The 143,783-nt window shown below is 44.2% G+C and overlaps 2 protein-coding genes and 1 pseudogene across 6 annotated transcripts; 2 read left to right on the forward strand and 1 right to left on the reverse strand.

The window, feature by feature from the left end:
* The first annotated feature begins 9,202 nt into the window (after window positions 1-9,202).
* On the forward strand, window positions 9,203-50,965 carry AGPAT2 (1-acylglycerol-3-phosphate O-acyltransferase 2). 4 transcript variants are annotated; one of them, XM_043984180.1, is made up of 7 exons: window positions 9,203-9,628; window positions 21,762-21,895; window positions 22,955-23,130; window positions 23,513-23,608; window positions 27,744-27,816; window positions 30,684-30,889; window positions 50,704-50,838. In XM_043984180.1, exons 1-6 carry the CDS (start codon window positions 9,444-9,446, stop codon window positions 30,854-30,856), a joined length of 837 nt encoding a protein of 278 aa, XP_043840115.1. In that variant the 5' UTR covers window positions 9,203-9,443; the 3' UTR covers window positions 30,857-30,889; window positions 50,704-50,838. The 4 variants fall into 4 exon arrangements, with proteins under 4 accessions (XP_043840115.1, XP_043840116.1, XP_043840113.1 ...); XM_043984181.1 differs by lacking the exon at window positions 50,704-50,838 and adding an exon at window positions 41,571-43,935; XM_043984178.1 differs by lacking the exon at window positions 30,684-30,889 and having other exon boundaries at window positions 50,704-50,965.
* On the reverse strand, window positions 39,093-66,454 carry EGFL7 (EGF like domain multiple 7). 2 transcript variants are annotated; one of them, XM_043984183.1, is made up of 10 exons: window positions 66,218-66,454; window positions 62,465-62,531; window positions 52,862-53,017; window positions 52,190-52,312; window positions 50,468-50,577; window positions 49,281-49,376; window positions 48,180-48,362; window positions 46,731-46,795; window positions 42,522-42,687; window positions 39,093-41,574 (listed from the first exon to the last, which is right to left on the reverse strand). In XM_043984183.1, exons 3-10 carry the CDS (start codon window positions 52,939-52,941, stop codon window positions 41,552-41,554), a joined length of 846 nt encoding a protein of 281 aa, XP_043840118.1. In that variant the 5' UTR covers window positions 52,942-53,017; window positions 62,465-62,531; window positions 66,218-66,454; the 3' UTR covers window positions 39,093-41,551. The 2 variants fall into 2 exon arrangements, with proteins under 2 accessions (XP_043840118.1, XP_043840117.1); XM_043984182.1 differs by lacking the exon at window positions 39,093-41,574 and having other exon boundaries at window positions 42,390-42,687.
* Window positions 66,455-103,113: 36,659 nt separating this feature from the next.
* On the forward strand, window positions 103,114-103,387 carry LOC122739038 (annotated as a pseudogene).
* The last annotated feature ends 40,396 nt before the right edge of the window (window positions 103,388-143,783 follow it).

Below are 143,783 nucleotides of genomic sequence, written 5' to 3' on the forward strand. Positions count from 1 at the left end.
CTGGTCATTTGGTTGAAGGGGAAGAAATCCAGAAAGTTGGGGGTCGAGGGAATTTAAATTGATATGATTTTTTTTTTTTTTTGGAGAGGCAATGGGGGTTAAGTGACTTGCCCAGGGTCACAGCTAGTAAGTGTCAAGTGTCTGAGGCTGGATTTGAACTCAGGTACTCCTGAATCCAGGGCCAGTGTTTTATCCACTGTGCCACCTAGCTGCCCCCATATGATTATTTTTTAAAACCTACTTTACAATCAAAATCCATTTTTTTAGATGAATTCCTAACAGTGTCTTGCATGGGGAAATTTTTTTCATTGTTAGTTTAGAAATGTAAGGACATATTATATAGCTAATAGCCTCACTGGTGAGAGGCAACATAGAAGAATGGATAAAATGTTAGAATTGGACTCATGAAGATCAGAATTCAAATCCTACCTCTGGGAAAGGAATTGAGTTTTAGGGAATTATGTTAGTCTTAACTTCTATGTTAAAAGCTACTTGCTACCCAGTTGAGAGAGGAAATGTCCACACTGACTGAAACCACAAATCCTTGATGTATTTTTCCCAACTGTGTTCTGAGGGGCTTTCCTGGGCGGGCCACAGAGGTTCATTCTCCTCCAATCAAAATGGAGCACAATAGGGGCAGCTAGGTGGTGCAGTGGATAGAGCACCGGCCCTGGAGTCAGGAGGCCCTGAGTTCAAATTCGGTTCAGACACTTAACACTTACTAGCTGTGTGACCCTGGGCAAGTCACTTAACCCCAATTGCCTCACTTAAAAAAAAAAAAGGAGCACAATGGAGCATGACTTACAGATCCTTAGTTCTCAGCCTGAGGGCACTAGACTCTTGGGGACCTTTGGAGCTGATGCAAGTAGCCCACCAAATTATAAATCATTGTGATAAACGTATTTTCTGCACGCTAAATAAAAGACTCAAACATACATGCCTCATTTTCAAATCATGTAGATAGGAGCTATGATTAATAAAATAAAAGCTAGCTTAAAATCTCCTGAATTCATAAGAACTCATATATATATATATATTTCAAATAATATATGCCAAAGCATAACTACTATCCTTTGACTTTTTTTTATAAAAAGGGGTTTTTATGTTTGGTCTTCATAGCTAAAAAAAAGGTCACTCCAAGGTGATCTCCTAATTGGGGTAAATGAGACAATCCACTGGGGATATGGGAAGAAAATATTAGAAGTTCTATTTTAAATATTTTATCTAAAAATAAGAACAAAATTAAATTTTACTAATGTCCTATATGGACTGTCATTGGCACCCTCACTTAGTTCCTATATTAGGCAGTTATAGTCATATTTCTCTTGTGATAGGTGATGTTTCCTGAGGGAAGAAATGTGAGTCCCACACTTTTGGCATATTATAATATATTAGAGTTTGTGTGTGCCCAATACATCTTTACCTAAAGCATGGAAAAAATACAGGGAAAGTAGTAACAGAAGGTCTGTATCCATGTGGTTTCATGTCAATTCAAGTGGGAACCGTAGGCCACTCACTGGTGCTCTCTCCTGTGGGAGGTAAGGTTAAGTTGTTGGGGCCTTTTGTATGCATGTTCAGCTCCGGTTTAGAACCCAAATGAAAAACTTTTCTTCATTGTAAAGTAAATAGCTAAGAAACAAAAAATATTTACACACGCTCCAGAGTCCATAGGAAGGATTTCAACAAGTGCAGCCTTCTCATAAGGGCTTTCACTGACCACTCCCATTACACAAAATTGGTGGATGGAGGTAAAAAAAGAAAAAAAATTAGTATCATGATTTAGTAAACACAGCCTATGATGTTCTTCAATTTAGATCTATGTATTTTTGTGAGGTATCTTTTTCAGCTATGAGTGACATTCAACTAAATATGAAAGTAAGTTTAGAAGCAATACAGAAGTCAGAAAGATCTGGTTTCCAGTCCTACTCTTGACACACACTGGCTGTGTGACCCTGAACAAAAATTTCCCTTACTTCTCTCTCTTTTTTTTTTTTTGAGGCAATTGGGGTTATATGACTTGCCCAGGGTCACGCAGCTAGCAAGTGTCAAATGTCTGAGGCCAGATTTGAACTCAGGTACTCCTGAATCCAGGGCCAGTGTTTTATCCACTGCGCCACCTAGCTGCCCCCTGGAATTCTTTTGGAGCCCTGGCCCTGGATTCAGGAGTACCTGAGTTCAAATCCGGCCTCAGACATTTGACACTTACTAGCTGCGTGACCCTGGGCAAGTCACTTAACCCCAATTGCCTCTATCTACTGTGCCACCTAGCTGCCCCAAATCCCTTATTTCTCGGTGCCCTAGACAAGTCTCCAGGAGAAAAAGTTGCAGAGAAGATGCCAACATGCACTGGTAGAGAGAATTTTTTTCTATGGGAGTTCCCTTTACCACTAGCGAAATCACAGATCTAGTCCCTATCATATCAAAGTAAAACAAGGACCAAACAGAACCACAGAGTGTCAAAGATTTTTAAAATAATGAAGCAGATTTGATGACACTGGACCCAAAAAAAGTTTTCTATACCATTTATAAATATAATTTGGTGATGAAGAGATTATGGACCACAGGTACCCCACACTAACCTTTCCCCCCCAACCCACAATTACAGAATCCCGACTAAGAAGAGACCTCAGAAGCAACTTAGAACTGCCCCAATTTATACCGGACCAATTTTATTTGGGGAGGTGGGGCAGAAGTGTTTTTAAATAATAAAAGAAAATGCTAAATTTCAGCTAGAGGTTAGTGAAAATAAAGGTGTCATTTCCCCCCCCCCCATCTAAATACCTGGACTCCTTGATCAATTCAGGGACAGGGTTTATAGACCCTAAGTTAAGAATCCTGCTTTAGGGGCAGCTAGGTGGTGACCTGGCCCTGGAGTCAGGAGGACCTGAGTTCAAATCCAGCCTCAGACACTTGACACTTACTAGCTGTGTGACCTTGGGCAAGTTACTTAACCCCAATTGCCTCACTTAAAAAAAAAAAAGACTCCTGCTTTAGGGCCTACTGGGCTCATGAACTGTACAGAAGGCTTAGCATACCCTCTGAGGTCCTTCTCCACGAGCTTATTTTATGCTTAGCGTGTGCTAACACTACACACAAGCACTGTATCCTAGCCTACCTACCAGACTGGCGATTTAAGGCAGCCAGTCTGAAAATCCCAAGCCTGTGAAAAGTCATTGCTACCCCCAGGGGAGTTGGCAGTAGCCACATCTCAATCCCTCCCCAGACTGGGAGGAGGGGGTGGACCGAGGAGGAAAGAAGTAAACTATTCTTTGTTATTTTTCATTTTTGTCTGATTTACTGACTGTGGAGCAGGCACTGGACCTTTCCCTCACAAGACCTTTATGGGAGGAGAGCAGCTTTCAGGGTGTGTCATGTATGGGGGTTACCAAAGCAGGCCTCAGATCTAGAAGCATTTATTAAGCACCTGCTGTATGCCAGGCATCCTACTAGGTGCTATGGATATAAGTGAAAAACATTCCTCTCAATTCCTACCATTCCTTTGGCATCTAGCACAGATAGACACTGTCTTGTAAGAGTAGTCTCATGAAGAACAATAACTAGCAGAACATCTTCACACTGTCTGGCACAGAGTCAGTGCTTAATAATGCTTATTGATTGACTGATTCACCAAGGTTTGTGTGGGGTCTGTGCTGCTTCTATCCCAGTGGTCTCTCCAGTAAATTCCTCAGGGGTATGGAGCAGGGCCTTTGGTGGACAGACAGAACTCACTTCCAGCACGGCCATGATAACCAAGAGGACTATTCTCTCCATCACTCTCTCCCCTCTCCCACAACTGAATTTGCCCAACACAAGAATTCTACCTGAATATTGATGCTGTGTGCTGGTTTTACTTCCCCATATAAAGTCACTAGGAAGAGGCTGTATTGTACACACTTTCTGATGAATGAATGAATGAATGCTAAATAGTTATCACCAATGGAGTTCTAGTAAGGACCACGACCTTCTTTCTTAACCTATTCTGATCATTTTCTTCTGCATATTCCCCAATTTTGTCGATAACATTACAACATGAATTTATGAATCTGTTTTTCTCAGCTTGGAAAACTCTTAGTTTTAGAGCTAGAAGGGGATTAAAAGCTATCTTGTCTAACCCTTCTATTTTACAGATGAAGAAAACAAACTTAGAACAAGTGACTAGGTCCTACAGGTAGCATCTACCAAACTTTATTACTTAAATTAGCCCTAGCCTATTATCCCTTCAGTTTCAATGGCCATCCAGGTTCCTAGGGGACACAGTCACTATCCACATTACTTAATTCAGAAAAGCTGAGTCTGCTTGTACCAACCTCCAGGGCAAGCTATTACTTCCAAGGCCACCCAGCTTATGCCATCAAGTCCTCTCCTTATTTACTTTCCTCATTCATAATTCCAGTTTTATAACAATAATAATTGCTGATATTTAGAGTGTAATTGGATTTCAGCTTTGTGACAATCCAATGTGGTAAGAGACAGCATGGGGCACTGGAAAGCATGTTAGATTTGAAGTCAAATGAACTGGGTTTAAATACCTGAGTGACCCTAATTCACTTAATTTCTCTGGGCTTCAGTTTCTTCATCTGCAAAATTAGGGGGATAACCTAGATGACTTCTAAGGACCCTTACTCAGCTGGGTAGTACAGTGATATTGTCTACCTCAGTTTCCTCAACTGTAAAATAGGAATAATACCACCTATGTCGCAGGGTTGTTGTGAGGATCAAATGAGATATTTGTAAAATGCTTAGCATGGTGTCTGACTCGTAGTAAGCACTATATAAATGCAAACTATTATTATTCTAGCTCTAAAATCTTAAGCAGTATAAATATAATCACCTTCATTTTACAGTTAAGGAAACTGAGTCTCAGTCAGGTTAAGTGATCTGCTTCTGGTCACTGAGCTAGTGTGGATCAGAGCCAGGATTTAAATCTAGGTCTCACTTCACAATGGATCCAGGACTCTTCCTACCACACCATGCAATTTCTCATTTGTCTGCTAACATTTATAGCAGTGCCTACATTTTCACAAAGTATTCTCAGTTTTATCTCAGATGGATCTCAAGCATTCATTTTCATTAACACTCTTATTTGCTATATAGTCTCTTTCTTGGAGGCCCAACCTTGTTTCTTTTTAGGGCATGGGTTTTTCAGCTTCTCAGTAAGGTTGCATGCATCTTGGAGGGCTCTGATTTTGCTTCACAGATTGCTTCCCCATTCAATCCTGCCCTAGCTGTATCTTTTTCCCTAACAAGTCTATTCAGTCCAGTCTCCAGGGTTTGTGTGCCAACTCAGCATTAATTACCTGAATTACCTTCTCTAGCAAAGAATCATGTGTTCTACACCTTCCCCCTTCCTTGGTTTAAAAAAAAAAAAAGGCACCTAGATCTTAGAAGTCAGTGGGCACAAAGAGATTATCCTTAACAATTGGGCCACATTACAGTTAGGGGCTCTGCCTTTTGACAGTACCACAGGCCATTGACCTTTGAAACAGAACAGCTAGCAGCTCACTCTCTGGGTCGAGTCAGTGTGCAAAGGGGAGTTGGCTTATTGAATCAGGTTGAGAAATCCGGTGCCTTGGTCTAGGGGTCCAAATAAATGCTATGGGGAGAGAAGGGACATGGGGATACCTGTAGTTCCATAAAGAAACCTTCCCTTCACCTACAACACAAGCTAGGTTCAGTGATTCTTAACTGGGGGTTTGTAGACAAATTTCAGTCTGTGAACTTGGATAAAGAAAAATAAATTTCTTTTCTCACTAACCTCTAACTGAAATTTAACATTGCTTTCATTTATGAACAGAGACAACAAATCATTATTCTGGAAGGGGATCCATAGGTTTCACCAGACTATCAAAGAGGTCCATGACATAAAGAAGATTCAGAACCATTGACCTATGTGTTGTTTTCATTTAAGCTTGGCTCAGACTGAAGTGGGGCTAGTATAGGATGCAAGACTTGGCAACTGCTTCTTATTTGGGGTTTTGGTGGAGAAACTTAACCTTGCTCAAGGTGGGAAGACATATATATATATATAAAACCTAGATAGGTACTTTACTAGGAGGCTAGGCCATTGCTATCTCATTACCTTGTCCCAAGGATAAACTGGGCTAATATTTTATTGGTCCTTCAACCCTACATACAGTCCTGTACTGTTCCTTCTTGTCTCATGTGAGGTAATATTTTCCCTCAGCATACAAGCGCTTAAGGTTTTCCCCTGTAAAAATATTTTGAATTGACTAGGGCTAATTTGGGGGGCTAAACTGTGGATGACTAATCTGGGGATTTATGACTATTTGGCTATCTGACTGCTGTTAATTTAATGTGGGCCATTTATCAAGTTCCACCACACTGCTCCACTCCCAAAATTGATAAGCAAAGGATTAAGAAGCCTCTTAACTAAATAATGAAAGCAGAGTTTATCTGTGAGATACTATTTTAAATGAAGAATACAGGGAAATAAAACATACGACCTGACTGCGTTGCAGTGCTTCTCTTTCTACTGCATCTCTTTTCCACCTGCTGTGCCTCGAACTTTTTTAATACAATAAGGGCCTTAGCCGCCTCTCGACTCAGGGCACTCAGGTACTTTAACTCGGAGCCCCTTTCATTTTGTAAATCCCCCTGCTTCTAACTTTCCTCAGCCACCTCCGAACCCCTGTGTTTCTCTCTCACCAACCTTCTGTCTGTCTGCTCCGTCAGTCTGCGCTTCGGCCTCTCTTTTCTCTGCTCCTAGTCCTTCTTGTCTTCTCCTGCGTCCTTATAGCCCCATCTCTAGTCTGATCCTTGCCGTCTCCTCAGCTGCCTCTTGACCTCTTCTTGTCCGCCTGAACCTCTTCTCAGCCTCTCTCGTCCGTCCTCATCTCTAATTTCATCAGCCGCTGCTTGACCTCTTCTCTGCCTTGCCTTGTCCATCCGAACCCCTCTAATCTTGTCAGCACCCCCCTGAGTCTAACCCCCAGATCTATATATACCTTTTCTTCTCTCCACTCAAATCTCAGGGCTTCTTGCACCCACTCACCAAGCTAATCCGTTAGCCAGGGCTGCAGCTGGTGGGGGGAGGGGGGTGCTCGAGCAGCTCGTGCCTCCGCACAGGCTACACCAGAGCCCAGCATCTCTCAGATACCTCCGCTCAGGTCGGAGGGAGCTGGGGGCTTTTCCCCCCAGCTGTCTGACCTGGCATCTTGTACAGCCCATGGGGCTTTCTGGCTCAGCTGAAGCAGAGGGGGAGGGGAAGAGACCCTGAGGGCCTAAGGCTTTCTAATCTCAGCCTAAAGGTAGGGTCCCCAAATCAAAATAAATTTCCACACCCCTTAAGTAAAATATACTATATCACTTCCCCATAAAGGTGCTCAGTGAATGCCTACGTTATTACTGAATAATAATGCTAGATTAATAAAGGCACACTTTGATAAGTGCTATTTAATAGATTTAAAAAAAATTTTTTTTTAGTATCTAGAGGATCTGAAGAAAGAATGGGAAGGGAGGGAGGGAGGAAGTTCATCGTGGTCAGGCTACCCCAAGATGAGTCCAGGCTTCATGTGAACTCAGAGCAAAAGCCTTTTGTGAGAAGAGACACTTGTGCCCCCCGTGGCTAGTAACAGAGGAAAGACATTGTAGTATAGTGAAAATCACTGAATTTAGAGTGAGCTTTTTGTTGCTCAGTCGTGTCTGAGTTTTGGAGACCACATTTGGGGCTTTCTTGGCAAAGATACTAGAATGGATTGCCTTTTCCTTCTCCAGTTCATTTTTACAGACGAGGAAACTCAGGATTAAGGTCACACAGTTAATAAAGGCACATTTGAACTCAGGTCTTCTTGACTACAAGTCCAGCATACTCTCTCCACTGTCCCACCTAACTGCCCTAAAGTGAGCTAGCCTGCTACTTACTTACTTTATGATGTAAGGTTTTGATTTCTTCACCTGCACAGTAAGGGGACAGGACTAGATGAACACTGAGGTCCCTTACAGCTCTAAATCGATGATTAGGTAAAGTCTTTTCCAATCAATCAACAAGCATCTATTAAGTGTCAGGCATTTCACTAGTCACTGGAGATATGAAGACAAAGAACAAAATAATTCCTACCCTCAAGCTTACATTCCATTAAGGGAATATAAATGCATATGAAAATATACAAGAACTAAATATAAAGAGAATTAATACAAATGAATGCAAAATGGCAAATGAAATACAAGGAAGTCTGAGAGTCCTCAGGTCATTAATAGCTGAGGGAGGGGATGGAATATACTACCATCTATAAAAAAAAGTGATTGCAGTGGCAAATCATCACCTCAAGGACAGACTGGAGGAGGTTAAGTGGGTTAACCTACGCAAGGGTCAATTACTAACTCTAAACTACCCTCTCCCAGGATCCCAGCAGAAGTCACTGGCAGACCCGCACAAGAAGCACAGAAAAGATTCCTCGAGACAAAGTGGAGCAATTAATAAAGCAGCAGCAGTGCACATAAGCAGATGGGATTCAAATATCACACAATTGACCCTAGGCCCCCCCTAATTCCACCTTTCTCTTAAATTTGGGGATAAGGCAAGTGAAGAAGACCGTTTTCGGTGTTTCTTTAACTTCCTCTCGGTTTCTCTAGGTAACCGTGTCCATTTACTATGTTTTCTTTTCTACTCTCCCTCTCCGCTTTTCCAGGGCCAGCATCAAAAGAATAGTGTTTCCCAGGTGTTTATTTTCGTCCCGGTGGGGCTGCGGTGTTTTAGCAGTTGTTGCTCTTAGAGGTTGGAAGCCAAAGTAGATAGAGTGACGAAAGGAGAAGAGGGGGCCTAGAAAACGCGTGTCTGAGAGCTTGCCAACAAGTGAGGGGCAGCGGAGGGCGGGCACTGGGAATTTGGAGAGTGTAGAAGGAGCGGGTGGAACGGGGTATAGAGTGAGGTGGAGAAGACCGAGGCTCAGGCAGAGAAAGGGAATACTAAGAGTGACCGGCGTGGAACAAACGAAAGAAAAGGCCATCGAAAACCGGCCGAGGACCTAAGAGGCGGGGTGGGCTGGGGGGAGCAGCGGAGGAGTGGGGTGGTGTCTGGGGGGTGGAGAGGGTTGGGCGGGGCTCTGGGCTGCACCTTGCCTATTCTTTCGCCCGCTCCCTCTCTCCACCCCAGGGGCCGCCTGTGCCCGCCCCTCCCTGCCCCTCCTTCCATGCAATAAGGGGAGCGGAGGGGGGAGGGGAGGGGAGAGGGGGAGCCGCGCTGTAGCACCTACGGAGAGCAGAGACGGGCCGGCCGTCGGGGGTGAGGGGGGGGGGGCAGAAGATCCGGGACATCCCCGGACCGGGCCGTAGCGCGCGGGGCGCTCCCCCTTGACAGCGGGGAGAAGGGGGGGGGGCCCCGCCGACGCTCCCAGGCCGGCACACCTGGCTCTCCGGAGCTACGGCTGCGCGCGCGTTTCCTGGAGCGCTCCTGCCCGTCGGGCCGGCCCGGAGCCCAAGCCAGCATGGCCTTCCTGGAGCCGTGGACTTGGGTGCTGCTGCTGCTGCTGCTCGCCCTGCCGCTGCTCAGCCGAACTGCCAACTTCTACTTCAAGATCGGCTCCTACTGCGTGTTATGCGTGGTGTTCTCTTTCTTGGCCTGCGTGGTCTGCTTCCTGCGCCATGGGGGCCGCACCGTGCGCAACATGAGGCAAGTTGGGCACCAGGCTGCACTGGGGTCGGGGGTCGGGGGTCCGGGAGCCGCGCCTGCTGCGGGCGCACTCTGTGCAGTTGCTTCCAGGGCAACTCCTTCCGCTTTTCTAACTTTCTATTTCTTCCCTTTCCCTTCTTCCTGCCCCGCCTGCCCCAGCTTCCTGGCGGCTCCCGTCCTGGACAACTCTGGGAGAAGCCGCGTTGAATCCCTAGCCCGCTTCCCTCCCCTCCGGGCTGCAAACTTTCTCCTCTGTTCTTTCAGTGGTTCCGGGTTCCGGAGGGGTCGGGGGAGAGACCACGTTGTGGTCACTGGAGAAGCAGTCGTCATAATGTCCAGCGCCCTGCTTGAGCCCTCTCTCCCCTCCTACCTGTCTATCTGCCGAGGACAGCCAGACAACCCTCTCTTCCCCTATCCCTTGTATCTCTGGGGGTGGGAGGCAGGGGAGAGTTGGGAAGGGAAGGTATATGGAAAATCTTCCTTCTGGCCCTAGTAAAGAAAGAGTGGCGAGGAAGAGGGTGCGGAGAGATTGGTACCCCTTTTGAATTGAAAAGGGGCATGTCCTAGCTTGGGTTCTTGGAACAGGAGGCTGGGGCGGGGGGGGGAGCTTCCTGGTCCAGCTGTAGGTCTTAGAATGCCCAGAGCTGGAGGGGAGCTTCGAAATCGACCAATTAAACTCCTTCCTTCTCACGGTGGAGGAAACGGGGAATCCTTAGGTAGGAAGTGACTTGCCCCCAAGGTTACACTTGAAATGAGTCAGTACAGCGACTGAGCCGGGTCATTAAAGCCCACAAGTCCAGACCTTATTCAGTGCTTCGAAGGGAGAGGGAGCCCAAAGCTACATCGGTGAAAAGCAGGACATAGGAGAACGCTGGTAACTCTGGTCAAGAGTCTTAAGTCTCCCCTCCCCTTTAAGGGCAGTCCTTTTTCCTAGGTGGAAATGGGAACGACAGGAGTATCTAACCGTTCCCAATTCTACCCCCACCCCTTCCCCAAGACCTATGGGAAGGAATATCAATTTCTGTATTACATGTTGAAAAAGCATATTGAGGAAAAGATGGTCGGGGAGTTTGGGGAAATTTAATAGCTTCCAAGTTTAGTGAAGGAAGTAGGGATGGAATGTTCCTCCTGGTAAAGTTCATTCTTAACAGTCACTTGAGCTGACTAACCAAGGCTAGACTCCATACGCTTTGTAGCCCAGGTGCCACACCCATCCCAAATCAGGCATCAGCTGAGATCGGTAAATCATTCAATGGCCAATGAATGATCAGCCCACTTCCTTAAAGCTAGGTGGAGCAGAGGCTTCTGGAATGGATTAGATGGGTGTTGTGTTGTTTTGGGGTTTTTTAGGGAAATTCTTTTTTGTCTTACTGGCCTTTGAAAAAGTCCTAGTGTTTGTATCACTACATTTCCTTCTTTGTCCCACAATGAGGGTTTCTGGCCCCTTTTGCAAATCTTAAAGTTATATACACGTCAGTAGTTAATATTTTTATCATCCTTATCATTAATTCTACCGTTGAAGCCAGCTGTCTAAGGGGAGTTGGGAGTGGGGTGGGGTGGGGAGGAAGTCATTCTGGTCAGTCTCCAGAGGCAGTGTGCCGGTTTGGGCCCAGTAGGATCCATAGGATCATGAATGTAAAGCTGGAAGAGCCCTTGGAAGCTATCTAGTTCAGCCCCCTAAAATTTGACAGATGAGGAAATTGAACCCTAAAGAGATGAAGTGATTTGCTCAAGGTCACATAGGATTATAAATTTAGTAGTGGAAAGGAATCTTAGAGACTGTGCAGCCTCCTTCCTTTTACAAAGGAGGAAACCGAGACCCAAGGACAGAGCCAGCTGAAACCAGCTCTGTGGAGCCAGTTGTTACATTTCAAATGTGAGTTTTTACACCTCAGAAATTGGCAGATGCTATAAATCAGGACTTGATAGATTTTATTGTATAGACCAATGATGTCAAATTCATGGAGACAGAAAAGCACAAACTAACATCTTTGTTTTATTGTACTTTTGATTACTTTGTTCAACATTTCCCAGTTGCATTTTAAATCTGGTTCAGACATGCTCAGACCTCTTGAGGGCAGCAAGTTTGACACCTTGTGGTTTAGACTTAAGAAAGTGATAGGACAAATCTAAGTAATGCAAAATGAACTTAAAAGTGTTTCTTGGCCACTTTTTTTTTCTTCAGAGAGCCAGTTGTTAAACATTTCCCAGTATACCTCAGCCCAAAGAGGTGAAGCAGTTTGCCCAAAGTCATGTAGAATCATTGATTTGGGGAGGGATCTTAGAGGTCATCTAGTGTATCACCTTCATTTGGCCAAAATCACACTAAGTAAAAGCTACTAGAACCCAAAATCAAGCTCAGATCTTAAGACTATGCTTTCCACCACCTCATAATTGCCTCATGGGCTTTTGCTGAGCAAGAGTCCCTGTAAAGAAATGTTATGCCCTAACTTACCCTCACTTTCCTTCTTTTTGTATGTTGTCTTCAACTGGTCTGACATCCAGTCAGGTATCTTTCTCCCCTGCACCCCCCCACTTTAGTTTTACAGATGGGAAACCATAAGCCCAGAGAGAGAAAGGGACTATGTGGTCACATGGAGTGAGTGGCAGAGCAGGCCTCCTGATCCACAGTCCAGTGATTTTTTTTTCCCCAACTGTACTTGGCTGTGTAAGTTGAGCTAGGATCTTCCTGTTCTCCTGGGTCCTGTTGGTTTCAGTGGGTGTAAGCACATATTCAAACCTCTACTCAGCAGCCCTATGGGAATAGATCTTATGACCCCCTCCAGAGCTCCTACAGGAAAGAAAGAGATACTGTTGGGAGACAGGCACTACATAAGCATCATCTGTAGAGCTTCTGTTCTGGAAGATGCCCCAGGAGTAATTGAGTGAAAAGGGTCCCCTTTTCACCAGGGCAGATAATGGTCCTCCCTGTATTGGACCCATGCCCTGTTGGCTCTGAGAGTGTTGCACCAATGTTATTGGCTGTTCAGAGGGCAAATGACTCAGCAAACATTTGTTAAGTACTAACTCCTTAATCTCGGGCTTTTGCCTTTCTTTTTATCCCCATACTTGGCACAGCACCAGGCATGTAACTGGTGGGGGAGGGATAAGGGCTTATTAAGCACCCACTATGTGCCAGGCACTGTGCCAAGTGCTTTACAAATATTATCTCATTTGAGCTCACAACAACCCTTTTTAGATATGTGCTGTTGGAAACTGAAACAGACTTAACCAAGGTCATACAGCTAGTAAGAGTTTGAGGTTGCATTTGAACTCTGGACTTTTTTGACTCAGGGCCCAGTGCTTTATTCATTATACCACCTAACTGCATCCTAGTAGGCACTTAATAAGTGTTCCTAGATTGTGGGCAAAGCCCTGTTATTAATGCCATTTAATAAGCAGAACCCAGAGGTTTTCTTTTCTCTTTGTAAAGAACTGAAATTGAACAAGTTCCCCTCCTTGTTTTTCACAGTTAAAATTTGGAGTCTAAACTGAAGGTGGGAAATCTAATGAATCCACAGGCCCAGTTTAGCCAGTACCAGTCAAATCCAATCCAAGGATGACTGTTGCTCAAAGTGAATGACACCGAAACTAGATAGAATTGAAATAATCTCTAACCAAATGGTCTAAGCTCTTCCCCATCTTGTTTGACTTGGGGGGAGGGAGAAGGGCACATGGGAACTTGGAACTGTTCAGACCACAGTGGTGTTTTCTTGAGCATTGACCTGTGGTGTGTATAGTGGGGGGAGGTGGTTATGCCAATTGTGAGAGGCCTAGGGTGTACTAGGATATGGTAACACTTAGCACATGAGATGATTCTATTCAATTCAATTTTAAAAGCATTGATCAAATACCTACTAATGTGCCAGGCATTGTGCTAGGCACTAAGTTTTACGGGGACAAAATCAAACAGTTCCAGCCCTCTCCTGTGGGAGGTGAGGGACAGCATGAATACGGATAAGCCAATGCAAAATCTACACTAGACCATTTCCGGGAAAGTGGGGTGGAGAGCACTAATGGGGGAGGGGGGGAGATCAGGAAAGGCCTCCTCTTGGGGAGTGATTCTTGAGCTAAGTATTAGTGATTCTGGGAGCCAGAATGTCTAAGGGGAAACTGCAAGTAAGCCACTATTTACCATTTCTGAGTCCTGTTAATGGGCAAGGCCTTCTTTTGAGAATTTCTGTATTTTTCTTCCAACCCTTCCTGCGGTGATACTAACTGAGCACTTCAAAGAATTTATTGTATCCTTTAAGGCTTCCTGCCTATTCTGGCCTGGACTAAAGGACAAGGAGAATGGCTGGGCAGTTTATGTAACTTGCTTTGTGGCATCTCTCCTCTCCCCCACCCCCACTCCACCCTAGGTTTCTAGAGCCCTTGTATGCCTCCAGGGGTATTGTCACCCACCCCAATTATATAATATTCGATTTAGATAATGCTCTAGTTCCAGACATTCTGGATTCTCTTTCACATTTCTTTCCCTCCCTACAGAAAGAAAAATCCTGTGCTAGTCGATTTCTCCTGGTAGATATGCTAAACTAATGGAGCTTAAGGATTAATGAGTATCCTTAATGGTGGAGTTTTCAGATCTTCTAGCTGGCACTTGGGGAAGATGATCATTTGAAAAAGAGGATGAGACTTTCTGAGACCCCCTGATAATTTGCTACCTATTTTTCTCCTTTAAGGTGGTACCTTCCTTGGTTACACTAATCAACTAGTTTTCAGTTAAGGGGATGTTTTGGGGAACTAGGTCAGACTGTCATTCAAAGTCATTGGTTCTTGCTTTGTCATTTACAACAATAGAAAGAAGGGAAGGGGGGAGAGGGATGTAGTCCGCTGGGGCCCAGGTCTGAGGTTTTATGGCCTGAGGGTAGCAAAGAGAGAAGTAGCTGAGAGGCTGTATAGAATTCTTAAGCGTCTTAAGCTTTTTCCACTCCCCACCTCTTTTCGCTATAAAATAGGTATACAAATCAAACATTTATTGCCAAATTTTTCTTGACCCCAACCCACAGTTTAAGAAGCTTTGCTATAGACTGAAGCCAGTGGAGAAACACATAGACTGAGGGATTCCTTAATAGAGCTTTACCCTGTACTGATTGTGTGGTCTAGACCAATTGCAGGGGGGAGATTTAGCTTTTTCTGGGTCATTCTCCCCTCCCCCTCCTTTCCCCGTCTCTCTTCCCCACTGTGGTAGACTGGCTGTTCCTGAGTACCTTCTCTCAAGGGAATTTGCATTGTCCCAGGAAGAGGGGTTGCAGGCTTCTGGTATTTTCCAGCCTCAAAGAGATTGTGATTTACCCCCACACAATCATTGGCAGAAATGGGATTCGAGAACCCGGATTCATTGTCCAAATCCAGAGCTCTTTTCTACTACCCCGGATGCGGCCCAGAGAAGCTTTTAAACCTTATAATTATCAAAACCTGGGGAGTGAGCGACTCCTTGGAAGGATTCGTTAACGAGGAGTTGTCCCAGAGAGAGGGAACCTTCGCTAATCATGTTCGGTGGGGCAAGCTTTCACTCCTTTCTCAGTACATGGTGTCTCTTACGCCGTACATTTGTTCCCCTTGTTTTGGTCTGCCCAATCAGAAGGAAGGGGAACTTTTTATTCCCCCCCCCCTCCCCAAAGCTCAACCTTCCCAGAGAGAGGCTTCTGTGAAGCAGGAAGAGTATGATATATATATCAAAATGCCTTCTTAGAGGGGTGTTAGTGCTCATTGGCCATTTAACTAGATTTTAACCCAGATTAGATAAACAAAAGCATACTTTTAAGATGAATCCACATTGGCTGGGCCAGCTATTATGCCAGTGTGGTTGACCAAGTCAGTTGATAGATTTCTTGAGTCACTGCTTTTCCTCAGTCCTCCCTAAGAATTTGGGGTCACAAAGCAGACATGATCGATTAAGGAGGGGAACACTCAACTGTGACTTTTTTTTCTTTTTCTCTTTTTTTTGTGGGGCAGTGAGGGTTAAGTGACTTGCCTACGGTCACACAGCTAGTAAGTGTCAAGTGTCCGAGGCCGGCTTTGAACTCGGATCCTCCTGAATCCAGGGCTGGTGCTTTATCCACTGTGCCACCTAGCTTCCCCCTCAACTGTGACTTAATGAAGCCAGCATAGGATTATTCCTACCGAGCTCTGCTCCAGGCTAAGATTCCTAAATTTAATTCCTGGAATTGAACAGGGATAATTCAACACAGAGCCATCCATGTTCTCTCCTTTCCTCCGGTCCCATTTAGCCCTTTCTCCCTTTTGATCAGTAAGTACAATTTTGCAAGACTGGATCCCTGCCCTTGGATAGAGCATGGGCTCTATCCAAGCTCGAAACCTGGAGCAGGCAGTGGTTAGAAGCTGATGTCTAAATAGAAGAGTCTCACATCTTCCAAAGAGGAGGCCTCTTTGCCTACTTATTCTTGGTTTGCGTTGGGTCTTTTCTGTTCTTGTGAACACAACCTCAAAAGGAGCTAAGGTCTCTACACAGAGCCAAACCCCAGGCAACTCCATAAGGAAGGAATTCCCTTCCTACAACTCCTTATTTTTGCACCTTTCCCACTACTCCACATATCCCCTTCCAAATCAGTGCTTGGTCCTTTCTTCTCTTCCTCCCTAATCCCATCAAAACCTATTCTGTTGATTCCAGGGTTCACTCTCTAAATGAGGCTCAAGGTCTTTAGCTAAAAGGATGAGCCACCAATAGTTCACAAGCATTTATTAAGCACTTACTATGCTAAATCCTGGGGCTACAAGAAAAGCCAACAAACAAACAAAATAATCCCTGCCTTCAAGTACTGTGTATTTTAAATGAGGGGACCCCATGTAAATACATATAAATACATATAGGTACATATAAAATGTATACAGATCATTTAAAAGGCATTAGCAGCTGGGATGTATGGACCAGGAAAGGTCTCCTGTAGAAGAAGGGATATGAACTGAGTCTTTTGTAAAAATAGTATTTTTATTTTATTTTTCCAATTACATGTAAAGATAGTTTTCAGCATTCATTTTTGTAAAATTTTGAGTTCCAGATTTTTCTCCCTACCTCCCTTCCCTCCTGCTTCCTGAAGCCAGCAAGCAATCTGACATAGGTTATACAATACAATCATGTTAAACATATTTCCACATCATTCAGAACAAAAGGAAAAAACGTAAGAAAGAAACAAGTGAAAATAGTATCCTTTGATCTGTATTCAGACACCATAGTTCTTTTTTTGTTTTTGTTTTTGTTTTTGCAGGGCAATGAGGGTTAAGTGACTTGCCCAGAGTCACACAGTTAGTTAAGTGTCAAGTGTCTGAGGCTGGATTTGAACTCAGGTCCTCCTGAATCCAAGGCCACTGCTTTATCCACTGCACCACCTAGCTGCCCTAACATAGTTCTTTTTAATGGATGCAGAGAGCATTTTCCATCATGAGTCTTTTGGGTCATTGTATTGCTCAGAAGAGCTGATCATCACTCTATTGCTGTTATTGTGTACAATGTTCGCTTCATTCTGCTCACTTCACTCAACATCAGTTCATATAAGTCTTTCTGGATTTTTCTGAAATCTGCCTGCTCATCATTTCTTACAGCACAATAGTATTCCATTCCATTCATATGCCACAACTTGATCAACTGAGTCTAGAAGGAAACCAGAGAGACAGAGAAAGGCAAGTGACTTAACCACCTCCTTGTTTCTCAGTGTCCCCGTCTGTCAATGAGGAGTTGGACTGGATGGCCTCTGTTACACCTTACACCTCTAGGTCTATGGGCCTTCTGTACAGTATTTTATTTTTATTTTTATTTTTATTTTTTCACTTTTTAAATTTTTTTCAGTATTTTCAAGATATTTACTTGCCAGCCACTACTTCAGAAGTGGCGGTAAGACTGTGCCCAAGACCTGTGATGGTACAATGGAAGAGAGCACTGAATTTAGAATCAAAGGGCCCAGATTCTGATACTTATCTGTATTAAGTTGGACAACCTCTTTGGGTCTCAGTTTTTCTCATCTGTAAAACAAAGGGATTTGACTAGATAGCCTCCAGGGGTCCTTCTGCCTCCAAATCTATGATCCTATATAATGCTATTTACTATCAGTTGCCCTTATGTCTAGTAAGAGGGAGTTAAGTTAAAATTGGAGGACTATGTGCTAGCAGACCTATGATGAAATAGATTACCTTTCCCCTACTGAACAGAGGGGATCATGGTGAAAGATGATACTATTATGCTGCTTCCCTGAAGGAAGATAGCAGTAGCACATCTAGAAAATGAGCCAAATTGAAGGAATTTGGGGGGGGGGGTTGTATTTTTTGGATAAATGTCATCGGTCTGGATGCTAAGGGGCCAGTAGAAAGAACAATTTTCTTCCTCCCAGGTTCTCACTTTGCAGGAACTCCTTTCTTTTTTCTAGGCATTGAGGACAGTACAGAGTTTTGAATATACTAAGAGTCTCTATAAGAGGATCATTGTGCTGCTTTCTCAAGTACAGGGAAGAACTGTGGCGGTGGTTTATCTGATTGTGTAAAAAGTCTTATCCTAAACCCTACTTCACATCTTAGAAGGAGAGAAATGGATTGGACAGCTCACACTAAAAAACAAGGGTCGTTATTAAGGTTAACCTTGAACATCTTCCAGACTAGCTAGTGCTGACCTGGGGAGGGAGGCTAATTTGAATCTACTGCAGTATGATGGAAAGAGCCTTGGATTTGTAAGACAAAAGAGAACTGTGTTTGAATCCTATCACTGAGTCTCAAGTTGTCCATTGGCAATTCTGGTGGAGATAGTCGGCCAACAAGAATTGATTAAGTTCTTACTATGGTCTAGGCACTGTACTAAGTACTGGGTACACAAGAAAAAGAAAAAAGCCCAAAACACAGACCCTGCTCTCAAGGAGCTCATATTCTAAAAGGGGAGATAAATTATCTCATAGGAAAGGCACTACTAGAATGGGAATAAGAGAAGGATGGGGAGAGGCTTCCTGCAGAAGGTGAGGAAAGGGAACTGTCTTGGTCTGGGGGAATCATCCAGTAAAAAGCCCTGGATTGGGGTGGGTGTTGTATTTGAGGAATAGCAAAAAGACCAGCATCTCTGGATGGCAAAGTACATGAAGGAGAGTAAATTTTAAGATGACCAAAAGATAGAAAGGGGCCAGGTTGTGAAGCATTTTAAATGCCAAAGAGAGGATCTTCTATTTGATCCTGGAGATCATAGCCACTAGAATTTATTAGGTCAGGGAGTGATGGTCAGACCTTTGCTTTAGAAAAATCACTTTGGCAGCCGAGTGGACGATGGATTAGAGTGGGGAGAGGCTTGAGGTAGGGAGACCAACCAGAAAGTATTGAAGTAGCCCCAGTATGAAGGTGATAAGGGCCTGCACCAAGGTAGTGGCTATGTAAAAGAAGAGAATGGGACACATAGGAGAGATGTTGAGAAGATAGACATGACTTAGCAACAGATTACGTGAGGGTAAGGGTAAATGAGGAGGCAAGGATGACAATCAGAGTAACCGGGAGGATAGTTCACAGCAGCATAGACATTGGGACATGTTGAATTTGACGTTCACTATACATTAAAGGAAAAAAAATCATTTGGTGATGTGAGATTGGAAATCAGGAAAAAGTTAGGACTAAAGAGAAATAGATCTCAGCATGGACATAACTGAGCCCATGGTAACTTATGAGATCAGTGAGAAGGAGAAGAGGGCCTGTGAATGAGCCTTGGGGGACATTCACAGTTTGTGGGGGACAAGAGTAGTCAGAACGTGAAGAGGGGATCAGTCATAAAAACATAGACTAGAGTAAGTATCCAGCTGAAGAGGGAGATCAGTAGTGTTAGAGCTTGCAGAGAGGTCAAGAAGGATGAGGACAGAGAAGAGGCCATTGAATTTGGCAATTACAAGATTATTGATGACTTTGGAGAGGGCAGTTTCAATTGCATGAAAGGGTCAAAAGCCAGATTGCAAAAGGTTTAGAAGAGACTGAGAGGGAAAAAAAAGGAGGAACCAAGTGTAGGCTATTTTCTCAAGGAGTTTATCCACAAAGGGAAGGAGAGATGTAGACTGGTAAATTTGCAGGGATAGCTGGATTAAGTGAGGGCTTTTAAGGATGGAGAAGGCACAGGCATGTTTAGAGGTAGTAGGGAAGTAGTCTGGAGGTAGGAAGAGATTGAGGATTAGTGAGGATGGTGTGTAATTTAAAATTCTAAATGTGGGTTCTAATCTGTCCCCCCTCCAGTTTTGGGGGGAAACTGGCCAAAATCACTGATAAATGAGTTTAGTTTTTTTAAGGGTTTATTAAAAAGATATAAGAGGGGGGCAGCTAGGTGGTGCAGTGGATAAAGCACCGGCCCTGGATTCAGGAGGACCTGAGTTCCAATCCGGCCTCAGGCACTTGACACTTACTATCTGTGTGACCCTGGGCAAGTCACTTAACCTCCATTGCCCTGCAAAAAAAAAAAAAAGATATAAGATAGTAAAGACAGAAAGATCAAGAACAGTTTTCTTATAGCATGGAAATCCTAGCCTTCCTAAACCTCCCACTTCTGAAGTCCTCTGCCACCACGCCGATGTCTCACACCAAAACAGAGAGAACCCCAACAATTTGGCCATCCAAATTCTGCTTGAAGATGATCTCTCATGGGGAGGGATCAAGGAGGGGAGATAGCCTTTGCTTTTTTTGTTTTGTTTTGTTGTTTTTGTGGGGCAATGGGGGTTAAGCGACTTGCCCAGGGTCACAGAGCTGGTAAGTGTCGGGTATCTGAGGCCGGATTTGAACTCAGGTACTCCTGAATCCAGGGCCAGTGCTCTATCCACTGCGCCACCCAGCCGCCCCCTAGCCTTTGCTTTTTAAGGAAGGCTATTCCACTTTTGGACAACTCTGATAGAAAAATTGCTGCCTGAGGAAAACTCTCAAATCTATGAGACAGTTGCTATTATTACCCCAATTTCATCATTGAGGAAACTGAGGCAGAGAGAAGATTAGATTACTTGTCCAGGGTTACACAGTAGTAAGTACCTGAGGCAGGATTTGAACTCAAGTCTTCCTGACAGAGAGACTTGAATATTAGGCTACCCACATTCTTGGTCCTTTTCCACCAATTTAAGTTCCTTCTCTCCCAGGGACAAAATCTTCCCCTTTTTTTCCATACAATCTCACATATGTTCTTAGGCTTGGAGTGGTAAGAAACCTCTGTTGCTGTTCATTTGTCTTGGTCATTTCCAACTCTTCATGGCCCCATTTGGGGCTACTGCCCAAGAATTAAGTCCAATGCCCTCATTTTACAGATAGGAAAACTGATTCCAAGAGAAGTGAAGTGAGTTTCCAAAGGCCACCAAGGTAGGAATGGCTGGGCAAGAATTTGAATCCAGTCTCTCTTGCTCCAAAAGCCAGGGCTTTTTCCATTGAGCACACTGCTTCCTCATCACACGAAGTTGTTTGGGTCTGTCCCAGAACAAAACTATGTCCAGGAAAGATGACTCAACTTTGGGACCATCCAGTGAAGTCTGTAGCAAAGCTAAGACTAGAATCTAGCCTTCCTGATTTCTAGTCAGTCCATGGTTCTTTCCGGTACACTGAATCTCAGCACCAGTATATCCATGTGTTTGTACCTCTCCCTTTCTTTCTGTCCTATAACTTATGTTTATTTTCTCTGCTTTTGCCTTACCCCATTACTCAGACTGGTCTGTTGCTCTGGTCATCACTGAAGTAGGTAGGTAAAGAAAGAAGAAAACAAGCATTTATTAAGTGCCTATATATACCAGGCACTTTGCAAATATTTTATTCTCACAACAACCCTGAGGTATTTGCTCTTATTATCCTCATTTTATAGCTGAGGAAACAGAGGCAGAGAGGTTAAATGACTTGCCACAGGTTACACAGCCAGTAAGTGTCTGAGGCTGGATTTAATAATAATAATAATAGCTAACATTTATACAGTGCTTACTGTGTGCTAGGCACTGTGTTAAGGGCTTTACAATTACTATTTCATTTGATCCTTATAACAGCCCTCCAAAGTAGGTGCTGTTATTACCTCCCTTTTTACAAATGAGGAAACTTTGGCAAACAGGTTAAGTAACTTGCCCAGGGTCACAAAGCTAGTAGGTGTCTGAGACTGAATTTGAACTTGGGTCTTCTGAACTCACAGTCACTATCTTCTCTCCTATAGTATCATCAAGAGATTTGTCCGAATTTTTAAGTACTTTTATGGCATTCGATTGGAGGCCCACGGTCAAGAGAAACTGCATGAGGACAAGCCATGTGTCATCATCTCCAACCACCAGAGCATCCTGGATATGATTGGTAAGCTGGGCCCCTCCCTTCTGAATTCTAGGTTAGGAGTTAGGAAGACTTAGAAGGACAGTGCCTTAGAAACTTGCTTGTGTAGCAAGTCCTCCCTTCCTACATTTCACAAACTGCTGACTCACTTAAGTGCAGGGTGTGTTGCTAAGCAAGGATGCTATTTTAGGTGGGCAAGAGAGTCTGTACCTGGATGGGGCGGAGGTTGGCTCACTAAAAAGAGCCAGGATCCTTCCTTGGGCTGATTTTCTTGAGTCTTTGTACTCTTAGAGCATGACTGGGCAGGGAGGGGAAAGATAACATTTTTAAATTGTATATTTCATTTCATCAGAAGATAGCTCATAACTCATGATTTTATTTAGGATTTCTTCTCACTTTATTTATTTGATTGGATTTGTTGCAATCATTACTAAGCTAATCTTTTTTTTTTTTTTTTTTTTGGTGAGGCAATTGGGATTAAGTGACTGGCCCCGGGTCACACAGCTAGTAAGTGTTAAGTGTCTGAGGCCAGATTTGAACTCAGGTCCTCCTGACTCCACAGCTGGTGCTCTATCCACTGCGCCACCTAGCTGCCTCTTATTTTTTTTTTTTAAGTGAGGCAATTGGGGTTAAGTGACTTGCCCAGGGTCACACAGCTAGTTAAGTGTCTGAGGCCAGATTTGAACTCAGGTCCTCCTGACTCCAGGGCTGGTGCTCTATCCACTGTGGCACCTAGCTGCCCCCTAAGCTAATCATTTTTTTAATTATTCATTTTATTTTTAAAAGAAGGCCTCTTTAGGGTCTGGGCACACCTTATATGATTCTTTTTTGCTTCTCTTCTGTCCTACTTTTCACATAATCTGCACGTAGCCAGTCTAAATGACTCAGTATTTCCAAGACCCTCCCTGTGCTTTCCTGGCATCTCCACGCCCCTCATTCATTCATTCTATTCCCTCTGCCTAGAATGGTTGTTATTACGCTTCTTTGGAGGCAGTCACAGTGGATACGCTTGCTGTGCCAGGGAGCATCTAGGGTGAGAGGGTGATTTCCTTTTCTCTCTCTCTGACTTTGCCCTGGTTGTAGGTCTGATGGAGATCCTCCCAAGAAACTGCATCCAAATCGCCAAGCGGGAGCTGCTTTTCACGGGCCCTGTGGGTCTAATCATGTACCTTGGGGGTGTCATCTTCATCAACAGAAAGCGGACAAGCACAGCCATGTCAGCAATGGAGGAGGTTGGAAACATTTTGGTTCAGAAGAATGTGAGTCTGGCTTGGTGTCAAAGGTGAAGTAGGGGTCCATACCAAAGGGGAGGTGGGGCATGCTAGAAACCTGGACATTTCTGTTTCTAGAAGTTCAGGGCACAGGGTTCTAGTTCTGGCTCTGATGCTCACAGGCTGTGTGGCCTTAGTAAAGTTACAGAAAGGTTACTATCTGAGCCTCATTTTCTCTGATGAGTCTCTAGGTGAGTCAGGACTTTTTATCAGAGGTGTCATAGAAGGGATTTCTGCATAAGGTGGGAGTGTGGGCAAGAGAGTCTTTAAGGTCTCTTCCATGGCTAAGATTCTAGAGTTTTGCGATCCTTAAAGGGGGGGGATATCAGAGATAAACTTTTTCTCCCTCTTTTTTCTTCCTCTGTGACAGCTGAAAGTGTGGATTTATCCCGAGGGAACACGGAATGGAAGTTGTGACCTTTTGCCATTTAAGAAGGGTGCCTTTTATCTGGCTGTCCAGGCCCAGGTGACGCATTTGGGGACAAGTTGGGGAAAGGCTTCCTTCAAGGGCCATCTTCTGTCTGGGAAGGCTAGGATCTGGGATGAGGGTGCAGGGTGAGGCAGTTAGGGCAATCCAGGATATGGTCTTGTTTCCCCGTCTTTGTATGTCCAGTGCCTAGCTCAGTTCCTGGAACTTAGTATGGGGCTTCATCAATATTTGATGGACAATCTTCCTCTTTCCACAACCTTCGGATCTCAAACTTTATTCCTAGCCAGTCAAAGAATAGTCACTCGGGCAGCTAGGTAGCACAGTAGATAGAGCACCGGCCCTGGCATCAGGAAGACCTGAGTTCAAATCCGGCCTCAGACCCTGGGCAAGTCACTTAACCCCAATTACCTCACCAAAAAAAAAAGGATAGTCATTCAATAGTTCCTCTAGGAGTGGGAGAAACAAACATTTAAGTGCCTACTATGTGCCAGGCCCCATGCTGAGTGCTAGGGGTAAAAAAAAGAGGCTAAAGATACTTCCTGCCCTCAAGGAGTTTACAATCTAATGGGAGAGAGACCACCACAACAAATATATACAAACAAGCTAATTAGTCGAATTAGCAAATAACAGAGGGAAGACACTGGAATTAAGAGGGATTGGGAAAGGCTTCCTAAAGAAGATGAGATGTTTTAGTTGAGACCTAAGGTCTCAACTAAAGCCAGGAGGCTGAAAATAAAGAGGGAGGGCATTTCAGGAATGGGGGATAACCTGAGCCAAGAAATGAAGTGTCTTGTTCATGGAATACCAAGGAGGCCATTGTCACTGGATCCAAGTGTATGTGGCAAGGAGTAAGGTGCAGGAAGAGGGGAAGGTAAGAGGATGCTATGGTATGAGAGGCCTTGAATGCCAAGCAGAAGATTTTGTATTTAATCCTGGAGGCAATAGGAAATTTACTGAATAGGGGAGTGTGATGACATGGTCAGACCTGTATTTTAGGAAACACTACTTTAATGGCCAAATGGAGAATGGATTGGAGTGGGGAGAGACTTGAGGCAGGCAGATCCATGAAGACTGAGTATAAGCTGATGAGTGTGCCCCTGAGTGATGGCAATGTTAAGGAGAGAGGGGAATCCTATTCAAGAGATGTTATAAAGGTAAAATCGACAGACATTATCAAGAGATTGGATATGGAGGCTGAGCAATCCAGTATGACTCCTAAGTTTTGAGCCTGAGGGCCTGGGAGGTTGGTGTTGCCCTCTATAGTAATTGGGAAGGTAGGGAGGATTTAGGAGGAAAGATAATGAGTTCCAGTTTTGCATATGTTGATTTTAAATCTACTTAATCATAGATTTGAAAATCATCAGCATAGAAATGGTCATTAAATCCTTGGGACCTGTTGAGATCACCAAGGAAAGTAGTATAGAGAGAGAAGAGAAGAGAAGAGGGCCCGGGAGAGAGCCCTGAAGGATACCTGTGGTTAAAAGGTATGATTTGGATAAGGATCCAGATCAGCAGTCAGGTAGGAAATCAGGAGAAAATGATATCCTGAAAACCTGGAGAGAAGTGAGCATGGAGGAGGAGAGATAGATCAACAGTTATCAAAGGTCAAGGAAAATGAGGTTTGCCATTGGATTTGGCCACTAAGAAATCATTGGTAACTTTGGAGAGCACAATTTTAGTGGGATGATATGGTTGAAAGCCACAATGAGAGGAGAGAAAGTGGAGGTACCTATAGACAGTCTTTTCACAAGGTGTTCAGCCACAAAGGGAGGAAGAGATGTAGGACAATAGTTAAGAGGGATGGAAGGATCAGGTGATGGTTTTTTGAGGATGGGGAAGACATGGTCATTTATAGATACTAATGAATGAGCCAGCATAGGGGAAAGATTGAAAATAAATGATAGAGGTGGAGTGGAAGAGGGGGCAGCTGGAAAGAATGGAATCACTTGAGCAGGTAGAAAGGTTGGCTTTGATAAGGAGTAAGGCTACCTCATGTGAGATAGGGGTGAAAGAGGACATAGTGGCAGAAGGCATTTGAGTGATTTGAGATGATAAAGAGGGGAGAAGCAGAAGTTCACAGCAAATAGTCTCAAATTTTTCTGTAAAATGTAAAACAAGGCTCTGAGCTCAGGGTGGAGGAGAGGGAACTATGGGATAAAAAGTTTTGCATAGTGGGATAGTAAATTAATAAGCCAGATAGAAGAATTGCCTAGCAGCAGGGAGGGCCCAGTGGCGGTTAACATCAATTTGATGCGGACCCAATTAGAATGGGTGTGTAATTTTTCTCTACCTTCCTTCAATGGCACACTGTGTAGGTGGGCAGGCAATGAATGGTGGGGGTGATCCAAGGCTGAGGCTTGGCAGGGCATAACTGGTGAAAAAAGTAGAGCTAGGGATTCAAAAGAAGAGGACAATATCAAGTTGAATTGGTTCGCCAAGGGGTCAAGATGGGGAAATGAGGAGAGAAGAGTAGCAAGTAGTAGAGATGGTCTGAGAATTAGAAAGTTAAGGGATTGGAGGTTATAGTGTGGAAGAAGAGTAAGGTTTTACAAGGAAAAACAAAGGGAAAGGTGAAAAGCCAATAGATTATAATAAGATAAAGGAATTTTGGAGTTCTTGAATGTGGATGAAGTACATTTGTCGACGATGACAAGGTCAGGGGTATGACTGTCTTTGTGGCTGAGGTGAACTGGAGGTGTAGCTCATGGAAAGTGAGCAGGTTGAGGAACTGGATGGTGTGTTTGAGGGAGAGTTATATATATGTTGAAATCCTATGGTAGGACAGGAGTTGGAGAAAAGAGAAGATTGTGAGCTATGTACTGAGCTCATTGAAGAAGGAAGGGGAGTGGCTTAGAGATCTGTAGACAACAGCTGCCAGGATTTCGATTGGATAATAATGATGAATAGCATGAACTTCAAAGGAGCAGAAGTGACTGAGTGATGGGAATAGGAGGAGAAGCTGGAAGTAGCATTGGGGAGCAAAGAATTTTCCAGCTTCCCTTCCTTGACCAGTGAGCTGAGGGAGATGAGTGAAAGTGCAGGCACTTGAGGATGGCCAAAGAAGCTGTGTCATTATTGGGGAGCCAGGTTTTGGGAATAGCCAGTAGATCCAAGAAGCAGGAAAGGAAAAGATTTAGGATGAAGGGAAATTTGTTTCCTCTGTGGAGCAGGAAAGAGCAAGCATTCCAGGTAATGCATCGAAATGGCTGGATGGTATTTGGTTGAAACTTTGAGGTGGTAGGATTGAGGGTGTGGGAATAAAGGAATTGGTGGGGGGAGGGCAGGAGGGAAGGAAAGAGTTTGGATGATGACTAGAGGGTTTCAGAGAGTCACTGGAATGTGAAGGGTATGACCAGGTATAAGAATGTTCATCACTAGGTGGAGGGTGCCATGCCACTTCCCAAAGGAGGCTGGAAATCAGACTGGAGGCAAGTGCGGTACAAGGCAGCAGTCAGATGATCAGCTGGGAGGCCCTGCTTCATTATCCCTCTTCCTTCCAAAGGGTGGAGATGAGGCAAGAAAAAGGGCAGAGCCAGAGATGAAAGTTGAATCAGATTACACTGTTCAAGTTCTGATGTCCCAGTGGCAAAGGGCTTCTCAAGTGGTGTCCAGTTGGTCTGAATGGAATTCTCCACTCTGCCCTGTTTCTCAGCTGTTCCAAAAGGGATCACAAGATAGTGGACTCCATTTTTAGCTTTGCTTTTAAAGCCCCTTTGGCTAACAGCCGTTGGCTTTGGGGTTCCTGAAGGGGGGAACATCTTTTCTATGGAAAGCAGGGGGTTGTTTCTAGAGGAGCCAGGCACATTCAGGCAGACACTCCCCAAAAGAGGTCTAGAAATGGCAGGGTGTCACGTGATCTTATCAGCCTCCACTAATGATGGAGGAAAAACTCAGCTGGGAAGTGGGTAGGCTGGCTAGTGCTTGGGTTTTATTTGGCAACAGGTGAAGATGGGGTGGCTGGCTTAGGCTTTCTCAGGCTCATCCCTGGGGGAGGTGGGGGAAGCCTTATAAATGAATGGTTCCCTGGGCCTGTTGCCAAGGGAGTAGCCCTGAGAGACATGCTTGAGGCCAGGGGGAGGCCTGCCCCATTCAGCCTGTCCCACTACGAGAGCCCTGTGTTTTTGTCTCTCTCTGGCATGTTTTCATTGGTGGCTTGTTTACCTCACCCTAGGTGCCAATCATTCCTGTGGTATATTCATCATTCTCTTCCTTCTACCAGCCAGAGAAGAAAATCTTCACATCAGGTACTTCACTCGCCTCCCTGGCTATATTTGTGAATGTGTCTCTCCATCTTTAACCCCTTTCCTTGATCTGTTTCTCCCTCCTTGGCTGTTATGGATGTTGACCATGAAGATCTGAGCTCCAGTTAGTTTTGTTTTTATTGAGCCCCTGTGCCAGTTATTATAGAAAGGTTTTTGCTCTCACACTTCCCCAGGCCAGCTTGAAATCTGGCTGGTATGGGAGAGGAGTGAAACCCCAATTCTCTCCTCATCCCTGAGGGCACGCAGTTTGGGATGGTGGAACAAGTGACCTAGTTCCCTCCTTCCCCCATTTTACAGATGAGGAAACAGAGGCCTAAGAAGGGAAGGAGCGGGGCAGCTAGATGGCGCAGTGGATAGAGCACCAGCCCTGGACTCAGGAGTACCTGAGTTCAAATCCGGCCTTAGACACTTAACACTTACTAGCTGTGTGACCCTGGGCAAGTCACTTAACCCCAACTGCCTCACTAAAAAAAAAAAAAAGGGAAGGAGCTTGGCCTGTCCAAGATCACACAGCTGGTTTACAGCAGGGTGGGGGATCAGAAACCAGGTCTCTCAAACTCCAGGCTAGTAGTCTTTCTTATCTGCCCCAGGGCTCTTGAACCTTGGCTCCAAGGTCTTTCTCTACAATCTGGAGGATGAGCAACCCATCAGACCTGCCTTCCCCTAGGGACCTAATACACAGAAGGCACAATGCTGACCTGATGTTGGCAATAGCTAGGACACTGGTCCCGTGGTCATTCTTGCACTTGGAATCCTGACTCTTGCATACCAATGTGCTGGCTGCTCGGTTCTGCCCAGAAGCTACAAATAGGTGGGCCATGAGCCGGGCTCAACAGAGAAGAAAAAATCAAGTTGAATCACTGGGAGGCACATTTTGTTTTTTAAAGGGGAAAGGATACTTTGGTTCCCAAGCAGGAAGTGGGTGGGACAGGCCTTTGGGTGCTTTAGGTAGCCCCATTCAGCCAGTATTTAATACTCTACAAGGCACTTTTCAGACCCACTTGCTGAAAACATCCTTGGAGGTTGGTGGTGGGGCCAGTGGTCGCCCATTTAGCAGATGAGGAAAGTGAAGTAAAGAAGCCTTGACTCAGGATCCCTCTGCCTTTCTCAAGTTCAGGAAGCTTGGGTCACCTATTACATAAAACCTTCCTTGTCCAGAATTAGAATGAGTGAGATTGGAATGGCTTAATCTTAAAGGGGTGGATTGGAGTATCAAGGTAAAAATCAAGGAAACCTATTGTCCAGGAATCATTAGAAACAAGAGGCACCTGGTGATTTGGGACCTTTGGAGAAGACATTTGCACTGACTGGCCCCGATAACTCTACTAGTCTTAGAATGCCTTTACACCTTTAAGTACACAGCCTTCCTGGGAAATTAGGCCAAAGTCTAATCCAGGAGAAATGGGTATCTGTCCTTTTCTCCTGTCTTTGACTGCCTAATCAATTTGGAAGCTGCTCTTCACTTGACCCACGAGTCTCCATTCCCCCTATGGTATAGGCTAATGAGCCTGGGGCCAGGGGACCTCAGTCCTGGTTTTGACTCTGTCATTATCTAGCTGCCTGTGGCCCTGGGTGTATCATCCTCTTGGAGAAGAATATAAAATGATAGAGTTGAGGCATCTTGGTGTAGTGGGAAAAGCAGCTGGCCTCTGGAGGCAGAGAATAGGGGTTCAGATCATCCCTTAATCTCCCTGAGCCTCAGATTTTTTTGTCTGTAAAATGGAGAAACTGGATTGAATGCCTTCTGCGGTCCTTTTGAATCTGAATTCTATCATGCTATGATTTATTAAAGCCCCTTCCAGCTCTAGAACCTGTGTATTCCTATCAACTGAGTAGTTATCATAATAGTAACATTTCTGAGTCTCAATTTCCTCGTCTGTCAAATGGGACCGATAAGTCCTGCCCAACCTGCCTCTCAGGAATTTTTGTGAAGTTCTAGTGAGTGATTGACAGTCCTGCACCAGGGACATAAAGGGAAATTATCGTGTATGCCCTTGGCCCAAAGGTCTCCAGGTGTAGAAGGTTCAGCTTGGCTTATTCATCCTCCAAGCAGGTTTTGGCCCTGCTGGTATCAGGCAGACAGGTCTAGCTGTACCAATACCCAAAACTGGTGCTATCTTTTCTGGAGATGTTTGCGGGGTTGGGGCAGGGAGGAATCCAGAGATGGTGGGCCCAAGTCACTGGCAAGAGCCAAGGTGAATCATCACATTGGATGTGTACAGAGCACAAGAGCTATGCTGCTGCAGAAAAGCAGCATATTCACCTTCCTTGTTCCTGTTGACCAGAGCTTCCATAAGAGGGTAAGCAAGAGGAAGCCAGATCTGAGTCTGGGCCCAGCTAGTTGTGAGAGCCTGTTTCTGGGGGAAGCTCCAGAAATAGCCTGGGTGGGGGGGACATGGACCATAGCCCATGTCCAGATGGACTCTGAAATATTCCCTCCATTATAGGCATCAATGCACATGTGTCTCATCTCTGTGTATGTGTTTTATATACAAGAGGTGAGAGAGTTGTAATCTCACTTTAAATGACTTCTCCCTCTAGCAGCCTGTGTTTTATGAATGACTCTAGTGTCTTCTCTGATCTTTTCTCTGCCAATGGTGGCAGCAAGAAGCTGCATGGAAAGCTCTGGTACTGGGCTTGGGAGGGCAGGGCTTATAACAACAGCATGAGAAGCAGCCCCTGTGACCTTTTTGGGTTGGAGGAGTAAGACCAGCCAGGGGACATGTCCTGCGGTGTTTTAGGCAGTGGCCTGACCTAAAGCACCAAAATGCATCCATGCTGGCTCAGCAGCAGCAATACCCACAGCACACACACACACACACATCACTCTCTGCCCTTCTTGTTTCCAGGGAAGATCAAAATAGAAGTGCTGGATCCAATCAAGACAGAAGGCCTGACAGTGACTGACATCCCAGAATTGCTAGAGAACTGCCGTTCTGTCATGAGAGAGGCCTTTTTCAGACTGTCTGACAAGCTGAATGAAAATGGGATCAATGGCCCAACCTTGCAGCCTGTGCAGTAGCCCTAGGCACCATCCCCGGTCCCTCTGCCCAGGGTGAGAGAGGATGAAGAGAGGCACCTCCCCTTCCTGTTGCCAAATGTCATGGTTTCCGCATCCCTGGTGCCTCCCCTCAGCTTTCATTCTGGGTCACCCTCTCTGAAGGCTCTCTTAACCATCTACCTTTGGGCATTCCTTCCCTTGACAGCCATGATTGTGGTTTCTACACTATGCCTTCCCCCCCCCCCCCCCCCCCTAATCCTCCCTATGTTGGGCCCTGAGACACAGTCTCTCCTTTGTCCCACATGCTGAGCAGTGAGGTCCTATGCTGTGAGTGACCCTTACTAGGAGAAGCAGATTACTATTTCTCTGGAGCTTGTGGCCTTGTCCAGGTGAATGAATGACTTTTGGGGAGAACGGGGTAAACCCACCTGTCTTTTGGGGACAGTATGGTCTGACTCTGAAGTTAACATCATACCCCATTGTCCTTACTCTGCCCACTGTCCAACTCAGGTGTTAGGAACATGTCCTTCCAGGCTGCCGTTGGCACAGCAGGTATGAAAATGCCCAAGCTTCTTCTTCCCTCTTCTCTGAGCCTTTCTGTCTCTTATGACTTGAGTCCTGGCACTCTGGAGAGCTACCAAAGAATCCCCCTGGATGGACAGGCAGCCTATGCTTCTGACAAGGGCCAAGACCCCCTTTGGAGATGCTTGAATTCCCAGAGACACAGAGGTGGTACAGCCTTGTCCCTGAATTCCCTGCTTGGTTATTCCTGGTACACTGACAGAAGTACTTGGGTGAATGGTGGTGAAGAGAAATCTACTTTATGTTAGCTTTCTTACAGCAGTGGGCCAGGGCACACAGTTCAGAATGCTCTCCTTGTATATAAAGAGACCCTGTTGCTTCTTAGATTGTGGCCAAGGAGAGAAGTAAGAATGGGTGGAGCAATGAGTTCCTCTGTGACCCAGGAGAGCTGGGCCTGCCCTCAGTCCTTGGACGTAGCTGGCCTGGTACAGAAGCTGGCACTCTGAAGACTGGGGCAAGGAAAAGTTCCCCACAGCTAGTGGGGTTATTGGGGAGGTTGGGGGTTCAGTGGATAGCCTGGGATTCTTCCCAAGCTAACTTAAGTTAGCCAGTCATAGGAGATAAACTGGTGAGCGCATTGACTTTTTCTTGTGCTAAGTCTGAATGTCATCTCTGATAGCAGAGACGCTAGGTTGGCACCCCGGAGGGAACAAAGTCCAGACCTTTGCTCCTTTGCTAGGGCTACAGTGATGGCTTCCCCATCAGACTGCCCAGATGGGTCCTGAGGAACATGTGTAGGGAGAAGCGCTCACGTCAGATGTTTCCTTGAATCTGGACTTACCAGGCAGCCTTTTGGGGGTAGTCTTTCAGGCTGAGGAGGCTGAGGGAGGAAGGCAGGCAGGGCTAGCACTCTGGGTCTTTCCTGATGCTCATGTTTCAGAGGGGTCCTCCAGAGCTCAATGTCCCTCTTCTTTCTCAGTGTTTACAGAGAAGAAAAGGATGGGAATGGTGTGATTTATCATGGGGAGAGACAGTTGAAGTATCTTGCTCTAAGTGACCCAAAGTTTAAATCTAATAGCACTTTTACTGAGGAGGGGCAAGCCAGAGGAATCGAAGTGGGGGAGGGTGAGAGGGGGTTCTGGGGTCTCTGCAGCTCTGGGAGAACAGCAAATGGGGTCCATGGCTGCCTGGTGGGCTTCTCTTGGGAAAGTGCCTCTGCTAGTCAGGTCTAGTTTTGTGGAAAATGTACGTTTAATCTAAATTGCACAATTTTTGTTTTTCATAAAGCAATTATTTGAAAAGCTCTTTGAGTGGTAGTCACTTATGGGAATTTTTCTGGTAGTCAAAAAGGCTTAGGTTTGTATTTGCCCACTGCATCTCTTACGGTTTCCCTGGCTCCAAAGAACAAGGGGAGATTTGAGGGGGGTCCTGACTGAGTTTCTACGTCTAGTCTCGGCACTTTGGCCTTTTCTAGCTTCAGGCCCATGGGTGCAGTCCCAGAAAGATGGCTCATCCTGGGCTGGATGACCTAGATAATGCCACACTGAAAGATTTGGTGGGCCGCTGACTTCATTGGCTTATGGGGAACTCCCTGAGGAGACTCTCTCCACTGATTCAGGTGGCAATTAGTATCTTAAAGTATCTTAGTATCAGCAATTTAGTTTCTTAAAGAATTGCCTAGACCACTGAGACATTCGGTGACCTGCCCAGCTTCCCATATCCAGTGTATTTCAGAGGTGGGATTTTAACCCAGACCTTCCTGGAGGTCTCTATCCTCTGAGCCTCAGTACAGAACTGTCTAGAAGATCTGGGTTCAAGTTCTGCTTCTCATCACATGCTGGCTTTGAGACTCTGACCAAATCACTTAACCTCTCAGTGCTCTAGGCAAGTCTCAAACTCTTAAGTTGCAGAAAAGGTCCTATCTTTGTTGGGAGAAGAAGTCTCCTCATCTGGGAGTTCCCTCTGCCAATGAAATTCCAAGTCTAACCCCCTTATTCCATGTAGTATCGACTTCATTACCCATGCCCCAGAGATGGGTATGGACCATTCAGGCATAAACCTCATGCTTTTCAACTCTTTACATACAGAGTTGGATTTGATCTTGGGAAGAATCTGCATGTTCTTAAACACCAGAGGTATTGCTATCCATCTCCATTTTACAGATGAGGAAACTGAGACTTGGGTTTAAGGGACTTTCCCCAGCAAGTATCAGACGCAAGATTTAAAAAGTCAGTTATTACTGACTTGACATGCAGTCCCTCTCTATCACAGGCCAGCTGTCCTGAACTCTGCCCATATACACACACTACAACCTCAGGGGTGAGTCCTAGTACTCAGCCAAGCTTCTTGGTGTTCATGTGATTGGGTCATCATCTGGGATGTTCTCTCGAGAGATGGGCCATGTGCACAGCTCACCACTGTCCATTGCCATGTTGGCAGATGTGATCAGGCTCATTGTGAGATTGGCAAAGTTTCCTTCTGTCCTTTGCCCAACCCCACACTTTGTGACCTGCTCCTCTTGCCATCAGGAGAGTAACCTGGGAAGCATACACAGAGGTTCACTGGATTTAACATATACTGCTCTCAAAGGGCTTTTCATTTTTCAAAAGATGAACCTTTCAGTTTAATCTCTCTCTCTCTCTCTCTCTCTCTCTCTCTCTCTCTCTCTCTCTCTCTCTCTCTTTCTCACACTCACACACACACACACCCGCAAGCTCAAGAGAATTGCAAAGACGGGGTGGAGGGGGGAAGCAACACTTAACAATGATTATTTGACACACGCCCTTGGCAGAGTTCCGAATATAAAGAATAATGCATGTATACCACTCAGCTGTATAAGACTAAGCTTTGTTGTGACCCATTAGCTAATGAGTATTGAGGACCTATTAAGTGCCAGGTGTGCTGGTCTAGGAACTGAGGATGTAAAGACAAAAATTAGGTAGACCCTGCCATTCCCAATCAACAGATTTCATGTGTTGATATTAAAGTTTTCAATTGACTGCATTTATTAGGGACTTTTAGCCCATCAAAGGTATTGGATAATGCCTGTCATTGAGATAATATTCGTAAAACACCTGGCACATAGTAGGCACTTAATAAATGTTTATTCCCTCCTTTTCCCATCTGTATACTACTTCAAGATTAAAAGCCATTTTATGTGTGTTATCACCATTGGTAATGCTCATAAAACCCTGTGAAGTAAGGAATGTTGCTGTTACCTATTACTTAGGCTGCTAATACTTAGCCTAGATGGAAACCGAAGTTCAAACACACACAACTAGTAATTGTTGGAGGAAGGACTTAAGGACTTGTCTCCTAATTCCAAGTCTTGTATTCTTTTCCAGTATATTAGGCTTCCTACTCTTCGGAAGTGATAATTAGCACTAAGCATAATTGATCAACTTGCTAGATTCCCAACAGCTTTGATGTTCCAATAACCTCATAAGAAGAACACTGTCTCTCCCAGGTCAATTCTCTATTACCCCATCCATGATCTATCAACATTTGTTTTGCCATCTGCCAAGCAAACTGCATGAGGGGAGCTAAGGGACGTCTATGCAGGATGTCCCCAAGATGTTAGAATAGTCTTAAGCTATTTGAATTTATTATTCAACAACAGCAAAATCTTTGAAATGTGAGAAGTTATAAGCCTTGTCTAGTTTTCTTTCAGTGATTTACTTCGTGGTTGCATTTTCAGGAATGAAATGCTGCCCCAGAAAACATGGGACCTCCAGTTTTTTTCCTCTTTATGTGTTTTTTCCCCTCTGCAAACAAGTATTTATTTAGCACTTATTGTATGTCAGGCACTATTCTCGGTGCTGTTGATATAAAGATTAAAAACAACATTCTCTTTGCTGCCTTAAGAGTTTACTTTCAAGGGGTAGGGGAGAGATACAATACGCACACAGATAAAAGTATAAAACATGGTAGAGTGTAGCAGGGATGAAAGGGAGGAAGTACTGGAGTAATTTTCAGAGAGGATACTCAACTGCAAGGTGAAGGAGGGGGCGGTGAAGGGGCTCTTGGTAGCCTTCATAGAGGAGGTAGCACCAACATGGGAAGGAGGTTGGGGAGAGGCTTCATTTACATAGAAGATGCTGTAGGGAGAGAGGTGAGGTGCGAATTGCAGGCATGAAAGAAGTCAGTGCAAAAGCACAGGTAGAAGATGGGTGCAGTATGTGTGGAAAGGCCAGTTTGGCTGGATTTTAGTGTGGGAAGAGAAAACGATAGGCTGGGACCAGTTTTTCAAGGGCCTTAAAAGCCACCTAAACGCAGGAGTTTGTGTCTGGTCCTAGAAACAATAGGGAGCCACTAGAGTTTATTGAATAGGGATGTGATGATCAGATAATAGTTTAAGAAAATAATTTGCTTTGGCAGTTATGTGGAAGATGGACTGGAGCCTGGGGGCAGGGAGTTCAGATGTCCATAGATCATAGATGGGGTAATAGAGTTGGTGTAGGGAGGACCTTCCTGTCTTATCCAGCTTCTTCCCCTTCTCCCCAGTTTATTTTTTTTGAGGCAGTTGGGGTTAAGTGACTTGCCCAGGGTCACACAGCTAGTAAGTGTTAAGTGTCTGACGCCGGATTTGAACTCAGGTCCTCCTGAATCCAGGGCCGGTGCTCTATCCACTGTACCACCTAGCTGCCCCCTCCCCATTATATCAATGTCACATTACTGGGTTTCTTGAATAGCTTTAAGTCACAGCCCCATTATAACTTCCTGTCTTCCTAGCTCAAGATGTTCAGCCCTCTCATCTTAAGATCCCCTTTCGGAGGGAGATGTTACCCCTACTATATAACTGAGCCAAATTCTTTGACCCCTTACCTAAAAGTGCCTAATGAGTTTGTTTCGTAAGGCTTGGCAGCTTGGGAATTGGATAGTAGGCAATAAAAAAGTAGCCATTGACAAAGCACTTTATTTGTATCTAGAGTCTGAGAAAGAATTAGGAAGCCTAGGGTGTCCTGGCTTCTTATGAACACAGTATAAACATAACAAAAAAACAAAGGAAATTTGCAACTATTTCAACTTGAGCCAGGGTCTGAGAGTTGCACTTATACATCAATTTATGAAGGATATATAATTTTGTTAGCATATGACTTTCCATTGCAGAAAAACTCCACTAATGCTAATCATAACCCCTGTGAATTAGTCATTAACTATGGGTGGGAAAGACATTCAAGATCATCCATCCCAGTCCCCTCTGGCAGTCCGGTGAAACCTTATGGGTGCTTTCTCAGAATGTTTTTAAATGTATAACATGAAATACACAAGATTACAAAGGAAACCAAGTATGTTGGAATAAAGATGTAGGTTTTTCTTCCCATTGAAGTTAATAGATCCCCGCCCTGAAATCCACAGACCCTGGAGATCTGTATACCCCAAGTTAAGAACCCTTGATCTAGTCCTACCTCCAGGAACTGCAACCTACAGAGACTATGGTTTAGGATCATAGATTGAGAATTGGAAGGGAAATTTAGATGATCGGATCCATTTCCTTCGTGTTACAAATGAGAAAACTGAGGCCCAAAGAGGTTAAGTGACTTTGCCCTGAATCACAAAGCTAGCAGGTGTCTGAGGCAGGATTCAAACCCAGATCTTCCTGAATTTTGATCTAGCACCAAAGCCATTATACCACCTGGTTTCTTTCTTCCCATGGTCACCAAATAGCAAGTGGCAGAGCTGAGATTCAAACCCAGGACCACAGACTATAATGCTAATGTACTTTGCTTTCCACAGTGCGTTGCTGCCTCCACCCCCTCCCCGAGGCCCAAAGAGGTGGTGACTGCCCACAGTGTGGGATTCAAACCCAGGACTGTCCACTAGGCCAGGCTAATTTGTACTCTCCCTTTAACCTGTGTCCTAAGGGACAGAGAGGACCTGAATGCAAGTCCTAATTCTGACAAGTCATGACTTGTATGATACCTTAGGCATGTCTCTTCTCTCTGAGCTTCACTTCCCTCATCTCAGAAATGGAGATGACAATACTTGAAAGCACATCCCTTGCAGGGTTGTTGTGACAAAAGTGATTTGTAAAGGATAAAAAGGGAAGTGGTAGGATGGGGAAAATAATTTTGTACCAAATTTCTCAGATAAGGGTTTGATATCCAAAACATAGAAACAACAGAATACATATGCATGGGTGTGTGTGTGTATATGTGTGTGTGTGTGTGTGTGTGTGTGTGTATACGCATACACATGATTAACAGAAACAATGGAGTATATCTGTGTTAAGTTTTTTTTGTTTTGTTTTGATTTTTTGCTGGGCAGTGGGGGTTAAGTGACTTGCCCAGAGTCACACAGCTAGTAAATGTCAAGTATCTGAGGCCAGATTTGAACTCAGGTCCTCCTGAATCCAGGGCTGGTGCTTTATCCACTGCGCTACCTAGCCGCCCCCTGTGTTAAGTTATTTCAATCACATCTGACTCTGGCCCCTTTTGGTTTTTTGTTGTTTTGTTTGTTTGTTTGTTTGTTTGGCAAAGATACTGGAGTAATTTACCATTTTCTTCTCTAGCTCATTTTGCAGATGAGCAAACTGAGGCAAACAGGGTTAAATGACTTGCCCAGGGTCACACAGCTAATAAGTGTCTAAGGCCAAATTTGAACTCGGGTCTTTCTGACTCCAGACCTAGCACTCTATCTATTGCACCACCTAGCTGCCCTGCGAATGTGTTGTGTGCATAGATAGGTATATACATATGTGTATACCTATATATGACCAAAAGAAACCATTCCCTAGTAGATAAGGCAAATATATGAACAGTTCTCAAAAAGAATTGCAAACTATTAACTGTATGAAAGAATGCTCCAACTCAAAATAATTATGAGATTTCACCTCCTACCCTACAAATTAGCAAAGATGAAAAGATGGGAGCAGTCAATGTCAAAGGGTTTATAGGAAGATAGGCATAGTAATCCATTGTGCCTCGGTTTCTTCTTTTGTAAAATGGGAATAATAATAATATCTACTTCTAAGGGTATTTGTAAAGCCCTTAGCACGATGCCTGGCTTCTATCATTATAATCTATCATTATTATTATTGGAGCTGTAAATCAGTACAACAGTTTTGGAAAGCAGTTTGGAATTATGCCAAAGTAACCTCTCACCTAGAGATTCTACTACTAGACTTAGACCTAAGGAGGTTGTTGATAAGGAAAAAGGCCTCATATATGTGAAAATATTCATGGTAACATTTTGTGATAGTTAAGAACTGGAGACAAAGCAGATGTCTATCGATTGGGGGATGGCTAAACAAAATGTATGTGAATGTGATGGAGTGTTACTACCTCGCTATAAGAATGATGAATACAGAGAAGCATGGAAAGATTTACACAATTTGATACAGAGGGAAATAAGCAGAGCCAAGAAAATATGCCCAGTGTCAACTATGGAAGGGAAAGAACTACCACAAAGCAATAGAAAGTGAATGTTGCCTAGGTGGCACTGCGGTGGATAAAGCGCCGACCCTGGATTCAGGAGGACCTGAGTTCAAATCTGGCCTCAGACACTTAACACGTACTAGTTGTGTGACCCTGGGCAAGTCACTTAACCCTCATTGCCTCACAAAAGAAAAAGGAAAGTGAATGTTGCTAAATTACACAGAAGAAACATGACTCCCAAGAAGGGATAGAAGACATCTGCAACCTACTACTACTCCTTTAAAGAGGTGGGAGGTCCAAGAGTGGTATATTGCACAGATTTTCAGATTTTTGAAATGTATTAATCAGTTTTGCTTCTTTTTTCCTTTTGAAAATATTGTTATATGGGATGGCTTTCTGGGTTTAGGAGGGGGAAGGATACGGGGGGAAACTTTGGCGACATTTTTTTTTTAAGTTATCAATAAACATTTATGAGGGCGAAAGAGACATGTGACCATTATTGTTACCTCCTATCCTCTCTGTGACCTTCTGAAAGAAGTATCTGAGTCATTTTAAAGACAGAGAAACAGAAACTCGGGAGATTTTGTCAAAGGCATGCAGGTAGTTGATGATTCTGGTTTCCTGACTGCTGATCCAGGCCTGACCTTCCGTATCTGCTCTGCTATGGGGGCATGTGCTCCTTAAACACTTGCTATGTGCAAGTTGACTCAGCTCCCTTTAGTGAACTTGTATTCTTTGCCCCCTCTGGGAAGGTTTCCCTCATGCTACTTCCCTGTATCATGTTCATACCCACATTCCTGTTGGCAAATACCCATGCAAGCTAGTGCGCTGGTGCATGGCATGGAATGACTTTTATCTGTCTTCCTGGAGTCCAGAAGACTGCAAATGGTTGTGCTCCAAGGGGCTTGGGCTTGCTTCCTCTTCCCCCAGCCACAAAGGGACATTGGTCTTGAAATAGCAGTGGTTGAGGCAGGCCACCTTCCCCTCACCCCCTGTCACCCAGCTCCAAATTTCAAAAGCATTGTGAGGGTCAGTCTAGCCTTCAAGTAGGCTGACAGAATCATTGTTTTTAAGGCCTGGTGAGCAGGGCCAGGTGCCATGGTGCTGCTGGCTCCCAGCTATATTTGCACTCAATTATCACAGCCTGATAACAGTTTGGTTTTTATTTTTACAAAGGTTAGTCTAAACACAGCATTAAACAAATACCAGTTATTTCTGAATGGGTCAGTCCAGGGAGGCAGTGGGATACAATTTTTCTATTTTACCCACCGGGCACTGCTGCCCTTTTCCCTGAGTTGGGGGGTGGGGTCCTCCCTTCCTCTCCCCTCTGCCAGAAGCTGGAAGCCAAACACCAGGATGGTGGCAGAAGGTCAGTGGGGAAGAGATCGCGTACCTTCGCCCAGATGCCGTGGACAGCTTGCTCTTGGCTAGGTCCTGGATGACAAATGGGTGAATCATCCCCTTGCTGGTGGGCGGGCTGCCCTCACACACAAGCTTAGAATAGACTTTGGCATTGGTTGTGCCAGAGGTAGGGGCTGCTATCCAAGTAGGGAGCAGCTTTAAGAGGAGGAGGGAGGGAAGGACATCACTCACTTGGGGCCAATCAAGACTCAAGATGGGGCTCCCTACCCTTGGCTCAGGTCACAGTACAAATGGGGACAAGGTTGTGAGCTTGATTCCTGGATCAGATTCACATGGGAGGAAAAAAAACCCAAAAGACCTATTCCTTAGACACAGGCTGCTTAACTTGAGTGGACATGTCACACAATTGTGGGCTATTGATAACAGGGGGAATAGGAAATGGCTTGGGTCAGCTCATCCCTCTTGTGGAAGGGACAAATTAGCTCACATCCCCCTGCTGGTAGCTCAGGTTGTAGTCCACGTTGGGGTGTTATGGAGGGGAGATTGGACGGGGCGATCCTTAAGGAACCTTCCAACTCCAGGGTGTTAGGGGCAGATGATCTTGCCTCAGGATGTAGGCTTCTTCCTTTTTGTTTGTGGAGCTGAAGGATCCAAGAATATGGAGCAGGAACACTGGGGATCACTTAGCTCATTTCCTTTTTCTTTCTTTTTTTTAATAAAAGAGGAAATAGGTGACAGAGTGGATAAAGCACCGGCCCTGGATTCAGGAGGACCTGACACTTGACACTTACTAGCTGTGTGACCCTGGGCAAGTCACTTAACCCTCATTGCCCCCCCAAAAAAACAAACACAAAAAAACTGGTTAAATGTCTTGGTGAAGACTACACAGTAAGAAGCAGGAGGATTCAAAGCCAGGTTCCTTACTCCAAACCCTATGTTGTGGTGGGTAGTGGTAGTGGTTGGGGTTCCCCATCTATATTTTGTTTGCCTTTCCCAAGTTCTAACTGTTGCTTCTTCCAAACTGTCCCTGCTTGACTGGATCCTGATCTGACCTTGATGGCAATTATGCCTCTTTTCCCCAAGCTAGTGATTACATGAACCCCACTAAGATGGGGGCAGCTTTTTGTCTCCTCCCCAGAAACAGGATGGGGGGAGAGGAGAGGACCAAATCCTACTATCACTGGAGGGAAATGAGGAATGGGGAGTTGGTGAGCTTGGGTCATGGAAGAAGAAAATAAGTGGCTGGATCTCCATTTATCCTAGTATCACAAGCTAACCCTGCAGCCTGCTGCTTGGTCTGCTCATGGGAAGGAGGCCAGACTGTCTTCTTGTAGAGGATTAGTGGTACAATCATCTTTAAAAGGAAAAGATGTGGCAGGTTCCCTGTGGTCCTATTCTGGGGCCTTAGTTCTCACTGCCCTGCCACGTGAGGCCTCTGGACTTAGCTGGACATCTCTTATTGTTTATTCTTGCAGGAACCTAAACACCAGGAAGAAGTAGAGGAGAGAGTGTCGTCAATGGGGGCAAAGGAACCCAGAACCCACACGATCCCACCATTAACCACAAAGAAAATGGGGCCCTTAATGCTCTGGTTTCCTCTCCTGGAACAGGAAGGAAGGTTACCATATGTGAGCTTCCTTCTCCATCTGGGACCCCAGCCCTATGGCCTTCCCTACCTCTGGTCTCCAATACCCAGCACAAACAGATGAATGGACCTGAAACATGCTGGGTACAATATTTATTTTAGGAAGGCAGGGGTGGTTTCCAAGGAAAGACTTATCATAAGCCCTTCAGGCAAAGAAATGCTGCTTCCTCTTTTTCTTTCTCTTCCTCAGTAGCTGGCTTGGCCCTGGGCACAAAGAAGCTGCTCCATACTCATTGATTTGGCCATTGATCTGCTAGGCGTCCAATGCTCTCTCTGAGATTTAGGAAACTCCCATATTATGTTAGGCCTCATAGCTGGGCAACACCAGCAGTGTTAGTGTGACAAGGGCCAGGGCGGGCCTAAACTGAAGTCTTCCTAAGAACCAGAATGCCAGGTATCCAAGCCAACACACATCAGTGCTGTTTCTTTGACTCAGAATACCTCCCCTTTCCTCTCTCCTACTCTTGCTTTGGGGATCCCAGCTCAAATTCCCCCAGTCCTTTGGGAATCCTTCCTACATCAAGTCTAAGGACCTATAGAGATTTCTCCCTCTACAATTCCCTACTACAGACTTCTACCTGTTAGGGATATAGAGAAGAACACAACCGCTCTCTGCCTTTGGAGACCTCCCAGCGTGGTGGAAGAAAAGAACTCACTACATAAAAAGCTGATGCCCCTCTTAGTAAGATGGGGTCCTCTCAGTTAGGAGGCTCACAACCTGAGGGCAAGGGGCAAAGAAAGGCCAAATCAGTAGGAAGAGGCAAAGATGCCATCCACTTACAGGTCTCTAGCCGTTCCTCCAGGAACAGAATCTGCTCACTCAGGGAGTCAATCCGGTCCAGTTGTTGAAAAGAGTGGGACAGAAAGCTGATGTGGTCAGCAGGTAGGCCATCCTCTGAGGCCTGTGGTGCCAGGCTGTTGAAGGGAGCCAGCATCAGCTGCAGCTTCTAGAAGATAATCAGTAGATTCAGCTCTCAAATCAGCCAGGTTTCATTAAGCACCTACTGTGTGCTAAGCCCTGTGCTAAGTGCTAGGAATACAAGTACAAAGAATAAAACAATCCTGGTTACAAGGGATTCAATCACCAGGAGCTTGTATCTAATGGGGAAGACAAGTACATATAAATATATAGCATAAAGTTAATAAATACATGTATGTATGTGCACACACACAAAGTAGTTAAATATAAGGTTGTTTTAGAGGGAAAGCACTAAGGAATGATTTCAAGTTATTGTGGAGGATGGGGAAAGAGATGTCAGAAAGCTATTTCAAGCTTTCTGGGAAAGGCCGGATGAGGATTCTAACAAAGCCTCCAGGCTGACCCTGTCCCAGGGAGACCAGCTCCAGGTACCATAGGACCTGTGACTGAGCATCTCCTGTCCCAGGAGACCTTTAGGGAGGAAGTTACTCAGTGACCTGGCCTCCTGGGCAAAGGATGGGCCAGCTCTGGGCAGGTCTTCCTGTCCCTAGCACTTATAAAATGGGCTTTTTAGGGAACAAGTTTTAATTGGTTAAGCCTTATTCAATCTCCCAAGCTTCCTTTGACCTCAGCTAATAGTCATAGGTTTTCAAAGTTCAGGATCCAAAGATGGTGGGTCTAAATTCCCAGAGACTTTGCTCTCTCCTATCCCATCCCCAAATGTTCAACTGTTAACAGTAATAACACACTCTTTTTTTTCTCATAATATTTCTATATTAAGTACACGATCTCATTTGCTCCTATGATCTTTAAGGCCTCTTCAAGATCTAAAATCTGACAACTCTGCAAAGGAAGTAGATTAGGAATTATTTTTTTCTACTGAAAACAGGAAACAGAGGCCCAGGGACTTGCCCAGTATTTCACAGCTAATCAGTAGCAGAGCTGGGTCCATTGTGTTAGCATGGTGCTGGGCACATGGGTTTTGGGGGGGTGTGGGAATATGTATGTGTTTTGTTTCGGTTATACCTGTGATTTCATGAATTGGGGAAACCCCAATATGGAAATTCCCTATCATAATTCAACAACTCATTTGTAACTTAAAGTCTTTGTGAGTCTCCTGGAGTTCACTGATTTCCCTGGGTCACACAACCAGTATACATCACAGAAATAACTAGAATTCAGCTCTTTTTGATTCCAAAGATGGCTCCCCCAGGCACTTCACTGCCCTACCACTCTTGTACACAGTAGGCACTTAATAAATGTCATGGTTTTCTCACTGGTCAGTAGCAGAGTTTGCAGTGAATTAAGTAGTGCTTTAAAAAGCGTTCTTCTAAGGTCCCTTGAGGTGAGTCTGCCAGAGAGTTGCAGGTAGGGGTGTGTGTGTGTGTGTGTGTGTGTGTGTGTATGTGCAGAACATGCTGGGCTCACTGATTTTTCTTTTGCTCTGGAAGGGCTAAGGGCTATTTATTAGCTGTAAGCTTTTGGATTAGGTGCCAGGTTCCTAACCTGCTGATCTTGATAGTTGATAATTTGTCTCCCATTCCAGGGTTCTTCCCATCATACCCTACTGTTTCCAAATCTTTGGGCTTGGCTGACTTAACTGACTCACAATTTGAAGAAGCCACCATACCTTCTTCACCCAAACACTAGCACAAGCTTTTAGCGAGCTGACACTTGTTACAACTTGGGCTTCACCAGGTTACCCAGAAGGTGTGGGGCAGGGTCGGGGGAGTGGGTGGCATCCATCACCTTTCCTGTAAGGTAGTCAGGAAGGGGTGTTTTATAGGAAGAATAAAAGGAAAGATGCTTCTCCCATCAGTCAGGCACACCCTCGACATCTTGGACCTACCAATTATCTAGTTTCAAAGTCATCCCTAAGCCATGCTGGAGCCTGCAGGTTGATGGGAGGAGGAAGGCCCCATAGGACCCTTTAAGTGTCCAGGAAGGGGAAGGTTCCAGGGTCCTCAGCCTAGTTGGTGTCTCCATCATTTTTCTTAACCTCCATCCACCCTCAATATTTACTCAATGCTTAGTATAATTGGGACACAGCTGAGTACTGAGTGTGTTTGAGTATGAGGCAGTCTTGCCCATTGTTTAAGGTGTATCCAGGCTCAAAGATTTGCTTGAGCAGACAAAGAACCAGTTAGCTTTTTCCCAAGAAAAAATTTAGAAATTCATTCCAGTCACTACAGTAATTCATGTGTCATTAATTGAAGGTGAGAAATAGGTGGGGGAGGATGAGGAGATGAGAGCACCAGACTTGGATTTTAGTCCTAGCTCTTCTCCTTGTATATCTTGATAACTTTTTCAATATAATTAATTTCCTTTGTAGTCCCATATGTTTTATTTTATTCATTTAAGAACATTATTCTGAGTTGGGAGGCTTCACAAAACTGCTAAGAGGGCTAGGACACACCAAAACAGGGAAGAATCCCTCAACTAGACAATCTCTAGATTTGCTTTCAGCTTTCAGCTATGAGATTTTAGGATTGGTTGATTCTGAGAGAGTGTGGATGACTTAGTGCAGCCAGTCCTCATTAGAGTCTTGATTTGTACAATAGACATACTGTTGTAAAGTTGCATGTAACTAAAAAACATAATCAACTGAATTCTGTTCCAAATTCCCCCTGGGGAGTTCAGCACCATATATGCTTATGGCTGCAATAATCTCAACTTGGAGAAAATCATTTTTAGCAGCAAAATCTTCAATGCCCACAAGAAGGCAACATTATCCCTGAAAAGGGAGAGACTTCTTAGTCAGGCCTAGAAAACTGGAGACCATTTTGCTGAGGGAGAAGTTGGATCATTTTCCAGGGGAAATGGATCAGACAGGAATTTGGGGTTCTATAAGTTTGCAACTACAAAGTAGGATTTGAAGAGCACAGGCTACTTTATAAAGTATATGACATATTCTGAATGTGTTTATATATGTTTCTTTTATCTGCAGCATTGTATTTTTAAAAATATTTGGTCTTTGCTGCTTTGGTTTTGGTCAATAAATAGAGGTTGTCTTTGTATACAACTGAGGTTGTCCCTCCTCCCTATTTCAGTGGTAGAGTTTGCATTGAGTTAAGAAATACTTGAAAAAAAATGTTCTTCCAAGGTCACTTGAAATGGGTGTATTTTGGGGGAGAAGGTTCTGGGCTTCCAGAAATTTTATTTCTTTCTAGTTATTGGAAGATCAAGAGCCGTTGAATACCTGTTAGCTCTTGGATTAAGTATTAGGTACCCAGCCAACAACTTCTGATCACTGTGATTAGCATATGAAAATTTCCTGAGGCTTCTTTCACTGCTCTGTGAGCCTGAACTGGGAGTTGATTTTGGAGTGAGACCAGAATTTTCTGTTACCAAAGGGTCCAGAGTCCATGCTCTGCCTAGTTCAGAGCCTTTTGTGTTTCCGTCTCTTCTCAGTGAAAACTGACCTTAACACTTATCGTGGATCTCCCTTCTCAGTGGCCCTCCCCTCCCCCCCATCCATTCCATGGTTTGTACTTGGTAGGGTTGCCAAATGGATGGTATTTGACTTGCCTAGATAGCACTGTTACTTATGTGGCTATGATCAACTTTTAAGAAGTTAACTGGTTTTTGCTTTCTTCCAGGTGACTTATTGTCAGGTTATAACATCAATCGGCACTGTGGACAGATTGCTATCCAGAGTCAGAAATCCCTGGGTTCACAATCCTGCCTTTGACACTGACTAAGTTGTGTGACCCTGATCAAGTCAGTTCACTCTCTGAGCCCCAGGAGGTTCTGGTGTTAGACCACTTGATTTGTGGGTCATATGGTCTTCTGGGAGATGTCATAGTGGGCTTTGTTGATAATACATTAATTTCTTGAGGAAACCACACTGGTCAGGACAGCATTGTGTGGAGTAGCCTTTAGGGTACTGGAGTTGCTTTCAAGTGAAATACACATGGGAGAACCTAGGAAGGAAGGGGTTGAGCTGAATATCATGATCACAGCATCCTAAGGAGATGCCCTCTGTAGATTTTTTTTTTCTACTGAGAGGAATCCTATGGATGCCTCTGCATAAATCTCAAATCTGTTCTGAGAAAGCTGCCAGAAGCTCACCTCCTCCAACACATCTACTCGACTCCTTAGCTTTTGTATTTCTTCTTTCATTTCATCAGAAGCCTCTAGCAGAGAATGGGGGAGGGGGGAGACTGAGTCACAGAAAGTAAAAAAGACAGATTCAACACACTCCAAATATTATTCCCTTCCCCTGCCCCCCACCCAATTAAGGATAGAAAGTAAGCTCATGATTCCTACAAATGTACAGACCACCAACCCACTAGCCCCCAAGAAATGTCTGTTGTATCAACCCTCAAACTGCCCTTCTTCATCAATAACATCTCTCATTCTGTGTGCTTCCCCTCTGTTTGGTCAGTCAGAGATCAGGCATGGATGCACGTTCTTTACAAAGGCTCTATAGGGAGGCTCGCTATTATTGGGCAGTGGAAAGAGCAAGGAATTTGGTGTCGGCAGGCCTTGGTTGTCTCATTCAACAATTCATTTGATATTTATCAAGTGCCTACTATTTGCAAGGCCCTATGCCAAGTGCTTGAGGTACAAAAATGAAAGGACACCGTCTCTGCCTTCAAGAAGCTTACAATCTACTGGGGAGAGTATAACTCAAATACATACAGAGATATATCTATATCTCATCTATATATAATTCAAGGTAGAATATGACAGGGCAAAGAAGAGATTCAGACAAAGGTCTTTTTCTGGCACTGACTCAGCATGTGACCTCAGGCAAGCCATGTTTCTCCATTTGTAAAGTGAGGAGGCTGGACTTGATAGTTTCTAAGGTCCCTTCTGGCTCTAAGGTTCTATGGTTTATATTCTCGGATGTTCTTAGTGTCTCATACGCACATAGCGACTCCCTTAGCCTCTACCCAATTCTCTACTCAAACCTGGGAGTTAGGGAAGGTACAGTCCATTGATGAGATCCATGTTGTCTTTCTTGTTGCCCGGGCTGCCAATGGCGCATTATTACTCACGGTACGAGTTTGATGTGTCACAGCGCGTACCAAAAGTAATAATGACCCATCGTCAGCGGCCCATGTTGTGGCTTCCCTTCCATGATGGAGAGAGGCAGGAAGACAAGCTTGGAGGACTCCAGAATGATGAGCTGTGTTGGAGCAGATCTCTAGGATAGGATCCCTTCAGGCTAGAGAAATTCACACCCAGGAGGAAAGAAGACAGGGAAGGGGCCACCTCCTCCCTTTAAGTGTACCATGTAATTCCTCAAGCTTATTTAAATCTCTCTCATCTCCTCACAGATTCATTGTAGCCCAATCTTGTCGAGTCCCACTTCCCCAACTCTCCTACAAGTCTCTGAGTACGAGGACCACGTTCCCTACTCTTTAGATCTCCCCACAGTACCTAGCACTGGGGACTTTCCTCTTTGGTGCTGCCAAATGACTATTTCACATTTAAGACCATTTAGGAGCTTGATAGGCTTTTGCCAGATCCACTGATGCCTCCGTGGATCTGATGAGGTATGTAGCATGTTACCTGACTGAGGCTGCCCAGTGGGACAAAGAGTTGAGGTTACTCCTGGGGAACCACTCTGGAGCTGGCATAATCGCCCATCCGAAGACAGCTCATATCCTTGCTGGCACTGGCAGTGGTAACTCCCAGGAATGTTGATGCAATTCTGGGGGCAACCATGACCAGGTTGACTACATTCATCCACATCTAAAACATTGAGGGGGAAGAGAGAGGATCAGGATGGAGCTCTGAGTTTCCCCTTCCCTGCTCTGTCAACCCTACCCTCAGTAGTGATGAGTTTTGAAGCCCTGGATCCATCCTGGGACAATTGTTCCCTGAAATGCAGGGGCAGGAACTGCCAGTGCTCTGGGCACCATATCTCTGGTTACAAGAAACTTTCATACAACCTGCTATTTAGTTGCCACACTAAAGCAACAGTCAGCATTGAGTGGGGGGTAAGGAGGTGAAGTTGTAGCCTACTTCTCCAAGTCCCAGGACATGAGTTGGGAGGGGACTGCCTGTGGACGTTTGGTGGGGGCAGGATTTATGTCCTAAGCCCCTAACCCTTTGACCCATGGCCTATCCTCTTTGGAATGGGCTCAGCTAGTTCTGGAGAAAGCATCTCTTCAGTAGGTACTTTCCCAAGAATGTGTAGCTGTTAAAAAGTTCACATTCTCAGGGTTCAGAAGATGGTATGGTCTAGCACAAAAGGTCTGGGACTAGTCATTAGGAGACCTGGGAATGCCAACTCTATTACTAAGTAACTGTGTGCCCTGGGATAATACAATTAACTTTTATGGGCTTCAGTTTCCCCATCTAAGAAATGGAGATAACAGAGCCTCACACAATTTTAAAGATATTGGAGGTAAAAGTATATTGGAGGGGCAGCTAGGTGGTGCAGTGGATAGAGCACCGGCCCTGGAGTCAGGAGTACCTGAGTTCAAATCCGGCCTCAGACACTTAACACTTACTAGCTGTGTGACCCTGGGCAAGTCACTTAACCCCAATTGCCTCATTAAAAAAAAAAAAAAAAGAATATTGGAAATCACAGAGTGTTGGATGGCTATAAAAGGATCACTAATATAGAAATCAGACATGGGCTTATCTTATTAATGATATCCTTACCTATTTGGCAAGTGTCTCCTTGCCACCCTGCAGGGCATCTGCATCTACCAGGCCTGGCACAGCTCCCTCCGTTCTGACAAGGTGATTGGCATATTGCTGTATGAGAACAGAAATCAAGTCACTGATGCTGGAGGCAATTGTATTGTGGGAAAGACAAGAAGAATGGCAATTTCCCCAGGAATTAAAGGAGAAAATGCCCCCTTCACCAAACTGGTCGTTATGTCACTAGATTAAATTCTAGGCACTAAGAATTTACTAAATGACTACATTCTGGGTAATTATTATTATTATTGATATTCTATACTATGTCATTTGGGGCACTTTGGTGGCTTCCAGGATGTTCCTAGTGTTGATACTCCCTCCATCAATGTACATTGCAACCCCTTAAGGTCTTCTCTTCCCATGTATTTCTTGAGCACATTCTTTGGCACCTTCTCAATAGATATTACACCCAATGTGCTAAAGACCTTCCTCTGTTTCTCTTACTATCACATGAACACTAGTCTAGCACTGGGATCATCTCATTTGTTATCCTTCAGTCTTGCTCCGTGGCCAGCCCACCTCCTTTTCTGGTCTTACACACCCTTGATCATTTCTCAGATGTAAAGCATCATGGGTAATGGGTTATAGTCTGATAGTTTTGTATTATTTGTGATTTTAGTTTATCCCAGATCATGGTGTCCCATAACTGACAATTGACTCAGAAGATACTGGGGTTAACACTTCGCTACATACTAGGTATCATTTTACAAATGAGGAAACTGAAGGCTAGAAGAGGGAATGGAATTGCGATGTTATGCAGTTAATTAGTAGCTGAGCCATCTCTAAAGTTGTTAATCATTTACTAATGCCTCAGTATAAGACACTCCCTATCTTTGGCCCAGGTATAGCACAAAAAGGCTTAGATTTATAATAAGAAAACCTGGGGTAAATCCTGGTTCCACCATTTACTACCTTCAGGATCTTATGCAAGTTTCTTCTCCCTCTCTGGGTCTCAGTTTCTCCATCTGTAAAGTGAGGAAGTTAGGATAGATGATCTCAAAGTACCTTCCAACTAACATGTTATTTGATCCTATAGGATTCTCTCTTGCAGAAACAAGGTTCTTCTCCTCCCATCTACCATAATTCCCAAGGACGCTATCTCTTTTTTTATGGCTTGCTTAGCCTTCGGAGGGGCCAGGCCTTACCTGTGCCACAACCAGGGAGCCCATTACTTCTTCTCCAGCCGGGGCAGCAAGAATATTGTGGTGGGGAGATAGTTCGAGAAGTGTAACGGTAAGCAGTCTTGTAGATGGTCCTGTGGGGAGGTGCCAGAGGAGGGCTCAGGAAATGCCAGATGATTGCTAGCTTCCAAATGCCCCTCCCTAATATGATAGGCTCAATTGTCACTATGTGTCTGAAAAGTCTTGATTCTGTGTTTCAGGTAAATTGTGGCTCTTCTGTGGAAAATGGGATTTGAAGGAGGGAATCCCCAGGACTGAGGACAAGACTTCTCAAGAAAGGATGCCCAGCTTATTCCCCAACACGCGTACTAGAAAGGCCACTGCATGGAGTCAAGAGACTTGTTTGTATTCTATTCTTAGCTCTGTTCATCAGATGTGGTATCTTGGACAAATCATTTCTCTCTTTCTGAGCCTCAATTTCCCTATCGCTAAAATAGGGTAAAATAGATGATCTTTAAAGTCCCTTTCAGCTCTATAATTCCCTATTTTGGGATCCTTTCTACGCCATTGACGTTAAACTTACTAAGCTGTATTGATGGCTGCTCACCACTCTAGGGTCTATCTGGGCTAGATGACTAACTGGTACATTAAAAACACACTGTAATTGGAGTCAGAAAGACCTGGATTAAAAACATCCTTCATAGGGGGCAGCTAGGTGGCACAGTGGATAAAGCACCGGCCCTGGATTCAGGAGGACCTGAGTTCAAATCCGACCTTAGACACTTGACACTTACTAGCTCTATGACCCTGGGCAAGTCACTTAACCCCCATTGCCCCGCAAAAAAAAAAACCCAAAACCAAAAAAACCATCCTTCATACATTTACTAGCTTTGTAAACGTGGACAAGTCACTCACCCTCAGTTACCTCATCTACAAATGAACATCTATCTTCCAGGGTTCTTGTAAGGATCAAATAGATAATGAATGTACAGAACTTTGCAAACATTCCTTAAAGCACTGTAGAAATGCCAGTTACTAATAGTTATTGTTGTTGTTGTTGTTACTATTACTTCTCTGACTGAGCTAGCTTATCCTTAGAAAGAGCTTGGGCTTGAGTTGGACAGGAAAGATGTTACCCATGAGGGTAACAGAATACTTATCCATGCTATGTCCCTCCGCTTAGCTAATTTCTACCCACTCTTCAAGGCCCAATTCATTTCTTTATACCTACATGAAGCAGCCCTTGGCTATGAGAACAAAGAATGTCAAAGCCCAAAGAGATCTAGGAGACCATCTGGCCTGATCCCCCAATTTTATAGATGGGTAAACTGAGACTAAAAGGAATAAGATGTTTTGTTCCAGGTCACATTGCTAACTAGCAGCAAAGCCAAAATTAGAACTCAGATCTCCTTCTACCACACCACCATGCCTTTCCTTCCTCTGGGTCACTAATTATTTTGTGTATTGAGTCTCATCTCCCTAGCCAGAATGTGAATTCCCCAAAGATAGGATAGTGTCTTCTTCTGCTTCTGCCCTCAGCACAGCCTGGCACAGGGCTGGGCACACAGGAAGATTACAATCAATTATTTATTATTGGTCGGTTGATGGATGTCCCCAGTGTGGTGACTTTAGCCTGAATGGACGCTAGGGGCATGGAGGTAGCCATGGTAATTGGGAGACCTGAACCTGTTTGATGGCCTCTTGTGTGTAAACCTTAGCTGGCTCCGCTGGGGCTGTTCAACTTACCGATAGGTGCTGCAAGCTCTATGGTCTTCACAGGTGGTGATGTAGGGCTGGTAGACCCTCTGGATATAGGACTCTGTGACAGGGTCACTTTCTCTGGTAGCTGCTATGGAGCATATCCTGCGGCTGAGCAGAAAAAGTTAAGGATGAAGCAGGATCAACAAAGGGGATCACCGTAGGCTCTCCTCAGCCCTAGCTCAAGGAAATGGGTTGGGAAAGGGGGCTCTCTAGTTTTTACCTAAACCAGGACGCAGAACGGAATTAATTTGAATTCCCGTGATGTGATTTTGGGTCACTATGTTTATAGTGTCCAAAGGGGCTGAGCTTCTTGTATGGTTTTTAACTCTCTTCTAGATCTTCCAAACTGGGCCAATGACCCCATAGGCCAAAGGTTCTTGTTCTGGTGAAGCCTAGGGATCCCTTCTCAAAATTATGTGTTTAAATGCATAGAAGACAGGATTACAAAGGAAACCTATGATATTAAAATGCAGTTGTCAAAATAGTAAATAAAACAGGTTTATTGGTTCCAAATTAAGTTCATGGATCCCAGATTAAGAACCCCTGTCAGGGTAAGTATTTTACATATAAACAGTATCTTGATCATCAGAATAAATTTGAAATGCTCTGTCCTCATTCCTTCTTCTTACTCCTGCTCATTGGTCATGACTTACTTACCCTGGCCGGTAGAAATGCTCTGTGCTGCTTACTCCCAAGATGAAAATCCAGGTGAGCAGGAAGGTCCTAGGACTCCACATTTCCTGTATTCTCTGAATAGTACAGTTCTTGTTCCAGTTCCTACCACATTTGCATGGTTACTGGGATGGCCTGAAACTGGCAAACATGATCCAGGGTAAGGTCCCTGACCATCTCCCTTGACAGGGGCTCAGCCCCTCCGGAGGGAAGCAAGAGCCCCTCCAGAATTCCCTCCCAGATTCCCAGCCACAAAAATATTTGGGGGGGGGGGGCAGGGCAATGAGGGTTAAGTGACTTGCCCAAGGTCACACAGCTAGTGTCAAGTGTCTGAGGCTGGATTTGAACTCAGGTCCTCCTGAATCCAGGGCCGGTGCTTTTATCCACTGTGCCACCTAGCTGCCCCTACAAAAGTATTCTTGACTTCTTCACTTTACCTTTAAGCTCAAGTATTCTCTCTCTGCTTAAGGCAGCTGAGTGACACAGTAGTTAATGTGGGACTTAGAGGCAGGAAGACCTGAATTCTAAACCTGCCTCAAATACTTTGTTGTGCAGTCTAGGCAACTCCCTTAACCTTTTTCAACCTTAGTTTCTTCAACTATAAAATGGGAATGATAATAACAGCACCAGCCTCAAAAGGTTGTTGTAAGGGTCAAATACAATAATATGCATAAAGAGCTTTTCTTAATAAAGTTTAAAAGTTCACTAAGATTTTTGGAACACCAGGTATAATGTTATTATCAAGGAACACATACTCCTTGACATTGGGCAGTAGGTTGTGAAAGCTGGGGGATTGGTAGGGAGGAAATGTCTTAGATGGATACAGTGCTGGATCATAGGAAGACAAGGGTTCAAATCTCACTTTTGACTAAGCTATGTGACCTTGGGCAGGTCACTTAACCTCTTGGAGGCTCAGTTTCCTAGATGTAAAAGTATAGAGTAATAGCAGTAGTGCCTACCTCTCACTGTGTTGTTGATGAGATAATGTAAATAAAAACAATGTGTAAAACCTTAAAGCTTCATATAACTATGTGTTAACATTATTATTGTTATTGTCTGCCCAGCTAGAGTGGGAGCTCCCTAAGGGCAGGTCCCACATCTCTTTCTCTGAATGTTCCCTCTCCACAATGCCAATGTAAGGCTGTACAAACAGGTGGCACTCAATAGTGAATGTGGGGGACAGCTAGATGGAGCAGTGGACAAAGCACTGGCCCTGGATGCAGGAGGACCTGATTTCAAATCTGGCCTCAGATACTTGACACTCAATAGCTGTGTGACCCTAGGCAAGTCACTTAACCCTCATTGCCCCACAAAAACAAACCAAAAAAGTAGTGAATGTGGTGCCATCCAGTTCTTTTCCACCAACCAGATGTCTCCAGAAATTGACCTCTCTCTTCTCCCTCTGTACAAGTCATCACCATAAGAATCCCTAAGCAACAGGACATTGTATATTCACCCATGATGCGTTCAAATGGGTAAATATTTGCTCATCCTCTTTTTTTTTTTAAACAGCAAATAATAGCATCTACTTTAACACATGTTCTAATGAACTGAACAAATTAGAGAAAAGAATACTGCAGGTTGGTAATGCTTGGGTCACTCCGAGAGACATATCACTGTCAAACTGAACATATTTTGGGATCTAAAGTGCTCTGAAACTTCTCATCAGCCAGATGTTAAACTAGAAAGGCAGGGAAGAGTTAGCATCAAGAACAAAGCATCTTGGTCAGGCCTGGAAGCATTTAGAATAATGATTAGCTCAGAGAGCACTGACTAAAGGCAGGAGAATCCACTGAGACCTAGAAAGTTGAAATCATAAAGTTCAAACAAAGCTGGATACAGACAAGCCTTTCTGCCCACAGCTGCCTAAGTCCAGGCTGACTCAAGGACCTACTTTCAAGAATAAAGACAAGGAGATGGATTATAATACACATTCTAGTTTTATGGCAGTGTGTGCTTGTAAAATGTTGGAAATAAGTTTTGTTTGCCTCCATAGATTAAGCATTCCCCCAGCAATGTTTCCCTAGGGACAGTACTTCCTGGGGGGGGGGGTGTTGGCTCAGAGATGCTGCCCACCAGATGCATAGGAAGCCAGGATGTGTTCCATGAAGGAATCTCCTGGTTGCTGAATATTTAGATAATAAAGAAATTCCTTATATGCTGGCGATGGCCAAGATCCCCAACTCTTTCTCAAAAGGAGACAGCAGAATAAGGAGCCCTGGGCAGAAGGTCCCAGTTCTACCATTTTATTTCAAAGAGGATTTTCAACCCAGAAACTCCAAGGTACCAAACCGCCAAATCCCATCTCTTCCTGCTTCAGCACTGACTTTACTAGATTATTCTCTCTTCTGATCTTCAAAGCCCTGCATGAGTTGACCACCTTCTATCCACCCATCATCATCTTCTGTGGTTCTCCACCCACTTTCTATTATCCAGTGAGCTTTCTCCTTCATTACCCAGAATAGATCATACTCACTCATCTCTGTCCCTTTGCTCACCCTCCCCTCCCCCAAATCTGTTATGGCCTAACTGGCTACTTTCTACTTATTCAAAGCCCATAAAGCCTTCCTAACTCCTCTAGCCTATAGCTACCTCTTCCTTCTCTAAACACTACTCAACTACTGGAAGTACTCCATGCTAATAGAACATAGTTCAGCATAGAACTGTTTTACTCTTCCACATGTCAGCTCCATCTCTACAACGAAACTGTAAGTTTCCTGAGGGCAGGGACCAAAACAACTTCTGTCTCCCCCACAGCACCTAGTTAGTATAGGGCTGAACACACAATCAGACACAGGGAAGAAAGCATAGTGGCCCACTGGATTAGGTTCCAGGAAACCTGGAATTCAATGTGTGTTCCTAAACCAGTCACTTTCCTCTTTCTAGGACTCAGATTCCTCTCCTGCAATATATGGGAATGAGACTGAATTATCGCTAAATCCCTTTTAGCATTAATACTCTATGTTCTGGGGCAGCTAGGTGGCGCAGTGGATAGAGCACCGGCCCTGGAGTCAGGAGTACCTGAGTTCAAATCTGGCCTTAGACACTTAACACTTACTAGCTGTGTGACCCAGGCAAGTCACTTAACCCCAGTTGCCTCACCAAAATACATTTTTCTGTATTGTTGATTTCCAAATCCTATTCTTTGGCACATACTCTATTTTAGCCTGTCCCTAGGAAGTAGGGTTGGTCCCTGTCCTCCTCTTCCCCCAGTACACACCAGAGAGAGAAGATAGAGAAAAGACCAGATCAGTACAAAATAACAGAATATAAAATAATGTAATCAAGTGTTACATATTGGCTAGGGTGGTCAGGGAAGGCTTCCTGAAAGAGGTGGGCCTTGAAAGTGACATTTGGAGAAGTTTATTTTGGGAAAATAGAATAGTTCAAAAAAGGGAGCAAGGCAGGAGAGACCCATGCATATTGGGAATGTGAGGAGACCAGCTCAAATGGAGTGTGAGGCTCTTAATTGGGAGTAGTGAGAAATCAGTCTAGAGAAGGGGCAATGGGAACAACTTGAGGAGGGCCTCAAATGCTTGGATGAAGAATCTGGGCCTTTTGTGGGCACAGGAAGTCAGAGATTTTTGAGCAGGGAAGTGAGGTGATCAGAGTTGTTCATTAGAAAGATTAATTTGGCATGTTATGCTGGATGGATTGGAGAGAGGAGGCTTAAAGACAGAGGGATCAGTTAGGCTATTATAAAAGAAAGGCATTGTGGCTACCTATATAGTGGAAAAAGTGGTCTTTGCATCAGAAGAGCTGAGTTTGAGTCCAGCCTCTGACATTTAGTAGCTACATGAACCTGAACATACCTCATCAGGTTGTTGTGAGATGCTGCTTTACGAACCTTAAAACCCTAAATAGGGGCAGCTAGGTGGTGCAGTGGATAGAGCACCAGTCCTGGAGTCAGGAGTACCTGGGTTCAAATCCAGCCTCAGACACTTAACACTTACTAGCTGTGTGACCCTGGGCAAGTCACTTAACCCCCATTGCCCCACAAAAAAACAAAAACAAAAACAAACCCTATATAAGGAATGTGAGCTATTATTCTAGGCCAGAGGAAAGGCAATGAAAGTTTGGAATAGAGTAGTGGTAGTCGGAGTAGGAAAAAAGAATGAATTTGGGAGACATTTAAAAGTAAGAATTGACAGAAAAGAGATGGCTGACTGACTATGGGGAGCCAGGCACAAGCATGTACATACTACCAATGGCTCTGAGGGTCCAAGTGGGGAGAATAACTAAGGGTACCATTGTCTTCGTTTGTAACCCCAGTGCTTAGGACAGTGTCTGGCACACAGAAAGAGCTTAATTAATGCATACTGACTGACAGAGTCATCACTGGACTGACACTTGTAGCTTTTCCAGCTTGGTGCTAATAGGGTATGTATGGGTTCTACTGTCATAGACTTGGGTAACCCAGGGTCCCTTCTAGACTTACTATGTGATGGCAGAAGGGCATTTTTGTGGATGCTGTTTAGAAAGTAAAAATTATTTTTTAAAAAAGCCATAAGAGAAAAGAATTTGACACTTTGAAACAGGGTTTCTTAACCTAGGGCCCATGAACTTGTTTTTGTTTTAATGTTTTGATCACTGTATCTCAATATCATTGGTTTCCTTTGTAATCCCTATCTATTTTATTTTATGCATTTAAAATTATTATTCTAAGATGGGGTCTATAGGTTTCACTAGACTACTAAGTCAGACCCTGACAGAAAAAAGTCAAGTTCTCCTGCTTTGATAAGTCCTGTCATATCCCTCACTGGGCAAGGAAAGCTGGAGTCCTAGTGATTTTGTAGAGCTTTGTCAGGGCCTGATACGGGGGGAGTTTAGTGTCTTGAGACTGGCAGGCAATAAATGTCCCCATTACAACCCTCACCATCCTTTTCCCATTCCTCCTGAAGATTCCTCACCTCTCAAAAAAAAAAAATCCAAGAGGGAGAAAGTATCCACAGCAATATCCTCGAAATCTAGTGGTCCAGCTAGCAATTTGGGGCCCCAAGAAACAATGTCAGGTAGGATGACTTTTTGACTTCCTTAAATAACAAAATTAATCGCTTTTCTATTCCCCCCCCCCATATGCAGGGGCTGCTGAGGTAGTCTGTGCACCCATTGAAACAGAAAGAAAGAGGACAGTGGAACTATCTTAGCAACTCTAACTTCACCATCTTTTCCTGTCTCTTCAGACCAGACCCTTCAACAAGGAAGAGAAGGTTACCTCTCTCTATGCACCTGGTGATTGATTTTTTTTTTAAGTGAAGCAATTCGGTTTAAGTGACTTGCCCAGGGTCACACAGCTAGTAAGTGTTAAGTGTCTGAGGCAGGATTTGAACTCAAGTACTCCTGACTCCAGGGCTGGTGCTCTATCCACTGCTCCACCTAGCTGCCCTGGTGATTGATCTTAAACAAAATCACCCTCCTGTAGGTTCAGGGGATTTGGACGTGGTTGGGGTGGGGGGGAGGAGTAGGATGGAAATGTGTTTCCCAGGGCTTCAGAGAATTATGAAAGTTCCTCATCAGCAGTCTTGGAGTACCAGTAGGGGGATTTAAGTAGAAATTTTTATTTGTGTAGGAGGGCTGTGGCTTAAGTTTATTTAGAGCTAGAAGGTATCTCAGAGGCCAGCTAGTCCAACTCCTTCCTTTTACAAATGAGGAAAGAGGTATAAAGAAATTAAGTACAAATTAAGACAAATGTCCAAAATCACAAGGGTAGATCTGAACCTAGGACCTCTGCCCTAGTGCTCTTTCCACTTTCCCACATTGCCACCTGATAAATCACACTGAATCAGAGATGTGATTTGGTCCCAAACCTTCTAACTGGAGTCAGTGTGCATCCCTTTGTACAATGCAGCTTCCTTCCTCCAAACTGTGAATGCTATTTTTTTTTTAGTGAGGCAATTGGGGTTAAGTGACTTGCCCAGGGTCACACAGCTAGTAAGTGTTAAGTGTCTGAGGCCGGATTTGAACTCAGGTCCTCCTGACTCCAGGGCCGGTGCTCTATCCACTGCGCCACCTAGCTGCCCCTCAATGCTATTTCTTAAAAGACACAGAGGTTATAGGGATTCCTTGGGCAGTAGCTCAGCCTATGTTTAAATCTAAACCTTTCCTGAGAGGTGGGGGTGAGACCGTAGAAGAGTCCAGCTCTGCAATAGTATCGTTTTGTCTCTACTTTCCCTGCTCAAATTCCGTTGGCCCCTAAAGCTGAGGATTTTCCCCTAGTGACCACCAGGTGGGGTATTTTCCAAAGGCTCAGCCTTTGTGAAGAGTAACCTTTTACATCTCTGAGCCGACCAACCTCTCCAGGCACCCCGTACCCCTTTGATTAGGTGACAGACCAGCCCCGATACCCCAATCTTTCCCCTCTCTGAGCTGGCTCCTCTCCACTTGACCTGCAAATAGAGCCTGGAGAGCAAAAAGAAGGAGGGAAAGAGTAGTGTCTGTGAGTCTCAGGGTTAAAGCTAGGGCTGGGAGTTCAACACAGCATATTCACAGTCTTCAGCTCTTTGCTACTACCCCCTTCCCTTTGTTTGTTCCCCCCACCCCCAGCTCCGATTTTCTTCCCCCGCCCCCTTGTTTCTTTGTTCCCCCGTGACCTGTCATCTTCCTCCATTTCTACTGCTTCCTCTCTGTCTCCTTATTCTATTTCTTCTGCTCTACCAACTTGATCGTTCTCTCTAAACTCAGCCTCTCCCTGTCACGCTCTCAGCCTTCTCTCACTCAGTTCTGCCCTCCTCCGCCCCCGCCCCCCAGGATCTTCCCCTCTCCGAACTTAGTCCTCCTTCCCTTTTTTCTTAGTCCTCCCTCACTCTGACCTCTCTCTGCCTCACGTGCTCCCTTTCCCTCTCCTTCCCTCCTCTCCCTTCCTCCTCTCTTTTCTTTCTATCCCCCTTTCACTCTATTCTCTCTCTGAACCCTATCCTTCCTCTCTCTGTGTCCCCCCAACTCCTTCTCTCCACTCTGCCCCTCTCTGCCGCACTGCTCCCTCCTGCTCCATCTCTCTCTCCCTTTCCCCTCTGCTCTTTCTCTCTGTCCCCCCTCTCTCTAAACTCTCCGCTTCCCGCCCCCACAGTCCTTTGGCTAAGTTTCTTCTCTCTTTCCCTGTCCACTAACCGTCCCCCCTCCCTAGTAGCTCTCTTCTGTCCCTTCTCTCTCAGTCCCCCCTCTTTTTTCCACTCCGCCTCCTTCCTCCTCTGTCCCCTCCTGATGTCCTCTCCTCTCCCCCCCCCCCCCGTCCCCCGTAGCCCTATTGCTGAGTTCCTCTTCTCTGTCCCATCTCTGTCCACTTCGTCTCCTCTCACTCTCGCTCTCTCCGGATCTCTTGGGTTCTCTTCCTTCTCCTTCTCCCCATCTCCAACTCCTCCAGCTAGTCGGCTGAGCCTGAGGTCCTCCCAAACCCCAAATTCGGTCCAACTCACAAGGAGAAAACTTAAACTTCTTGTCCCCAAGTCTCAGTCCGGTGCCCCTGCGGTCTGAGGCTAGTACCCTCTAGGGAAATGGTCCCGCTCGGCCTAATCTAATCCCCTTTCTCCCCCAGCGCCCCGCGCCAGTCTTCACTCACCACGAGTAGGTCCTGGCGCGGAGCGCAAGCTAAGCTGTAGGGGTGCCCAACTATGGGGAGGGGGGGGCGCCTCGAGGCCCCGCCTCTCGTGACTCCAGCCCCCTCCCCCGGAGGCGGGAGGGCTTCTCCCGGGATAGGGATCCCGGCCACCCAGCACTAAGGGTAGATAGAGGGGAGGGCATGAGCGTGAGCAGCGGGGTCCCCGCCCCTCCCCGGCCCATCCCACCTTCCTGCCTCAGGGATTAAGCCGCCTGCCCTCCCTAGCGGTCCCGGAGCGAGCCTTCTTCCCTAGCCCCACTGGGAGAGGGTGCAGGATCCCTAATGTCAACTCTGGACCTTCCTAGACTCAGGGAGACTTATTTCTAGCTTCCAGAGAACCTATTTCTTGAGCATATGGGGACGAATGGCTAGGAGTGGGGAGGTATCTTTGGAAACTGTCCAAAAAAAGTTTTTCTTCTTTAACTTAAGACATTCCAGCTTTTCCCATTATCCCTAATAAGATCCCGTCTCTCCTGGGATGGGGGAGGCTGAAGTTCGAGCTTTAGAGCTCCCAAGAGGAGACACAAGTGGAATATTGGAGGCTCAGAGTATTCTTTTGGAGACTGGAAGAGACTGGTTTGTGGGCCTGGGATGAAGGCTCCAAATGATAACCGTAACAATAAGAGCTAGCACGGGACATAGCGTTTTACAAATGTTATCTCCTTTTATCCTTGCAACATCCCTGGGAGGTAAGTGCCATAGTATTTTCTTCCTCCCATTCAACTATATTAGGACAATCAAAATCTCACTCCTCAACTAGACCAAAGTCCTAATTTGAGGGAGGTGTCCTATAGAGAAATTAGTCCTCTACTCTCTAAAAGTTGAATCTGGAGAAGAGAGGAGAGGAAAGAAAAAGAAACCAGCCATCATGGGAATTCAGAGTTGTCTCTACCACCAGCACCCTATGAGGGCTGAATTTTCTTTCCTGTACATGCCCATTTTCCCTGGTGGGGACTCATGCACCTGGATCAAAGCGTTTGGGATACAGCTGGGGACAAATAAATATTTCTCCATCTTCCCTCCACCTCCCCATAGGTATCTGGATTGTGGCTGCATAAACTAACCAGCTGAGCTAAGAGTCATGAGGCCCATAAAATAACATTTTAGGTAAACTAAAGTTTTCTACCCATGCTTAAAAGATTCAATTTACCTTTGGAAGACAAGAACATAGTGGGAAAAATGCACTGGATTTAGCATCAGAAAATTTAGATTCAAATCCTTACTCAGTTTCTTACTACCTCTGTGATCTTGGGTAACTCCCTTCCCCTTTATGAACTTCATGGATGTTTTGTTTTGTTTTGTTTTGTTTTTTTTAATTTGCTTTTCATGTATTAAATGCAAGGTTGGAAGAGATGAGCTCCTGGGTGAATTCCATTTCTAAATCCTTCAGCTTTAACTGGGAATGGTTATTGTTGCTCAGTTGTGTCTGAGTCTTCATGACCCTTTTTGGGATTTTCTTGGCAAGTATATTGGAGTGGTTTGCCATTTCCTTCTCTAGATCATATTACAGATGAGGAAATTGAGGCATAAAGTGTTAAGTGACTTGCCCAGGGTCACACAGCTAGTAAGTGTCTGAGATCAGATTTAAACTCAGGTCTTTCAAACTCCAGGCTTGGCGCTCTAGCCTCCTGACTCCTAGTGCCACTCCCTATTCTGTGTTGCTGGTCATTGTTCTAATGGCTTGACTCCTAGCCAGAATGTCTGGTGCTTTGGGAAGCATCCTGGTTTTTCTGGAGGAAGGGCTATTGACGGGGACTGATACTTTTGTCTAGAAAGTGATTAGGAAAAAAAACAATAAAATAAAATTTTAAAAATAAATAAATAAGAAAGTGATTAGGAATCCCAGAGGCTGGATAATCAAATGGCTGACCTAAGGAGTGGATGGTTGGGAAATAAGGGGAAAACCCCTCTTTCTGTTGCAGTCCTGAATGTGTCAATGTCACCTACTGTGGGGTGTCCAGTCATATTGTGTGTTTTTCTCTGTGGTTACTTACCTGGTCTTTGGGGTTCAGTCATTTGTCTGGATTCTTGGGATTCCTTCTAATCATCGTCTCTGGCTTGCTATTGGAATAAGGGGAACAGGAAAATATAGTGGGTCATAGTCTTGTCCAAACACTCAGTTGCTTAATTTCAGAGTAAAACCTAGATTGATTAGCACAAGATAAAAATGAAGGTCAAAGGCACAGTTCCCCATGGTGTACTTAGTTTCACCCTGTTCTAAGACCACAGCCTGATCCTACTGCCTCCAGCCAGCAAATTCTTTAATTGGGGTCCTGTTTGGACTTCTCCTGTCAAACCTAATCCTTTATTTAGACTGAAGGTTCAGGACGACCGGTTGATCCTCGTGCTCAGCAATCACTGATAATATGTTTGTATTGTCCCGAGTAGGTGTGAAAGTCTCAAGCTTGAGTTGGGGACCTGGGCTTAGTCAATATTTACTCCAATTACCAAGGCTTGCTGTCAAAGAACAATGAGCCTTTATCCTGAAGTTTGAAGCAAAGCCTGGTTTGTGAGGTTGCTCCTGGTTCTTCCCTTCTGTTGGTGCTACATTCAGTATTTCTCCAGCCCAAGCCCTGTTGGCTTTAATTAATGAGGCATTTTAAAGCAAGGGAGCCAATGACTAAACTTGGTGGCTCTTGCTGTGATGTCTTCGGGGCCTAGTTCCCCATTAAATCATGTTGGGCAGGTGTTGGCTTTAGGCACACCCCTCACTTGGTGGAAAATTCAAGAGTGCCAACAGTCAGGCCTCCAAACCCTCAGGGACATTGTCACATTTGGTGGGACAACCTACCTGACTAGTTGGGGATGCAGGCGGGGTGATGTTGGGCAGGGGCCACTGAATTTGGAATTCAAGAACCTGGGTTCGAATTACAGCTTTGCTGTGTGTTTGCAGTGAGACTGACCTTGAGCAACTCACAACTTTTTGAATTCTGTTTCCTTGTCTTTAAATTAATAGGGAGCTGGTCTCGGTGATGTCTAAGGTCTCTTACTGCTCCAAATCTCATCATTCTCCTGATACCTATTCCTCCTTTCTAGAGTCAGACACTGGGGGATTCAGAATCAATCTCCATCCTGGGTTGTACATAGGATTCAGAGCTGGTACAGACCTTAGTTATCACCTAATTCAAGTCCTCTGTTTTACAGATAAGGAAACCATGGCCCAGCGAGGGAAGATGACTGGTCTCAGGTCAGAAAAATGCTAAAAGGGCAGAATGTGTATGCAAATATGGGTATACTGACTCTAAATTCAGGACTCTAGTTTTGTATTCTTTTTTTTTTTTTTTTTGGTGGGGCAATGGGGGTCAAGTGACTTGCCCAGGGTCACACAGCTAGTAAGTGTCAAGTGTCTGAGGCCGGATTTGAACTCAGGTCCTCCTGAATCCAGGGCTGCTGCTTCATCCACTTCACCACCTAGCCACCCCCTAGTTTTGTATTCTTGAACCATACTTGGTAAAGGGAAGCAGGGGTATTTGCCTTCAACAACCCCTGCCCCCCCAGGAGCTCTCCCTCTAGCACTGCCTTCCCCGCCCCCTCCCCCCCCAGAGAATGTCGGGAAAGCTCTTTGCTTTAAAAGTCTGCAGACTTTCACCAGCCAATACCTACTTACAGAAGGCACATTCACTCCCTTCCTATTATGGCAAAGCTCCCCTGAATTAGTCTCAAGGAGCTCTCTGGCATTAGGATGCAGTTGTGTTTCTGGTTTTAACACTTTTTCCCCTTTCTTTTTCTGCCTCACTCCCTCTTTTTTCCCTCCCCTTTCCTTCCTGCTCCCCTCACTTATAACCTACTTTTATACCTTTCAAAGTGCCCCTCATCCATTTTCATGTTTCTTGTTCAAATCACACTTGTAAGTAGGTAGGGATGGGCATTCTTATATTATCCCCCTTTGACAAATTAAACTGAAGCCTGGGGAAGCTAGGTGACTTACTCAAAATCATGTAACGAATTAATGGCATAGCTAGATTTCCTGCTTCCCGGTACAGGACTATATTTCCATTGCAGTCTTACCCAGCCAGAGGTACTCATTGCTTAGTTCTGCCCTGCTGGACTCCCTTGGAGACTGATCCTAGGAGTTTGCAATTCATCCCTACCTCAAAAGGGATTCTGTTACCAGGAATCCATCCCCAGGACTTGGGAAGTATATGCTACCCTGAAGAGATGAAGTCCCTAGTAAAAAGAAGCATTTAGAGTCCCAGGACTGCCTAGTAGGGACAGTAAGTAGGCTATTTCCAAGTCCCATAGCCACTCAGCAACAGTACCTCAAAGTCAGAAATCAGGGGACCCTCCCTCTTTCCTAGAACCTACTTGCAAATCTATTTTATTATCCCTTCCAAGACCCAAACCTATTAACCAGCTCAGTGGTGAGGCTAGGGAAACAAAGCCACTTTCCAACCCCCAATTCTTCCAGGCCCCTTATCTGTGGATTAATGACATTTAACCCTTGACCTGCCATTATCCATTCTCTGAACTCTAATTCCCAGCTTCTTTCAACTGTGGTCAAATGGAAAGAGTTCCAGGCAGGGAGACAAGAAGCCTGGATCCTAGACCTGGCCCTGCCGCTGACTCCCTAGATGACTTTGAACAAGTTATTTTTGCTTTTTCTTTAAGTCTCACTTTCTCTCTCTAAAATGGGGATAATAATTGCTGCCCTGCCTTCCTGAAGTGAAGTTTGTGAGGTTTAAATAAGAAAATAGACGTGAAAGAGTTTTGGGGGGGTGGGGAAATCCCAAACGTGTGGGATTATTGTTAATGCTGGAAGGCTGGACACTGCAGACAAGTCTGCAGGGCCCACCTGGGCCTCTGGGCCCATGTAAAGGAGAGCAGAAGGAAAAAAAAGAAAATTGACCATTAGGCTTGACAAAGGTGCCTGGCTTTTCTCAGATGACTTCTCCCTCCTTGACTCAAAGCTTGTGTCTGAATCAGCAACAGAAAGGATGGGATGAGCCATCAAATCCTATAGACAGAACTCTAGCATTTCTCATTTTAGTTTTGCTTTTTTTAAAAAAAAGGAAAAGCTATTTGTGTACCCTAAAAATCACAAGGAGAGCTGAGTTCTAGTCCTGGCTCTGCTCCTAATTCCCTGTGTGACTTTGGGTAAATCATTTCCCCTGTGAAGAATTCATTGTTCCCACCTAGAAAATTCATTTGGATTAAGTGATTTCTAACACCTTCCAGATCTGCATTTTATGTTCTAGGTTCTAAGTTCTTTTCCAGTTTGGACATTCAATGCTCCAGGCTCCCTCACTATATCACCGTCTCAGAATGCCTTCCTAGAGTACCTCCTTGTATCCATTCAGCAACTCACAAGCATCTACCAAAGACCTACTGTGTGTAAAGCACTGTGCTAGGTGCTAAAAAGGAGAGAGAAGAATATGAGACATAGTTTTTTACTCAATGCATTGGAAATTGTACTTTAGGAGACAAGATTCAAACTTACAAGAAAATAGCCAATCCAAGAAAATATATTGATAACCTTTTGGACAGAGTCAAATTCTAGTCCAGGCCCTGAACTAATTAGCTCTGTGACCTTGGATAAGCCCTTTCAGTCTCTGTACCTCCTCTCTATATTAAGGGAGTTTGAATATCTAAGCCAAAAGAGATCTTAGGGATCAGCCAGTCCATATTTCTCTGGTCCTATATAGAAGACAATCAACAAATACCAAACTCTTGGGTTAACAAGTTTCCCTTTCCCTCCCTTTCTGGGACCCCTCTCCCCTAGATGGACTCCATACCACACCAAACCATACCTGCTTCCGCAGCTGTTCCAAGCCCCACTGCTTCTTCACCTCCATCTCAGCCCCCAGAACACATCTCCCTCCCCAGCCTCGACCCTATCAGGGTCACCAGACACCTCTTCATCACAGTGTCCAGGCTACCTCCACCTCCTTCAGGGAGGCATTGAGGCTGCCTCCTTCCTCCCATCCCTGTTGCCTCTTCTCCTCTCATCTGTCCTGGTCAGGTGGCAGTGGTCAGCTTCACGCAGAGATGGGAGGCCCCTCTCTCAGGCAAGGAAGGGTGGCTTTTTATGCTTCCCGTCTCCTGTAAATCAGGATTGGGATGGACAATTCCAGGCCGGACTTCCTGTGTGTGTTACTCGCTGATAAAGAGAATTCTGTCAGCAGAACAAACAGGAGGCTGAGAGGATGGGGGCAGGGGGATGGCAGGAGGGAAGGAGGTGGGGAGGAGAGTCTAAAAGGAGCAGTAGCCCACATCACAGGTCCCTCCTAAGCTTCTGGAGAGTGGGCAGCAATCTACCTGGGTCCCTAAAAATGTTCTTAAGAATCTATGGGGTGTGATGGAAATAAGGCCAGACTCTAGGAGAAAAGTGATCTGGGTTCTAGGCCTGACCCTCTCACTAATTCTCTTTGTGACCTCAAGCTAGTCACTTCAAGCAGAGAAAGTCTGGGCCTCAGCATATTTATCAGGAATACCTGCCCTATCTTCCTCTAGAGAATGCAGGTGAAAAGAGGAGACCTCTGTACTTGGCCTCAGAAGATCTGAACCTAGACTAATACCTAGCTATGTAACCCTAGGCAAATCACTTTCCCTCTCTAAGCTTCAATTTCCTCATCTATGAAATGGGAGAAATGATACCTGTGCCTCTAATCTTGATGGGTTATTATGAGGAAAGTACTTTGTAAGCCTTAAAGTGTCAGGCAGATGTGAGCTGTTGCTGTTACAGTCCCTCTTACATAATGGGGACTTGGGAAATGTTGAACTGGATGTCTCCAATTACAGTGTTCAATAAACACATTAGAGCAACAGAAAGAGAGCTAGATTTGGTGTTAGAGGATCTTCATTCAAATCCTACCACTGCCACTTGCTACTTCTGTGACCTTTGGCAAATCGTTTCACTTTTCTGAGCCTCAGTTTCCTCAACTGTAAAAATGAGGAGGTTCCTAGGGGGACAGCTAGGTGGCGCAGTGGATAAAGCACCGGCCCTGGATTCAGGAGGACCTGAGTTCAAATACGGCCTTAGACACTTTGACACTTGCTCCCTGTGTGACCCTGGGCAAGTCACTTAACCCCCATTGCCCTGCAAAAAAAAAAAAAAGAAGAGGAGGTTCCTAAGGTCTCTTCCATCTCTAAATCTATGAACCCAGGATCCTCTAAGTGCTTATCAAGTACCTAGTGTATACAGACCTCTACTTAAGGGGGACAATACCTCCACTCCCATTACCAAGGTGTAGGACTCTGCTGAGGGCCAGCCATAGGACCTCTAGTTATCTCCTCAGCCCTAGAGGATGAAGGCCTGAAACTTCACTAAAATGTCTTTCCCAAAGTACAATCAATCTCCTTCTCAGTCCATAGGATGGGGGAGGTCCCTATCGGGGAATAGTGGCACTGTGATTGAGAGAGCCTTGTCATTTAAGTTAGAAAACCCTAGGTTCAGATTTCAGTTCTGCCACTTAGAACCTATGTGACTGGGCAAGTCTCTTTGAGCGCCTGTTTCTTCATCTGTAAAATGAAGGGGTTGGACTGAATGACCTCTCTATCCCTTCCAGTTCTCTATCATATGATCCAATGAATCTCCCCCAACACAGCTTAGAGAGGGATTTGGTCATCAGTTCTTTGTGTCAAACACTCTCTCTTCCCAGGAGACCTGAGTTGAGAACTTAAGCGGAATTCTTGGGGGAAAAGGGGAGAGGAGGTTGGCAGAGAGATGGGAGAAATTCCAGAATTTCTCTAATTCTGGCTGGCGAAATCCATCAGGTTGGGAACAGAGCAGCAGCTGCTGCTGGGAGAGGAACTCAACTTTGATTTATCCCCTTCCCAAATGGGAATGACTCAGACAGAGAAAGAGACACTGAGCCTGCAGACTGCCCATAAAAGCTCCTCACGGAAGACAGTAAGAGAAATGAGCCAAGAGACAGGGAGATACCTATATCCTGGAGCCTAATACCAGTTCCTTAGCTTTCTCACCCCAGTGGATAAACTCCTTGTCACTCGGGTGACAAGGGCTGCCCCCCAGGTAACCTAGCCTGTAAACTCCATTAAATCTAACTATTTCACTGGAGAAATGGGGCCTGGAGAAGGGAATTGACTTGTCCAAGGTCACAGTTACTTAGAGTTGGGGATATAGAATTAATTGTAGATTTCAAGCTGGAATGGATCCCAGAGGACATCTGGTTCAACCCCTTATTTTACAGATGAGGAAAGTGAATCCAAGAGAGATTACATGACTTGTTGAAGGCCACACAGGTATCAAATGGCAGGGCTAGGATTTGAACCCAAGTCCTTTGACCCCAGCTTTCATCCCACCCCTCCACTTTTCCAGGCCAGAGCTCTTTCCACTGTACCACAAACATTCACTTAACTAACATCTGAGACCCTCAACTAGAAACTTCCTTTTTCGTGTCTCATCATGGCATAAAGGTGACCCTAGATTCTCCAAGGTTATGGCAGGGAAACCCAAGTCCTGGTAGGTCCATCCAAGCTGAAAAGGCTTCAAGTAAGGGCTCTGCAACAGATGTTTGGTCCTTGGGCTGGAGGCTGGAGGTCTTTCCTCCATTACCTCCCTGAGCCACATGGTGATAAATGTTATGATCACAGCAGCTCCCAAAGAAAGTTGGGAGGGTTTTTGATCTGTCCTGGTCGAGGGAGGAGTACTCACATGGACAACCATGGGTCCTTAAAATACTAACTCTGGTGTTATTGAGCCCTGACTATGTACAAGAGCCCATGTCAGTTGTTATGCAGAGTAGCAAGGATAGGAAATGATAACCGCTTTGTTCTAGGAAAGTCAAGCAGGCTTGACTCCAGGGGTTCCCTTCCTCTAATCCTGTCCTCCTTTGAGACGGCCCAGCTCCAACCCTCTTGCCCCCAGATTCTTTCTAGGGCTTGCTCCACCCCACAGGAAGTGGGGTGTTCTGACCTGATTTTAAAGAGTCCCAGATATTGCCACCATTCTGAGGCAACTTCTACAAACCTGTAAAATCAGCTCTTAGTTGTCAATATTCTGGCACTTGCTATGGGTATAGGGCCTGCCTGGTCTCATTGGTGTGGCATCATGAAATTGCTCCCCCACCAACTCCAGCTTTCTCCTATGATAGTTTCTCCTCCTCCAATGGGAGCCAACTCCTTCCTAAGTCTATCTACTCAAATCCCTGTTTTCTGACAAATTAAGATCTAATCAGTTACTAGTGTTTTCCCACCTCTCAGCCCCCCATATTACTTTATATTTACATTGTATTTATCTTATATATACTTTATATGAATAATAGAATGTAAGCTCCTTGAGAGCAAGTACTGTTGTTCATTTTTGCCTTTGTATGCTAGCACCTTGAACAGTGTCTGGCATGTAATGGGTATTTCATAAATGTTTGTTGATTGATTGATTGGTTGGTTGAATCACCTTGTGTTCATGTAAGAAGGCTAGAGACCTAATTCTGGGGCCTCATCTATGGATTTTTTAAAATTTAATTTTAATTTAATTTTGGTTTTTTTGCAGGGCAATGAGGGTTAAGTGACTTGCCCAGGGTCATACAGCTTGTAAGTGTCAAGTGTCTGGGGCCAGATTTGAACTCAGGTCCTTCTGAATCCAGGATTAGTGCTTTATCCACTGTGCCACCTAGTTGCCCCTCATCTATGGATTTTACCAGGGTCCTTCTAAGGGCCTTAACTCTGTCTTGTAGCCTTGTACCTCCTATTCTCCTCCTATGCCTCCTCTTCTGACTCATTGACTTGACTCAGGTTCTTTCCTATGCTTTGGGTGCTCAATGCCTGTATCCCTCCCACCCTTCCATCTCCATCTGTTGATATCTGGTGTATCCCTACTCCCTCAGTGGTTAAGCCTTCCCTAATTGTCTCAGCCATCAGTGAACCTTTTTGTGAACTTTTTTTTTTTCTTGGCCTGTGATTTTACTGGTGTAAGACAGAGGTATCAAATGTAAGCTTGCAACACTCTTGAGTGTGGCCCAATCCAGATTAAAATATAACTAGGAAATATTTAACAAAATAAATAAAATCCAACAGAATGTAAATAATTTTTATATGTGGTTTTCTAGGTTAATATTCAGCCTGCTGAGATCCTTATGTATGATTTAGTGACCCTTATTTCTATCTGAGCTTCACACCACTGGTATAGGAAATTCTCAGTGTAGAAATTCCATCCACCAATGCAGATACAGAGCTCTTCTGAAATTTATCATCTTAGTAAGAACTTGTAGACTAAGTGGCCTGCCTGTGATCCAACAGCCTGTATGAGTCAGTGTCAAGAATTAAACCTACACCTTCTAACTCCAAGGACAACCCTCTACCCACTTGGCAATGCTGACTTTCATGAACCCCTGCAGCAATGGATTATAGTTATTCATATGTATATTATCCCTCCTAAAAGACTATAAGCTTTCTGAAGGTAGACATAGTATCCAATTTATTTCTTTTTCCACTTTGGGGCCAAGCACTGTACTGGGCACATGGAAGATATTTGTTGGATGGATAAACAAATATTAGATCATTGAATCTTAGAGTTGGAAAGGACCTTAGAGAATGGCTAGTTGACTCATTTTCTAGAACCTTAATACACAGTCTCTACAACTCAGATGGGCATAGGTTTCTTTTCTTTCTTTTTTCTTTCTTTCTCTCTTTTCCTTTCCTTTCCTTTCCTTCTTTCTTTCTTTCTTTTTAGAAAGTATTTCCCCACCCAGGGTGTCTACAATAGCCCCCAAAGTCACCTTTAATAAAGTAGCTTTAAAATTTGCCATCCGGATCCCCTTCCAATCCCAAACCAGATGTTCAGATTCTCAGTTAAACATGAAATATTTTCCCTTTTCAGAACTCAGACTAACTTCCCAGATGATGTCATGAATCACTTCTAGGCCCCCTCATTAAGAGAAAATAGCTGGGACTATGGACTGGTAGATGAACCTGGAGTTTTAGGAGAAAGGCATTATGGCAAAATGGAAAGAGTAATGGACTGGGAAACAGGAGACCTGGATTATAGTCCTGGCTTTCTGAATAACAACCAGAGTAATGTTGGACAGGACATTCCTTCTCCGGGCCTCAGTTTAAAATGGTTAACTCATTTATCCAGCTCTAAGATTTTATGGCTCTAAGTTTCTCCTAAAGATGACTTGGCTCCAGCCCTTCCCCTCAAGAAAATAAGTGAGTTACCTTTTTCTAGTTCTGCAGGCCAGATGAACGACAAATTGGCTGAGAAATGCAGAGCCCCTGTCCTTGCCTGAGATCACTTGCTGCCATCTTTCCCCAGGCTCCAGCTCAGCAGGAAAGGTCAGAACCCTTGACTAAGGCTGTACTGCACATCCCAAACTACCATGTGACATATGGGTACTGGTGACATCTCCATGTGAGCCAGAAGAGGTGGGAAGAAGAGAATGAACATGTTGAGAAGGGGAGAAAAAACACCATTTCCTGTTTGTCACACCATTGGAACTGGTTAGGTTGAGCCAGCAGCTGGCCAAAGCGGGCAGGATGGTAAATGGTATTTCTAATAACAGGAGCAGAGACCAGACTGCCAGAGAGGCTACTGAGGGTTTCTAGGTTGGTGGGGGCGAATTGTGACTCAGTGACTGAACTGAAAGACAGATACCCATCGTTTATACTTGTCTTTTATTTATTTATTTGTTTGTTTGTTTTGCAGGGCAATGAGGGTTAGGTGACTTGCCCAGGGTCACGCAGCTATTAAGTGTCAAGTGTCTGAGTCCAATTTTGAACTCAGGTCCTCCTGAATCTAGGGCCAGTGCTTTATCCATTGTACCACCTAGCTGCCCCCAGTTATCCTATTAAAAAGACAAGTATAAGGGGAAGCTAGGTGGCACAGTGGATGAAGCACGGGCCCTGGATTCAGGAGGACCTGAGTTCAAATCTGGCCTCAGACACTTGACACTTACTAGCTGCATGACCCTGGGCAAGTCACTTAACCCTCACTGTCCCACCAAAAAAAAAAAAAAAAAAAGGAACATCTGATCTAGTTGCTTCCATTCAATATTTAGGTGGCAGCTAGGTGGCAGGGGCAGCTAGGTGGCACAGTAGATAGAGCACCGGCCCTGGAGTCAGGAGTACCTGAGTTCAAATCTGGTCTCAGACACTTGACACTTACTAGCTGTGTGACCCTGGGCAAGTCACTTAACCCCAATTGCCTCAAAAAAAAAAATTGGATAACTGTAGTGGTGCCATTTTTAAGACATGAGAGGATCAAGTAGGATCAAGTCCCATTCTTTAGGGTTGATGGACACCTCCTGGAAAATCCACAGGCTGGCCCAGTCTTGGGATCCTTTGAGAATTTCCTATGTGAGCCTCTTAAAGAGACTCCCAAATTCTCTCCTTAGAAATGGCTTGTGGGGCAGTGGATAAAGCACTGGTCCTGGATTCAGGAGGACCTGAGTTCAGTGGGCTACACTGATTTCAGTGTTGTAACAATCTTGGAAAATATTACCCAGGGAATGGGGAAATCCACAATTAAGTCCAACCCCACTCCTCTCTGAGGTGAACCTTCAACTCTAGCTAAACTAGTCTTGTCAATACTCTTCAGCTTTCCTATTAGGTGTCTCTAAAGAACTTTGGAATTGATTGCATGACATGGGAGACTATGGCAAAGGACCACCCAGCATGGTGTACCTGTATCAAAGAGGGTGCTGTGCAAAGCAGAATTGAAATAGCTAAAAAAAAAAAAGTGAGGTGTACAAATTTAGAGAATCCACCCCAAATGTTCATATGGACTATTTGTACACAACTTGTGGTAGAGCATTCTGAGCTTGTGTTAGTCTGATCAGACATAGTCAGGCACACTGTAACTTGACTGTAACATAGTGCCATTTTGGTCCTCTTCTAGAATAAAGGACAACAACTATGAGAACAGATGGGCTCCTTGGCCCTGATCTTGCAAATGTTAGGGGTTCCAAGAGGGAAGTGGAGTGAGAATGTTGATAATATACCGCATGCCAAGCTTACTGCTCAGAAACTCTAGAGTAAAGATCACTGTTGGTAGTCAGTAGTCTCTTATCTTCATTTTCCCTCCTTACCCTTTGGCAATCTTCTCATTCCCAAACTCATTGTCCCGATAGGTGACTGCCTTTCCAGAGCCACTATCTCAGGAAAGCCCTAGCCACTATGTTTCACTTCACTCCCTACTCTCCAGCCACCTCCTGCTTGCTTTGGTCCTACTTTTCCATGTCCTTTCTTCCCTCTCCTTTCCTTGTTCCCAGATCTAGAATCATGAATGATGATCAAATCATTCATGGATGGAACACATACTCTGCCACAGCTCCACTCACCATGCCTGTGGCTTTCAGAACTAAGTAGCCCTGCCATGTCACTATTCTCCTTTGGGTGTTATCTCCCTCATTATAATGTAAATTCCTTAAGGACAGGGACTGACTGCTCTAGTTTCTGTATCTATATTCCCCGGGATTTAGCACAGTAGATTAAGTAGCTTTTTCATTCATTCATTTACCTCTCTCTATCTTTTGTTTTGGGGATGAAGTTGTAATAGCAAAAATTTCATCTCCACCTCTTAGAATTCCCAACTTCAGGGCAGCTAGCTGGAGCAGTGGATAAAGCACTGGCCCTGGATTCAGGAGGACCTGAGTTCAAATCCAACTTCAAACACTTGACACTTATTAGCTGTGTGACCCTGGGCAAGTCACTTAACCTCCATTGCCCTGCAAAAAAAAAAAAGAAAGAAAGAAAGAAAGAAAAGAAAAGAATTCCTAACTTCCTTCAAGGATCAGCTCATGAACCTTTTCCACATAGGAAACCTTCCCTGATCTATCATGTTTTTAGTGCTGTCTCCTTTCTCAAATAATCAGACTTAGCTGATCCTAATATCATCATTGGTGACTGCCCTTCTTGGCCCATTAGCCCAAAAGAACCCCAGGTATGCTTCACTTCACTCCCTATTCCCCAGGCATTTTCTGTACAGTTTTGCCAACCACTTTGACAAAGCACATACAACCTTCTGCCGATCCCCCTTCCAGTTCTGGAAGTATGATCAAATTAACCCTGCCATTGTTCTTGGGTGGAGTGTCTTAATCTACTCCTTAGTCACCATTCCTTTAGCTTTTGGGACCAAGGTTTCCTTTCTAGGCCACCTGACTTCACTCTATTAAAATGTAAGCTAATTGTGGGTAGGAACTGTCTTCGCTTTTATATATTTGTAGCCCTAGTGCTCGGTACCTCCTTGTAAGGGCTTAATAAATGCTTTTTCAGTCACTCAACAGGTATTTATTAAACATTCACTATGTGCTAAACACTGTACTTAGTACTAAAAATACAGCCTCAGCCTTCAAGAAATTAACACATTCTGATGGAGAGACAACATGTAAATGACTAGAAATATGTTCAATATTTACAGAGTGGATAGAAGGTAACCTCAGAGGGAAGAGGACTGAAGGATGGAGCCAGGATGAAGAGATTTGGGATCAGTTCTAAATTCATTCATTCATCTGTTTACATGTTGATGTAAACCCCTTCAGAATGGGTTCTGTTTTCCATCCTGTCTTTGTACCCTCAGAATATATAGCACAATACCTTGCATGTAGTAGGTAATTGACAAATTCTTGTTGGATTTACTTTTACTGAACTGTTTCTGGGAAGAGTTGCATGGCTTGGCTCTGAGTGTCCCAGGAGGAGATGGATTGAACTGCCAGGGAGATAGATTACAATAATCGGGCCTATGAGGAGGTGAGTCAAATGAAGCCTTGAGCCCTTTGTTTAATGAGGGGAGACATTATGTGCATATCCTCGGTCATGCAAGGAGATTCCAGTATATTCCAAAGGGTAAACTGTTTAACTTGTGGGGGAATTGGGTCTCATTTCCACACTCACTAATTGTTACAGGGTAGGGGATGGTGAGGCTCATGAAAAAGAAAAAAGAAAAACCCAGCATATGGATCTTCCATGATTCCAATCCATTCAATTCAACAAATATTCACTGAATACCTTATGGTGAACCCAGCAATGAATTCTCCTGTCTTTAGGGGAAGCAAAGATGTATATATGACACTTCCCTGAGGCCATCATTGGAGAATCTAACTTGGGGTCTATGAACTAAGATTTTTTAAAATATTTTGATAACCATATTTTAATATAACTGGTTTCCTTTGTAATCCTCTGTATTTTATTTCATGCCTTTAAAATCTACTTTTTTTTTTTTTTTACATTGGGCCTCCCTCTCTCACCCAGAATGGAAAGACAGTGGCCACTCCCAATCACTACTGATTGGCGGGGAATCTTTGATTTGCTCAATTTCTGTCCTGGGTGGATTCTTGCTTCCTTAGACACCCTGGTGGCCCCCTGCTCCCAGAGGCCCACCATATTGGTTCTGGACTTAGTACAAACAACCAATCAGCTTTAGTCACACTGAACCTCAGAACTGCCAAACTGAAGTGATCTAGAAGCATCAGCATTGCTAGTATCAGGGATTATAGCTGGGTGCCACCATACCCATAGTAAAGATGTTATTCTGAGTAGGGGTTCATAGAATTCACCAGATTGCTCAATGGGTTCATGACCCAAAATAAAACTAAGAACTCTTGGTTTCCATTTACAGATGTGGACATTAATTAACATTGGTGCTGTCTGAGGAAAACTTGGTTGGCTGGCCCATACAGCTATAGCTCATGTCACCACTATTCTCCTGGAATTGTGAGGTGAGGGCCTATGGAGGTGGGGAAAGCACTTCTGAAAGCTTAGTCTAACAAAACTGAGCCTTAAAATACATGGAGAATGTTCCAACAACACACTAAGAGGAACTAAATTGTATGGGGTAGATAAAAGTTCTGGAGGACCTAAGGGGAAGAAAGAGAGGTCACAGTTGCTTGAAATAGTCAATTAAGGGAAGAGTTTACAGAAAAATTTGAACTTGAGCTGGGCTTTTAAGGATGTGTGGATTCTTACAGGGGGTGCTCTAGTTAGGGACAAAAAGAAAGACACTAGCATTATTCTGGCCCCGAGGAGATCCAAACTTGTCAACCTTAAAGTGTCTCAGGCATAGTGCCAGGAAACCCATGCAAGGTAACCCCTTGGATTCTACTTCCCAACAATTAGAGGCTGAAATCTAGTTTTAGTAAGTAACTAGGAATTGCCCAAATATCAGTCTGGGACTCCATAGTCAAATCAGAGAGAAATTTGTTTAAAAAAAAAATCCCAGACATTTCCTGCTATTTCCTCATGTGATGATAAGGACTGGAACATCCCAACCCCTGTCCTGTGATTTCATTGTCCTTCTGTAAGGCCAGTGTAGTCTCCTGATTCCCTGCTTCATCAGCTGAGCCCCACCCAGCATTGGCTGTGGAGGACCTCTTCTTGGGTTCTTCATACATAGTCCTCCTTTCCCCATATCTCCCTCTGGAAGAGAATGTCCCTAAACTAGTTCTTTAAATGTGGGGCACAAAAGAACCGGTCTTACCCAGAGGTTAAAAATAAGGTATAATAGAAAGAAGACTGGGCTCTAGGAGCCAGGGGTCACCTTATAGAACATAAATCTTGACTATGTTCAGGTCAGAAGATGTGAGTTCCAATATGTAGTACCATAGAAAGGGTGTTGCCTTTGGACTCACAAGACCTGGGTTCAGATTAATATAATTAGTACCTATGTGACCCCGGGCAAGTCACTGAACCTTCCTGGTTCTCAGTTTCCCCATTTGTAAAATGAGGAGGTTGGATTTGATGGCCTCTAGGGTCCTTTCCAGGTAGCTCTAGACCTATGATCCTATGATCCTAACTCACTTTCCTACGAGACTCAGTTTCTTATGTAAAATTAAGAGATTGGAATACATGATCTCCAGGTTCCCTTCTCAATGCATGGATTCATAGTCAGAAGGGTCTGTGAGATCTTTAAAGATAGAAACATGTTTTGTTCTGTTTTGTTTTTTTCAATGACATAGCATAGTCAAGAACAGTTCTGGGTACCCAAGACATGTCCAATGAATAGCTGTTGAATTTAATTGAATGGAATTATAGAAGTCAAACAGATTATTTTCATGAGCAGCGTCCTTCCTTCCAACCCCTCCCCCCTCTGTAAGTGTCACCCTCCCCCCCTTACAATACCCCTTCTTCTGGCAGCATGATATATTGGATAGTGTTGGAATTAGAATCAGAAAACTTAGGTTTTCGTCTTATTTCCAAGTCCCGTTGGCTATGGACTTACAAACTCAAAGCTGGGACTTTGGACAATTCATTTCCCCTTTCTATAACTCAGTTTCCTAACTTTAAATGAGGGGGGTTGGGGTAAAGTCTCTTCCAACTCTAACATTCTGTGTCCTAAAGTCCCTCCTGCTTCTAACATTATAGATTCTAAGTTTCCTTCCAGCTCTGATAATCTATCCCAGGGTCCCTTTTAGTTCTAACATGCTGGGGTCTAAGGTTCCTTCTAGTTCTAACATTCGATATTCTCTCTTGAAATCCTAATATTCTAAATCAGAGGTTTTTAACCTGGGGTTCAAGAACTTGGCTTTTAAAAAATGTTGATAACTATCTTTGAATATAATTGGTTTCTTTTGTAATCTCATTTATTTTATTTTGCACATTTCAAAGCATTGTTGATTATAGGCTGTCCTCTATTCAAAGAGCACGTAATAATAGTCCAACATGTTCCCTAGTTTCAGAACTAGACAGGATCTGGGAACAGAGAACTTAAAACATGAGAGTATAAGCCTGTACAAAGGCTTCACCAAACTTCGAAAGCTTATAATAGGATACAAAAAAACCCTAAGGATCCCAGTTCTGGGTTCCTTTATGTTCCCGGAGTTGTTATGAGGTTCAAATGAGGTCATACTTGCAAAGCACTTAGAGCAGGTACATAGTAGGTACCTTTTTTGGTGAGGCAATTGGGGTTAAGTGACTTGCCCAGGGTCACACAGCCAGTGTCAAGTGTCTGAGGTCAAATTTGAACTCATGTCCTCCTGAATCCAGGGCTGGTGCTCTATCCACTTTGCCACCTACCTGCCCCAACATAGTAGGTACCTTTAAAAATGCTTGTTCCCTTCCCTGATGCCCTTTTAAGGTTCCTTCTAGTTCTAAAACCCTATGTTCTAAAGCTCCTTTCATCTCTGACATGCTCTAAGAATTGCGCCCTTTCCCTCCCCAGCTGACTCTGCCCTGTGTGAAACTTGGCAGCCCGCTGAAGGCAAGAAGAAAATAAAGATGATGCCACTCTCCTCTTGTCCCATAGGAGTCCAGATGCTAGAGGAAAGTGAGACTTCCCTACGACTAGGGTAAGCAGTGAGGAAGTTTAACCCACCAGTGAGGATTTGTAAAAAAAAAAAAAAAGCTAAAAATAAAGACCCTGTGCTTTGGAAGGAAAGAGAATAGACAAAGAACCATAGAAACGTTAAGGGATATAAGTGGAAACTTTCCAAAGTGACACCACTGTTAACGTGTTGTGAAAACCTAATAATGATCATGATGATGATAATGAGCTGGACCATCATTCCAGATCAAACTGTTGCCCATGCTCACCCAGACATCACACTTGTCCATAAAAATGTAAGAAGAATGTCTTTCATAGATAGCACCACACCACTGATTCATTGCCTCCAAGTTAAATGGAATGATGAGTTTTCAAAATACAAAGACCTCGCAGAGGGTAACAGATTCATTTGAGCAAAGAAGATGGTGCCCTTCCCTGTTGTCCTGTCTGCTTCTGAAGTTACCCCAAGAATGCTTTTGGAGAGCCCATGGGATCCGCTTAGCGCCTGATCCTTCCATTTGACCACAAAAAGCAGTGTTTCGGTCCACCGGTGCGGTAGTCTGCAGGGCATTAAATATGATGGAATAATTACAAGCTAGTGACTTGCCCCAGGGCTACTTTTATCAGAACCCCATTAAAAAGATGACACCAAGAGAACAATACTAACAACATTTTTCTTAGAGAAAAAGGAAATTCCCAAGAATGGGAAGTTATTGAGGAGCTTTAAAAGATTCTCCAATCTGGCTTGGTGCAGTGAGAGCTCAGTTTTCATCATGTGCTTCTATGGATACTCTACCAAGCTTGAGGTTTGGTTGGAAGGAGCTGGGAGTGTCACTGAATTCTTTCCTCCAGTTCTCCATTCTCCCCAGCACCCCCACCCCAACCTTGGCCCCAACCTTTGTGAAACGCAGTGGGCTGTATGGGAACTCAAAATCTGGGTTCTACCCCTGGCTCAATGGAAAGAGAATTCCTCCTGGAGTCAGGGGACCTGGATCTGAATCCAGCTCTGCCACTTGGTATCTGGAATATGCTAGAATATGAAAATAGCTTTTGAGCTATTTGGGGATAAAAGTCACCTCACTTCTCTGCACCACAGTTTCTTTATCTGTAAAATGAAGGAGTTGGACTAGATAACTTGTAAGATTCCTTCCAGTTCCTAAATCTATGATCTGGAGACCAGGAGTTAGTTACTTCTCCTCTCTGGGCCTCAACTTTCCCTAGATGTCAAATGAGGAGGTTCAGAGCAGACAGTGTCTAAGGGCCCTTCTAGCTCTAACGTTCTATGTTCTATGCTGTAGTGTTCTGTACACTGAGGTACTCCAGCTCCTACATAGTGTGTTCTGTGGCTTTAGGATTCAAAGCATTGAGCTATTTTTTTTCCATAGCCTTAAAAAGAAAAAAAGGGGGGGGGGGAAGAGGCATCTGCTTAGCCCGTCGAGAAATCTGTGTTTCCTCTAAGCCAGGAAACAGGAAGTGAGTGTGAGGGGGAGATTGGGAGCCAGCTCTAAAGAACAATAAAAACTTCTCTCCAGAGGGGAAAGGGAACTGCGTCAAGAGGAATTAGACATTTTTCAGGGGGTGAGGGGAAAGGCAAGGGAGAATGACCTCTCATTTAAGAGCCTGAAAGAATAAAGGTCTGAGTGTTGGGTGTTGAAGACATAAATTTAGTTCAGAGACTTTTCCTGATGAGAATTCAAATTCTCATTTGGTTGTGTTGTTCAGAATGGGGGAGTGGGGGAGGAGAAGGGGGGAGAAGAGGGCTGACAACTAGGTTAAAAACATGGCATCATAGAATGTTAAAGCTAGAAGAAACCTTGGAGACCAGCTAATCTTACCCTTTCATTCTACAGATGGGGAAACTGAGGCCCGGAGAGGTTAGCTAATTGGCAAGGTACCGTGGGTTCTCACAATAGCCTGTGACTTGCCTAAACTAAAAACTATTTTCATATTCCAGCATTGCCATTGTAGTCCAAAGGGACCCAAGCTTGGCTGACATGGAAACAACATGCTCTACGACAAAATTATCTGCACCCCGCCTCCCCCTAAGACTTCCTTGACTGTGTTGTATTATGCCTGATGATCCTGCCATTCTCACCAAGTTGTATGCTCACCAAAGGCAGAGACCAACTTTCTTCTCATTTATCCCTCACATTTCCTCCAAATAAAAGTAATTTCAGGTGATTGAATGTGTGGAGGAAGGGAGGTCCATAGGAGTGAAACAGGCAGAAAAGGGAGTCTGAGGGCACAATGAACTTTGTCAACTTCCCAGAAGGATGATCATGGAAATGAAAGATTTCCAGCAGGTCAGGTAGGTGATCAACCTAGTGCAAAATGTGGGAGGAGCTCAAGCCATTCCTAAGGAGGTATCATAATAGATAATAGTCCAACTTATGATTTTGGTAAGCATGCACACCACCCCAAAAAGTGCAGTTTTCAATGGATGAGAGGCTCTTATCCACCACACAATTTCAGAGAGCTCCACAGATATAGAGAGCTGAATCGAGATCTCTTCTAGATGCTCACATTACATATTCTTCATGCCAACATTCACAGGTGCTAAAGTTCCCCTTCTACTCTGATGTACTTCTTTTTTTTTTTTTTTAGGTCAGACAATTGGGGTTAAGTGACTTGCCCAGGGTCACACAGCTAGTAAGTGTTAAGTGTCTGAGGCCGGATTTGAACTCAGGTATTCCTGACTCCAGGGTCGGTGCTTATCCACTGCACCACCTAGCTACCCCTATGATGTACTTCTAATTCTGAAACTAGGGAATATTCTGGACTTCTATGTATTATTTGAATAGAGAACAGTTTATGATCAAGTCCCAGGTTGTATATTAGAGATTGTAGATGCTTTAACAGTTAGGGAGAAGGGAGAGATGACTGGGATCTGCGGTAGTGGGGCTTGCTTGCTTCACAGAGGAGGTAGGCTGGGCCTTAAAGAAAAGGTAGCACTTAAAGAAGCAAAGAAGAATAAGTGTTGTTCCGTGCTGGATTATCAGAACTACATTAGGAAATGCCTCCAGACTTTAGCTATGGAGATTTTCTAGCTCCCATTAGGCCTTTGTGTTACCTTCAAAGAACATATTCTCACACAGGGCCTGGTCGTTGGCTACCTACAGCTATCACTACTGCCCATTGCCACCCACTCTCAGCCACCCATGGAAAGCATTGGCCTTTATCAACAGCAGGAGCCACAGTCATGTCAAGTGGCTACAGAGCAGTCCTCAAAGCTACCTTCCTGCAGCTGGCTTTCAGAAACATGCAATCACCCTTGGTGGAGAGTCTATTCTAAGCCAAAGATCCATCGCATTCGCAACCCAAATGGTGATCTATTTTGGTCCCAACAAGTACAGCCAGGCATTGCAGGACTTCTTGGCTGCTGGAAACATTCCCTCATTGTTCAAGGAGATTGTGAACATTCTATTTAAGAATGTTTCTTCACCTCTGTGGAATTTCCCATTGTTTGTCATCATCAGCTTTGGGTGCTGGGTACGTGTAGGCTGACTGAGTCTGTTGGGACCTGGGTTCAGGCAGTGTCCAGACCTTCAGTCTAGGCAAAGTCTAAGACTGATCCAAATCTCTTTTTATGAGTTGGACAACTAGATAACCAGGGTGTTATTTCCAGGGTCATCCTACAGTTGACAATACTTTGACATTGATAAAGTCTACCCATAGTGCCCCCAGTCTTTGTTTTCTGCCCCTCTCTCATTTGCATGGCACCCCTTTCCTCACTGTCAATTATCAAGTAGATTTCTCCCACCTCTTCAACAGAATAGTGGACTCTCAGGAAAGGATCTGAGATTAGTTGCTTGGAACTCAGGATGAACATTAATTCCCTTTTTCCTTATACCCCATTAAGGAGTCTTGCCTCCACTAACTGGGTAAGACCAATCTTACTTGTTTCTTGTCTGTTGTCTAAACATTCTTTGTGCCACAGGAACATAGATCTAAATCAGGATGAGATTTCAGAGACCCTCTAGTCTAACGCCCTCATTTTACAGATGAGGAAACTGAGACCCAGAAAAGTTCAATGATTTGGCCAAGGTCACACAGAAAGCACAGCCAGTATTCAAAGCCTGTTCCCCTGACACTAAACCTGTTATGTTTTCCATTGTATGACACTGCCTTCAATTGTGACTTCACTATGTGTGTATCTTTTATCTAAAGCAGGGGTTTACACCCCCAAAAGGGGTCCACAAATAGGTTTCAGAAGGTCCATACATTGTTTAAATATGTTTAATATGTTGATAATTATTTTTCAATAGAATTGGCTTCCTTTATAATTCTGTATGTTTTATTTTATGTGTTTAAAAATATTCTGAGAAAGGCTCCATTAGCTTCACTAGACTGTCAAAAAGGTCCATAAGGGAAGGGAAAGTAATAAATACTTATTAAGCACCTACTGTGTGCCAGGCACTGTGCTAAGTGCTTTACAAATATTCTCCCATTTGATCCTCACAACAACCCTGGAAGTTAGACACTGTCATTATCCCCTTTTTACAGATGAGGAAACTGAGGCAGACAAAGATTCAGTGATGTGCCCAGGATCACACAGCTAAGCAAGTGTCCAAGGCTGAATTCAGATCTCTCTGAAAGAAAACTCAGGTCTTCCTGACTCCAGACACAATGTTCTATCTAATGCCCCACCAGCTGCATCCTTTGATCACCCCCCCCCAAAAGTTAAGATACCCTAGACCAGAGTTTTAACAAGTCTTGAGAGTGAATAGTCTTAATATACTTTGCACAATACCATTAGCCCCATTGGTGTGGGGCTAATATTTTAGTGTCAGTCTCTGGTAGTCCAGATGGTCCGCTGGAAGGGTTAGGGCTCAGTCTGTGTCTTAGGTTGGGAAATCCATCTGTGGTCAGGGTTAGGGACTAATTTAGTTTAGCTATCGGTGGGGGAGGTTTTACTATGTGATCAATTAGGGGTCAATAGGTACAGATAATATGATAGAGCAAGTTAGAATTTTAAAAAATTATGTGGGTAGGACAGACAACAAGTGCTCTAAGAATTCAGAAAAGATCATGAGGACTGACTGGAATAACCAAGGCTTCATGAAATATGTGAGACCTGAGCTGAGCCCTAAATGATAGATGGAACCTCAAGAAGGGAGAAGGGGGAGGTATCCTAAGGTAGCAGAAAAAGCACGTGTAACACCTCAGCTGTGAGCACCATTATCCATAAGCAAAGGCTAGCAGTTCAATGGTCAACTAAAAAGTGGGGGGTAGGGGAGACTAAGGGAAAGTAAAAACAAAAATGAATTTATTAATACATTGTATTTAAAATTTTTAGAATTCATTACAAATTTATTAATTTTTTTAAAAGTAGTATTAGTCCTTGAAAAGATACCACTTTGGAGGAAGGGTTCATCCTATTGACTTAAGACAGACATTGTTGTCAGGCCAACCAGAGCCCAGGGACGCCAAGGAGAATGGAAGCTAGGGTTCTTTCTTTTCTAAAAGACACCACTAGCAGTCAGTGGTTCTGATAAAAATCTCCATTCTCAGGGACTGCAAGAACAAGGGCTATTGGGATCTGATGTTACGTGACTGACTCCCAGCTTTGGAAACAAAAGTTAAAGGTTAAGTAAGAATATCCTAGACCTCCTCAGCTCTGACTTGCTTTGTAGAGGGATTGCTTTTACTTTAGGATTTAACACAAGACAATGCCTTAAACCACCCCATGCCTTCTCCCTAAGACAAGGGGAAACGTGGTTCTTAGGAGAGAATGTAAGGTCTTAGCACAGAAAAGAACTCCAAATTCACACACACACACACACACACACACACACACACACACACACACACACACACACACACACACACCATTCTACTCCTTTCATGTTTTTTCTGTGCCTCTTCCTTCAGATGCTCTCTAGGGTGGACCAAGTTTCTTAAGAAATGCTGCCAATCTCCAGAAGGATGGAAAATTATCCACTGTGTGTCTGTGTCTGCTCTAGCTACATGTAGGCTGGGACCCTGTCTTATTTAAACATTTTCTCTCCCCTAGACCTAATACACTATTTAATGAATGCTTGTTGAATGAATGGCCACTAGCCTGAGGATGTGGTTTTGGTTTAGCCTCTATCATACTGTAGTACTGACTGAGAATTATCAGGTCCATTTTCAGGGAATTGGAGGGGAAGTGGAGGCAGTAGAGAAAGGTGGGTGAGGAAAGGAAGAGAGGCAGTTAGATTAGGATAGGTGAAGAGTGGGAGCTATTACCCATACTTGACCCATAAGGTCCCAGGCCTCTTTTTAGTCCTTCCTAACTTCTCCCAAGTACAGTCATTGATTGTGTGCTGTGGGTTTCCCCATCTCTGGGAACCATCTGTAGCTAGGCTCCCAGACCAGAGAAAGAAAAATACACCAGGCCTCTGTTCCCAGACCTACTCCTCACTGGGAATGGTGACTGTTCACCAGTAAGGAATTGTCTACCAGATCTACTCCCAGAAAAAGAGGCACAATGACTTTTTGCTGCTCTGGGTTTTTTTTTAACACCCCCCCCCCCCCAGGGAATGAGGGTTAAGTGAGTTGCCCAGGGTCACACAGCTAGTAAGTGTCAAGTGTCTGAGGCTGAATTTGAACTCAGGTCCTCCTGAATCCAGGGCTGGTGCTTTATCCACTGAGCCACCGAGCTGCCCCCACAGTGACTTTTTAAAAGAAATTGTTTCTAGCCCAAAAGGTTAGCATTTTTCTCCATTCCCCAACCTCCTAGACAGACAACAACAAAATCAACTCAGTACAAAGAAGCCAGGTTGTCCATGGGGAGAGGAGGAAGGACAAACTATGGGGCAGGTTTTGATTTTCAACAAGGTTTCCAGGCCAAAGAGCCAAACAGGATGTCCAGCCTCCAGTCATCATCCTGCCCTAAATGCAGGCCCTCCCCATAACCACTCACTCAGCATTTCCAGGCCTCTCTGGCCCCCCCAGCTTTCCTGGATAGGAAGATTATCAATGGGCGGGAAGGTTCCCAGCAAGGCTGCAGCAAGGGTGTGGCTGTGAACTAAACTAAGGGGGTAGAAGCCCCCCAGAACTAGGGGGCTTTATGGAATTTGGTGAGGTGGGGCTATACATTAGGCACCAGAAATCAGTGTTAAGAATCCCAATGGCCTCTTTGGGGCCGTATTCTCTCTCTTCCCCCCTCCCCTTCCCTTTCTTTTTCACAGTTGCTCCAGGAAACAGATGTATTTCAGTGTTCTTTAAAATCCTCTGTCTTCCCAGGCACTTCTCTGAAAGTTTGTGGGTTTGCCATATTTCAACTTGCCTCTCCCCATCTAACTGGTTAGGTTACAGAGGCTTTTAAAAATCTCATATTTATTTAATTTTTTTGGGGGGGTACATTTTGATTTCCTAGTTGTCTCCTTCCTTCCCTCCCTCCAACCCTGCATCAAAGAAAGCTAACATTTGATACAATTCTATATGCGGAGCCATATATCACTTCCATATATCAGTTCTTTCTCTGGAGATGGATAGCATTTCCCTTCATAGTTGATTTGAATGTTCATATTACTCAGAATAGTTTAGTCTTTCACAGTTACAATTATAGGGGCTTTTTACAAACTCATGATTTGAGGAGAGAAAGGACCCTTCCTAGGGATTCATCCCAAATGTCATAGCTTTACTCTGTAAGTTTCCCCATAAACAAACAAACAAACAAAAACGGTCCAATCCTTTCTGTAATCCTTTCTCTTAGACAACAGTGTACTTGTTTTAGGACAGACAGAAAGAAGATCAGACTGTATCACATATCAAAACAATAAACTTCAGAGAAATAATTCTCCTCAAAGAGACCATAGATCGATTTAGATACTCTAAATGACAGATCCTTAACAAATTATAAAGGGAAGTTTGAGGCATTTGGCAAGGTCTTTAACCTTTATAGGAATGGTGAGGAAACTCAATGACCCTGCCAGAGAGAGGATCCTGAGAGGTGACGCTGACCTTAGGGAACTTTACAATGTTAAGGAGATGAAAGGCCTATAGGATCATAGAGCAAGAGCTAGAAGGGAAACTGAGGCCCGGGGAAGTTAGGTCATTTGCCCACGGTCACACAGGCACAATCCTGCATACTGGCATTTAGTAGTGAACTCTCAGGCCAGTTTTCATCTCAAGTCCCCCCCCCCCCCCCCCCGGCCCTTTTTTTTTTTTTTGGTGAGGCAATTGGGGTTAAGTGACTTGCCCAGGGTCACACAGCTAGTAAGCGTCAAATGTCTGAGGCCAGATTTGAACTCAGGTACTCTTTTTTGTTTTGTTTTGTGGGGCAATGGGGGTTAAGTGACTTGCCCAGGGTCACACAGCTAGTAAGTGTCAAGTGTCTGAGGCCGGATTTGAACTCAGGTACTCCTGACTCCAGGGCCGGTGCTCTATCCACTGCGCCACCTAGCTGCCTCCTCAAGTCTCTTTTGCAAAGGGAACAAGTAATTTTTCCCAAATAGGATGACCTGCCCCTCTGAGCAGTTAAGACCCACTCGAATGACAGCTGATCCAGGGTTCAAGCTTATGACTCCTCACTCCGCAACACCCTGAAAAGGGTCCCTAGAGTTTCTTCTGATGGGGAGACACACCCTTGGAGGGGGACTGGCCAAGAACCTAGTAGCATAGAAACTCCCCCTTCCCAATCCCACTGTCTTCTTCTTTTTTTTGTGTGTGTGAGTCAATTGGGGTTAAGTGACTTGCCCAGGGTCACACAGTCAGGGTCTGAGTAGCCCACTAGAAACCCAAGGTCAAGGATCAACAGTATCTTTCAGGGACTAGGAGAATATGGAAATGTTACACCCCTTTGTATCTCAGGCCATATGCCCCCCCTCCCATTCCTCTTTACTACATGCTCTTAAAACCCAGGAATCCTAGATTCCTGTGGCCTATCTCAGCTCCTAAAATAATCCTCCTCTTCCTTGCAGTTCCTCTACCCCAAGTCTCAGGAACCCATGTGGGACTTGTTCAACCTGATAAAGCTCTTACAAATATAAAAATGGAGGAATGGGCAGGTCCCTCATGAGGACCAGGTTGTATGTGTAGCCAGTTCATTCCACTGTCTCTCAGGAGGGCTAAGTTCTCATGGCCTCTGCCTAATTTTGGTTGTGCTAAGCAGAGAATGAGTCTGGGTGTGTGGGGACAGGGAGGCCCAGGGCTAGGTAGGGGGCTTAGTTCTGATTCCTTCCTCCCCAACCCCCAATCCTATTCCTTTCCCCCTCACCCCCTCTAGCAGAGCAAACCACAGCTTGAAGGTTAAGTCAAGACAGGAAAGACCTCAGCGGAGATGAGAGTTTCCGGTATTGCCAGAGAGAGAGAGAGGCAGGCGGTGTCCTTCTGTAGGCCGAGTGCAGAGTTGAGATAAGTACACACATGCTAAGCATCACGTCCGTCTTTTGTCCTGGCTTTTTTTTTCCTCTTCAGTCCTTTCCTGAGCAGGGGGTGCTTCTAGGGTGAGAGGAATGTCGTTTCGGTTGGGCAAGTGGGCGGTTTGCTCCCCTCCTTCTCTTCCCTCCCTGCTCCCCATGGCTTCTTTGTTCTAGCTGAGCTTGCCCTGGAATCCTTACTTGATGGGGGCAGAACTTGCCATTAACTTAGTAGCTCAGAGTCTGGGAGCCTGGAGGTTGTTGAAATCTGGGAGTCCTGGGAGCCTGGAAGCTCAGGGTGGGGAGCAGCTTCCTGAGTATGGGCCCAGTGTTTGGTGAGGCTGACAGGCTCCAGGAATCTAGATCTATAAAGTCTAGTTTAGTCTACAAAGCTCTTTACAATGCATTATCTCCAGAAGTAAGCAAGCAAAGTCAAGGTGCCTAACTCTAACTCTTTTCATATCTAATATCATGCTGCTCTTTTCCTCCCGTGCTCCCACAACCCTTTGTTGGTACTTCTCTTAGGGCCTTTACCACACTCTACCTTATGCTCTCAGTTATATGTGTGTCTGTCCCTTCTCTCCTTTACTAGAGGGTAAGTTTTTAAAGATCAGGGGCTGTCTTCTACCTCTTTAATCTCCCCAAAGCAAACAAGCACAGTACTTTGTAGGCACTCCATAAATGTTTATTGAATGAATGAATGAATGAATGAATATCCATTCCCAGATGACAGAGAGTTGATCAGATTGAAGTATTTTACAGAAAGGAAATATTCACTATTTAGTCTGGCTAGTCTAGTTCACCTTCCCCCATTTTGCAGTTGGGAAAACTGAGGCTTATCCCATAAGGATTTATTGAGCCCCAGACTATTTGGGGCAACAAAACCATCTAGGCAGTGGACTTTGTCTTCGGTGACTACCTTTTCTTGCTTTCTGACTTGAGACAAGTCACTGTATGTCTCTGGGCATCAGTTGTATAAGAAGGGAACTTCTAGCTTTAAATCAATCTATGGTCCAATGACCTCATAACCGTGGGTCAAAGAGGACTTCATGTAACAGATAGGATTTCAGCTAGGCTTGCAAGGATGAGTAGACTTTGCATAAACAAAAAGAAGAGGGCAAATAATTCTCACCCCAAAGACCCATGCTTTCTACAAAGGCACCACAGCAAGGATGAGCCTAGCTCCTGCCAAAGACAGGGAACAAACATAACTTCTTTCATGAAGTCTACCCTGATGGGAAGTGATCTCTGGATTATAGGATGTAGATATAGATATAGATATAGATACAGATATACATATACATATATATATATATAAATCTCATTTGATATTTGATCTTCATAACAACCCTGTGATGTAGGTGCTATTTGGGGGGGCGGGGAGCAGGGCAATGAGGGTTAAGTGACTTGCCCAGGGTCACACAGCTAGTGTCAAGTGTCTGAGGCTGGATTTGAACTCAGGTCCTCCTGAATCCAGGGCCAGTGGCCTATCCACTGCGCCACCTAGCTGCCCCTGTAGGTGCTATTATTATTTCCATTTTACCCATGAGAAAACTGAGACCAGAGAGGTTAAAGTGATTTGACCAGTGTAAAACTACTTAGTGTCTGGAGTGGTATTTGAACTCACATCTTCCAGACTTCATGTCCTGCACTCTATGTATGCACTAGGCCATCTGCCTCTAGAGATCATCTAATCTCATTTTACAGATGAGCAAACTGAGGCCCCAAAAGGTTATATGAATTGTTCAAGGTCACAAGGTAGTAATAATGATAATATAACAACAACAGCCATGATAAGGAGGATAATAACCATTGCTTTCAGAGTACTCTAAGATTTACAAAGCTCTTTACAACACATTGTCTCCAGAAGTAAGTTGAGTCATCTGACTAGACCTAGGATTCTTTTCATCTCTAATATCATTCTTCTCTCTTCCTCCCCTGTGTTCCTACAACCCTTTGCTGTGCTTCTCTTAGAGCCTTTACCACACAGCCTTATGTTCTCAGTCATATGTGTGTCCATACCTTCTCTTCTTTTGTTGTTGTTTGGGGTGTTCAGGGAAGTCTAGCACCTCTGGTATGAGGACTTGCCCAGCCCTTTTCAGGGCTGTTCATCCATCTTTGGTGTCCACCTTTGACCCGACTGTCACCTTCGGCTCTAAGAAACTATAGCATGCAAAGCAACCACACCCAGACAGGCTAAACTAGGTTAAGGGTAACAAACAGGCCTCAAACCCACTGGTGAGCTAGGGGGGGTGTCTACCCTAAGCATGTGGAGACTTCCTCTGGTGGAAAGGGAACAATTTGTTCCAATGGCCATGAAAGTAGCTGAAGCAGGTGCCATAGGGCACTTAGAGCTTGGTCAGACTCCAAAAATGTCAAGATGCATCCCCAGGCATTTCTAGTCATCTTGATTTTTGTCTTGCCATTGGACTTCCATGCTTCTGGAGGAGAATGAGGCCAACAACTTTGTATAATTCTGTCTCATTTAAATTCAGTTACATGCAAGTCAAGTTGTCACCCTGTGATGTCATTGGTCCTCTTCTAAAACAAATCAGTTGTTTCAGTTGTGAACAACTCTTCATGATCCCATTTGGGGTTTTCTTGGCAGAGATACTAGATTGATTTGCCATTTCCTTTCCTGACTCATGTTATATATGAGGAAACTGAGGCAAACACGGTTAAGTGACTTGCCTAGGATCACACAGCTAGTAAGTGTCTGAGGCCAGATTTTAATTCAGGAAGATGAGTCTTCCTGATTCTAGGTCCAGTGCTATATCCACTGCACCACTTTAGCCACCCCAAAAGTCTTTTAGGGATACCCTGCTCACTAGACATAGAGAAAGTCCCTTACCAAGTGAAGAAACTGTTGTATTTGACTCTAAGAAGCCAAAGCTCAAACTCTAGGCTTTGAGGCAGAGTTGTAACAAGGGTAAGCCAAGCAAGGCACTTTCCTCAGGTGCACAAAGTTGAAGGGCCCAGGAAAAAAAAAACAAGAAAAAAAATCACAACCATAAAAAAGGTGTATCTACTATCCCAAACACCTGATGTCATTAGTATTGGGGGGGGAGGGGGGAGGGACAGAGAAAGGGAGATTTAATATTCTTGCCTCTGCCAAAATGATCTAGATATGGTGTTGTCCTGAGGTATGGGAAATGTTTCAGCTGAGCCCAATTCTTCCTGTTTAGAAACAAAGAAAGGTTTCTAAATAAGGTCTTCATTCCCGCCAACACTTCACCACAGTAAGGTCTGTGGCAGGCCAGTACCTACAGACAGCTTCTGTGTTGAAAGAATACATGGTGTCTATCAGAAGAGCAGCTATGGCCTGGATTTAGGAATGCCTGGGCTTAAACTCCTTCCTCTAATTATTATTATTATTTTTTTTTTTGGTGAGGCAACTAGGGTTAAGTGACTTGCCCAGGGTCACACAGCTAATAAGTGTTAAGTGTCTGAGGCTGGATTTGAACTCAGGTCCTCCTGAATCCAGGGCCCATACTTTATCCACTGCGACACCTACCTGCCCTTACCTTCCTCTAATTCTTAACAGGTTTGTGGCCACAGACATGTCAACTCTCTTGAGTTTCAATTTCTTCACCTGTAAAACAGGGGTGATAATACTTGCAATATTTCACAGGGTTGACATGAAGCTCAAACAAGATGATATCTGTAAAACTTTTGTAAACACTAAAATGTTCTATAAACCTTAGCTGAGTATATTGATAGGGGTGAAAGAAGCAGTATCAAATTGTCTTTCCAGTCCTCTAATGGGTGGAATGAGGTGGGTCTATACTAAACCATCCACATTCCTATCTCATAGTTCTTGGGACTAGTGATAAGCATTGTAAGATGAACAGATGGGGCCAAGACTCAAGCTGTGGTTGAGGGTTTTTTAAATGAAATTTTATTTTCAGTGAACAAATATATATTTTTCTCTCCTTCCTACCTCCTTCAAACATTGGGAGGGGGAAAAACAACCCTGTAGCAAACATATCAAATAGTAAAGAAAAACAAATTCCTTCATTGGCCATGTCCAAAAATTATATCTCATTCTGTACACTGAATCCATCAGCTCTTTGTCAGGTGGTTAATAACAGATCTCGTCATCAGTTCTCTAGAATCATTATTTGTCATTGTACTGTTGACAGTTCTTAAGTCTTTCAAAATTGTCTTTACAATGCTGTTGTTGTATAAATCATCTTCCTGATTCTGCTTACTTCATTCTGGATCAGTTCATACGAATCTTCCCAGATTTGTCAGAAACCATCCCTTTCATCATTTCCATAGTATTCCATTACTTTCATTTGCCATAATTTATTTAACCATTATCCTGATTATGAGGACCCTTTTCATTTCCAGTTCATTGTTTGACTGAAGTTAAAGGCTCATTTGGGGGCCAGGGTTACATCAGTCTATGTTTGAGGTTAGGGATCAGTTGGTGGTCAGGGTTGAGATATGGCCTGAGCTGGGAGACAGAACAAAACTGATCAATCTGCATATAATCATACCATGTCATATTCATACCATTCTCTAACCACTGAGGTAGGCAGCTATGATTTGCAAAGGAGTTTTCTCCCTTTTTAGGTTTCAAAGTTTGAAATAATTAAAAGTAAAAGAAAGAGGGGCAGCTACGTGGTGCAGTGGATAGAGCAGCAGCCCTGAAGTCAGGAGGACCTGAGTTCAAATCCGGCCTCAGACACTTAACACTTACTAGCTGTGTGACCCTGGGCAAGTCACTTAACCCCAATTACCTCACCAAAAAAAAAAAGGTAAAATAAAGGGGCTGTATCTTTTCCTCAAGATGACCAAGACCTTCAACCCAACAGCTATCCCAGATAGGTGCTCCTTGAGACCCATAGAACTAGGACCCTTTTCTCCATCCACTGATATTTAACTGAGAAAGAGGACCCTCTTGGGGTCAGGGGCTCAAGAGGAAGAGGAAACAAGGGCTCAGATCCTTCAGCTTTCTATGAGCTGTTCATGGAAGCAAGACAGAAAGCAAAGTTTTTAGAAGCAGGCATTTTTTTTGGTGAGCTATCCTAACTAAAGAAACTATTTTTTTTCTATGAATAAATCAGAAGAGGCTCCCCTGATGTGCTTCCCTTAGTTCCTCATGCAGCTTACCTCTTGGAGAGGAAAAACTGTTGTGTGAGAATAAAATCAGTGTGTGAGAGCTTTGGGAGAATGAGATGATTCCCAGAAGTGTAACTCTGGACGAGGAGACTGAGGGAAATGAAGATGAAAGCAAGCAGCACCCCCGGACCCCAGGCAAAAGCATGAAATTCTCAGTCTGGCCTGCTGGGCCCTCTTTAACCTGGCAGGACCTCCCTACTGCTCCCTTAAACATACCCTTACACTCCAACCAAACTGAACTGTTTACTAGTCTCAGAACACACACACACACACACACACACACACACACACACACACACCATCCATTTTCCTACCTCTAAGTCTATGCTCTCAACATACCCTCCTTCTGGGATAACTTCCTCATTTCCACCTGTCAGTCCTAATTGTTAAGTGAAATGTTTGAACAACACAATGTCTAAGGACCCTTTCAGATATGAAAGTCTGTATTCTAAAGCCCATTCTAACTCTGACAGTCTGGGTTCTAAGGCCCCTCCCAGCTCTGACATTCCATGTTCTATGGCCCCTCCCAACCCAAACGTTCCATATTCTAAGGCACCTCCTAGTTTGACGTTGTGATTCTGTGAGGTTGCTGAGTTATCCTATCCCCTTGAGCATAGATAGCTAGGCTGAAGCTGAGAAAACATAGGATGAGCAGCTTCTAAGAGCAGGAGTGAAAACATTCCCCAGGAGCTCTTCTTCCGTGAGATTTTAGGGGTTCAGGGAAGACTTCAAAGCAACTCAGCATAGACTTAGAGTCATAGAAACATAGTAGCCTAGATTTTGAGCTGGAAAGAATGTTAGAAGTCATCTGGTCCTATCATTCATTTTATAGATGAAGAAACTGAGGCCGAAGAGGCTAGGTGACCTGCCCAAGGACACACAGATAGTAAGCAGCAGAACCAAGATTCAAACTCAGATCCTATGACCGATTTCAATACTCCAAGTTCAATATTTTTTGAAGACTTGAGTTTGAATTCCATCTCAGATACTTACCAGTTGTGTGACCCTGAGTAAGTTAATTTATTTGTAAAATAGGATAATGGCATCTTCTTGCCAAGGCTGTTGTGAGGATCAAATAAGATAAAGTGTTTTGCCAACCTTAAACCATCATCTAAATGCCTGCTATTAGTACCACTTATTTAGTGTTTTGCTTTGTTTTGAATTTTTTTTGCAGGGCAACGATGGTTAAGTAACTTGTCCATGGTCACACAGCTAGTAAGTGTCAAGTGTCTGATACGGATTTGAACTCAGGTCCTCCTGAATCCAGGGCCGGTGCTCTATCCACTGCGCCACCTAGCTGCCCCCCAGTATTTAATGTTATTAGTATTGTCCCTATCCTTCCTGCTCTACTACACTTGGCAACTCTCCCAGGGGGAGAAAAACACTTAATGAAATGATTCCCTGGCAAGAAAGTAATCTTCAAGGGCTGATGGGGGTGGGGTGGTGGCTCAGAGAGAGATTGCTAGGACTGACTATTGGGTAAATGATAGTGAGGTAGCACGGTGGAAAGAACACTGGGCCTGGAGTTAGAAAGACCTGAGTTCAAATTAAACCTCAGATATTTACTAGCTCTGGCACCCTGGGCAACTCGCTTAACCTCTGTTTTCCTCAGTTTCCTCAACAATAAAATGGGGATAATAATAGTACTCACCTTCCCGAGTCGTTATCAAATAAAATATTTGTGAAGTACTTAACACAGTGGTTAGCCCATGGTAGGTACTTAATAGATGCTTGTCCCCCTCCACCCCCAGCACTCTTCTCTGGATCAGTACCCAGAGTTCCTAGGTCTGGGCATTTTGAAACAGCTTTGTGGTTGGTGGATCGGGATCCTGTAGTGAAGGTGGCCATAAACTGGTAAGGTAAACAATAGGAGGAAGAGGTCTGTAAGCTGCTTTGAACTCCCTGCTAAGAATGAAATCTGCCCTTGCCTTCCCTCTCCTCCATCCCCTGCCCCTCTTCCACTTCCCTCCCACCCCCCACCTTCCTCGGGCTGGCCCAGATAACAGCTGGAATGCTGCCTCCCCTGACACCTCCAACACAGCTGGCAAAAACAGGATGGAAACTTAAAGTGGGGACTGTCCAGCCTCCCACTCTCTTTACTGGATAAACACAGGCAGGGGAGTGGGACCGTTGCTGCAGAGGCCCCAGGGGGAGCAAACTCACAGATGTTTGAGTCCAGATAACCTGTGGCTACATTTTCAGCTATTTGTCTAAACATGGAGTAGCAGGAGAATAAAAGGGGAGTGGGAGGGGGATCTGAGGTATTTCTCTGAAAGTTCCCCTTCATCTAAGAGACAAAACCTCAGAGTTGACTAGTATAAGGCTGAACAGATGTAAGGCTTGCTTCTTGCCACAAAGTTTCTCCAAAATGTGGTCTCAATAATTATATTACTATATGTAATTCTTTTTCAACCCTTAACTGAGATCAATATTTTTATAACAACTGGAACAGAAAACCCTGTCATATGCAAATAATATATTACAAATGGTATTAAAATCTGTATCACTTTGTTAAATAAATGATTTATTCATGTGCCAAAGCTGAGGAAGGCTACTGGTCCCGATTTGTTGGGTAATTGGCATTCATTACTTAATAAATCAATATACTTAGGCTCAGATACTTGTTTCACATACTATCAGAAAACAAATCTATTACTTATTCTTATTCATATAGCATAACACTAAATGTTTCCTATTTACTCATGGTCAATAAGTTCCTTAGCAGTTCATATTTAGAAATACACAAGTCTTTAATGCAGAAATATGTTTAATATGTTTGTATATATATAACCTATATCAGATTGCTTGCTGTCTTGGGGAGGAGGGAAGGAAGGGAGGGAGAAAAATTTGAAACTAGAAATCTTACAAAAGCAAATGTTGAAAACTATCTTTAAATGTAACTATAAAATAATAAAATATTTTAATGATAAAAAAGAAAAAAGAAATAGACAAGTTTTAAAAATAAAATGAGAATAACTGCAGAAGACTAATCTATGAGTAATAATCAGGATTTTACTTTCTTCTGTTTAATTTACAAGGCAGACATTTTTATAAATCTGGATCAGAGTATAAAGTTGAGGACTTTGAACTGATTTATTTAGAAGACTTAATTTTAAAAAAAATCCAGCAAATACACAAATTGCAGGAGGAAATTTTTTTTGGTATAAAATGAATTTGATTTATGTTCATTATTATGCCTTAAAGTTAGAGTTTCTGTTTTTAGTGCAAATACCATTTGAAATATTTTGGCTCAAGAAGAGTGTATTTCACAATCATATAGAAGTGTTCTATGTTCTGTCCCCCTATCCCTGCACAATTTGCAGTCTTCCTCTTAATGGATTTGGATAAAGTCAATTTTCTAAGAACTTGAAAAACCGTATGTAGCTTCTCACTCATGTTTCTTGATTTTACGATACTCTGTGAAGCATTCAATGTATCTATATTGCATAAGGGACCAGATTTCAGACTACTGCCTGTAAATCTTCCTTTTGTAATGACTTCGACTGAATTCTGTCAGTACAGAATCCAAGAGAGTTCTCTGAAATAATATTGTTTTCATTTTTGGAAATTGATCACTTATATTTTTCAAACTATATACAAATTTATAGCATTTTATTTTTTCCAATTACATGTAAAGACAATTTTTAGCATTCAGTTTTACAAAATTTTTGAGTTCTAAATTTTCCTCCCTCCCTTTCCCTCTTCCTAAAATGCTAAGCAATTTGGTATAGGTTATATATGTGTGATCATGTAAAGCACATTTCCATATCAGTCACCATTGGGAAAGAAGAAACAGACCAAAAGGGGAAAAAAAATAAACACGAAAAAAAGTAAGTGAAAATAGTATGCTTCAATCTGCATTCAGAGTCCATCAGTTCTTTATCTGGATGTGGACAACAATTATATTTTTTAAAACTCTTCTGGTGTGGTATTGCCATCAACAGGTTTGCAAAGTAACTGATATTCGCAATAGCAGTTGCAAAAACATATCAGATATATGTTATAAAATGAGAATCTTTAACTGGATCTGTTGTTTTATCCAATGGTAACAAATAAGAAAAATTTTAGCTTTTCAATGAGCTAATTGCGAAGGTCTTCAAATATACAGAGAATTATCCCTTTCACTGTATTATTTACAAGTAAACCATTCAAAGCAGCTTTGCCTGTGATTTGAGAAACATTGTTTTGATCAAATCAGCAGCTGCAGATAGCAGTTTCTCTTTTCGAAGGAAGTTTTCTGTAAGTAGCCCTCTATGATGCTAGCATTTCTTTTGATGTCACCTATATGGTTTTTGAGAAAGTGGGTTTTTGCTGATTAAAAGCATCTATTTTTTTTTTCTGGACAAATTTACCTGTCTTCCCAATGTATTCTTCACATAAGTCTTCAAGATGGCATTTTAATTTAATAGGTTTTGTGCTAGCCTTAGCTAATGCATTTAGGCAAAGAAAACAGCAGTCTTTCTTCATCATAAATAACAGTACTTGGGAAATCCAATGATGAATCAAGTAAATTGTGGGTCTGTTTTTTGGATTGGGTCTCTTTACTTTGTGCTTTTCTGTAGTTTTGCTACTTCATTTCTCTTTTATGTCTTTGTTTTTGCAGTTTGAAACTACTTCAGTGGATTTTCTTTTCAAACCAGTTACATATGTATCTATACTGAAGGGATGTTATCTGCCTTTTAAAAAATTGGAAACAGTAAAATTGGCATTTAAAATTGAATTGAATTTTTAAAAATAGCAGATCACTATGATTGTTCTGGAATTATTTCAAGTTTTTAAAAGTTGAGGGGTTTTTTTTTTTTGGAAAACAGTTTATTGTGTAGTAAACAAAACTGAATGACATTGAGAAATAGAATAGCTGTTATGATTTCTATACAGATTGTTTCTTTCTACACACTTCATATATAAGTGGTGTGATGACACGACTAATCTGTAACACGAGCCTACACCAAATGATGTCAGATCACTCCTGAATTGAGACTCAGTACACACCAAGTCAAATCAAATGTTTCTGTGAGTCCTGTATTCAATAATTACTCCACTACATTCACTATCAGCTACATGTTTTGGACACCATGAAGCCCCACAGCATGGCCGCTTCTCGGCTCCTTTCCACTGCTCTGCGCTGTGGTCCAAAAGTCTGGGCAGGTATAGTCCGGGTCCCCTGGCTTTGGGAAAGTTTGAGCCTTCCCCCAACACTGACCAGATGCTGCTGGGAGTAGAGGGAGAGAACTGGGAAAGGAGAACAGCTTCTTGGGTGAGCTGGGCTTCCTCCCCTTGTGGGTTGGGAGTCTGTTGTTCTCTACACAGCTGGCACTTAATGGCACGGACTATGTCACTGCTCTGTGATCGATCACACAGAGAGCTGTGATTGCTGCTCAGCACCATGAGACACTCTTCTCTTTTCCTTCCCACCTTTCCCCAAAGGGACGTGACTTGGAAAAAGTGGTGTCAATAAAGCCCGAAGTGGACCCTGGGTCCCTCTTTGGTCTCAACTGGGGAAAAAATTCACATTTGGTCTCACTTTATTAGTTTTGATTTAAACTTCGTTTTCATCCAAAAGTATTTTCAGCCATTGCGATCTCTCTCTCTCTCTCTCTCTCTCTCTCTCTCTCTCTCTCTCTCTCTCTCTCTCTCTCTCTCTCTCACACACACACACACACACACACACAGATACAACACTCACACACATAACCTCGTGCATCACCACTATGGGAGGGGCACACCCTGGAGTTTGGCAAACTCTGACTTAAAGTATAGAACTAGGGAGGAGGAGTAGTGTGGGAGGTGGGAGAAGGGGAATTTATATTTTCTATTTGCCCATGAGAGCAAAAAGATCAGAGTTACTAGACCCTCTGAAGATGTTCTGGCCCAAGCAGAAATAAAGTTAATCCAGTGTCCAGTGGGACAGAAATGTAGGAGAACATCAGGAAAGAAAAAAAATAATAACTTTTCTGAGGCTAGTTCTAGAGCAACCTACAGATGGGTGAAAACCCTGTTGCAGAGGTCTTCCTTAGCTCTCCCAAATTAGTAAAGGCAGGTGCTTTCTTAAAGGAACATGAGTTATCTCAGTGGTAAACCCTCAGCTGAGTGAGTCATTATCCCCGATCCACATGTAGAAATTCTTCAAAGGTCCTCCACATCCCTGGTCTCCTTTTACCCTCCCACCACTTATGGTGGAGTTAATGGTAATATTCTTAGTCTTTTGCATCACCAGTGAAGAAACAGACTCAAAAAATTTAAGTGATTTACTGAAGTCACATAAAGTAGCAACTAACATTCATTAAGCACCTACTGTGTGCCAAGCACTGGGGTATAAAGAAAATCAAAAGAGGGTCCATATCCTGAAGGAGACACCATGTAAATAATGATGGACAGGGGCGGCTAGGGGGCGCAGTGGATAAAGCACCGGCCCTGGATTCAGGAGTACCTGAGTTCAAATCCAGCCTCAGACACTTGACAGTTACTAGCTGTGTGACCCTGGGCAAGTCACTTAACCCCCATTGCCCAACAAAAAACCAAAAAAAAAAATTATGATGCACAAACAAGATATATGGGTAGCATAAGTTAGGTCAAGTCATCACAGCAAGTCAGTGGGAAAGCAAAAACCAGAATATGACATTGAAACAGAGTGGTATCTTTGGAATGGGAAATGGTGGGTGAGAAGACATGAAGGACTGCACATATAGAATGGATAGGACTTGGTTCTTTTTTTTTAATCATGAAAGTATTTTATTATTTTCCAGTTACATGTAAAGATAGTTTTCAACATTTCTTTTTGTAAGTTTCTAGTTCCAAATTTTTCTCCCTCCTTCCCTTCCCTCCCCCCTCCCCAAGACAGCAAGCAATCTGATATGGGCTATATATATACGATCACATTAAACGTATTTCCACATTAGTCATGTTGTGAAAGAAGAATAAGAACAAAAGGGGAAAAACCTCAAAAAACAAAAATGAAAGTAAAAACAGTATGGTTTTATATCAGATTACTTGCTGTCTTGGGGAGGGGAGAGGGAGGTGAGGAGGGAGAAAAATTTGAAACTAGAAATCTTATTTTAAAAATGTTGAAAACTATCTCTACATGTAACTGGAAAATAATAAAATACTTTTATAATTTAAAAAAACAGTATGGTTCAATCTGCATCCAGATTCCACAGTTTTGGGGGGTTTTTTGGATATGGAGAGAATTTCCCATCATGGCTCCTTTGGAATTGTCTTGGATCATTGTATTGCTGAGAAGAGCCAAGTCTATCACAGTTGATCATTGTACCATGTTGCTGTTACTGTGTACAATGTTCTCCTGGTTCTGCTCACTTCACTCAGCATCAGTCCACTTTAAGTCTTTCCAGGTTTTTCTGAAATCTGCCTGTAGGATTTGGTTTGTTAAGGTGTGTAAGTGATTACAAAGAGGGAGGAGTCAGTCACATCTGGCTTTGGTACTTCCTTTTCAACAAAGCCTTTCTCTCTAGTAGAAAAGTGTTTTTTCTGACTTTTTTATTCCATCATACCCTATCTTGCATTACAATTATTTAAATGTGTATTATATCCTTCAAATAAGATGATAAGTTCCTTGAGTCAATCAGTCAACTAGCATTTATTAAACTCCTCCTATGTGCCAGGCACCAGATGAAGCCTTGGAAATATAAAAAGCAGAAGATAATCCCTGCTCCTCAAGGAGTCCAACAGGGAGAAAATATGCAAAGAACTATGTATAAGCAGGGGCAGCTAGGTGGCACAGTGGATAGAGTGCTGGACCTAGAGTCAGAAAGACTTCTTTTTCTGTGTTCAAATCTGGCCTCAGATATTTACTGGGCAAGTCATTTTAACCCTGTTTGCCTCAATTTCCTATCTGTAAAATAAGCTGCAGACGGAAATGGCAAACTACTCCAGTATCTTTACCAAGGAAATCTCAAATGTGGTCACGAAGAGTCAGGCACAACTGAACAACAAAATGTACAAACAAGATATGGACAGGATAAATTAGGGGTCATCCCAGAGGAAAGGAACTAAGATTAAGGAAAACTGAGACAGTCTTCTTAAAGGTGATATATTTTTGAGGATAGAGATTGTGTCATTTTTCTTTCCTTTTTTTAACAATAGAAAGTGTTTTGTAAATGATTGTTGGATTGAATCAGATAATGAGAGATTGGGGATGTTGTGGAGATAGAAATAGCAAAGGCTGGCCACTAATTGGATATTCGAGGTCAGGGAGAGTGAGGAGTCCAGTTTAATGTTATGAACCTGGAGATTAGATGAACAATAATGCCTTTGATGGAAAACAGGGAAGTTTCAAAGAGGGTGTTTTTTATCTTTCCTATCTCTGGGCTTAGGCTTCCCCATCTGTAAGATGAAGTAGTTGGGGGCAGCTAGGTGGAGCAGTAGATAGAGCACCAGCCCTGGAGTCAGGAGTACCTGAGTTCAAATCCGGCCTCAGACACTTAACACTTACTAGCTGTGTGACCCTGGGCAAGTCACTTAACCCCAAATGCCTCACTAAAAAAAAAAAAAGATGAAGTAGTTGGATGAAATGATCTCTAAGCTCTCTTCCAGCTCCAACATTGTCTCCCTTTGCTTTTCCATCTCCACTTCTTCTTCTCTTCCCCTTATTCTCTGTCTTAACCCTGTCCTTGATTCTCTTTCCAGATTCTGTTCCGAGTCTTGTAGCCTCAGCAAAGCTACTGACTCTGTCCTAAGACGCAGCTGTCTCCTTCAAGACATGGCCCTGGTTGAGAGAGACAGAGAGAGACAGAGACAGAGACAGACAGACAGAGACAGAGACAGAGAGCACATCCAGAGGGTTTCATCCCTGAGAAAGGCTTGGCAGGGGAAAGTACATATTTCTTAAAAAAATAATAATTAAAAAAATTTTGGGAGCAGCTAGGTGGTGCAGTGGATAAAGCACCTGCCCTGGATTCAGGAGGACCTAAGTTCAAATCCAGCCTCAGACACTTGACACTTACTAGCTGTGTGACCCTGGGTAAGTCACTTAACCCTCATTGCCCTACCAAAAAGACCAAAATCTATCCTCTTGACTTTCCTATCTGAGGGAGCCAAAATAAGGCAGAGATGGAAAGGACCCACATGTACAAAAATCTTTTATAGGAGCTCTTTTTGTGGTGGTAAAGAACTGGAAATTGATGGAATGCCCATCAATTGGGGAATGGCTGAAGAAATTGTGGTATGTGAATGTAATGGCATACTATTGTGCTATAAGAAATGATGAGTAGGTAGATTTCAGAAAAACCTGGAAAGACTTACATGAACTGATGCTGAGTAAAGTGAACAGAACCAGAACTTTGTATACAGTAACAACAACTATAATTGACTTAGCTCTTAGCAATGCAGTGATACAAGACAATTCCAAAAGATTCATGATGGAAAACACTCTCCACATCCAGAGAAAGAACTATGGAATCTGAATGCAGATCAAAGCATATTTTTACTTTGTGTGTGTGTGTGGCTTTTTCCCTTAGTTCTGTTTCTTCTTTCACAACAGGATCAATGTGGAAATGTGCTTAACATTATTGCACATGTATAACCTATATCAGATTGATTGCCATCTTGGGGAGAGGGGATAGGAGAGAGGGAGAAAAAATTTGAAACTCGAAATCTTATAAAAAATGAATGTTGAAAACTATCTTTACATATAATTGGGAAAATAAAATACTATTTACAAAAAAAAAAAAATAAGGCAGTGGCAAACTCAGAGTCCCCAAAGGGTTCATAAGGGAAAAGTGGGCTACACATCTCAGCCCAGATGACAAGTTAAGAAACTAGGCAAAAAAAAGAAAGAAAGAAAGAAAGAAAGAAAAGGAAAGGAAAGGGAAAAAGGGAAAAAAGAAACTAGGCCTACTATTAGATATTACATAGCTGCTTAACACTTACTGGTCCTCAGTTGTCCTACCTGTAAAATGGGTAGCCTCTACACTGACCATAAGAAATGTCTGAGCTGAAGCCAGGCAACTCAGTCAGCTTTGTTCAACAACAACAAAAATCAGCCTAAGTGGCATGAAAAACTATAATGTTGGGTGACTGGAAGGAGTCACACTGGAAGGGCCTCAAAGCAGAAATAAAAATAACAGCACCTTCCATGAAAGAAAGGCAAATTTTCTGGGAAGTTCAAGATGACTACTTGGAAGTGCTTAGAACATACTGATGATGCCTCTAAGTGTAAAAAGGTAAAAAGTGTTTTTGAATCAAGCTGTTCTCAACAGTGGATTAAACATTTCGATAAAAGGAGAGATTACTTAAAGTTCAAAGAAAAGTTTAAAGCCGGATAATTTGAGCCTTCATAAAGAACAACAACATCATAGCTCAATGTAAAAGAAATTTTTTTCTTTTACAAATACTGAGACTCTTTGCAGACATCAGTAAATATTCCTTTGAATACCATATTGCCTGAATTATGAAGTATAACAGATTGGCCCCATTGTCAGCACAGCTCTCCTGCCCTCAACAGTACTGAAAATGATCAAAGAATCCAAAAGGGTTAGAATGTTTCATTCATCCAGGGAATAACTTGAATAAAGTAGTATAGAACACTTAATTTACATTGTTGGAAGTGGGTTTTATTGTTCATGTTCGTAACATAAAATAAACATAAAAGTGACTTCTTTTTCCTTTTCCAGATGAACTACACTTGAATTTGGTAAAAGTATTTTAGAATGGTACATTTAAGTGTTTACATATGGTGTCAATATTTTACTTGAATGAAATGAAAAAACTTGAAAGTAAACACTGTAAGATATAATACCATATATGTGTGTGTGTGTGTGTGTGTGTGTGTGTGTGTGTGTGTGTGTGTGTGTGTGTGTGTGTGTGTAAAACCTATATCTGATTGCCTGCCATCTTGGGGAGGGGAGAGGGAAGCAAGGAAGAGAAAAAAAATTTGGAACTCAAAATCTTGGAAAAATGAATGCTGAAAACAATCTTTACATGTAATTAAAAAATAAAATAAAATAACACCAAAAAAAAAGTTATGATACCATGTAGAATTTCAAGGGGACAGAATTTATATTAAAGTCAAACTTAAGTATTTTGCTACATGGGATGGTTAATAAATCATTAGTTTATAAATAATGTAGTAAATACTGCAGAAATCATGAGGCCATAACCTGGAGCCACATTGCTTTTATTTCTAGTTCTCTGTCTGCCACATTTCTGCACTTATAAAACAGAAATGTGTCATGATTGTCATGATAAACTCAGGGGAAAAGATCATAGCAAACTAACTCTATTGATTTATATTCCTCTATTCTTACTCTCACCTCTCTGTTTTCAGAAGCAGTCATAAAGGGATAACTGGGCACGGAGGCAGTTTTTAATGAAATTATAGTTTTGGAATGTAATACTTTTGGGGGGGGCAGGCAATGAGAGTTAAGTGACTCGCCCAGGGTCACACAGCTAGTAAGTTTCAAGTGTCTGAGGCCAGATTTGAACTCAGGTCCTCCTGAATCCAGGGCTTTAGCCACTGTTCCACCTAGCTGTCCCCTGAAATGTAATACTTTTAAAAATAATATATTAGTTTTTTCCAATTACATAAAAACAATTTAAAACATTTTTTAAAATTTAGTTCCAAATTATAATACCTTTTAAGGCATAATAGAAAATACTAGGCATCAGGAAGCTAAGATTTTAGTTCTACTTCTACTCACTGCTCATGTGACTTTGCATTTTCTTCATGGAACCTGGGTTTCTTTATCTAGAAAATTGGGAGATCCTCTACCCTGCCTACCTTCTGGGGCTATTATAAAAATCAAATGATCAAAGAACTAGAGACTAAAGGGACTTTATTTATTTTTGCAGAACAATGGGGGTTAAGTGACTTGCCCAGGGTACACAGCTAGTAAGTGTCAAGTGTCTAAGGCTGGATTCAAACTCAGGTCCTCCTGAATCTAGGGTCAGTGTTTTATCCACTATGCCACCTACCTGCCCCTAAAGAGACTTTAAAAGTAATCTAGTCCACACCTTTCATTTTAAAAATGAGGGAATGGAGGCCCAGAGGTAGAATTTGTTTCTGTTTTTGTTTTTTTGCGGAGTAATGAGGGTTAAGTGACTTGCCCAGGGTCACACAGCTATTGTGTGTCAAGTATCTGAGGCCAAATTTGAAATCAGGTCCTCCTGCATCCAGGGCCAGTGCTTTGTCCACTGCTCCACCTAGCTGCCCTCAGAGGTAAAATTTGAACCCAGGTTCCCTGACTCTTAATTTAGCATACCACCCACAGCTGATGTATGTGAAACAGCTATTATGATTCCACAAAACTTCCCATCAGTTGTACTTTAATTCAGTTCTACCCTCCATATGTTCAAAACCTTGGTATCCTTTACTGATTGAATTCTGTCTGACTTAAATAGTACTTCCTCCTAACACCAACCCTGTTAATGACCAATCCCTATCCCCAAGACTTTAGATTCTCTCCTATAGGCATCGTGTGTTTTGTATTACAGTTATCTGTATAAATGATCTATCAGTGTAATAGGTGATAAGCTCTGTGAGGGCAAGAACTGTGTCCTATCTAAACTTTTATCACCTGCTTGCCCAGTACAGGACTCTGAACATGTCTAGAAGAGCTTAATAAATATTTCTTGAAATGAAACCTCCAAGGGTGCAACTAGGTGGCACAGTGGATAAAGCACCAGCCCTGGATACAAGAGGACCTGAGTTCAAATCTGACCTCAAACACTTGACACGGACTAGCTGTGTGACCCTGGGCAAGTCACTTAACTCCCATTGCCCAGCACAAAAAAAAAAAAGAAAGAAAAGAAAAGGAAAAGGAAATGAAACCTCCAAAAAGAGCTCTAATGTTGACCTGGTTGGTGATCCAATGAGGGAAATGAGTTAGCAAAGCTTTGGGAAGGAGGTACTCCCTTTATTAGAACAAAAGGAGGGCAAGGGCAGAAAGAACAGGCTACCATGTGATGTTTAAAATCTAAATTGTGGTCGCCTTAAATTAGAAGCTTCAGCACCAGTCTTTGGGCATTAAACATTTATTAAAACATACAGGTATTGGGGCAGCTAGGTGGTGCAGTGGATAGAGCACCGGCCCTGGAGTCAGGAGTACCTGAGTTCAAATCCGGCCTCAGACACTTAACACACACTTACTAGCTGTGTGACCCTGGGCAAGTCACTTAACCCCAATTGCCTCACTAAAAAAAACAAAACAAAAACATACAGGTATTAACATGGAGTTCAGAAAGTTAAGAAAAGGCCTATCTCACATAGAGTTCCAGCCTGGTTGGGTTCTTCCTCAAATCCTCCTCCAGGAGCCTGCTTTAATCAGGAACTCCCCAGCAAGCTGATTGTGGAAGCTTTTTATAGGTCTGGAACAGAGGCAGTCCTTACACACTGCTTCAAGCTGATTGGTTGTTGTCATCCAAATCCATTGTCTTTGAAGGTGTTCTCAAGTTGAGTTCACAGTCTAGCTTCTGAGAACAATACCCTCTTAAGGGATAGCCAGGTGTGATTACAATCCAATCAGGAGTCAATCACTCTCACTTGATTCAATCAGCCTTGATTAATCTCCAAATGGGTCTTTGAGTATCTGCTAAATCCCATTATTTCCTCACAACCAGAACTGTCTACCCCATGATTTTACTCACAGAAGATTTGGTTTTCTGTTTCTGTTGAGGGCATCACCATTCTTCTAGTCATCCAGGTTTGCTCCCACCTCCACTTTTGACTCTCACTCAACCTCTATATTTAATCAGTTGCCAAGTCTTGTCAAGTCTACCTCAACAACATCTCTTGCATCCATCTTCTCTCCACTCACACTTACAACCACCCTAATTCAGGCCTTCATCACTTCTCACCTAGACTGTTGCACTAGCACCCTAATAGGTCTCCTACATCCAATCTCTCCCCTCTCCACATAGCTGCCAGATTGACAATATCTGAAGATATTGACATATCTTGTCACTTCCCTGCTCAAGAGGCAACCACGGCTCCCTATTACCTCTAAGATAAAATACAAACTCCATCTGGCATTTAAAAACCTTCATAGTGTGGTACCAGTCTATTTTTCCATTTTTATTATACATTTCTTACATGTCCTATGATCATCCTAGCCAAACTGACAGCTTACTACTCCGTATATAAAACATACCAGCACCTGTCCCTATACCTTTGCACAAGTTGACTCCTCTGCCTGGAATGTTGTTTTCCCTTTGCTTCTTGAAACCCTAGTTTCCTTCAAGGCTCAGCTCAAGGATCACCTTCCACAGAAGGCCTCTCCTGCTTACCCTTGAAATTACTTTGCACTTTAAAAATATCTTGTAATTACTTATTTATATACATATGACCTTTTGGAGGGTAAGAAGCATTTCATTTTTTTAAAAAAATTTATCTCAGCACCTAGCAAAGTCGCTGGCACAGAGTAGGTGTTTCTTTAAACTCCTACTCTGGTATTGATGTCACAGAAGACCTGGCTCAGAAATTGAATTTGGAGGAAGATAGAATCTAGATTTGGTTCCAGAAATCACTGGGCAAAGCTTAAAAAGCCCCACGGAGAATCCCCATTCCTAATGGTGAAAAATAATATGAATACAAATCTCTACAAATAGGAAGAAGACAGAGTCTTTGCCATTGAATTTCAATTGTAGACCAGGTGTTGAGCCAGTACAGTGCCCTAGCATCAGAAATTGGATGTTTCTTTTATCTCATTTTGAATTACCTGTCATTCCTTTTCCCTGAAAAGATATTGTAAATCGCGATTCCTGTAACATGATATATATTGTGTTAGAGCACTCTAGGAAAGAAAAAGGCTTTTCCTATATATTTTGATAAACAGTTTCAGAGAGAGAAAGAGAGGAGAAGGAAGGAAGAAAGAGAGGGAGGGAGGGAGGGAGGAAGGAAAAGAAAAAGGAAAAAGGAGTTGTTCAAGAGCTCAGCTCATGTTTCCTTCTACTCCAGGCCTTTCTTGATCCTTTCCAGCTGCTGGTGCCTTCCCTCCTTCCCCTCCCCCAAATAATCTTGGATTTATGAATCTATTTCCAAACAATTTGTAAATGAGATGCAGCATAGAACAGTGGTTTAAGAGTCAGCCTTGAAGCCCAGAAGGACTTATGTTCAAATCTTGCCTCTGACCCATATTGGCTGAATGACCCTGAATGAGTCACAGCTGCTCAGTGCTCTAGGTACTACTCCAAGGAAATCACAGGTCCTGTCCCTTTGCCTCACATATAATAAGAAAAATAGTCCGTGTCCAATAGTGGGAGAATAGCTGAACAAGCTGGAATATGTCAATATAATTGGAATTTAGTATTACTGCACCATTAAAATAATAAATGTGGGGAAACAGTTGAAATCATGTAATGAGAAGAAGGCAGAAGAATGGCATGTAAAAAACACTTTATACAAATCATAGGACATGAGTGTAATGGAATGTTACCGTACCATAAGAAATGATGAACAGGATAACTACAGAGAAGCATGGAAAGAGCTCCATGAATTGATGCAGAGAAAAGTAAGCAGTAGAAGCAGCTATGGAGCACAATGGATAGAGTGACAGGCCTGGACTTTGGAAGCCCTGAGTTCAAATCCAGTCTCAGACACTAGCTATGTGACCCTGGGAAAGTCACTTAACCCCTGTTTGCCTCAGTTTCTTCATCTGTAAAATGAGCTAGAGAAGGAACCGGTAATACTTTGGCAAGAAAACTCCAAAGGAAATCACAAAGGGTCAGTCACAATTGAACAACAACAAAAGGAAACAATATATCAAATAACTACAACAAAGTAAAAAGAAAGAACAATCACCACCCCCCCTCAAAATCAAAAGTGGATGTTACAAAATTACAAAAGATAAGCATGGCTCCCAAGAAGAGATAGAAGATACCTTTACCCCTTTGCAAAGGTAGAAGTTCCACAAGTGCAAGACTTATTTTCAGACTTTTTCACTGTATTAGACAATTAAGCTGATTCTTCTTTTCTTTTTCTTTCCTTTTTTTTCTGTTAAAATATTTGTTATATGAGATGGCTTTCTGAGAGAGTAAATTATGGTAATAGAAAAACCAATGATATCAATATAAACTTATATAAAAATATTTTATCTGTGGCTAAGTAGATAAAAGGGCATAGTTAGAGTTGGTTTTGCTATTGGCTTTTTGTTATTGTTCATCATACTTTTTTCTTTTTAATGCCCAGGCCACCATTCCTATGGCTGGGCTGAAGACAAATCTGGGTTGAATTAACAAAGAGTCCAGCCACATGGAATCAAGGACCAGAATCTCTTTACAAACATAAGACTTTGGGGAGACCAGGACAAGAAAATGCCTCCTCCTTCCTTACCAGATGCTCCAGCCTTCTTCTGGCACCGCATGGTGCTAAGCATACAGAAGAAATGTCAAATGCATGGATAAATAGATAGACAGACCAAGCCTTCCTACCACTAACAAAGGAGAACAAATATGCTTCAGTTTCTCAGCACTTGAGGATTAGACTTTGAGAGCCTAAACTTGTCAATCACCGTTATGGAAAGATCACCTCCTTCCTATCCCTTCTTACCCTTAGTTTCCCCCAAAGGTCCAATAGGGAAAGCACCACGGGGGACACGGGCAACATAGAAGGAACCATCTAGGTTCCTTTTTGCAGCACTAGTATCAGAGGCCCTACGTGTCCCTGCTAATTAACACAAATTTAGAACTGGAAAGGACCTCAGAGTCCACCAGTAGGAAGTATCAGTGGAGTTAGAGCCTTTACTGGCCACTAGGGGGTGGTGCTACTCCAGGAATAAGAAAGGAACCACTCGATTTCTTATGTGAAAGTTCACAAACATAATTCAAGATCGGTCTCCTGGACAGTATGACGTAGATTTTTGCATATTTAAATATTTCCATAGTTTCTGGGATTTTTTTTTTAAGTGAAACACTTGCCAACATAAGTAAAGTACTTAAAGAAAAAATCCATCCAGTTTTCATAGAAATAATAGATTAAATCTGAATTTATTCTCTTTTGGGGGGGGCAGGGCAATGAGGGTTAAGTGACTTGCCCCAGGTCACACAGCTGGTGAGTGTCAAGTGTCTGAGACCAGATTTGAAGTCAGTTCCTCCTGAATCCAGGGCCGGTGCTTTATCCACTGCGCCACCTAGCTGCCCCTGAATTTATTCTCTGATCTATCATTTTTCTTTGAAAGCAGTCAGCCAATAAAGATGTATAAAGCACCTACTATGTGCCAGGCACTATGCTAAGTATTGGAGATACAAAGAGGTAAAAGACAGTCTCTGCCATCAAAAAGTTCTTAATCTGGGGGCAGCTAGATGGCGCAGTGGTTAAAGCACCGGCCCTGAATTCAGGAGTACCTGAGTTCAAATCCGGCCTCAGACACTTGACACTTACTAGCTGTGCGACCCTGGGCAAGTCACTTAACCCCCATTGCCTGCAAAAAACCAAAAACCAAAAAAAAAAAAAAGTTCTTAATCTGATTGGGGGGAGGGGAACAAGAAAATAAATATGTACAAACAGGCTACATATAGGATAAATAGGAAATAATTAACAGATGGAAGGGACTAGAATTAAGAAGGACTAGGAAAGATGGGATTTTAGTTGGGACTTAAAAGAAGCCAAGGAAACCAGGTCTGGGGGACAGCAAGAGAAAATACCTGGAGCCAAGAGAGAAAATGTCTTGTTCATGGAACAACAAGGAAGCTAGTGTCACTGGATCAAAGAGTGTGGGGCAGGAAGTAGGTATAAGAAGAAAGGAAAGGTACAAGAAGGCTAGAATGCCAAGGAGAGGATTTTGTATACGATCCTGAAAGTGATAGGGAGCCATTGGAGTTTATTAAACAAGAGAGTGGCATAGTTATATGTGCATTCTAAGAAAGTCACTTTAGTGGCCAAATGAAGGATAGATTGGAGTGGGGAGAGACTTGAGGCTGTGTTTTTTTTTTTTAATAATTAGCTAGTATTGCTATATATCAATTTGGGGTAAGCATATTATTATTTTATTAATATTATGCCAGTAAAGGATTGACCACATGTGTCTAACTTCTCATGGTCTCAGGCCTAGTGGTAGAGAGAGCAGGGAGAGAGCTTCAGCATGCCAGCTAGCATGAGCTCCTGGAGTCTTCCCAGGATTTTCATTCTGTTTTGATAGAGGCGGGTCATTATACATTGATCAAAGCTAATTGGTTAGCATCATTCAATTCCATTGGTTGGCATGATTTGAAGATGTTCCACATTAAAATGAACTGTATAGATGATATCTGGGAAAAGTATGCAAAAGATCGAGTTGCTTAAGGCAAAGTCCATTATCTAGGTGTGGTTTGATACAGTCTGTGCTTCTCTGAGCTAAACAAAAGAATTTATCTCCATTTCTTTTGTTCCCTGGGGTTTGTCCTAGATCTAGGAGAACTAGGCTTTCTAGAGTGGGGGGGGGGGGGGGAAGAGGAGAGAAAGGAATGAGAAACTGATCTCTGGGTCCCTGCAAGCAATCCATTATTATTATTTTCTCACAAGGCTGACTAAGCAGACATGAAGTGATGACAGTATCAGAAGAGAGAAGGGGATATATTCAAGCTATATTACAAAGGTGAAACTGAAACTGACAGGCCTTGGACACAGACTGTCTATGGCAGAGTAGGAGGGAAGATAGTAAGAAGCTGAAGATGACTCCTAGGTTTTGAGGGACTGGGAGGATTGTAGTGCCCTCTACAGTAATAGGAAAGGTAAGAGTGTGGGCAGGTTTGGGAAGGGGATAGATAATGAGTTCTGTTTTGTACATGTTGAGTTTACAATAACTACAAGACATCCAGTTTGAGATGTCTGAAAGGCAGTTGGAAACATGAGACTGGAGATCAGGAGAGGTTAGACCAGGATCCATTGATTTAAAAATCCTCAGCATAGAGATGGTAATTAAATCATGGGAGCTGATGAGATCACCTAGGGAAGTAGTAGAGAGGGAGAAGCTGTCTCAGGACAGAGCCCTGTAGGACACCCACAGTGAGAAGGTATGATCTGGATGAAATCCAGGAAAGGAAACTGAGAAGGAGTCTTTTAGGTAGGAGAACCAGGAGAAAGTGGTATTCTAAAAACCTGGAGGGAAGAAATAGTCAAAGAGAAAAGGATGATCAACAGTGGCAAAGACTGAAGAGAGATCAAGGAGAAATATGGCTGAGAGAAGGCCATTGGATCTGGCAATTAAAAGATCATTGATGGGGGCAGCTAGGTGGCACAGTGGATAGAGCACCGGCCCTGGAGTCAGGAGGACCTGACTTCAAATCCGGCCTCAGACACTTGACACTTACTAGCTGTGTGACCCTGGGCAAGTCACTTAACCCTTATTGCCCTGCAAAAAAAAAATCATTGGAAACTTTGGGGGTTTTTTGTTTGTTTTTGCGGGGCAATGGGGGTTAAGTGACTTGCCCAAGGTCACACAGTTAGTAAGTGTCAAGTGTCTGAGGCCGGATTTGAACTCAAGTCCTCCTGAATCCAGGGCCGGTGCTTTATCCACTGTGCCACCTAGCCACCCCGCATTGGTAACTTTGAAGAGAACAGTTTCTTTCTTTCTTTTTTTTTTTGCAGGGCAATAAGGGTAAGTGACTTGCCCAGGGTCACACAACTAGTAAGTGTCAAGTGTCTGAGGCCAGATTTGAACTCAGGTACTCCTGAATCCAGGGCAGGTGCTTTATCCACTGCACCACCTAGCTGCCCCCCAAGAGAACAGTTTCAATGAAATGATGAAGTAAGAAGCCAGATTGTAAAGAGTTAAGAAGAGAGTGAGAGGAGAGAAGTGAAGGCACCTCTTGTAGATGGACTTTTCAAGGGAGTTTAGCCACAAAGGACAGGCTAGCTATAGGATGATAGTTAGCCAGGATGGGAGGATGAGGTGTTTTTTTGGGGTTTTTTGCAGGGCAATGGGGATTAAGTGACTTTCCCAGGGTCACACAGCTAGCAAGTGTCAAGTGTCTGAGGCCAAATTTGAACTCAGGTCCTCCTGAATCCAAGGCTGGTGCTTTATCCACTGCACCACCTAGCTGCCCCATGAATGAGGTGTTTTTGAGGATGGGAGAGACATGGGCATGTTTGTGGGCAGTAGGGAAGAAGCAGTAGACCAGAAGTTGAAAATAAATAATACAGGGGGCAGCTAGGTGGCGCAGTGGATAAAGCACTGGCCTTGGATTCAGAAGGACCTGAGTTCAAATTCAGTCTCAGACACTTGACACTTGCTAGCTGTGTGACCCTGGGCAAGTCACTTAACCCTCATTGCCCAGCAAAAACAAACGAGGGGGCAGCTAGGTGGCACAGTGGATAAAGCACTGGCCCTGGATTCAGGAGGACCTGAGTTCAAATCCAGCCTCAGACACTTGACACTAGCTGTGTGACCCTGGGCAAGTCACTTAACCCTCATTGCCCCGCAAAAAACAAAACAACAAACAAACGAACAAAACAATAAATAAATAAATAAATAATACAGTGGAGATGACAGAGCAGGTCAATGTTTTGCAGGTACCAGAATGAAAGTCAGTGAGAAGGGTAGGGGTTGGCCCCAACTTTCAGCAGACCTAGAACAGACCATTCTGGGACCCCATCTCCCCAATCCTATAAAATGGTTCATGGTATCTGGGGATCTCATAGGACTGGCAGAATTGTGGAGTTCCTAGCTTAAGCCAATCAATTGCTAAGGTAAAGTTAGAGTTACCTGGACTTCAGAGGGGCTAAGAATAGTCTTGGACATGGAGACTGATTTGGGAACTGAATCAGAAGATTAGGTAAAGACTGAGTCTAAGCTGAACTGAAGACATCCCTGTGCCTTCCAGCAATTGCCTATTTTCCTTGTTGTTGTTGTTCAGTTGTGTCCAGCTTTTTGTGATCTTGTGGACCATAGCATGCTGATATCATGTCTTTTAACGTTTTAATACTGTCCATGGGGTTTTCCTGACAAAAATATTGGAGTGGTTTGCCATTTCCTTCTCCAGTGGATCACTTTTTGTCAGAACCTTCTACTATGACCTGTCCATCTTGGGTAACACTGCACTATATTGCTCATGGTTTCATTGAGCTATGAAAGCCCCTCTGTCATGACAAGGCAATGATCCAGGATGAGGATTTTTCTTACTGAGCCTTTATTCCCACAGAAACCCTCGCCCCCCAATCCCTGAACTCTTCCCTCTGAGCTCAAGCCCTACCTTACTTAACCCCCAAACCTTTAACTGATTCCCTTATGACTGAATACTGATCCCCCTTATTGAACCCCTATCCTCACTAAATGCCCATCTCCTTCTCTCTCTCTCTCTCTCTCTCTCTCTCTCTCTCTCTCTCTCTCTCTCTCTCTCTCAGGGCAATGAGGCTTAAGTGACTTGCCCAGGGTCACACAACTAGTGTCAAGTGTCTGAGGTCAGATTTGAACTCAGGTCCTCCTTTATCCAGAGCCAGTGCTCTATCCACTGCACCACCTAACTGCTTCCCCATCTCCTTCTCTTAACCCTCCTCTCCCTTATTGAGGCCCTATTACTTCACTGTCCTCATCCCCACAGGAAACCCCAAACCCCAAACTCCTCACTGTGAATCTGAGAACCCCTCCCTGATCCTCATCTTCTCAATATGCTCCCATTTCCCTAATGAGCCTCTTCACCCCTTTTTTCTTTTAAACATTTATTTTTTGGGGGGAGGGACATGACTTTCCCAGGGTCACACAGCTAGTAAGTGTCAAGTGTCTGAGGCTGGATTTGAACTCAGGTCCTCCTGAATCCAGGGCCAGTGCTTTATCCACTGTGCCACCTCGCTGCCTCATCCCCCTTAATGAATACCCATCCTACCAGTGAGCGCCACATCTTCCAGGAGCCCCTATTCATACTGAGGACTCAGGTTCTCAATGTTCATCTCCATCACTGAGCCCATCTTCCAAGCACTGAGTCACCTTCCTCCTCAGTGGGTCCCCCATTACTTCACCGAGACCTCATCCCTACAGAGAGCCCCCATTCCTTCACAGGCCCCTTCCCAGCCTCCTCCCACGTTAGCCATATCTCACAGTCCCTCACCCTGGAAAGGGGGAAGCATTTAAAAATTTTCAACTGGGGCTTAGATGAAGTCCCTGTTTGCAGATTACATTTCTCTCAAAGTTAGACCAAGCTTTTGGTCCCGCCAGTAACACTCCAACAAAACTTTTTTTTTTTTTGGGGGGGGGGGGAGGGCAGAGGTAAGCAAGTCAGGCTCCTTGCAGTCCTGAGATAGCCCACATGAGGGCGCTGGGCACCTTGACATTAATGCGATAAGCTGATGGTGGTGTGATGAGGGCTCTGTCTGAAGGGAGGAGCCAAGGCAAGGAAGCTTCAAAGCAGTTTTCCAAATTAGAGACCTCAGCCCATCTCCCGTCTGACCCCAAAGATGTTCACAGGGCATAAATAATGATGATGGCAATGTTAACTGACATGCACTTTAAACCTCATCTTATTCTTGGGGGATATCACACCTGCCTCAGGAGGCTTCTGTCGGGCTGAGCACAGGACAGAAGGGTCAAGAGAGGGTGGGATTCCATGGGGCATAGAGAGGAAGCGCAGAGTTATCTGGGACGGAGGAATTCGAGGCCCCGATGTCCAGTCTCCGTGCCCTTCCCTGGCTCGCTTCTTGATAGTCTTTGCAACCCGCTGGGATGGTGTTGAAAGAGAGAATAGAGGGGCAGCTAGGTGGCACAGTGGATAGAGCACCGGCCCTGGAGTCAGGATTACCTGAGTTCAAATCTGACCTCAAACACTTAACACTTACTAGCTGTGTGACCCTGGGCAAGTCACTTAATCCCAATTGCCTCACTAAAAAAAAAGAAAGAAAGAAAGAAAGAGAGAATAGAAGGGAAAGTGATGTGGCCCCTAAAATACCCAGCCCCAGGAAGATGGAAGAGGACAACAGTACATCCCCTGGGTGCTGACAGAGGGGAAGGGGCCAGCCTCTGTGGGGAGGAGTTGGGAGGGGTGCAGAGGGGAGAGTGCGTGTGCCTGTGTCTGTGTGTATTTCGGGGTGGGGCAGAGGAATGGGCAATACTTCTGGAGATCAGTAGGAACTGCGTTTCTAGCAGTGGGCAAGACTGCACTGACCTATCCATACATTCTTTCTCACGGGGTCTCCCTTGAGACCTACAGACTCATTTTGTTGGTCTGTCATGTTGGTCTGTGGCCTGGGTTAAGGATTGAGGGTCAGTCAGCAGCCAGACGCAGGGCCCTGTCTGTGGCTATGGTTAGAGCTCTGTCCATAGCTAGGGTTAGTAGTTAGTCTGTAACAGTGGTTAGGGGTTAGTCTGGGGCCAACATTAGGGCCTTCTTAGCATTAGACTAATTATTCTGAGCCCAAACTATTTTCTTTAGAGACTCCCCCCGAAAACATATTCACTCCCTGTACTTTCTCTGGAGTGCTATTTTCATCTCCAGTCCCCCTTCCCTAAAGTCCTTCTTATGTATCCTAAATCCTCCTAGCTATAATTGTTTGTTTTTGTTTTTTGGGGTTTTTTGAGAGGCAATGGGGGTTAAGTGACTTGCCCAGGGTCACACAGCTAGTAAGTGTTAAGTGTCTGAGGCCGGCTTTGAACTCAGGTCCTCCTGAATCCAGGGCCAGTGCTTTATCCACTGTACCACCTAGCTGCCCCCCTAGCTATAATTGAAGCTCAGTGTTTTCATCCTCAGTAGGAAAAGGTTTTTCCTGCTTAATTATGCCTGAAGTGATTATTCCTTACCCTTATGATGACCAGGGCACTGGCCAGACATGGAGGGAGGAGTGGAAACAAAAATTTCTGCTGTTCTCCTGATGAAGTGACCCACACAACCCATTGCCCTGCCACCCCACCTCCCCTACTATGCCACTTCAGCCTCTGGCTACTTGTGGGCATATCAAGTGCCTCTAGCAAGGACCCACACTGGACTAAGTATTACCAACCATTGACTGGAAAGTGAGTTTCCAAGAGGGAAGCTCCTGAGAGCAGGTTATGAGAGCAAAGGAGAGAAGAGTCCACAGTAGGGAGCACTTTGGGGGATGGCAGATCCTGGTAGTTGGAGGTCAAGGGGTACTACATGATACCTAGAAAAGAGAGAGGAGTGCCTGAGCAAGGAGAGCAGGAATCCCCAATGATAAAAGGGGAGCTGACTTGAGCTCCACCCTTCAAGGACCCGCCCTGGTGTTGGGTGACAACCCAGCCTCCTTGTCCCAGGCAAATCAAAGCCCCAGCCTCACGGGCAGCATATGGCCAGCGCTAGGCTTTGTTTGCTGAGAAGAAAGGGCTGGGAAATTGGTCCTTGCTGTGTCCTCTGCAGGAGCCTCCTGGGAGGCAGCCCAGGGAAGCGACGCCTGGTCAGAGTCACCCACCCTGGGGCGGGTGCCTGTCCATCTGGGCTGGGGCTTGAAACTGAGGGGGGGTGGGGCAGGAGGAGGCATTGGGCCAACTAGTGGATCTTAGATCTGGGGAGATTATAGGATCATTGGATTTAAACTTTGAGGGGGTCCTAAAGATTAGCTTGTCCAACTGCTTTATTTTACAGACAAGGAAAAAACGAGAGGGAAAGTGACTTGTGCAAAGTCTCCCAGGGAACTCATGCCAGAGATGAGATTAGAACCAGATCGCTTGATTCCAAGTCCTGTATTCTTTCCATTACACGAGATGCCACCTCAAAGACACAGAGAAACCCACACACAGATTGACACATACCCAGACATCAAGAAATACAAACACACATGATGCGTGGCCTAGACATTAGACAAACCAACTGAACCAGTTACCACTCACAGCCTGTCCCTCTGTCCCTCCTAAACAGACCTCGTAAATGTAAACTATTGGTACCCTTCTTCTCAGTTTCTAAGCCCCAAACTGCACCTCCCCACCCCACCCCCCCATCCCAGAATTGTCATTACAAATTACAAAGCCAGCAGCTTTCCATCCCTCTAAGGTGCAGGGTCTGCTTGGGCATTACACAAAGAGTGTGGATGGGATTAAGGGAAAGGAAGTGACAGCAATGGCGGCTTTCTCCCAGACCCTGACTGACTCATTTTCCATTTCTTTTGGTCCTTTCCCCAGGCAGACCAGTGCTCCCTAGGGGAATTAACCCTCCACAAAGTGAGTGACAGCTCAGCAATCCAACCCCCACCCCACCTCCCAACCTCAGTTTAGAGAATTGAATTGCAATAGAATATAAATGCAATGTCTCTTGAGGCTACAGAGGCTTTGAGAACCTTCTGTCTGTGACCCTGGGTGGGCATCAACAGAACCTTAGGGCTGAGGCTGAAGCCCCCAGATGGTGTCCTCTGGCTCTGGCTCTTGTGGCCCCTTTGGTCTGTGGTCTCCCCAGCCCTCCCGGAGGCTGCTTGGGCAATAGCTTTGCCAATACATTACAAAGAATCTTTCCCCCTAAGTCCCGGAGGGCATTCTGTACTGGTGTGTAGGGGCAGTAGTCTCTGGATAGTAATGAATTTGTAATGAATTTGGGTGTCCAGGAGGAGCTGGGCTTATGTGGGAAAGGCAGAGAGAAGCAGATGCTCCCTCTCTCCACCCCCATCCCCAGCCCCAGCCTCAGATCAATCTAGCCTTGGGAGAATGAATGAGCTCTTCAAAGGGAAGATTTGGTGTACAATCATAGACCCAGACTGCCCTGCCTGCAGCAATTTGTGAAATCGAGACACTGGGTCCGGGACCCAGGGAAAGCTCCAGACGTCATCCCCTCCTTCAAGCTTAGAGAACCAGAAAACTGGACTGCCCTGGGGAGGAGAGAGAGAGAGGAAGACTAGGCTGCAATATGAAGATCTAGGGACAACATAGGCTGATGGGGGGTAGGAGTGGAGAGGGGCCAAAGGCTACCTATGGGATATTATTGGAGAGGCACCAGGTAGGGCTTCCATATGAACCATACCCCATCCCTGTCCTGTCCTTCAAGGAGCTTAAGTTTCTTATTAGGGGAGACAAGATGTGTGTGTGTGTGTGTGTGTGTGTGTGTGTGTGTGTGTGTGTGTGAAGAGATGCCAACTTAATGGAAAGGACTAGATTGGGAACCTGGGCCTCACTCCCAATTTTGCCACTATATGACCTCAGGCAAGTCATAGGATTTAGATCAGGGAGGACCTTAAAGAACACCTAGTTCTTCCTCATCCCTCATTTTACATGAAGATGAAGAAACTGAGGCCCTTAGGTTAAGTGGCTTGTTCAAGGTCATGTGGATAATAAGTAGCAGAGCTGAAATTTGAATACAGGTCCTGAGACTTTAAATCTTATAGGTTTGCCTCAGACACTTAACACTTACTAGCTGTGTGACCCTGGGCAAGGCACTTAACCCCAATTGCCTCACCAAAAAAAAAAAAAAAAATCTTATAGGTTTTTCCTCCCCATCAAACTGGAATCAATCAATGAGTCTTTATTAAGCTCCTACTATGTGCCCGGTAATGTGCTAGGTGCTAAGAATTCATATGCCCTTAAGGATATATCAAGTTCGAGCTGTCAGTGAAGGGTAAGACTGGGAATTCCTGATAGAGACAAGGGCTAGATATGTAGATTTAATCCATGGGAGCTGATGAGATCTCCGAAAGAGAAGGCAAGGCAAGGGAAAGGAAGGAGAAGAGGGGAGGGAAGACAAGATGAGGGGAAGAAGGGAAAGGGGACAGGGAGGAGAGGGACCCCCAGGACAGAGTTCTGGGGTCTACCCTCACTTCAAGAGTGGTTCATAGCGGGCAGCTAGGTGGTGCAGTGGATAAAGCACTGGCCTTGGATTCAGGAGGACCTGAGTTCAAATCCAGCCTCAGACACTTGACATTTGCTAGCTGTGTGACCCTGGGCAAGTCACTTAACCCCCATTGCCCTGCCCCCCCCCAAAAAAAAGAGTGGTTCATGGATAACAAACTTGCAAAGGAGACTGAGAAATAATGGTAGAGAAATGTCTTCTCCATTCTGGGAAGACATAGTTTTCTTTTTATATCTTATCCCTCTCCTAGAGTACAAACTCCATGAGGGCAGGAAACATGTTTTGTCTGAATTGTGTATTTCTCCCTTGTGCCTAACAATATTCTATACCAGTAGGTGCCTAATAAATATGTGCTGAAACAATCTGAATTAAATTGGCTTTCTGTTGCCCCATCTATAAATAGAGGGGATTAGATTAAGTGATGTCTGAAAGCCTTCCACATTTGGATTTCTCTAGGCTTTTTGCCCCTTCTCACTGTTGAAAATTTTCCTGTGAACCGTTCTATGTCAATGATCCTCTCTAAACAATTGCCAGTGAACATGCTCTCACTATACCTCAGTGATACCTCAGTCCTTCAATCCCAGGAAATCTAACTTTGTTCCTTCTAGATGCAATCCAAGCCAGTTTCCCTGGGTTTGGTTCTCAGTGGTACCAGGGAATAGCTGGCTACCCTTCCTAGTCTCTGGAGTGGTTCCCAGGTATCCTCACCGCAAGGAAGCATCCCCTCTGTCTCCTTAACCTACCCTTCCAGCTGGGGTGTGGATAATCAGTCCCTCTGCCTCCACCACCAGCCTATATACTCTGACTATTTCCAGTAAACAACTGACTGTTCAACAGTGTCCCAATCTCTGGACTTGTGTCTTGTGGTGGGTTTATGAGAGGTAAAAAGGAACTTCAGAAAGTCCCTGTGGTACTGAGGGTGTGAGACCAGGGTTCTAATGCCATCCTAGCCCCAATAAGCTAGTCTGTTTTTTAGATCTGGAGCCTTGTGCCAGCTCCCCAACCTCACAGAGGGTGTGGGGGAGTGTTTAACAAGTAGGCCAGTGAAGAGAGGGCTTTGAAGCAGCTGCCCCTGTAAACAGTCTAATGGTGATTATTAAACCCCCAATAAATCCAGAAAGGAGAAGGGCCGCCTTCTCCAAGGGCCGTATAAGCAGGCTTGGAGCTGTGCCATCTGGAGAGGGCGTGGGAAAGAGGCACAAACAGACCTCTGACCAAGCAGCCCATGCCAAGGCCTGAGGCTCCTCACAAGTGGACAGTCGGTTTAGGAGTTTCACCTAGGGGTCTGCTCATTTCCACCCACCCCACCTTCCATCCCCCAGGCCTCTGACAGAGCAGCCCAAAGGACTCCAAGCATTCTCTGGAAACTCACCCCTATATAGCCACAAGGATTCCCAGTCTGACACTGTCACTCCACTTTTATTGCCCCAATAGTCTGCCTGGTGAAAGGCCCAAGGGCAAAGGAGAGTGAGTGGGAGTCAGAACCAGCACCAGGGAAATGACCCTTTTGGGTGGACTCTCTGTCTCTTTGCTGCTGTCCTGAGGTTCAACACAAGCTATCTTGACCTTCACAGATGTCTAAAGAGGATGGGTGAAGTGAGCCAAGTGGCCAGGGAGAGAACACTATAGAAAACATCCTGGCTGCAAATGTGATCCTAAGCAAGTTGTTTTATCTTTCTAGGTCTCAGTCTTCACTTCTGTAAAATGGTGATAATAATCATTGTCATGCCTGTCTTACTGATATAAAAGTCAAACAAGTAATTCAGGTGAGAATGCATTGAGAAGTAGGAAGTTTTGTTTAAATTTAAGGAATCATTACAAAAGTAGATAAGAATTGATAGAGAAATGGGCAATCTTTAGGGGGAAAAAACTTCCATGTTTTGATTACTCTAATTTAAGCACCATGATGACCCCCCCCAAATACCTTTATGAAACCAGGTAGGCAAAAAAAAAAATCAATCTCACCTTAGCAATATTCTGTCCACAGCCACAGAAACATTTTTGCCCCTTAGGGCATTATCTGGCATCTGGAAGCTTGCCTGAAGATCGTTCCCCAGTGAGCCCATCCAACTATAATTCAGTTCACCAAACATTAATTAAATGTTCGGCATCACAGAGTAGAGGCCAGAGAGCCAGCCAAAGGCAGAAAGATGTGAGTTCAAATCCTATCTCGTAAATATACTATATGACTGTGGTCAAGTTGTCTAGCCTCTCAGGGTTCTTAGGCAACTCTCTGGTGCTATAAATTGCAGAAAAAGGTTTCAGCCTTCATGAGGAGGATCTTTCTCTCTCAGCAGTTCCCTATACCAAAAGAATCACAGATTTAGCCCATCATCTTTTGGGGGGGGCGGCAATGAGGGTTAAGTGACTTGCCCAGGATCACACATCTAGCAAGTGTCAAGTGTCTGAGGCCGGATTTGAACCCAGGTCTTCCTGAATCCAGGGTCGGTGCGTATCCACTGCACCACCTAGCTGCCCCCCTCCATAGTCTTAATAATAGGAGATTATATATAGATAGCCTTTTGAGGTTTATAAAGTATTTTCCATATATAACCTTATTTGATTCTTCCAGCAAGTCTGTAGGTAGCTGTTATTATCACTCCCATTTTAAGGATGAGGAAACCAAGGTTCAGAAAGGTTTTGTGACTTGCCCAGGGTCATGCAGCTAGACAGAGTTAGAGGCTTAATTTGAACCCAATTGGCACCTTACTTCACCAGGTGTACTAAGCACCTAACCAAGTACTAGAGGAGATAGAAAGTTTAGACAAATCTCTTTCTCTCCATATATATGTGTGTGTGTGTGTGTGTATGTATGTATATGTATATATATATATATATGTGTGTATACACACACACACACAGACATACAGATGTATATGTATATATGTATGTATATAGGTATAGGTGTAAGGGGCTAAAATTCTAGCTAGTCTGTCTAAAAATATCTAATGAGTTTATAAATTATAAGCTTTAGCAAGAATTAGACTTTTAAGCATTTATTTATTTATTTTTAAAATTTTTTATTTATTTATTGGTGAGGCAATTGGGGCTAAGTGACTTGCCCAGGGTCACACAGCTAGTAAGTGTTAAGTGTCTGAGGGTGGATTTGAACTCAGGTCCTCCTGACTCCAGGGCCGGTGCTTTATTCACTGTGCCACCTAGCTGCCCCTTTTTAAGCATTTATTAAGGAGAATAAGAATTTGGTGAAGAGAGAAAGGCCTAGATTCATCTATCTATCTGGGGGAGCTATAGTTCTCCTGCTCTGCTCTCCACGAGAGTCCTGGTGAAAGAGAGTGAGAGCGCCAGCCTCAACCCCTCTTCCTCCCACAAGCAAATGTCACTTCCTGAAGCCAAAGAAAAACCACATGTCTTGCCCTCAGGTGCCTTCTCCTCATGGTGGAGCTTTCCTATAGTAAGTCTCCAGCAGGTGGCGTCATTCCAATCATTACATAGGTATATATGTGTATATGTATGTGTCTATATGTATATGTATATGTGTGTAGAGATAGATAGAGAGATAGGTAGAGAGGTAGATAGATGTGGGAGGAGGTTGAGGCACCAGCAAAAGACAGAGGAACTATCCAAGAGATTCAAGTTGTCTTGATTAGGTAGAATTATAAGATATCACAATAAGTTAATTAAGTTGGTGACTGTTTAATTGGCAATTTTTTAGTTCTGACCCTACAAAAAGACAAATTGAACCCACATGCAGTGCGAGGTTTGGGATATACTTTTTGTTTTGTTTTTGTTTTGTTTTTTTTGCTGGGCAATGAGGGTTAAGTGACTTGTCCAGGGTCACACAGCTAGTAAGTGTCAAGTGTCTGAGGCTGGATTTGAACTCAGGTCCTCCTGAATCCAGGGCCGGTGCTTTATCCACTGTGCCACCTAGCTGCCCCAGGTTATACTTGAACTAGATTAGATTGCCACTTCCTACCTGTGTGATCTTGGGTAAGTCCTTTCAATGCCCTGGGCCTCAGTTTCCTCATCTGTAAATTAGTGGGTTGGACTTGATGGCCTCTGAGATCCCTCTATATCTGGGACTCAATATGAACTTAGTACTTACAGTCTAGCAGGCAAAGACAGCTTAAGCAGATACAATACACAGCAATGCCTAAAGTGCTTTCCCAAGGTCCAAAGTAACATGTAATTGGGTGGGTGGGAGAATGGGGGGGGGGTGCAAAGAAAGGTTCTAAATAAATTCCATACTGCTAGCTTCTAAAACCTGATCACCTGCAGTGTCCAGAGCCCTACACAACTGCTGGGGACCTGGGTCAAGTTAACAAAGAGGGGCCATCCCAAGGCTATTTCCCTGAAGGCATACATGAATCCAATCACTCTGTGTGGTTGGAGTTCTGTCCAATTGGGAATTACCCAGTATCCAGGTGTGCACTGGGCCACAGAGAGGAAGGAGGGAGGGAGGGAGGCAGCAGTGGAGGGGCTATCAGACCCCCGCCCAGCCATTTTATGGGGTTTTCCTATGAGAAAAGGCTCTCTCCCGGCCACACCTTCTGTTTGGCCCCTATCAGAATGTCAACAATCTCTGTGGAATACCAGCTGGTACCTTGGTGCCCACGACCTAAGATGGGGGGTGGGGGTGGGGGTGGATGGACAATCAGGGTTTGGGTTCAAGGCCTCAGTTTTTATTGGATGTGGGGGTGAGGGGGTAAAGTGGTGAGAAGAGCCTAGTGGCTTTTTATAACGGGCCGATAAATGAAGCAAACACTGCCTCCCTGCTCCAGACGATGTGCTTCCTACCTCTTCCCTATGTGTCTTCAAGGTCTGATTCTGTTTGAATTCTCCCTGTGCAAACAGCTAGCCTGATAAGGGGAACAGATTAGAAACAGATTTTTCAACTCCAGCCCAGGATAAACATGGCCTTCTTCCCCCTACAAAGTGAAGAATTCCCAGGGTCTGTCTCTGGGAAGGAAAGAGGCTGGCAGGGGCCAAGCAAGGCTTGGAAACCCGCCATCAGACTCTGGCATTGGCAAGACAAAACTGCCCCAAATATGTTCCCTATTCCCAAATGTGTGCCAGTGCCAGGTTCTGGTCTCTACCTCATCACAGAGGGTCCCAGCTGGAAGCTAGGAATACCTATGGCAGCTACATGATATAGTGCTGGGCCTGGAGTCAGGAAAACATGAGTTCAAATCCAGCCTCAGACACTTACTAGCTGTGTGACTCTGGGCAAGTCTCTTAACCTCTGTTTGCCTCAGTTTCCTCGAATGTAAAATGGGGATAATAATAGCGACTACCTGCCAGGGTTGTTGTGAGGGTCAAATGGGTGACATACATAAACAGTGCTTAGCAGTACTTAGTACAGCAGGCACTCTAAATTATTTTATTTATTTATTTATTTATTTTTGGGTGAGTCAATTGGGGTTAAGTGACTTGCCCAGAGTCACACAGGTAGTAAGTGTTAAGTGTCTGAGGTCGGATTTGAACTCAGGTCCTCCTGAATCTAGGGCCAGTACTCTATCCACTGCACCACCTAACTGCCCCAGGCACTATAAATTCTTATTCATTCTTTATTTATTTCCCTTTCCCTGCCTATAGTAGAATAATTCACAAGTTGGGGGCTTTCCAGGGCTGAACTTACTACTTATCAGCCTCAAGATTGTGCCTTTCATGGCCACCTTGGGGTTCAAATAAAATGACAATAAGGTGCTTCTGACCAGCTCCCAACAGGACCTGGGTTCTAGGTCTTTAGCAGCGATGATGGGACTCACTGAGCCATCCACACTTTCACCTGGTTCCCCATATGACCAAGAACACATATATGTGTTAGGGGTCATACTGTGACCAGGGTCTAGGCTCAGTCTGTGTATTTGGGGTTGTATTCAGTGTCATTGCCCTCAGAAAGCTCTCCCTGGAAGTTCAAGCGGTAACCTTTTAGTTCTTTTTTACTTGCATGTATCCACAGTACCTAGCACATAATAGGTGCTTCATAAATGCTTGTTGACTGATTGATTGAAGGAAGGAAGGAAGGGTCTATAGTATTTGCCCAAAGGCCCTGAGTTTCTAGCTCAGTAATGAACAAAGGAAAGGGTTTTGGCTCTTCTGGCTGGGTGGTGACAGTAACTGGGACCTGCTCTCTGCCCCTCCCTCTTGCTGGGGGAGCAGGCCCAGCGGCTCAGCATCTCAGTCTCTCAATGCTCCAGTCCAGGACGGGCCTCTGCTATTCTGCCTGCTGAACTTTACTTCCTCTATGGATCACAAAGTGTTCTTGGCCAGAGCCCAACAGCCAATTCCCCGGGGGAAAGGGTCCATTTCCCGCCAGCCACGTTCCCACGACAGCCTGGGTGATTTGCTGGGGTCAGCCTGGGCCATGACACTCTCAGGTGGTGCCCTACAAGGGGCTGGGTTAGTCTGTCCTCCCCAACCCCTGAATATTTTCTCTCCCCAGCTTTTTGTAAAAATTATTTTAAAAGAAATTATTTATGTCTTTTTAGTTTTAATCACTTAAATTTCCTCCTGCATCCTCCCTTTCCCCTCTCCCAGAAAGAAAAGAATTTTCTTAAAGGGGAAAGAAAAAAATTCAACAAAACCAATCAATACAATGGAAAACTGACATTATAAGCATTGTGCCACACCCACTCACCTTCTCCTAGGCCAACGAGTGGGAGTGGGGGTCTCTCCCCCAAATCTTTTGATGATAATGACAGGTTTTTCTACAATGCTTTTAACTTGTTTTAGTGCTTATTTGGGTTTTTTTTTTTAGCTCCTAGACCATTCATAGACATAATTTAATTTTTGTCCTCAAAACAACTCTGGAAGTACTATTTTCATTTTATAGATGGCAAAGCAGAAATTATTCCCTGTTTTATAGCTGGGGAAGCTGAAACGTAGACTTTAGAAGCGACTTGCCCAAAGTCATGCAATTTGGTGTGGTCTCTGCACATAATCTTAGGTTAGGTTGCCCTTTTAACTGCTTCTTTAATAGCAATTTGCACCATTTTTTCAACCCCCAACCCCTCCCCTTTTTTAAAAGTAGATCTGTAATTTGATCCAAGTAGGGAGCTCTCCTCTGAAAAACTCCGTCTACTGTTGCGGTTCAGTACCTCTTTTGTAACTAAGAGCCTTAGAGAGTTACCTGGAACACTTGAAAGGTTAATTGACTTCTCCAGGGTCACACAGCCTGTGTGTTTCTGACTGGAAAGGAATCCAAGGCCAGCTCTCTATCCATTAGGCCAAGCCGTCTCTCTTAATCAGAATCATTTTAGGAAGACAATTTGCATGATCTTGGGAAAGTCATCTCTCCTCTCTAGAACTCAGTTTCTCTATCTAAAAAAAAAAAAAAAAATGATGTGATTGAACTAAAAAGACCCTTTTAGCTCTGACTTGCTGTTCTCAGGTCCCTTGGACTTTAAATATTCAAAGTTTTGTGATGCTAAGATTCTATGATAGTAAAAATTCTGAGATTCTATGATTTGATACTTCCAAGAATCTCTGATTTTGTTGTAGTCAGTGTTACCCTGTGGTCCTAAACTGGCCCCTCTTGCTCTCCTCCCAGGCTTGGCGATTGGCAGAGATGGGGAGGAAGGACATTCCAGGGACTCTGATGGAATGGGAGTAACTAAGGCCAGCTGGGAGAGAAGGGCTGGAATCTGCAACCAGAGTTTTCCTGTGACTTTGGGGGAAGGCTGATGAGGAAAGGGAATTTCTTTGAGAGTTCATAACCTGTCTTTAGGGGGAAAGAAACCCAAAGAGGCTGCCTGACAGCTGCCCCCAATTCTTTTCCTCTTCTCCCCTCCCCTCTACTCTGATCCCCGTGATTTTGTTTCCAAAACCGTAATGGGGAAATCATTGGGCCAGGAGTTCTTAGGAGATAGGGATTCTACCACTAACAACCCTTGTGACCTTGCCAGTCCCCCTCTCTTTCGGCCTTAGTTTCTCCATCTGTAAAATGAGAGGGTTGGGCTGGATAATAATAGCTTGCATTTGGAAAGCACTTTCACATACATTATCCTATTTGATCCTTGCAGCAACCCTGGAAGGTGGGCAGGGCAGGTATTATTATCCTCATTTGACAGATGAGGAAAGAGAGACTCCAGGAGTCAGAAGGGATCTACTCACCGTCACAGTAAATGCTGGAGCCAAGAGTAGAGCCCAGCTTTAGGGCTCTTTCCACTGTAATAACACACCACACACCACCTTCTTGGGAGAGCTCCACCTTGGATCATCTCCTCCCGCTCCAAAAGTCAGTATAGTATGGGAAAGCACATTGGTTCTGGAGTCAGAGGTTCTGGGCTCAAATGTCCTGTATGACCTTAGTTAAGTCTCTTGACTTTGATGGGCCACCCTTTCCTCATCTATAAAATGGAGGGAGGGGAGGGGAAGAGAAGGGGAGGTACCTCAATAATCCATAAAGGCCTTTCCAACTAGATAGTCCTACAACTCCAGTAGAGTTTATTGATAACAGATTCAAATAGAATGAAGGAAAATTCACCTCCCCTTAGCCACTGGCATTGAAAGTGACTGGTCAATCAGTTTAAAGTGGAGAAGGGGAGGGGAAGAGAGACATGTCAGCCCAAAAGAGGCTTGGGGCATGGAGAAGGAAGGAAAAGAGGGATAAATTAGGTTGGGTTAGAATTTGGGGGGCTATCAAGAGTGGGTCAGGGGCAGCTAGATAGCGCAGTGGTTAAAAGCACCAGCCCTGGATTCAGGAGTACCTGAGTTCGGGTCCAGCCTCAGACACTTGACACTTGCTGGCTGTGTGACCCTGGGCAAGTCACTTAACCCCCATTGCCTAAAAAAAAAAAAAAAAAAAAGAGTGGGTCAGAGCCTCAATCTCAGATCCCCATAGGATACCTCCGTCTATACCACTGACCCCTCCCATTATGACTAGGTTTTTCTTTTTTTTTTTTCTTTTTTTTTTTTTTTAGTGAGGCAATTGGGGTTAAGTGACTTGCCCAGGGTCACACAGCTAGTAAGTGTTAAGTGTCTGAGGTCAGATTTGAACTCAGGTACTCCTGAATCCAGGGCTGGTGCTCTATCCACTGCGCCACCTAGCAGCCCCATGACTAGGTTTTTCAAGGGGACAATCCCTAGGGCCCAGTGACCCTTGCAACTTAAGCTGAGCAAAACCCCACAATGCTGTGCTTTATTCAGTGGTAGAGCATGGTCCCTGAAAAGTTCGATAACACGAGTCACCCTGGGCTACTGGGCAAATGCCTTCTGTGTAGGGAGTCTCCTCCCTCCAGCTATCCCCAAATTCCCCTCATGGTAAAACAAGGTTCTAGAATATTGACTGCATTCCATTGGACAAACCCAAATTCCAAGGATCCTTGCTCTTGGCCTCTAAAAGTCAACTTGAAGTGGTAGACTAACCAGTATTCTAACCAGTCTGAATGTGGTCCATTTCCAAGTTCTATAAAGGTACTAGAGAAGGGTCTCTCAGAATTGAGGCGTAGGGATGGTGATTTGGACTCAGGCTCAGAGAAGATGACTTTAACTTGGCATGACCGGACAGGATGCCCTACGTGGGCAGCTGTTCAACCAGTGTTGCAACCCCCCCCACCCCCCCCCCACCTCTCCTACCACCTCTACCTTACAGATCCTGCCAGTCAGCTAAGGGGACTCTGTCTGTACTTGTAGTGTTCCTTGCCCTCGGGGCTCGAAAGGAAAACCAGGTTCACTTTGCCGGGACCCAGGGTGACAAGTCCCAACAGCACTGCCTGGCCCGGGGTGCCAGTTCTCAGCGTGAGAAAATGCAGATCTGAGTAGGAAGGAGAGGCCGCTAAGGATGTCTGCATCTGATCTAAAGTTTTAGATAGTGGTTTTGTTCACTTCTCTCCCCACCCCACTCCCCTTTCTCTGGATCTCAGCCCCAAAGCCCTGTGGCTAAGGTCCAAGGCAGAAAGGGCCTCGGTCACAGCTTTATAGGTGCATCAATTACCTTTTTTCATCTGCTCTCATTCCCCATCCATCTTGGAGACTGGATTGGAGAAAGGCCTAGGGAAAGAATCGATTCTTCCTGAATTTGCCCATCCCCCCCTACCCTAGTCCTATCCATTCCCATCACTGACTAAGTCTCTTCTTTGGAGTTTGATCTCACCTTAGACTACTTGGCCAGTGGGACTCTGCAGAGAGTATAACCAGCAGGAATAAGAAAGATATTTCTTCAGAGATTGATAGTTATTCATTACCTGAAAGGGCTTTGGGAAACCAAAGCCCAGAGAGAGGAAATGACTTCCCTGGCACTTCCATTGGCCGAAGGAAAGGAGTAGCTGGTGCCTAGTTGTTGGCCAATATGGTGAAGATGAGGGATTAAAGAGAGAAAGCTCTGAGTGAAGTATGCATATCTCTTCATCCTCCACCAGGATGCCCCTCAAGGTTGTGTAGAGAGGAGGCTTAGTAAGATCTGCAAACCACCTACCACAGCTCTTTTGCCCTCCTTGCCTGGTGGTCTGATAACTACCAGCTAGCTGACTACTTTGGTGGGGACAGGGAGAAATGATCCTGTAAGGGGAAAGGTAACTCTTCTCTGCTTTATTGAGTCATTTTCAGGTGTGGTTAACTCCTCAGGACCCCATTCAGGGTTTTCTTGGCAAAGTTACTGGAATGGTTTTGCCATTTCCTTCTCTAGCTCATTTTTACAGATGAGGAAACTGAGGCAAACAGGGTTAAGTGACTTGCCCAGGATCACACAGCTAATACATGTCTGAGGCTAGATTTGACCTCAGGTCTTCCTGACTCCAGGCCCACCATTCTATCCACTGTGCCAACTAGATGCCTCTCTGCTTAATACAGTGTTCTAAATATCCCCCCCCCCCCCGCCCCCTTTCCCCACAGGTCACCAGGGCTCTAGAGAACTTGATTGTGGCCTTGTATCCGTTCCTTACGTGGTAGATGGAATGTCAGGTCTCAAATCAGGAAGACTCCTCTTTCTAGTTCAAATCCGGCTTCAGAGACTTATTAGCTCTTTGACCCTGGGCAAGTCACTTGATCCTGTTTGCCTCAGTTTCCTCATCTGTAAAATGAGCTGGACAAGGAAATAACAAACGACTGTAGTATCTTTGCCAAAAACAAAACAAAAGAAAACCCCAAACAGGGTCAAGAAGAGTCAGACACAACTGAACAGCAGCAGCAGCAACAACAAGCCCTTCCTTAGTCAAATCTGCTTGTCCTGGAAGCTTCAAAGACTCATAGGATCATTTCTTTCTTTCTTTCTTTCTTTCTTTCTTTCTTTCTTTCTTTCTTTCTTTCTTTCTTTCTTTCTTTCTTTCTTTCTTTCTTTCTTTCAGTGAGGTAATTGGAGTTAAGTGACTTGCCCAGGGTCACACAGGTAGTAAGTGTTAAGTGTCTGAGGCCGGATTTGAACTCAGGTCCTCCTGACTCCAGGGCCGGTGAACCATCCACTGTGCCACCTAGCTGCCCCAAGGATCATAGATTTCTAGCTTAAAGAGACTATAGAGGCCATGGAGTCCAAATCTCTCTCCCTTGTTTTGCAGAAGACTGAGGTCCAGGGAAGTTAAATGGCTTGCCCCAGGTCACATAGGCAGAAGGAGGCAGAGCTGGAATGGGAACCCTGGTCCTCTGATTCCAAACCCAGGGCTCTTTCTACTGCTAGGTATTTGGGGGCCAATCCCTCCACCTCAGTCAGGTTTGCCCCAGAAGCTTTGATGTGGGCAACACCACGGAATGGTTTGGAAGAGACCTGAAGGCATCTCCGGTTTGACATCCCTAAACACTTCTAATTTCCCTTATGGGTCTGTCATCCATGGATTTCTCCAAACTTGTCAGAGCGTTTTCTTTTCTAGTCTGCTCCATCTCTGGCTATGAACTCACCAAGCTTATTTTCTCCTGGGTGGGCAGCTGGGGCCCACCATGGCTCCTTCAGGTTTTGAAGAGGCCCTAGCTCTAGGGCCTGGGATTTGAAAAATTGGTCTATGTCTCCCTTTCTGCCTCCCCCTGCCCATATCTTCTTTATGATTTCACAGAACTGGACAAATGTTTGTTGAATCAAATAAAATCTGTTTTCTCAGTATTCCTCTTTCCTGCTTCCTAAGGAGAAGAGAATAAGACAGGGGAGGTTTTTGTAGGGGAGGGGGAGCACAGGCTATGGCCTCCCTGCTGACAGCTTGGCCCTCACTAATCACTTCCCTCCAGGAAAGGTGGGGGAGGCCTAGAGGAAGGAGGGCATGGAGGGCTCCTGGAGCTTGGAGAACCAGGAGCAGAATATGCCTGGGCATGTTCCTAGCTCAGCATCTATGCTGGCACCTCTTTTTGAATGGGACGAGGAGCAGCCTGATAAATCCCAGAGAGCAGAACCCAGCCTCCTTAGGTTTGGAGAGAAACTTCAGGGTCTTTGATGGTCATTAAGAATTGGTCAGTGTCCCAGCTCTCCAGCCAGGACTTGACTCAAGTTTGATTGATGCTTTGCCTAATGTTCTCCAGGCCTCCCAAGGCTCCTCCCCACTCCTATACAGACACCGTAGCTCCCACACAGAACTGTCATTCCTGGGCTACACTCAGGACACTCAGACAAATCCCCTCCTCTCCTTCCCTGCTCTCTCCTATTATAGCTTCCCTAGGATGGGAGGATGTCACAGACCATACAATCCAAGGCCTTCATTGGTGAAGAATCTGAGGCCCAAGGGAAGAAAGTGATTTGCTCAAGGCCACATAGCTGGTCAACAGCAGAACTAGAATTTAACCTCCTCTGATCCTAATACCTGTACGATGATGAGCAAGCCATCGAATAGCCTTGGGACTCAGCTTCTTCACTTGTAAAATGAGGGCTTTGGAGTAGGTAATCTCTGAGGTTCCTTCCAGCTGTGGACCTATAAGTATGATCTTACGATCCTGTGAATGATGGGCTGTAGCTCTTTCACCACACTCTGCTTTGGTTACCAGGGAGGAAGTTGTCAGGGACCTAAAAGGTGTCTCCCTCATTGATAATGATGTTAATAATTGATATTGAAAATGGTTCCCTAGAAAGACTTACATGAACTGATGCTGAGTGAAATGAGCAGAACCAGGAGAACATTGTACACAGTATCAACAACATTGTGTGATGATGATCAACTGTGATAGACAACTCTTCTCAGCAATGCAATGATCCAAAATAATTCCAAAGGACTTATGACAGAAAATGCTCTCCACATCCAGAAAAAAGAACTGTGGAATCTGGATGCAGATTGAACCATATTGTTTCTACATTTTTTGTTGTTTTTCTTTTTTCTTTTTTGAGGTTTTTTCCCTTTTGTTCTGAGTATTCTTTCACAACATGACTAATGCAGAAATATGTTTAATGTGATTGTACATATATAACCTATATCAGATTGCTTGCTGTCTTGGGGAGGGGGGAGGGAAGGGTAGGAAGGAGAAAAATTTGGAACTATAAATCTTTTTTGTGTGTGTTTTGTTTTTTGTTTTTTTAGTAAGGCAATTGGGGTTAAGTGACTTGCCCAGGGTCACACAGCTAGTAAGTGTTAAGTGTCTGAGGCTGGATTTAAACTCAGGTACTCCTGAATCCAGGGCCAGTGCTCTATCTACTGCGCCATCTAGCTGCCCTGGAACTATAAATCTTGTAAAAACAAATGTTGAAAACTATCTCTACATGTAACTAGAAAACAATAAAATGATTTTATAATAAAATGGTTCCAAGCTCCATTTCTTTGAATTAAATGCTGCTTGCTGCAGACTCCTTTTTTGAAATGCAAGTCCTCTTGGGAAGGGTCATATATTCAATCAGGAACACTTAAGCATAATTATCCCACTCCCCACCCTCACACCTACCAAGAAGGCCCCTCCTTCCCTGACTTCACATAGAACTTTAAAAAAAAAAATTTATCCTATGATATATTATTCTCCCCACCCCACTAGATTATAAACTCCTTGGGTCCAGGGACACTGTCTTATCTAAATTTTGTATCTCCCCTCCCCTCTCCCACACATAGGAAGCGCTTAATAAACTTTTGCTAAAAGAATGAATGAATGACCTCATCAGGTTTCCCTTCTGAGGCAGGTAGCTAGATGAGGATTGGCACTTGAGACCTTGCAGAAGACAAATTTCCCCAACTTTATAATTTTGCTTCTCCCATGGTGGTATATTTCCTTATGATCCCTGAAAACTGGGAGCCCTGGAGTTTCATAGCCCCAAGGCAAAAACAGGGATTCATCCATCCCTCATGGCCCCCTTCCACTGATGATAGGACACCTGGTTCTTCCCCTTTTGTGTCTGGAGTTCCCAACCTTGCAGGGGAGGCTTCTTGTTTTTATAGAGAAACAACCTCCTTGGCTTCCAGCCAGAAGTTGTTCATCAACATGGGACTAGACCAAACTAATTCCTTCTGTGTGACACCACAATAGCATACCTGCACCTCCAACAAACAACCTGGGGGGCAGGAGAAAAGTCTTGTTCACCAGCTTTCATAAGATGGACCAAAGAATCATAGGACTAACTCCCTCTTCCCAAGAGGGGGAGGAAGGCCCCAGAGAGAGAAAGACACTTCCTGACAATCACCTAACAGGTTTCAGTAGCAGATCTGGGTTCCTAAAGCTGCTTCTGAAGAGGGTGCTTCTGGCATCTGTGGGTTCTTGGGCAAGGGTCTCTAGGCTAAATCTAAGCTCAGATCTATGAGCCTGTGTTAACCAAAGAGTCACTGAATTGGGGGTACCTCTCGGAAGCCCATCTTGTCTCTAAGAAGATGCATGGAAACAGAGGAAGATGCATAGCTCCCTTGGGAGACCTTTATCAAGGGATTTAGAGTTAGAAGAAAACTTAAAAATCACCTAGTCTACCCCACCCCCTTATTTTACTGATGAGGAAACTGAGGGCCACCATAGGAAAGTGAATTACCTCAAACCACATAAGTAGCAAATGAAAAGCTGGGGTTTGAACCTGTGCCCTCTGACTTCAAACCCAGTGTTCTTTCTACTGTAACTACATTGGATTCTCTTAAGGTCAGCTTTCTGCTACCCAAGTTTTAGAGTACAACTCAAACTGAGTGACTTGCCTTATGGTTAGCCCACTTCAATTAATATCATGTTTCTAAAAGCGCCTAATGTGTGCCTATTTTTTTTTTTTTTGCTGAGGAAAATCTATATAAAATAAGACATCCCCTGTCTTCAAGGAGCTTAAATCTATGTTAACACCTTAACAAAACAATTGCATCTTCTACCCTGAAGTTACTGGCCCAGTGGTTTTGGGGGGGAGGGTATTTGAATATAACCCTGATGCCTAGGTGACCTTTATCCACTTAACTAAAAGTTAAGTTTGTTTAAGTTCTCTGGGCTGAGGGTTTGTCATCTGTAAAATGAAGTGGTTGGAAACTAGATCTTTCCCCCATACCTCACTCTTCAGTCCCTTTACCAAACTGACTGTTGTTGTTTGTCCTTTGTTTTTGAAGAGCACCATGACATTGGGGAGGTGATGTCATGACTTGCAGTGAACCAAACTGACTAGGCACATGTTCTTTCCCTCTGTCTCTCCTATTGTGACTGAAATCTATTAACTCTTCAGCTCCCTGCTCCTCTATTCCCCATCCCCCCACCACAATTTGAACTGAAAAAGGAGAGGTTAAGGGCCACCACATGCCAATGATTCTAGCAAAGTGGTCTGTTGGTTGAGTGCCATTGAGTCTGAGAAGGGAGTTCACTTCCTTCATTCCAGCTGGGCTAAGGTTACCTCAGACTCAAAGTGGTGGACTAGATCTGACCCTGGTTTCCCTGCTCCCTGCCCAGCTCAGATCCTCCCTTTCCTTCTTGCTTAACTGTGGGAAAGAGGCAGTGAGAGGTGTAGTGGAAAGAGGATTGGACTGGAAGCTAAGAGATTGGGGGAAGGGGATGGAGTTTATGATCCTGACTGTGCTACTGTCTAGCTGGGTTTCTTTGGACTACCCATTTCAATCAATCAATTGCTCAATTATGAATATTTATTAAGCTCCTAACTATGTGCCAGGCACAGAGTTTAGGTGCTAGGAATACAAGTCCCTGCCATCGAAGAGCTTACATTTCACCAGAATCAGATCTCTCTGGGCCTCAGTGTCCTTATCAGTCACTTGACTATAATAATCCCTGCCCTATTCAACTTACAGGAGTCATAGGGATACAAGGTGATAATGTTTTCAAGAACACTTTGAAGAGCAGAAAGCACTTCAGCATTAACTCATTTGAAAATCAAGGGAAATGGGGCAGCTAGGTGGTGTAGTGGATAAAGCACTGGCCTTGGATTCAGGAGGACCTGAGTTCAAATCCAGCCTCAGACACTTGACGCTTAACTAGTTGTGTGACCCTGGGCAAGTCACTTACTCCTCATTGCCCTGCCAAAAAAAATTTTTTTCTTTAAATCAAGAGAGAAAGAAAGAGGAAGGCTAGAAGGAAGGGCTGGAAAGGCATTCTGCGAAAGCCCATCACTTCTGAACATGTCTCCTCCCAGGTGCTTTAGAAACCCAGTTGGGAGATTAACATCTGATTGGGGGCAGCTAGATGGCGAAGTGGATAGAGCACCGGCCCTGGAGTCAGGAGTACCTGAGTTCAAATCCGGCCTCAGACACTTAACACTTACTGGCTGTGTGACCCTGGGCAAATCACTTAACCCCAATTGCCTAACCAAAAAACAAAAAAAAACATCTGATTGGACCTGTTGGTCCACAGTGAAGGGCACACAGCTGTTGTCCATCCATGCCAGGTCAAAGAGGTTCCCTGCTAGCAACAGGTCCTCCATCTGGAGATGAACATCCCCTATAAAGCAGGCTGTCTTGGTGGGTTGGGCAGTTCACTGATTCCTCCTTTAGGGACTCCCTTGTTCCTGAATGTATGTTGTCATGCTTCTCTCCCTCACTGCCATCTCGTAATGCTCGGCCTCCCCTTCCATGAGTTGTGTCCTTCCCCATTGTCAAAACTTGGATCCAAACTCCCTCCTTTGGTCCAGGAGACCCTTACAGGGCTGCCCGACTTCTTTGCCCTGTCTCCTGTACAGCAGAGAATATCCTGAGTCAACTCTTTACCCTGTGGCCAATCTTAAGAACCACCGATTGCTCTGGGAAGGAGTCTCATGCTTTCCCCTCTGCTGGTCCCTAAACTCCAGCTTTCAGAACCTCTCTGGCTTTGCTGGTCAGGGTGTGGGCTCAGTGAATTGGGGAGGTGGCTGAGAGGAGCTTGTTTATTCCTGAATAGGGACTGGGTGTCAGTGACCGCTCCTTCACCATCTGCTAGTGAGGAAGGAAGGTCTGAGTTGGGGGCCCCACCTGCCTGGCGCTGCTGGGAAGAGAAAGTGTTTGGACACCTAACTAATGACCTGGGCAAGGTCCACACCCTGGAAAACCTTCTCCCAAAGGTCTCTGAGACCTGAGGGTGGTCATGTATAGAAGCCTGAGAGCTGAGAAGGAAGACAAAAAGTGGCCTGGCAATAAGTAGTATTAGTGATAAGAATCACAGTAATTATAATGATGATAACATTTCTCTGGACAGAAACAACTTTGCCATGTGACTATGGATTTAATCACTTGACCCAAGATTGCCCATCAGGTAGCCCTTGAAATCAAATCAGATCAGGTTTTGGGGGAATTTAGCTGGGGACAGGTTAGTGGAAATTCTATATGGAAGGCGGTATTAACAGGGATGCTGAGCTAAAGAACATGCCCTGGCATATTCTTCTGCATGCTCTCAGGATTTAGTATATTCACTATCCCCCATTCACCAGCCTCTCTCTCTCTCCTCACTTGGAAATGGGGGTGGGGGAAGACAATGAACAACAGTCTGCCAGCAGAAGTGTTCCCTATGGCTACTAGCCCCTTGACCACCAATACATCTATTTTCCCAGTCTGCTCCCCTATTCCTCACCCTCTCTCTGTTCCCAAGAACACAGAAAAGGATCACAGATCATACAGTTGTAATGTTAGAGCTGGAAGAGACCTTGGAAGTTATTTATGTCAGAGATGTAAAACACTTTGTAGCCAGCAACGCTCCCCAGTGCTGGCCAAACTGGATTAAAATGTAATTGGGTGGGGGTGGCTAGGTGGCGCAGTGGATAAAGCACTGGCCCTGGATACAGGAGGAACTGAGTTCAAATCCAGCCTCAGATACTTGACACTTACTAGCTGTGTGACCCTGGGCAAGTCACTTAATCCTCATTGCCCTGCCCCGCAAAGATATCATTGGGAAATATTTAACAAAATAAATAAAAATACAGCAAAACATAGATAATGTTAATATGTGGTTTTCTAAGTCAATATGTGGCTGGCAGAGATCCTTATATACAATTTAGTGCCCTCTCCTGTCTATATGAGTTTGACACCACTAGTCTGGACCAACTGAGTCATTTTGTAGGTGAGGAAACTGATGCCTCTTTGAATCTAAGGGCAGAGAGAGGGCAGAGACCATTCTGCCTTTGCATCCCCAGTGCTTAGCAAATTACCTGGTGTGTTGAAGTGCTTCTTGTTACCTCAGGAGATGATGTTTTGCAATGAATTGGATTTAAGTGAAGAAGGCTCGTGCAAAGTCACCAGCCTCATTCTCCTCCAGAGTCATCAATATATATCAGGATGACTGGAGATTGCCCCAGACATTTGAGGCAATAGGGGTTAAGTGATTTGCCCAGGGTCACACAGCTAGTAAGTATAAAATGTCTGAGGCCAGATTTGAATTCAGGTCCTCCTGACTCCTTGGCCAGTGCTCTATCCACTAAGCCACTTAGCTGCCCCCAGTAGGTGATTAATAAATGCTGGATGATAGATTGGTTAATTAAATGACATGTCTTAGGAGGAGGAGGTAGTTAAGTGGTAGAGATGGGAACCGAACCCTGGGCCTCTGAGTCCAAAGTCAAAGTGAACTCTTTGGCTAAAATCCAAGCTTAAAAAAGAAATCATATACAGGGGCACCCCTTGGAGTCTGAATACACTAATTGGAAGACCAGTCACCAGACAATTGATTTCTCAGAGGAGGCAGTCAACTTCAGGAACATGTCCTAGAGAGATTAGACAGCCTGGGATGTTATAAACAGGGCCCAGACAGATACATTCCGGGCTGGACAGGGCTCTCCATATCTGGTCACTCAGAGAAGCTGGACATCCCTAACTTGCAACGAGCACCCCAGACCTCCTGTGAGCTCCCCTCCCCGCCCTGTGCCTGTTAGAGCTAGGATGTCAAGCTTTAAGGAAGGGATGAAGTGGTATAGGATTGATGAGGAATTGGGCTGGGGCACAGCTGGTGTTCATTGGGGAGTGGAGGAATGAGAAGGTTGGAAGCAAAGACCCAGTCCCCAGCCTACACACCTTCCATTGCCCTAGGCCTCCCTCCACCCAAGCTCTGGGCAGCAGAAGCCACTTTTCCCAGGGAGTTAGACAGGTGCAAGGGCAGCTCCCCATGAATCAGCCAGGCATGTCCTTGCAGGGTCTATTGACTCTGAATTTTTTTTTCCTGATAGGTAAAAAAATACTCGTGAGACTGAGAGCTCAGCACGTTGAGGCCTGAAGCAAAACTTTTGGGCTTAACCCTCCAAGGGGAGGGGGTGTTGCAAGAGGTAATCGTTAAGCCTGGGTAATTCACTCCCTCTGCTGTCACCTGAGGTGGGGGGGGGTTGTGTAAATATGTTTCCCCCATAAAAGGAAAAGATGTGTGGGAAGAAGTGGTTTTCTGAGATCCTATAAAGTCCCTGTGCAGGATCCTGCCCATCCCCAACTCACCAGTCACATAATGGAATCCCCCAGGTGAAGAAAAGTCCCAACCCCATTCCCATCTCATCATCCAGCTTGTGCCAGGCCCCTGAGCCCAGTGTGGGACAGTTCCAGAGTCAGCTCTCCATCAAACTTTCATCCCCTAAGGGCAGGGTCACAAGCATCGCCCCAGCCTGAGCCATCCTCCTGGGTAGCAGCCACCTGCTAGAAGGAGGTATTCTGGGGCATGTGTGAAGCAGCCACAGGCCTCATGGAACCATAGATTGTCACAACTGGAAGGGACCCTAGAGATCATCTAGTCATACCCTTTTATTTTAGACTGGAAGAAGGTGAGACCCTGAGGAGAGGAGTGATTGACCCAGTCACGTTATGGCCCAAACAGAACCAGGTCTCCTGACTTCCAGTGTGGTGTCTTCCCACTATACTAAAAGACCTTGGTTGTCCCAGAGTTTGTCCAAAGGTTTGTATTTTCAGTCTAAATTGAGCAATGCTTTGGTCACTTCCTCCTTATAGAAAGTGAGGTATCCCAAAGCCAGATCTGGACCTGGGCAGTATCTGTTTGGTGAAAAATGAAATAATTAAATCAATAAATATACAAACAAATCACACCAAAGCCAGAGGCGCCAAGCAGCTTCTCGCCCAGTGCAGATAAGCGCTGGCCTTGAGACCTGAGCCTTTCAATCTCAACAAGAGGACCATGGTGGGGAGGGGAGGGAAGGAAGGGTCCTCACACACACACACACACACACACACACACACACACCATTTTCTGCATTTCCAGCTGTCTATCTCCGACTCTGAGGAAGTTATCTCCTCCAGAGCTAAGCAGGAGCCTGGAGATAGTGTTCAGCATAGGGCAGTCTGGGAACAGACCTCACTTTTCCTCCCAGCCCAAGTACCCCAATCTCTGAAGGATCCAGGACAGAACATCACCTAATCCCCTTCAGAAACCACAGAATGGGGCCCTGGGCATGAGGTCATGCTCCATCCCTATGGAATCTCGGTGGTCCTTTAGCCCTACCACAATGGGGTGGTGATAACCCTGGGGCTGGTTGAGGAGAGAGAGCCCTCTGGTCTCTGTATCCCACAGTTCTGTCAGAGAAGAGATAACCTTGGAAAGTATCCAGTGCATGAAATGCTCCTCAGCCAGATCTGGTGACAGCAGCCAAACATTACTGTTGGCCTAGAGGAAGGAGGCAGTGTTTGGGCAGGAGTTAACTTGGGTAATTCTCTCTCTCTTTCTCTCTCTTTCTCTCTCTTTCCCTCTGTATGTGTGTGTGTGTGTGTGTGTGTGTGTCTCTCTCTCTCTCTCTCTCTGTGTCTCTGCCCCTCTGTCAGTGTCTCTGTCTCTGTCTCTGTCTCTCTCTCTCTTCCTTACAAAATTCTTGAAGTTCATCCAGGTATAAAGTTCATAGAAGAGACTGGTATATCCAAACTCACCTCCTTCTGGCAAGGTTTTTGCAAACATTTTCAAATTATCACACAGGTATCTTCTTCCTCAGTTCTCCCCACAGAGTGCCTAGTCTAGGGCTCTGAACACAATTAAATTGAACAAACATTTATTGGGTACCTACTATGTGCAAGGCTTTGGGCAAGGCCCTGGAAATAAAAGACAAAAAAAGAAAAAGAAACACTTCTTCCCTCCCCTCAAGGATTTTATGTTCTACTGTAGCAATACAACAGTACACTAATAAGTAAATACAGAGTATTACAAAGTAATTTCAAGAAGGAGAGAGCAGTCACAACTGGAAAGGTCTAATAGAAGAGGTGGCCCCTGAGCATTGCTTTGGAGGAAGCAAGGAATTCTAAGAGTTGGGGATGAGAAGGGAGTGCATTCCAGACCAGGGAACAGCTTCAGCTAAGGTAGGAAATGGAATCTTGTATGGAGGGAACACCTAGTAGACCAGCTCAATTGGAATAGAGTGTGGACTGGAGTGTGTGAAAGGGTCTACTATAGAATAAGACTAGAAAGGTAGATGGGAAGCGGATTGTGGAAGGCTTTAAATGCCACCCTGAAGAAGCCCAGTCGGTGGTGTTGACTAATTTGGCTTTATCCAAAATTAAGTTGCTGAAGCAGTTTACCGGAAAGCCTCCTAGTCCACAGAGTTGTGGTTTGTGGTTTTGAATATCCTCCATGCCCCACACTAACCCAAGCTTTTTTGGTTGCACAATGTGACATAGCTCTTGTATGTGACAATGTGGCAAGCTATACTCTTGTATATGTAGTCAGGCTGTTTTATTTCAAAACTTGAGTATTAATCCACACTCTTTAAATATGGTCCCTAGGAGAAAAGATGAAGATTGTGAGTGGGTGAGAGGCTAAAGGTGGGGGAAAGGTAATAACTGAGCAAGAAAGTTGAATTATTGGATGAGGTGTGAGTCAACATGGTGTAGCAGAATGGGTGTGACATGGATGATTCTTTATGGGTAAGGCTGGAGGTACTAGATTTAAAGTCAGGAAAATCTTGGTTCAAATCCCACCTTTGGTATTGGGGATGTGACCATGGATAACCTCCCCCCCTAAGCTCCTTGAAACTTCAAACTCTCTGATATTATTAAATTACAAACAGTAGGGGGAGCAGCTAGGTGGCTCAGTGGATAGAGCACCAGCCCTGGAGTCAGGAGTACCTGAGTTCAAATCCAGCCTCAGACACTTAACACTTACTAGCTGTGTGACCTTGGGCAAGTCACTTAACCCCAATTGCCTCACCAAAAACAAACAAACAAAAAAACCCCAAACAAACAGTAGTATTATATGGTTAATATCAAGTTTTTTATACAGAAAAAGTGGTTTTAATTTGACCTGGAAGAGGGGGCATATCAGAAAGAGAACAAGACTGAGAGACAGGACATTTAGGACCAAATCCCAGCTCTGCAATTTACCAGCCCCAGAACAAGTCACTTCTCCCAGATAGCTCTTTAGTGTTCTCATATATAAAATGAGGATAAAAACCCCAGTCTTGCCTGCCTTGGGGCTGAAGGAGACCATTTCTTCCCCCATCTTTGTATCAAACTTGTTTCAGGATTGGTGTCCCATAGGATGGAGCAGGACAAACAGGAAAGCAGATAGTTTTTACACATAGTCTTTGGCCCAAAGCATTACAGATTTAACTAATGCTATCTGCCTTGCAGATCTCATAAGTAGCGTAGTTATGAAGATGATATGAGATAATGTATGAAGTTAAAGACTCTAGGAATGTCAGGTGTGAAGCTCTTTTCCTAGCACCTGCTTTGAAATATGCCCCATTGAAAGCTGGATTTTGAGACACAGACATTTGGCAAGTCACCTTACTTCTCTGGGACTCAGTTTCCTTGTTTATAAAATGAAGGGGTTGGACTGGATGACTTCCTTTTTTTTTTTTTTTTTTTGGCGGGGCAATGAGAGTTAAGTGATTTGCCCAGGGTCACACAGCTATTAAGTGTCAGGTGTCTGAGGCCATATTTGAACTCAGGTCCTTCTGAATCCAGGGCCAGTGCTTTATCCACTGCACCACCTAGTTGCCCCCCAGATGACTTCTAAGGCTCCTTCTATCTCTAAGTTTTGTGGTTCCATCAATGTATGGTATCCCCATGGATGCCCCAGCTTAGTCCTCCCATCCATCCAATAGTATCTAAGAACTCTTAAAGTGATTATCCAATTTAACCCATTGGCACTCATTTACAAAGGAGGAAGCTGAGACCCAAAGAAAGAAAGTGATTTGCCCAAGATCATGCAGCAAACCTTTAGTAAAGTCAGAATTAGAATTCAGGACAACTGACCTCTATCAGGGGCTCATTCCACTGTGACACGGTGCCTCCTTAATTCCAGTGTGTTATTGTTTTTCTTCCCCTGCCTTCCCTCCAGAACCTAAGGTCAGCATTGTACCTTCCTTGTTGTTCTTCCTGAATCTCCCCCTTGCCCCCTCCCTCCATCCTTCCTCCTTCCTCCCAACATTAATCTAAGCCCAAGGAAAAGATAGAATAGATACCTTTATGTGTTTGCTGGCCCCTGCCAGGTTCCCATGGGACTTAAAATAAAGGGCCAAGGCATCAGACACACACACTGCACCTTCAGGCCTCCAGGGCAGAATTCAGGGGGAAAACAGCATAGAAAGAAGAAGAAAAAAACCCAACACCCTTGTTTTCTCCCACATCTTCCTCTTCCCAAACACTGGCAGGTGGTAGGGCTTTCTCTGATCTGTGTGTGTGTGTGTGTGGGGTGACTTTCTAACTGCCTCCTCCCCCATCTGGATTGTTCCCCACTTGCCTGTGCATTTGATAGCCATGGGAACAATGGCTGGTGCTGTGAGATGATGTGTTGTGTGTGTGTGTGTGTGTGTGTGTGTGTGTGTTCATGAAGCAATGATGCCCTGGGGAGCTGGGAATACTGGAGAAGAGGGTCTGGACCAGAGGGGAAGGAGTGCATGTGCGTGGGGGCAGAATCCTCAGAGCCAAGAGG

This window comes from Dromiciops gliroides, chromosome 2 (assembly GCF_019393635.1).
Source record: "Dromiciops gliroides isolate mDroGli1 chromosome 2, mDroGli1.pri, whole genome shotgun sequence".
Taxonomy (NCBI): Eukaryota; Metazoa; Chordata; class Mammalia; order Microbiotheria; family Microbiotheriidae; genus Dromiciops; species Dromiciops gliroides.

Bases quoted from the DNA above. Each gene is read 5' to 3' on its own strand.
- EGFL7 (XM_043984182.1), bottom strand. From the start codon at position 52,941: ATGTGGAGTCCTAGGACCTTCCTGCTCACCTGGATTTTCATCTTGGGA. The intron at 50,578-52,189 runs GTAAGTTGAACA...ACCTCCCCACAG, and splicing joins AGAGCTTGCAGCACCTATCG to GACCATCTACAAGACTGCTT. The intron at 46,796-48,179 runs GTAACATGCTAC...ATTCTCTGCTAG, and splicing joins CACTGGGCAGCCTCAGTCAG to AGGCTTCTGATGAAATGAAA.
- AGPAT2 (XM_043984178.1), top strand. From the start codon at position 9,444: ATGGCCTTCCTGGAGCCGTGGACTTGGGTGCTGCTGCTGCTGCTGCTC. The intron at 23,131-23,512 runs GTGAGTCTGGCT...CCTCTGTGACAG, and splicing joins ACATTTTGGTTCAGAAGAAT to CTGAAAGTGTGGATTTATCC. The intron at 27,817-50,703 runs GTACTTCACTCG...TCTGTGTTTCAG, and splicing joins GAAGAAAATCTTCACATCAG to GTAAATTGTGGCTCTTCTGT.